At 40.8% G+C, this 128,566-nt stretch overlaps 1 protein-coding gene and 1 non-coding gene across 10 annotated transcripts; one reads left to right on the top strand and one right to left on the bottom strand.

The window, feature by feature from the left end:
- Window positions 1-33,718: 33,718 nt before the first annotated feature.
- LOC131307586 (uncharacterized) lies at window positions 33,719-104,776 on the bottom strand. 9 transcript variants are annotated; one of them, XM_058334184.1, is made up of 64 exons: window positions 104,318-104,776; window positions 101,758-101,861; window positions 96,178-96,312; window positions 96,032-96,082; window positions 95,297-95,391; window positions 95,110-95,227; window positions 90,329-90,430; window positions 90,048-90,236; window positions 89,806-89,966; window positions 88,466-88,636; window positions 87,528-87,617; window positions 87,113-87,434; window positions 86,885-86,989; window positions 86,714-86,809; window positions 83,938-84,005; window positions 83,253-83,373; window positions 82,967-83,173; window positions 82,614-82,817; window positions 82,416-82,525; window positions 79,536-79,632; window positions 79,331-79,429; window positions 76,208-76,372; window positions 76,047-76,121; window positions 75,496-75,963; window positions 75,074-75,424; window positions 74,837-74,968; window positions 73,959-74,072; window positions 73,697-73,881; window positions 73,370-73,478; window positions 72,463-72,606; window positions 72,030-72,320; window positions 69,822-70,472; window positions 69,548-69,739; window positions 66,886-66,986; window positions 65,662-65,951; window positions 65,472-65,556; window positions 65,057-65,362; window positions 64,401-64,760; window positions 63,815-64,304; window positions 56,924-57,087; window positions 56,440-56,602; window positions 56,064-56,336; window positions 54,253-54,447; window positions 51,551-51,593; window positions 50,858-50,961; window positions 50,201-50,719; window positions 48,740-49,492; window positions 48,572-48,645; window positions 48,127-48,475; window positions 47,953-48,051; window positions 47,719-47,874; window positions 46,719-46,900; window positions 46,111-46,626; window positions 44,536-44,713; window positions 44,304-44,440; window positions 43,020-43,146; window positions 38,783-39,004; window positions 38,341-38,700; window positions 37,991-38,149; window positions 37,604-37,888; window positions 37,312-37,527; window positions 37,161-37,236; window positions 36,580-36,688; window positions 33,719-34,647 (listed from the first exon to the last, which is right to left on the bottom strand). In XM_058334184.1, the coding sequence occupies exons 1-64, from the start codon at window positions 104,412-104,414 to the stop codon at window positions 34,557-34,559; spliced, it is 12,801 nt and encodes a 4,266-aa protein (XP_058190167.1). In that variant the 5' UTR covers window positions 104,415-104,776; the 3' UTR covers window positions 33,719-34,556. The 9 variants fall into 9 exon arrangements, with proteins under 9 accessions (XP_058190167.1, XP_058190164.1, XP_058190165.1 ...); XM_058334181.1 differs by having other exon boundaries at window positions 37,161-37,213; XM_058334182.1 differs by having other exon boundaries at window positions 37,161-37,213; window positions 56,064-56,333.
- On the top strand, window positions 45,372-45,479 carry LOC131309028 (small nucleolar RNA snoR100). The gene has a single exon (XR_009194702.1). It is a non-coding gene; the product is annotated as a small nucleolar RNA snoR100 (small nucleolar RNA).
- Window positions 104,777-128,566: the final 23,790 nt, after the last annotated feature.

Here is a 128,566-nt window from a genome sequence, read left to right as displayed (position 1 = left end):
TACAACTGCCCTGAGAGAGGAGAGGCTATGAGTTTACTGAGGGCCTTGCACATCGCGTCTCGTGCAGTTGTGGCCCCTCCTTGAGCCGTCTAAACCTGCGCTCTTCCTCTCTCTCCCGATCCGAGTCAGATCTTTCATGTTTATCCCGATGATGCCTCCTTGATCATTTTTCCTCTAGCGTCAGACTTATTCCCTTCCTCTCATGGGAGGAGTCCCTTTGGCACTTCCCTGGAGTTCTGTCCTTGCTCTGGTACTCTCGTGTACTTCCTAACCTTTCCACATAGGCGTATCTCCTGTTCACATCTTTTCATGCACCTGGCGTACTCCTCCAGTTCATGTTCCTTTTGTTCGAGACTATCATCACAGTCCCAAACGCGTGTCAAATTTCTCACGCCTATCTTGGCAAAAAGATAGATTTTTGTCCTTCATTTTCTTGCTATCTTCCGTCTTTCTGCTTACCTCCCCATCCTCACGGGTTGGAATTAAGCACAAATGGAGGTTTCTTCAGGTTGGTTGTCTCTTTGTATTTTGCCTACGGTGGCTTTTTCAAAGCCGGCGGCGGAACTTTATTTCTACCTACACCCTGATTCAATGGGGTCTTAGGATCCTGTTCCATCATAGTCGCGATCTCAAAGAGTTACATTGTTTCCCACAAATGGTGCCAATTGTAAAGGGTAAAAATCGCTTTAGTTAGAACCACTCTTTGAGATCAACGCACGTGACAGCCTCACCGGAACCCTAAAATCTGCAACACAAAACACAGTGCGCACACCTATGCCTCTCGTTGGCAAAGGCCCTCTGATGACAAAGTCAGTATACGTTCTAAAACCCTAATTTCATAAGGAAAATAGTAAGCAAAATCATAGCTCAAAGCGTACCTTTTCCCATTAGGTTTACCTCGTTTATATAGATTTTTCATGACTTGCTTCTCAAGCACGCTAGTTGCCCTAAGTTTCTTATCCCGTATAGGAAATTTAGCTTTTTGGGACTCTCTGCCCTAAGTTTCCTATCCCAATGAGCCGAGATCCCTTTCTCGGTAGGAAACTCTCCCTATATGGAATTTTTTTTCCATATAGTAACTCTATTCTGCCTTTCATGGCAGAATATACTCTTCTCTTATTCACGAGATCCCTCCTTATCACGTAAGGAGCTCATTCTAGAACATTCTGGACCATTCCAGCCGTCCATCTCGTTGGTCAGGTGAACTTGGGTTAACACCACGTGAGTATACCCTTTGCTCAGCCCTCATGCTGGTCTTCGCTACACGCTATCCCTATGCAACTGCCCTGCTTGGCCTTATGCACCCTCTCGTGGTGCTGACGTGTTGCCATATGAACTATCCTGTGCGCACTATTCACAATGTTTCCGTGCTCCACACGTGGTCCGCTCTTATCCCCTGTGTCGCACCCTTACATGGTGCTTACTTAGCACATGTTTGAGTGTATTTTCCCTATGTCGAGGAAAACCCTACTTCAAGCTTGAGAAAGTGTATTTGGTGGATTTTGGCTTTAGAAGGTCTAGGGCTTGTTCGGAGGTCTTGGGTTTGCTTCTAATCTTTGAGGTAGGGATTTCTTACTTACTCTATGTGTTTATGAGTTGATTTTGTGCCTTGATTGTGCCTTAGGTTGTTGTTTGAAGTTGGGGTTTCGTTCTTGAAAATCTACAGAAAATCGCTGCTCAAAAGTTGTTGTTAGGTATCGATACCCTTGCTTATGTAATTTGCTAAGCCCTTTGGTATCGATACCATGGTTATGGAGGTATCGATACCCAGGGCCTTAAGACAGATTTTTCTTGTAACTTCGAATGAGCATGACTTTATGAAATTCGTTTGGGGGGTATTATATATCAAAATTGATGTACAAAGAGTCTACTTTCTAATGGTGGTGGTCTCATGGCCTAATTCTGAACTGATAAGATGTTGTAGCCAAAATAAGATAGGTTGATCATACAAATTCATGTCGACTTTAGGGGTTATGTTGTGTTTGAACCTCACGTATGATTTGGTACACTTCTAGGTCTTCGAGGTAGACATATTTGTATACATCGGGCATTACCTTTTCCTTTAGAACCATTTGAGTGAGACGCTGATGTTCTTAGGTTCATTTAAGTATTTGAACGGTCTAACGAGGCCTTGGTGGTAGGCCATCACGTTTAGGAAATGTTCATCGACACTTAGAAAATAAAAATGTGAGGTGAGCTGGTTAATCGTAAGTTAAAGTTGGAACGTGAATACTTAAATAACAATGATTAATTATGTTTATGAGACAAAAACGTGAGGTATAACTATTAATTTTCTCTTGAACTATAAGTTAGAAGGTGAAACTATTTCTAGCTATTTACATGAAGTTGGGTTCTGAAATGATTAGTTGATACTTTGTGGTACAATCAACAGATTGGTGATGCGGTTAAGAAAGAAATAAAAATATCTGAAGTAAAATGAATAGTCTTGGATAATGAACTTTTGTAAGGAATGAACTAGTAATAAAAAGTTGGTTATTTAATGAAGGATGAGAATATGTATGGTTGATGTGTTGATATGCGAGAAAATACTTTGATATTTGATTAATGAGAATGAATGTTGGATTTACTACGTGAAAGAGTTGGACTTTGGTATTTTTCTTGTGACAAATGTGTAGATGAGGTTATCTGTGTGTAATTGATCTATGTGCGCTTGGAAGGTGTGTTTTGTTATGCATGGAGATTAGAGAAATGTTGGATAAGGAAATTGTTGGATTAATGGGAATATGGGACACTATAAGGGTGGCATAGACTTATTAAATGATATGCGTGATGACATGGTAGTTGGTTGAATGAAAACTTACAATATGACTAATGAAATGGTTTAAGAAACATGAATGGGCCCGCCAATTGGTGTGGTGACTAGCAGGGGATGAATGGGGTCCCAAATACCCGGATTGAACAGGCCCACCAATCAGTGCGATGACCGGTAGGAGATGTGTAACGCCCCTAAATTTTGGTCAATAAAAATTTCGTTAAAAATTTGAATTTTATTTTAAATTACTTATTTTTCTGAGTGGCTATATGAATTCTTGTTTATTTTTCGTCGTAGTTAGATTTCGGTCGTTGGTTAAACTCTCGACTAGAAACCCTACGTGACCAATTTAGTTAATTTCCAACCGACTACTTGGAGGAACCGAGCGACCAACTCACCAAGTTACTAGTTGAACCTTTTTACCCTTTTGAACCTTTTGGACCTTTTGAACCTTTGCCTTTACCCATTGGTCCATAGTGGTTAGGGTAATCTTTGTCCATTGGACAATAAGCCTTTCATTTTTATATTTTGTTTAAAGTACATGTAGCCTTTTCAAAATCTTATTTAAGAATAAAAGTACTTGTACTCTTTTGTCCATTGGTTATTAACCACTAGGGAAATTATTATTCATTGGGTAATAGCCCAAATCTTCCTACCAAGTACAAAGTTTCATTTCAATAATCAAGATTTGGATTCCCATGTACTTTTATGCATTAAACTTTTGGGGTATATCTAAACCCTAGATTTTCTTGTACTTGTACTCTTCTATAAACTAATGGGGAGAATCCTAGCCTTTTTATTTAATTGGGGTACTTGGTACCACACCTATATTTAATATAGGGCTTTTGTCACATGCTTTAAAAGGACAACCTTTGATTATTTTAATATAAAAGTTTCCTTTTACCTTTTGTCCATTGGATAATAAAAGTAAGGGAATTTATTGTCCATTGGGTAATAGGGTTATTCTTTCACCAAGTACATGGGTTCATTAAAATAATATTTTCTTAAACCCCATGTGATGAAAGTACATATTATTTTATTATTAAAGTACTTAGTAGCCTTAATAGCCTTTAAAGCCTAATATTCTCCTAAGTACCTTTTTATTATTTTGTATTGGGGTTTTGAACCCAATTAGATTTGTTTAATGGGAGGTGTGATCTACCTAAATTACAAAGTACCCTAGTTTATTTATTTAATCAACATGTGCCTAATTGTATTTCTTTAAAAAGGATTTTTGATTTGGAAAATCTTGTACTTTCTTATTCTTTCTTACTTATGTATATATATATATATATGTAGTACTAGGGAGAGAGAGAGAGAGGGAGAGAGAGGGAGAGAGACCCGAGAGAGAGAGAGGGCCAAGAGAGAGAGAGAGAGAGAGATAGGAGAGAGAGGGAGAGATTTGTTTGTACTTCCTTGATCTTTCTCATCTTTTCAATCCTTGGTGATATCTTTCTTCCTAGCCAAGAATCTAACCTCCTTTGTACCATTACCAATTGTTTAAAGACCAAATCTTGTACCCTTGTCTCCTTGTTTCCAACAAATCTTCCATAATCAAATCCTTGGTACAAACTAGCCATGCAACCCTACCTTTTAGCCTAACCTAGCTATGCAAGCCTAGCAATTAGACTTTGACCTTCCATGAGTGCTTGACATGTGTCAAAATTTGAAGTATGGTGAGAGAGGGGGGGCCGGCCATGAGAGGAGAGGGAGAGCCCAAGGTTTTGCCTATAAATAGCACCCCATATTTCTCATTGAACTCACACCTTCACCTAGCAACTTCTCTCTCTAGAAATTCCTTGTTTCTTTCTTTGTTCTTGTTAGTTCTTTCTTTGTTCTTGAGTTCTTCTTGAGTTCTTCAAGAAACTCAACCTAGGCCGCCACTAAACCGCCACTCGATCCAAAAGTAGTAGTAGTAATAGTCAAGTAGAAGTTTCGAGAGAAACCATTCTCTTTCGAAGCTCCCGAAGGCATACCGTAGGAAGTTACTCCGCCCGACCACCGACGTACTTTCCGTAGCCGACTAACCTTCCATAGCCGACTACCGCCTAGAAGAACTGTAAGGAAATCCTTACCTACTCCCTATGTATTTACTTACTCAAGTATAAAGTAGGTTATCTTTATTTACGTACTTATCGTTTGATTAGAAGTATTCGTATTTTGATCTTTAAGATAGTTATGAGTATGCATATATGAGTTGCTTGTATTACTTGTGGTATGTGATAAAGCATAAATGATTTCACTCCAAAGACGTCCGTACATGTGGCGTTGTGCTTTGAATAAAGCATAAGTGATACACTCCAAAGGCGTCCGTACATGTGGCGTTATGCTATAAGTAGTGATTGAGCATGATAAGTAATATAGAATTGGATGATCTTGTTAGAATGATTCATGCTTATTTTTGTCCTACCGCGGAGTCTTTGCATGTAACGAGACACGAGAATCGAGAAAGTAGAAATATGACACCTAGGGTGTGAGTAATGAAAGGAAATGTTTTTCGAGGAAGGAAATATTTTGAAACAACATAATGACCGATTTCGGGTGGCATTATGTGAGTTGTGTGTGTGCGTGTGTAAAAAAACGTGTTTTGAAAAGGTTTTGAATTTTCGAAAACCGCAATGTGGTCGGACGTGGTAGCCCATTGTGTGGTGTGTGTTGAAAAACCCAATGAGAACCCGGAGCGGCGGAATCATTGTGGGGATACTCGGGAACCCGGAGCGGCGGAACCGAGGGTTTTTAGATTTCGAAAACCCCAATGAGAACCCGGAGCGGCAGAATCATTATGGGAATACTCGGGAACCCGGAGCGGCGGAACCGAGGGTTTTGAAATGTGTGCGTTCCCATGGGAAACCGGAGCGGCGGAACCATGGTGAGGTATGGCTTGGTTATCCGCGGTACGGAGCCAATGCAAATATTTTTTTTGTGTGCCAATGGAAACCCGGGACGGCGGAACCATTGTGAGGATACTCGGGAGTCCGGAACGGCGGAACCAAGGTTGGGTGTGTAGCTTGGTTATCCGCGGTACGGAGCCAATGCAAATGTTTTGTGTTAAACAAATGGTTTTTGAAAGATTGTTTTGTAAATGAAAATGTTGACACAGTCTACGATGAGTCGCGTAGGAGAAACTCTGAAATCTTGGACACCAACGATAGTTATATAGCGATTATGGATGTGTCATTGATTAACTGTGTATATACTTATCATGTGGAAATTGATGTTGTATTATAGCTTTGTTTATAAGTTATGGGTTAGCGGGTATGGGATTACTCTGCTGAGCTTTGTAGCTCACGGTGTTGCCTTTTTGGTGACCCTGACATATTATATCGGTGGCGACGCTGGTATAATGTGTCAGATTTTGTAGATGATCAGGGTAAGCAGATCACCGTGGAGGCTTTTGGAGCTGAGGAGCTGGCTACGATGGAGAAGAAGGAGGAATTGTAGTTAGGAACCTTAGAACCCCCTTCATTTGTGTAAATATTGAACTCTTATGAGAGTATTTGTTGTAATAAGAGCCAGACTCCATTTGATGTTATCAATAAAATGTCCTTTTAACGTACCCAAAATTCGGGGCGTTACAAGATGCACGGGGTCCCAAATACCAGAAAAATGCTCTTGAACTACATGGTTTAATAATTATGAACTATCAGACACATTGAAGAGGAATGAGGACTTGAGGATGAATGACGAATATGAACAAGGATAAATGGATGATATTGTGAAAATGTGAACTTTGAACTGGAATTTGCACCTTGGACCATTTGAAATGTCGATACCAGCCTCGTCTTCTTTTGTGGACTTTTCAATTAGTGTGACCAGTTATTGTGATATCAATGAAGACGTTTATTTGATGTGAATGCATGTTTGGTACTTGTGTTACGACATACGTATTGTGAAAGGGTTTATAATGGTGCTTGTATAATAGACTTATAATGGAAACCCAATAAAGAGGAATTTCATTTGGATGACAAATTTGATGCTAGAATGTAAGGCATATGTGTGTTTGAAGGTGGGTAACTCACGACTCGTTTGCGTTGAGATAAAATATGAGAAAAAGGGGACATATTGAGAGCATACAGTAAGAATTAGCCTAAGACTTGGAAAATTGGCTTAGATGTGCTTGTGAGTGTTAGGATGTCGTGTCACCAGTAGTGTTTGAGGTAATGTTACTAGCTTAATATCTCTCCCCTTATATGTATTGTGTAGACCTCATTGAGGAGTTGGTTAGTGAAATAAGGTAAGAAAGAGAAAATGGTTATAAGTCCCGAAAATGGGAACGGAATAATAAGGATTGATTTAGGTGAGGATAAGATAAGATTTTAAGTATAGAGGTGGTTGTGCTTGGATAAGAATGTATGCGAGTGTGGGATAGAGTTCTATGTATGTTTTTGTTTAAAAGTTGGGATTGAGTCACATATTCTACTTCTAATCAAAATGTTATTGTTTTTATTAAAATATTTTTCGTTGGCACTAGCACTCTTCCCATAAGCATATCGAGTTTGTTAGAGTTTTTCCTACTGGGCAAGTGTATGTTTAATCCTTCTCTTTTAGGTACCCGCCTTGGCGTGTAACCTGGAGCGCTCGGAGTGCATCTCATGTGTATTTGAAAGAGGGATTGACGGAGTTGTTTAATCATTTTTGTTAACCATTTTTTTAAACAAAAAATGTAGTTGTAAATTTTCATATATCTTATTCATTGACACCAAAGGGCTACAATAAACTTAACTTTTTCCACTGACTTCTTCCTTATGCAACTTTGGGCTGGAGCCCGACCACTGTAGTATCTTCAATTGTGCCACTATAGTATCTTCAATTGTGCTTGACATAGTAAAATGAGTATGGAAAATCTAGTGTGGGAGTTTTGTTTGATATTGTAAGAGTTTTATCTATGAAAAGTTATTAATAATTACATTTAAAATCAAGGGGCATGACACTACTTGTGGAAGGAGATGCTCAGGCGATGCACACTTATTTGATAAAGATGAAAGCCGACAATTCTGACTTCATTTTTGCAATGGATTTGGCTGATGAGGGTCGACTAAGGAATGTATTTTGGCCTAATGTAAGGAGTAGGGTAGCTTGTAAGGAGTTTGGTGATGTTGTGACCTTTGACACAACTTGGTAAATAGGCATGACATGCCTTTTGCTCTGTTTATAAGCATGAATCATCATGGTCAGTCTGTTTTATTGGGATGCGGGCTCATCTCTCACGAAGTCACAGAGTCATTTTTGTGGTTATTTCAGACTTGAAAGACATGCATGTGGGGTTGTGCTCTGAAAGCAATTATTACCTACCAATGTATGGCCATGAAGAATGCTATAGAAGATATATTTTCTAACACTCGACATCAGTGGTCCATATGGCATATTATGAAAAATGTGCCAAAAAAGTTGAACGGGTGCAATGCCTATGAGAATATTAGTTGGTGTATGCGTATGGCAGTTTATGCTTCACTTACCATAAAATAATTTGAGGATGCTTGGGATGTGTTCATCAAAAAGTATGAGCTTTCAAAGTAATACATGGTTAGAGGGGTTGTATTTGGAGAGGAAACGGTGGGTGCCTGTTTATTTGAACGATGTGTTTTGGGCGGGGATGTCATCTGCACAAAGAAGCGAGAATGTGAATGCGCATTTTGATGGTTACATTCATTCAAAGACGACCCTGAAACAATTTGTAGGACAATATGAAAATGCATTGGGGAATAAGGTGGAAAGTGAAAATCAAGAAGATGTGATAAATTGGAACTCTTACATCCCGTTATAACTGAAGATGAGTTGGAGAAATAATTTCAAAGTGTTTACACGCATGCAAAGGTTAAGGAGTCTCAGAAACAATGTTTTGGGAAACTTGATTGTTTTTGTGTGAAGCCGGCAAAAGTTGGTGATATTGTGTCCGAACATGAGATAAATGAGTGGGTCAAATTTGGCGAAGGAGAAGAGAAAAAGAGGATTCAAGTGTCATTTACTATCCATTTCAATGCTGAAACCAACGAAGCACATTGTAATTGTCGATTGTTCAAGTCTAGAGGAATGGTGTGTAAACCTCAACTATCTGTGTGGGGTCATTTTAACGCAATTATAGGAATGGACTAGTTTTCTAACAACGGTGTTACTATAGACTATAAGAGTAAGTCTATGATCTTTTCAAACCTTGCGATAAATGAGCTTCGGTTTATTAGAGAAAAAGTGTTCTTACCCCAATATTGTATTTCTATGGTTCATGCACAACAACTTTTAAAGAAGCATTATCAAGGCTAGTACTGCAATATAGTGTGTGGGCAGCATGCCCTTTGGAAACTCCCGGGTTTCCGAACGCGAGAGCCCGATTATCGAGGGAGCACGTGCGCGGACGGCGAGCGTTCGCAAAAATACAGAGTTGCCACTTGAGTTTTTGAAGGTCCGACACCCAAGTAACCGTATTTTGAAGCACCTGCCGCACTATTTAATTTGAAAAAGTTTAAGGAACCAGTCCGTCATAACCATAACTGGGTTCGGGAGGCAGGTTACGAGAGGGGAAGGATTTTAAGGCACCCCTCTCGCCCAATCCGGAGATCGGTCTCTACTTAAGCATTTTATGAAAATATTTGCGATTCTTCTTTTATTAAACAATTTTTAGCCAGTTAAGGCAGGGGAACAGTTAATCGGGGATATGAAACTGTAACACCTTTGTAGCATGTGATATGAGAATGGCATGGATGGATGAAATATTGAACAAAAAACGTGAGATAAAATTCAAAACTGCGGCTGGATATCAAAACAGTGCCTTTGTTTGAAATTGTCGCGAACAACGGCCAACTTGCATGCATGAAACTTCATACATGCAAGTCAACCATCGCGCGGCACTCCCATTCCATCGCGCGAGTATTGATGCCTTACCAGTAGGTTGAATCTCATCCCCTTTTGGGCTCTAGAAGGACCAGTGCACACCCAGGGTCAAACCAAGCAGTTTATATGTACTGAAAGTAAATAATTATTACAAACGGTGATAACAGAAATAAAATACGACCCCTAAACAATGGGGGTACCAAAACAGGGGCTGCAGACCAAGTTGCCCATGCAAGGGCAATTGCTGGAAACAGGCTGACCATCGCGCGATGGAGTCAGACCGTCGCGCGAAGGTCATGACTGGACTACCAGGAATTGCTTTACATGCCTGGGCTCTGAGACATGTTCAAAAGCAACCCAGGGGCATTCCCAAGCTAAAGGATACGAGTTCTAAGTTAAACTACGAACTTCATCATGCAAAACAGTGAATCGGTTTTAGTCATGCTTCACAGTGATTCATTAACACTTGTTAAAAATAGAAAATAAACTAGCACCCCATCCCCACGAGAACCATCGCGCGCTGATGAGAACCATCGCGCGTGTGACTGGGTCCATCGCGAGTGGGAGTGCCAGTACACGATTTCTTGTAACCTTGCTGACTTTAGGACCAGGACTGGTATAGATTACCAACCTTGGCCCTGATAGCTCCCCTCAGGGATCAAAACAGTAAACAGTAGGATATTATACCTTGGCTTGAATGTTTTGAAAATAGATTGAACAAGGTGGTGTAGCTTGGAAAATGAGTGTATGGATGTGGTTAGAGTGAGAAGATATCAAGTGTGCTAGGGCTTGGGGAGTCTTTTTTTTTGCTTGAGAATTGGTAACCTTTTTTTTGTAACCCTTTGGAAGAAGAACCATGGGGGGTACTTATAGGGCAAGAGGAGGTGTATGGTGGGTGGAAGGCTTGGCCTAGCAACCAACCAACAAGGCTGGCCACCTTCCCTTGGTGGAGGAAGAGGCCAACAAGGTGATGGGAGTGGTTGTGAGGGTGGTGCAACCCATGCACCTGCAGAACACTGTTTAGTCGACGAAAATGGGGTTCCTCAAGACAGTGGCCCCCTGATCATCACAAAATCCAGCTAGAAAAAGGTGAAAGCGACTGGTGTTGACCATCGCGCGACGGTATCATGCTGTCGCGCAATGGTTAAACAAGCCCCGCGATCGTCAACAGTCAAGGCTTTGACTTTGGCCAACACCTAGCAGATGAAGCATTGTGCGAGGGATCCAATAGGTCACGCAATGGTCAAACCTGAGGTCAGGGTTTTGATTTAGGGTTTTTGGGTTTAGGATGGGCTCCACTCACTCCAAGCTCAAACCATTTCACTCTCAAGACTGTTATTGATCTGATTCATCATCGGGGAAACAAGAAACCGAAAAACAAAGTAAAAAAATTGAGAAACCGGACTGGGGTGTCTATAGTAGTCCCTCTTTGACGGCACGCCGAGCACCATTGACTGGTATCGGTAACATCAAAGATTTCTAGACTCCCATCCAATTTACCCAAAAGCCAATAAAATGGAAAATGCAAACAAGTATATATTAAAATACCGTGCACCAATGGATCGGAGAGTAGATCAACCGTTCGAATAAACTCTCTTGAGGGAATAAATAAGATCGACGGATAGATCGTCATTGAGTAGAATTGGACGGATAGATCATCGGTGATTGATAGCGGATGGATGGATCGTCGCTGATTGATAGCGGACAGATGGATCGTCGCAGATTGATAATTGGACAGATGGATCGTTGTTGATTTGAAATTGGACGGATGGATCGTCCTTGATTGAAAATTGGATGGATGGATCGTCCTTGATTGAAAATTGGACGGATAGATCATCGTTGATTTGAAAATTGGACAGATGGATCGTCGTTGATTGATAATTGGACGGATAGTTCGTCGTTGATTTGAAATTAGACGGACAGATCGTCGTTGATTTGAAATTGGACGGATGGATCGTCCTTGATTGAAAATGGACGGATAGATGGTCGTTGATTTGAAATTGGACGGATAGATCTTCGTTGATTTGAAAATTGGACGGATGGATCGTCGTTGATTAAAAATTGGATGGATAGATCGTCGTTGATTTGAAATTGGACGAATAGATCGTCGTTGATTGATATTCGACGGATGGATCGTCGTTGATTTGAAAATTGGATGGATCGATCGTCGTTGATTTGAAATTGGACGGATGGATCATCCTTGATTGAAAATGGATGGATAGATTGTCGTTGATTTGAAATTGGACGGATAGATCGTCGTTGATTTGAAAATTGGACGGATGGATCGTCGTTGATTGATAACTCGACGGATAGATCGTCGTTGATTTGAAATTGGACGGATGGATCGTCCTTGATTGAAAATTGGACGAATGGATCGTCGTTGATTGATAACTGGACGGATAGATCGTCGTTGATTTGAAATTGGATGGATGGATCGTTCTTGATTGTAATTGGACGGATGGATCGTTCTTGATTGAAATTGGACGGATGGATCGTCGTTGATTGATAACTGGACGGATGGATCGTCGTTGATTTGAAATTGGATGGATGGATCGTCGTTGATTGATAATTGGACGGATAGAGCGTCGTTGATTTGAAATTGGACAGATGGATCGTGCTTGATTGAAAATGGACGGATAGATCGTCGTTGATTTGAAATTGGACGGATGGATCGTCCTTGATTGAAAATTGGATGGATGGATCGTCCTTGATTGAAAATTGGACGGATAGAGCGTCGTTGATTTGAAATTGGACAGATGGATCGTGCTTGATTGAAAATGGACGGATAGATCATCGTTGATTTGAAATTGGACGGATAGATCATTGTTGATTCGAAAATTGGACGGATGGATCGTCGTTGATTTGAAATTGGACGGATAGATCGTCGTTGATTTGAAATTGGACGGATAGATCGTCGTTGACTGATATTGGACAGATGGATCGTCGTTGATTTGAAATTGGACAGATGGATCGTCGTTGATTTGAAATTGGACAGATGGATCGTCCTTGATTGAAAATGGGACAGATAGATCGTCGTTGATTTGATATTGGACGAATAGATCATCGTTGATTTGAAAATTGGACGGATGGATCGTCGTTGATTGATAACTGAACGGATAGATCGTCGTTGATTTGAAATTGGATGGATAGATCGTCGTTGATTTGAATGTTGGACGTGTGCGTAGGCAGACTACTGCCGGGGATGCAAAAAGTAATCCGGATTTGAAAATCATGTAATTCATGGCGACCATCAAAAATTGCTGCGGTGTCATACCCCAGAGACGATGGGCCTTTGTAAGAGAGATAAACATGACCGGGCCTGTCCAGAAGTTGCATTGGGCCTCCAGGCCCAATCAAACCATCGCGCGACCAAGCCACTCCGTCGCACGAGGGTTTTTGTCAGGACTTGGGCCTGGAAAGAGCCCAGACCCGGCCCACACCTGTTCCACACCTTTAAACCTCCCGAGGATGTTACAGAAACAGTTCCAGTCGGTTCAAAACTTCTCTAAAACCTCAAACTCCTCTCAAAACTCTCCCAAACCCTTGATTTTCTCCCAAAATCAAAAGCCCCAAACTCACTCACCCATCTATGGCAGACCATGGCAATGGTAGTAACGAGGGAGAAGTGGTTGATCGCCCGGAAGACCAAGGAGGACCAATGGAGGTCAAAATAGGAGACCAACGGCCAGTGGAGGGTGTCTTAGGTACTGGTGCAATGGTAGTAGGCGGCGGCGATGGTGTACAAGGTCACGAGCAGGAGGTAGGTGGCGGCTACGAACATCGCGAGACGGAGCCAGATCGTCGCGCGACGGAGGAGGTTGGGGCCACAAGGTCTGTTGTTCGACCATTGGACCCGAGCATGGCCGTGGAAGGCTCGGTGGTGACTGGTGGTGATTCTGGAGGTACCAGCGACATTAGTGCTGGTGGTGATGGTGTTGGGCCGAGAGAGTCTCCGCCGAGGGTCCGGCGAGAGGCAAGGGTGTAGCGACTGAGGAGGAAGACGCCGCGGTGGTTCCGTTTGTGTACAAAGAGGAGGATGTACTCTTTCGGCCAACGGCTACATCGTCGAGCCACAGGCCGATCACGAAACAGGATGTCCCAGAGCTCTTAAGTGACGAACAACTTGCCCAACTTTTGGAGGATAACCCCACGATAAGGGCTGTTGTTTTGGAAGCCGGAGGGGAATGAGAGAGAGTGATAGCAGCTTCAGAGGCCACGGCGAGGGCCGAGAGAGAGAGAGCCGAGGAGGAGGAGGAGGTCCGAGAGGCATGGAGGCCGAGGAAAGGACCGGAACTAGGGTTTATGGGCCCAGAGTGATGGCAGTGACGGAGGCGGAGGGACTGACTCGTGTCTCTTTTACAGTAGAGGGGTACGTGCCGCCCACACCACACTTGTTTGTGCCATCGGGCTTTGCGGCATACAGGCCACGGCGGACGGAGTATGATTCCGAGCTCATCCTGAGAGATCCCGAGACTCATATTTCGAGCAATTGGACAGAGGTAACTTTCCAAAATCCCCCTTTGTAGCTTCAAATTTGAATTTGCCTGCTTGTACTTGCATGTCGACACACACACAGTAACCCTTAAAAGAAAAGACCAAACTACGATACCACGATCTTCGTATCGAACGTCATGCATGCAACATAATAACTTGAACCAACGATTCATTGCCAAGTTGCGTTGATTAGCTAGAACTTGAGAATGAAAGCCTTGCATGCTAACATGCCCTCGTGTTACTTGTTTTGTGTTTGGAGCAGGCAAGAGCGAGACAGAGAGAGACATTCGTGGCTTTGGAGGCACATGTAGTTCCTTGGCTCTATACCAGGGTTTGCTCGCCAGAGTGAGGGAGTTAGTGGATGAGGCGGGCTTTGGCGAGTTCATTCAGACGCTCACTCCGGCCAGAAATGACCACGCCGTCCTAGTAGTACTTGCAGAGAGGTGGAGGGACACTACCAACACTTTTCACTTACCTATAGGGGAGATGACAGTGACACCCGCTGACTTTGCAGCGATCACCGGCTTGAGACTCGGGGGCGAGCCTATCCCGTTTGATTCGGGTATTCATGAAGACCCAGTGGCTCTGGAGTGGTTCTTGGGAGAGGCATCCAAGATTGAGGAAGGGATGGCACGGTACAGGCAGTTCACCAGATACCTTAAGAAAAAGGTGACAACCGAACAGGAAGCGGAGCAGATGGCCCAGGCGTATCTGTTGTACCTCTTTGGTGCGACCCTGTACCCGAATAGGCGCAATAAGGTTCACTTGTCATACTTGCCTACACTGAGAGATTTGAGGACAGCCTCACGCTTCGATTGGGGTGGAGCGGCATTGGACGCGGCATATGGTTTCTTGGGTGACTCGTCGAGGACGGAGATGAGCACTGCTGGCTATTGTAGAATCTGGGAGGTATGATTTCCATAAAGTAGAGCATAATTTCATATTACACTTGTATCAATTTGATTACATAGCTTGCTTGATCGTATTATTGTATGCACTGATGATTTGATTTTGCTTGTGAACCATGCAGCTATGGGGTTACGAGGTTTTGAACATGTGCCGCCCAGCATCCAAAAGCTTGAACTTGGGAATTCTCCCACACGCACACATTTGGAGCAAGAAGAACATGGGAGAGAAGAAAGGGAGAGGCGACCTGAACGGCTTCCGGATATACCTCGACGAGCTTCGACCCTCACAGGTATGACATAGAACTTGACCGAACAAAGTACATAACCTTTTGTATTGCTTTAATGATGTCGCTGATCAATACTTGCATTGTTTCCCTATCACATGTGCAGGTTGAGTGGGATCCTTGGAGGGTGGCAGGGCCAGAGCCCGAGTACTTGGCTAGGAGCAGGGTTGTGATGGCTAGCAGAGTGTTGCAGGAGTCTGCCTTTGGTTGGCAATGGTACTTGGGAGATCGGGTGACACACCAGTCGCTCGGCTTTACTGAGTTCCAGGTGCTAGGGCCACTTCCACCACGGGCCACACACACAGGGGAGTACACGCTGGCTAAGCTGGAGACGTTCACGCAGCCTGACATCGACCTAACACGCCACTTGCGTCCCGACATGGACTATGCAACATACCAGAGGGAGCGTTTGGTAGGGCCGCTGAGAGTCCGGGAGTTTAGAGAGGTCCGGAGTCAGGCTCATGGAGCTGCTGAAGAGAGAAGGGCTGCAAGAGAGAGACATAGTGGTGGCGAAGGCCGTGTGAGACGAGGCCTGAGCGGACCGGTGAGAGGTGGGCCACCAGAGCTGCTGCGGAAGATAGTAGTGGTAGACTCTCAGGGCAATCCAGCCGAGCTACACCTGGCCCCTGCCAGAGTTAAGCCTACGCCAATTACTGTTTCAGTAAGACATTGTTGTTTCCTTTCATTGCATGCCACTAGAATTGAATTATTGTTGAATTGCCCTGATAACTCCCAATTCACTATTGCAGGTACCAACTGAGTGGGCGAACGAAGCTGTTCGTCGCATGCTTGCACTGGAGAATGCAGTAAGAAGAGCGGCAAGTGGTTTGCCATTGGACTTGCGCTATCCAGCGCCAACTCCATCATCGGCGGCTCAGAGATCTCAGGTATACCTTTCAGAAAACGATACATTCCTGCTTTCGATACTTGATGTATGCTTCCTTGCTTGATGCATATTATGCTTTGATAGCCATTGATTTGGAATCGATCATACCTGCTTTCAAACAAAAAAAAAAAACATGCATAATGTATACTAATGCACGAAATTTACCATGCAGGCACAAAGGCAGGCGGCTCCTAGGAGGAAGAGCGCTGGAGACCCTCTACAGAAGAAATTGGCAGAAAGGGCTCCGCCTCCTCCGGTCACTACTACACAACAGATGAGAGGCCCATAGTGACCGCCACGAGTGAGGAGGCAGCCTGAGAGACTGTGGCGCGCGTAGAGGAACGGTACCAAATCAAAATGCGCTAGAGGCCCTCGCAAGATGAGCCGGTCCGCAAGAAGTGACTAATCCTGCCCGAGGTCTCTGAGGAGGAGGACGAAGAGGAGGAAGAAAGATGAATGAGAGGAAGAGGAAGAAGAGGGGGAAGAGGGGTCGTCCGACGACAGCGGCTCTGATGACACTGCAGACGATCCCGAATACAAGCAAGATCCTAGAGAGATGGACCACGACGACGACGACGGTGATTGGCTAGGAGAGGATTGAGGGCTACTGCGAAGCCTCACTTACTTCCTGCACTTTTGATTTTTGATTTCGGGCCTGCGTGCCCAAGTAGGTAGGTAGATGGTGGGCGAATAGGCCCCAGTTGACATTTGATAGCTGTTTTGAGGCCTGCGTGCCTTTGATTTGCGGGCGGATGTGCCCAAGCAGACATGACGATTTTGATCAGCCGAAGTGCCAAACACGTAGTAGTTTTCTTCATCTCGACATGGATAAATCATAGTTTAGCTATAAAATTTGCATTTTTACGGCTTATTTACTCTTATAGTAGATTAGAGCAAATGAAATTCACCACTAACACCAAACTTGCATTAATGACATGCTGAGACTGCTTACAGACACATACATATGTATAAATGTGACTGAATTAGAAGAAAAATTGAGGATACGCTCTAGGACACGACCAAGATACGAGGATACAGCAAATAAAATGAAATTTTGGGCAACAACAAGCCAAAACTCAAAATATTTCAGTTTTGATAAAACCGACACTTCCATGAGGTCAGATACGTACAACATAACTTGTAAAAATCAACAGAACTGAAAAATACATTCCGGAGCAGTGTTTAGACCCAAAAGTGCTAAAAAAGACACAAAAATGGACACAAGATGCAAAACACGACTCGATTATGTCCCGGACTGAAACCGACACCTTCGTACAATCATATTAGGTTCATATGACCTGTACAGCATGAGAGAATGGAGCGAAAGCTTCTTAAACAAATCTCGACCACCCGAAATCTTAATTTGAACTTGAAATGGGCCATCGAGGGTCTAAAATCTTTGCAAAATGCGATAATCTGAATCCAACACTTGGACACAGTCATATATACCAATAGTGACTTACTAGAACCATCAAAACTGCAAAATAACCCCTGGAACGAAAAATTACCAAGATTGATCAGTAGCTGCTGCAAACTGTCAAATTGCAGACCAAACCATCGCGCGATGGACTAGGAGGGTTGTGCGATGGAATAACAATCGCGCGATGAAGTGATACCATCGCGCGATGAAGTGATACCATCGCGCGCGATGGACAGTCCCTGTTAGGCCACCTTTGTTTGACCAAACTCGAATCTGAGACATTGGATGCCTTGTCACTGTCCTTGGCCGTCCAGGATACCTCTGGTGCAGTTCACAGGTGTGCCCTTGCATTGAAGGGGGCAATGCCACCTTGCTCGGATATTTACCTTGGAAAGTGAAGATATTTCACCAAGCCTTGGCTATAAAAGGGTATTCCCCTGCCAATGTGAGGCACATCCTCCAGAGCAAGCACTTTCAACACCCTTATAATGGCAAATAACCTTCCAGTCTTGATCAGCCCGTGGCTAACAGCCTTTGTAGCTGGAGATTGGCTATCATTTCGATTTCATGGACTGGCCGCTTTCTGTTTTCTCCGAAACGTGAGGGTTAGCCCCGAAATTCTGATGGTAGCGCTACAGTTCTGGGACCCAGAAATTCATGATTTTAGGTTCAGGGACAACGAGCTGTGCCCAACTATGGAAGAATTCCAAGCATATCTCCAAGGGTTTGGTTCGAGCGTGATTGTCGTGCCACCTTACCGAAAGAGCATCCCAAAACTTTTGCAATCATGTCTCAACATTTCGAGGGGAGCAGCCGAAAGTTTGCTAACTGAGGGGCAAATCAACATCATGCGCCTGATGGAGTGGTACAGGCCTAAAGGGAACACAGGGGACACCACCTTGCAGGCTCGACGCCGATTTGCCCTAACGATCAGTGTACTGGCCGCTTACTTTCTAGTATCTCCAAATGGGCGAGTCAACCCCTCACTGGTGAGCGTTGCCGCTCAAATGGGTACTCGAAGGAATGTGGTGCTGCTGGTTCTAACAGAGACACTTATGGGCTTGGATTTGGTTTCTACTGGCCAAACAAACGTATTCAGCGGTAGTCCACTCTTGCTGCAGGTAAATTCTCACTCAGCTCACCTTTTTCCAGTTTTCGCACATTTACCCTTTTACCTCATCTCTCGGCTTAGGTCATATCGGGGCTCCTCACTTGTTTTATCGCTCAAGTTTTATACGGCTCCTCACTTGTCTTTTCACTCACTCATACATCTATGGCTATAAGACAAATTGGGATTGCTCACAGCACTGGAGGCAAACTGGCCTCAACTGCCCGGTCGGATGCATCCGCGCGGGATGATCTATCCGGAGATGTCCATGAACCAGATGTACACGTTTATGAAGTAAATGCTCCCGAATGAGATCATTTGAAGGCATGAGGCCCTGTACATTCCAAACATGACCCTTAATTCTGCAGGTTTCGAGAGGATGGTGATAGCTGGGCTGACCGCTTTCACATTCTACATTCCGGGTCGCATTCTCCGTCAGCTAGGGATAAGTCAAGGACTGTACTGAGCCAGAATCGAAACTTTCAATATCCCTGCATTCACTACACAGAACTTGGCCGGATATGAGTGCAATTAGGGCCTGCGGCAACTTGGCGGAGCAGAACCAGACTTCAGTACAAAGCTCATGTATCGATACAAAGCGTGGCTAAGAAGGAAAATCGCAAGAAGACAAAGCGACGACTGACTCCTGACAGACTCTAATGATTTAGAATAAACTGTGAGCCTATTAAGGCCTTTAGCATTTCATTCTGTTTTTATGCTTAACTGTTTTAAGGCTTTGCTCAGCTGTGTAATAGAAATAGTAGTTTGAATAAAATCGAAAGATTTAAAACTTTCTCCTGTTGATCCAAATGTTGAACACCACGCCGCTTTGAATGCGGAAGACAATTCCAAAAGGGAAAACCATGGATCATGTTGATGGAATGTGACCGAATCTCACGAAGAGACTGCCTACGTATCATCTTTCGAGGAATCAGGTCAAAACATAGTTCAAGCTTATGTTCGCTCGGGTATTTTTGACTCTCCTTTTACGCTCTAACTTTTGCCTAATGCCGCCCCTTCGGGTTTTCAGCCTAGCGAGCTTTTGAATATTACCTATTTATTTTTGCCTGAACCGCCTTCTCAGGTTTTCGATCCAGCAGGCTTGCTCTAATTTTTGCTTGGAACCGCCCACCCTTGTGGTTTTCGGCCCAACGGGCTTCTTTCAGGGGTAGTAACGCTTGAGTTGATCCAGGTTCAACAAAGTGGAGAACTCATTGCCGTCAAGGTCTATAAGTTGAGCTGCTCTCCCAAAAATGATGGTCTTGATAATGTAAGGCCCTAAACGCTTTGGATGAAACTTGCCACGGGGATCGAATACTGGCGCCCGAATCTCCTTCGTAACCATGTCTCCTTCAACCAAGTCCTTAGACTTCACCTTCTTGTTGAAAGCCCGTGCAATCCTTCGCTGATACCCTTGAACATGGTATAAGGTACGGAGTCTCCTCTCATCGAAAAGCATGAGTTCAACAAACCTCCCGCTGAGCCATTCAGATTCCGTGAACCCGCACTCTGCCATGACTCTCAATGATGGCACCGCAAGCTCGATAGGGAGTACCACTTCCATCCCGTAAACTAAAGAATAGGGTGTCGCTCCTGTCGATGTTCGAATTGACGTACGATACCCCCAAAGTGCTAGAGGTAGTTGCTCATGTCAGTCCCAGACCGATTCAGCAGACTTTTTGATAATCGTCTCAATATTCTTATTTGCCGCTTCAACAGCTCCATTCGTTTGAGGGTGATAAATAGTCGAATGATGGACTTGGATTCCGAATTCTTCGAACAACTCCAAAACCCTACCCTTGAAATGAGTCCCATTATCTAACACGAACGCTTGAGGTACACCGTATCGATAGATGATGTTCTTCCTGATAAAATGGGCAACCTGAACTGCAGTTAGGGTTTTGTAGGATTCGGCTTCCACCCACTTGGTAAAGTAATCTATTGCTACCAAAATGAACCTATGACCGTTTGAAGCAGACGGCCTGATCATGCCGATGACGTCAATGCCCCACAGAGAGAAAGGCCAAGGGGAAGTCATGCCAAAGAGGTTAGAAGGGGGAACATGCATTAGGTTGGCATGGATTTGGCACTTATGACAACACCGTACATAATCCACACACTGAGACTCCATCGTGGACCAGAAGTAACCCTACTGTAGGATTTTTCTAGCAAGCATGACACCACTCATATGAGGACCACAGACTCCTTCATGAACTTCTTCCATAATCCTTGCAGCCTCAGAGCCATTGACACAGAGCTTGTGCATCCCACAATGTGATCTCTTGTATAACTTCCCTCCACAAAGGATGTACTGGGCAGCTATCCTTTGTAATGCGAGTTGATCCTTCTTAGAAGCTTCAGCCGAGTACTCCCCACTTTCAACAAAATTCCATATGTCGTGGTACCAAGGTAGGCCATCATCTACATCATCGATGGCGTTGACATACTGATAGGTATGACAGTCCCGCTGTTCGATCAGAATGGGGCGGAGTTTGACACCCAAAGGAAGTTCGACCATGGAAGCCAAAGTTGCCAAGGCATTAGCGAATTGATTCTTCAAGCGGGGGATGTGAGTAAAAGTAACCTTATTGAAATGAGGAATGAGATCTTCCAAGTCCTGATGGTAAAGTTTCAACTTCTCTTCGCGAACTTTCCAGTCCCCGTTGGGTTGAGATACAACAAGATTAGAATCACCAATGACCTCAAATTTTTCCATACCGAGGGTAAGAGCGGCCTCCATACCAACAATACAGGCCTCATACTCAGCTTGGTTGTTTGTGACATCGAAATTGAGTTTGAACGCAAGTGGAATGTGAGAGCCATCAGGTGTAATTAACAGTACTCTGATCCCATATCCCTTCTGGTTGCCTTCTCCATCAAAGTAGAGTGTCCACATGTCTTCAACAACCGTTAGCACTTCCTCATCTGGGCACACAAAAACTGAGTCTTCCGATCCATTAACAGGGTGATCAGCCAAAAATTCCGCGACTGCTCGTCCCTTGACGGATTTCCTCGTGACATACTCAAGATCGAACTCTGCCAACAAGAGCAACCAACGTGCTAACTTACCAGTAAGTGCTGGCTTCTCAAATAGATACTTGAAAGGATCCATTCGAGAAATCAATTTCACTGGATAAGCCAGCATGTAGTGTCTCAACTTTTTAAAAGCCCAAACAAGAGCCCAACATGTCTTTTCCTGAGCTGTGTAGCGTTCTTCACATCCGACCATGTTTTTACTTAAGTAATAAATGGCCTTCTCGACACCCTTATCTCCTTCTTGAGCTAGTAAACACCCCATAGACGAAGGATTCACAGACAAATAAAGTATCAAAGGCTTCCCGGGAATCGGCGGCATGAGGACCGAAGGATTCTGCAAGTAATTCTGAATGGATGTGAAAGCTGCTTGACACCTGTCTATCCATACAAACGGAGTATTCTTCTTTAGAAGACGAAGCATCAGCTCGCAAGTCAAAGTTAACTTGGCAATGAATCTGCTGATGAACTGAACCTTCCCCAAAAAGCTCCTCACTCCCTTTTCGGACTCTGGTGGCTTCATTTCAAGTACAGCCTCAATCTTCGATGGATCAACTTCAATCCCACGAGTAGTAATAAAAAAACCAAGCATTTTACCTGCTGTGACCCTAAAAGTACACTTCTGCGGATTGAGACACATTCTATACTTACGGAGTCGTTCGAAGAACTTTCGAAGAACAGGGACATGCCCCTCACAAGTTTTCGACTTGGCAATCATGTCATCTACATAGACCTCAACTTCTTTGTGCATCATGTCGTGCAAAATGGTCGTAGCAACGCGCTGATAAGTAGGACCGGCATTCTTCAAACCAAACGGCATGACCAAATAACAATAAGTCCCCCATTCAGTGATGAACGTTGTCTTCTCACGGTCTTCTGGTGCCATGAGAATCTGATTATAACCCGAGAAACCATCCATAAATGAGAGCATGGCATGCCCCGCCATATTGTCAACGAGTACATCAATGTGTGGCAGGGGAAAATCATCCTTAGGGCTCGCTCTGTTCAAATCCCTGAAATCGACACATACCCGGATTTGTGCATTCTTTTTAGGGACCGACACAATGTTGGCGACCCAGGTGGGGTATTGAGAAACCATAAGAAAGCCAGCGTCGATCTGCTTAGTGACCGCTTCCTTGATTTTCTGCACCCAATCCGGCCTCATCCGCCTTAGTTTCTGTTTTATGGGTTTAGCATTTGGCAGTAGAGGAATTCGATGCTCCACTATCTCTGGGTCAATGCCGGGCATGTCTTGTGAGACCACGCGAAAATATCACTGAACTCCATGAGCAGTTCTTTGAAGTCCTGGTATTCCTCTGGAGACAAAGTGGAGCCCACTTGAACCATTCGGGGATCGTTTTCATCTTTCAAATTTAAAGAAACTACTTCTTCTTTTAATGGCTGAGCATGCCTGATCTTCCCATTCGATGAAGGCACAGACTTCCTTGGGAATATCCCCATCGAAATCTATCCCTTCATCGTTAGGGTCGACACAATTTATGTATAAATCATCAAAGTAGTTAGAAGTGGATTCTTTCATTCCAAAAGCCCCCTCGGGGCTACCAAGTACAGCAGAGTCAAACTCAAAATAAAAGCTATGACGTGGAGGGCCAAAAGGCACAAACTCCGACTCAAAGCTAGACTCAAAAGACTTCGTGTTAGACTCAGACTCAGACACATCATCAATGCAAGTTAAGCGTGGTTTGAAAATGCAATTTTTAAGGTTGTCATTGGCTTCTGTAATAAGAGAGGTGGGATCCTCGAGGGCATCGGGCCCGAGCATGAGCACTTCGACTTCTTCAGCTTCCTCGGCCAAACCCACTTGGGAGAACTCATGAAACAGCTGCTCCAAGCTTCCCTGATTGAAAGACCCCAGCTAGTCAGTCTTGACCTTCGACTGGTTGAGCTTCTTCTTGAATTCCATCCTTGCTGGCTCCTCATCGCTATCCGACTAGGTGTCGTTAGCGAAAATCTCAAAACCCGGTAGCAGCTCCCCAGTCTTTGAGTCAATAAAGGGCTCAGCCTCCCCTGTGTAAACAGTGTTTCCCTTTTCGCAGACGAAGTAGCTGTCAGGGTCACCATAGAGAGTTCGAGGTTTTCCCGCACATCTCGTTCTTTTGGCTTCATTGGCCAAGGTGATGTACCCCAAACCAAAACAGCCCTCACAGGAACGAAAGGTAGGGAACTCTGGGATCCCTTGCTGGTGAATCCCTAAGCCTAAGCCAGGTAGATAGGACATCCTCCTCATAATGTCTAAAGCAACAGAGCTTATGATGAAGTCCCCATCCACATTGATGGTCAAAACGGAGCCAGATGTATCAAAGGAGAAATCTCTGAGGTCCACGTCTTCTTCACCGTGCATGATTCCCAAAACTGGACTACCATCCTCCTTGAGCGGGCGAATGCCTGAGTCCCTGCAAATTGTTAACGTGCCATTAGGAAGTCCCAGCATGACTTTTTGATGGAGAGTAGACGGTACAGCCATGATGTTAGATCTATGGAGCCACAGTCTACCAAGCAGAAGGTTGAAAGTGGCAGGGATGTCAACAACATAGAATTCAACATCCAATTCAAAGCCCTCAGCATTGAGCTTGAGCATCAGTGTGCCCTCGACTATGCGGAGGATGCTGTCGTATGCCTTAACAGCCATATTGGAAGGTGCAAAGTCCTTTTTAGTCAAACCCAGACGGTAAGCCAACCTTAAAGGGCAAACATTGATTGCCGAACCGTTGTCGATGAGAAAAGTCGGAACCCAGAGCCCTCGGCATTTAACAGTGATGTGCAAGGGGCAATTATGGTCGACCCCTTCAACCGACAGGTTCTTATCGGTGAAGATCACGGTATGCTTGGAGGTAGGTGGGAGGATGAGAGATATCATCGCTTCGGGAGTGATATTAGTTGGAATCTCAAGATGGGAAAGTGTATGGCACAGTTTCTGTCGATGCTCACGGGAAGAACAAATCAGTGCCCAGATCGATATAGCAGCGGGAATCCGCTCAAGTTGTTTCTAAATCATGTCCGTATCGAAGGTGCCAGCAGGTACCTCAAGTGGTGCAGACCTTGGGAAGGTAGAGGGCTCGTTCCTTTGGTTAGAAGGGTTGGACGAGCTTCCAGCTTGAAAAAAAAGCAGGTTGAAGAATCCGTCCACTCCTCGTAACATTGTGAACGTTTCCCAAAGAGGGCACGACCTGAGAGTCTTGATCAATATCCCAGAGGTCAGCAAGGACTTCACCCAGTTTGCGCTTCCCTTTGTCAAATGCTGACGCCATTGTAGGCACTTCCAAATCTAAACCCAAATCCTCAGCCACGTCCTTCACCAAAAGTGTGTCCCAAAAGTCCAAATCCTTGACCACCGCAACCTCTGCAACAGGTTCTGAGTTGGCGATGAAGGGAACATCCCAAAGTCCGCCATCAGCTAAGGAACGATTGACAGTCCAAACCTCTACCCCAACTTGGATATTGACTATATCATCGTCATCCCAACAAGGTGATGGGAGTGGTTGTGAGGGTGGTGCAACCCATGCACCTGCAGAACACTGTTTAGCCGACGAAAACGGGGTTCCTCAAGACAGTGGCCCCCTGATCATCACAAAATCCAGCTGGAAAAAGGTGAAAGCGACGGGTGTTGACCATCGCGCGACGGAGTGACACCGTCGCGCGACAGTTAAACAAGCCCCACGATGGTCAACAGTCAAGGCTTTGACTTTGACCAACACCTGGCAGATGAAGCATCGCGCGAGGGATCCAATAGGTCGCGTGATGGTCAAACCTGAGGTCAGGGTTTTGATTTAGGGTTTTTGGGTTTAGGATGGGCTCCACTCACTCCAAGCTCAAACCATTTCACTCTCAAGACTGTTTTTTATCTGATTCATCACGGGGAAACAAGAAACCGAAAAACAAAGTAAAAAAATCGAGAAACCGGACTAGGGTGTCTACATAGTGTCATGTGAGATGGATAATAAAGCAATGGAAAGTATCCCTGTGGTTCAAGATTTTCCAAAAGTTTTTCCCTAAGACTTACCTGGTACACCATTAGATAGGGAAATAGAATTCTTAATTGATTTGATACCTGATATGCAACCTATTTCCAAAGCACCCTATCGAATGGCACCAAGCAGAGCTTAAGGAACTGAAAGTGCAATTGCAAGAATTACTAGAGAAAGGTTTTATACGACCTAGTGTATCCCCATGGGGAGCACCAGTGTTGTTTGTAAAAAAGAAAGACGGGACTATGCGGCTATGTATTGATTATCGAGAACTAAACAAGGTGACGATCAAGAATAAATACCCCCTGTAAACACAAGATTTTGCCCCACCCTTAAAATCAGAAAAAATAAGAACGCCAGCGTCTGTCATGATTCTATCAACATGTGCATAGCCAAGTACTGAGGCATGCCATTTTTGGAGTAGAACAGTCCCCTCTCGAGGTGACGGTTCAAAAGTGGGCCCTAGTGACCCTAACTTGGACCGAAAAACCAACATATACTTCAAGACATCCAAACCAAGATCGGCACTGTTAGAGGTGCCTTTTCTACCATTCTGAGGTGACCTACCAAGTCTCGTCACAATCGGTTGGCTTCATCGTTGGATCATCACCAACCCTTTACCTGCTACTAGTAAAACACCTGATTTGACCGAGAAAGTTTTGATCGGGCAATGTCATCTCCATACCATTCTAAACATCACACATGGTGATGTTATGGTATTCTAAGCTCTCCAGTCAAATTTCGTGTGAAACAGAGCTTGTTTGATAGTTTTGCGCATATCGAACTTTCTGAAAAAGGGAAGTATTTTGTTCTCAAACCATGGACCATAATTTCTTGATCTAAACGATCTACTAGCTCATTCTCATGAATTTGAAGCTCTCTGCAAAATCTCAGGTCAATTGGAGCTCGTTTGGTCTTCCAAGCGATCCTTTTCCTCATCGATCTGATCGTAATCTTGAAAAATGGATGTCACCAAGACATCTAGAACGCGTCAAAACTTAGGAGGGTCACCCTGATTGGATTCAAATCGAACTTTTTTGCGCTCGAACGCACAAAGCAATGCACTGATGTGACAAATCGGAGCAAACGGGGATGATTGGCTGCCAGAGGACCACATCACCCCCAAAGGAGCACCTCCTCCAAGGATTACCACCCCCCCCCCCCCCCCCAATTGCATATAAATAGGGGGCTCAAGCCCACCTTCAAAAGGACCCCTCTTCACCTTCCATTGAAATTTCTGGATTGTGACTTCCTCCGAAGCCCTCGAAGGTTTTTTCTTTCTTCAGCTCTCGGAGCCTTGGAGTATGGCAAAGCCCTGCCCAAGTAAGAAAACTCGGGCTAGTAGTCAGCCTTGATCTAGGAGGTCCAGGAGGGAGCTTGTCTCCTAGACCAAGAGATCGATTTTCTGCTAGCACTACGCGGGAGCACTGTCGGAATTCCGCAGCTACCTCTCCGATTTTTCAAGGTCACGGCAAAGCTCTGCCCAGTTATCCACAAAAATTCCCAAATTCTCAAGGTCCTGCGGAAGCGCTGCCAATCTTTCGGTAGAAATTCCCCGATTCTCAAGGTCCTGCGGAAGCGCTGCGGAAATTCTTCCAAAAGCTATCTAATCATCCGAAATAATGTCGAAATACTGCCCAATTACTTCCAGCACTTTATCTCTCCAGCATAGCCGAAGCTCTGTCCAGATTCTAGAGATTTATTTTTTCTTAGTTTTAATTCTTGGGTTATTACCAAGAGTCTGTAAGTAACTTTCAGTTTTCGTCTTTACTTTGAGTACTTACCTTATAGCCTCGTAGCTAGGTAATCAGATAGAAGAAATCCATGTCCCTGCAAGGTATTCGAGCGCACCCCTTTTTTAAAGGAGCCGGCAGTGGTCTACCTGTGCTGTTATTCAGATTAGGAAAAGACAAAAAGAGAAACATGTCAGAACTACGACTGGCCTGATTTATCCCGTGACCGGAGATACGTAGGCGCCCGATAAGGGCTCAGTCAAATCCAAACCACCATTTCCTGAATGTCGAAACTACGACTGACCTGATTTCTCCCGTGACCGGAGATATGTAGGCGCCCGATAAGGGCTCGGTCAGAATCCACCACACCATTTCCCGAATGTCGAAACTATGACTAACCTGATTTCTCCCGTGACCGGGGAGATACGTAGGCGCCCGATAAGGGCTCGGTCAGAATCCATCCCACTCACTCTTCACTTTACCATCTTACCCCCCACTTGTCGAAACTATGATTGACCTGATTTCTTCCGTGATCGGAGATACATAGGCGGGTAAGGGCTCAATTAGAATCTATCCCCCCATCTTCCACTTGTTTGAACTACATCTGACTTGACTTTCCCTTTGCTCGGAAAACGTAAGCGGTCCGATAAGGGCCTCGGTTGGAATCTATCCAACTCTTTTTCTAAGTTCTCGTTTTGCCTCAAAGGCGCCTCTAATTATCATTTTGCCCCTCAAAGGCCACATCTTAAAAAGACAAAAATACCCTTCTCCCTAAGCGAAGATGTTGGAATTACTATTTTACCCCTCGTAGGGTTATATCTAAATACTATCTTTCTAAAAGACAGTAAAACACCTCTCACCTTAAAATGAGTCGTTATTATCGCCTTGTACCTTTCTACCCTTCCCGAGCTATAGAGACCGTAATTAATTTATTTAATTTTAATGTTTAAAATTGAGGAAAATGGGAAAATGTGATGTGTTTTAAGGATTTGGAACTAAAGTGATAGAATTGATTGTGGAAGGGTGCAATGTGTGATTTGTATATATATGGGTATGTATAGGAGGGTGAGAAAGTGGGGGATCATTTTTCTCCTCTCCCCCTCTCACGCCTCTCTCTGTCTCTCTCTCTCTTGCTCTCTCATCCAAAATCTCACCCAAAACACCTCAAAACCTTCAAAAACTAACCTTCATTCCTCGTTCTACGCGTGATTTTGGGCTTGCTCATCGTTTATTAGAGCTCGGTGTGCAGTATTTCGGTCGAATCAAGGTTTTTCGGAAGCTAGGGCTCGTAACTTCTTGGGTTCCGTGCTTCGACTTCGAGGTAGGGATTCTACCTCTCAATATATGTAAAAGATGTGTTTTCTATCCTTGAAATCGTGCTTATGGTTGTTGTCATTGTTGTTGTCATTGAATCCTTGAAAATCTGCTCGAAACCTTGCTGTATTGATACGGGCTTTTTGCCGCATCGATACCATAAGAAAACAGAACCTTCAGAATTTCTGATTTGGTTGTTGTATTTTGGCTGTATCGATACCAGGAGCTTATGGACAGTTTTTGTTGCTTTGTTCCAAACTTCATCGTTTTGACCCCCGATCATTTCTAACTTGTTCTAAGCACTTCCAAATCACCCCATAACATGATTAATCGTATCCGTTGAGTCCATGGGTCTTCTTTGCATCTCTTGTCCTTGTTTGGTAAAATTTGACGTCAAATACCATATGAACTACAATTGGATTGGAATGATGGATTGGAATGACACAGTGTAAGAGTATGAAACGCTTGAACACTTTTGGACACAACGAGAACATTCGGGGCCCATATATCGACAGGTGGGTGCCTGGCAGGGGGTATCAGGATCCCTTAATTGGCCCAGCAAGAGCAAATGCTCATATTGGTTACATTCAAGACCTAGCGATGGGTATGGTGCCTGGCAGGGGGGTATTAGGATCCCTTAATTTGCCCGGCAGGAGCTTCGGCTCATGACACATACGATGAAAAGATGTTGGACACATGAGAAATGGAAATGGTTCTAGTTGAGCTGCACAATGGTCGTTAAGTGGTTGATTGAGCTTATTGAATTACGATTGTTGATTATCCTGTGGTCATTGTTCATGTTCCAATCTTGACATCATCCTAGCATTTCTCTTGCATATATAATGTTAGAGTAGAATTTCCTACTGGGCTAGTGTAGCTCAAACCCTCCATCATTTTCAGGTATTAACTCAAGGCAGTAGCTAGCATGACTGAATGCTTGGACGTGGACACATTTTGAAAGCTAATGATTGGAAGTTACTTATCCATCTTTGTAAATCTCTTTTGGAAAATGTATTGGTAACTCTATTTGTAAATCTTTTGATATGGAATATTGTAAACTCTTAACTCTCTTTCAATACACAGTATTTACGTTAATTTGGGCCTCGGAGCCAAAGATGTAATATTGGAGAACTTTTAGACGTTGAAATGGGAATGCTACATTATTTTGGGTATCGTACGGAATGTTATGAGATTTTATTTATGAAAATCCTTTATTTTTTATGTTGAAAATCAAGGGTGTGACACGAGCCTCGGTTGACTTTTTCTGGACCTCGGGTTTACTATTTCTAGAAACAGAAATGCTAGGGACAAAGAAAATTTATCCCGAAAGTACCCCGAAAACAGCAATCAATGGTTGAGATTCACTTTGATATGTGTGACCCAATCATCAAAGTGATTCTCAACCATTGATTACTGTTTTCGGGATACTTTCGGGGCAAGTTTTCTTGGTACGTAGCATTCCCCTTCTAGAAAATCACAAAAATAATAATAAAATCCAACGAGGGTGGCCTCATTGCTCTTTTTACTTTTTTACCCTTACCGGGTCCCGATTGACTTTTTCTGGGCCCCGGGACAACTTTTTCCCAAATTTTTACCAAATCATTTTCCTAACCTAACTAAGGGATTTTTACCTCCCGAATACCGTTTTACCCCTCCGGCCACCGGTTGACTTTTTCCGGTCCTCAGCTGACTTTTTTCCAAATTTTCACCCAAACAATGTTTCAACCTGCTAAAGCCATTTTCGATGCCAAATTACCATTTTACCCCTCCAGGCCCTGGTCAACTTCTACAGAGCCCCGATTGACCTTTTTACTAAAATTTCACCAAATCAATGTCTTACCCCCATTCGGTCGTTTTTACTATCAAATTATCTTTTTACTCCTCTTGGCCCCGATAGACTATTTCGGGGCTCGGGTTGACTTTTTTCAACTTTCCGTCGTAATCCTGTTTTCAACCCAATAAACCCCTCTTAGGTTCGTGATAAGCCCCTTTCATCCCCAGTGGCCCGCTAACGACTGTTTTCTCTTCTTAGACCCCGAACTACGCGGACTTGATTTTTCCCGGTCTAGAGATACGTAGGTAGACTTTCGACCGAGCTCAGTCCACCGTTCCCCCATTTGAAAAAGATCGTTTTTCTTAGTAAGCATGAGCATGAATAAATCCGTAAAATGACAAACATAATGTCCTTCTATTTCCTCTTTATCCGGAAACAACTCATTTCTATTGCATGTTTAAAGAAGCGAGTACCACAAGGGCGGGATAGGGTGCTCTGGCTTCCCTACACGTAACAATGAATTACCGAACCATTTATTTTCTAACCTCACAAACCTAAAGCCTTTTCCTAAACAGAAAAACGGAGTCACTCTTTTCTAAAAATCAGGTTCTCTCGCCCGATGTTCTTTTTCCAAAATACTTGAACTATTCTTCGGATATTCAAGAGGTGACCAGGCACACCTAAACTCTATGCCCGATGGCGACTCTGAGTTATTTTCTAGACACTTTTGTGGCCCGAACTACGGCCGGACCTGATTCTCCTTTCCCCTGACATACGTAGGCAGCTTGAGAAGAGCTCGATCCCTTTTTAAAATAAAACCCCCCGCATTTTCTAAAATTCAAACCTTTTTCTAAAATATCCAAAGCCTTTTTATAGAATAGAAAATTAGAGGCAGGTCCCCTTTTCTAGGTTTGGTTTGATCCCAACCCTGAATATTATTTCTGAACCTTGATTGGCTCAGATATGTTGAATAAAGTCTTTTTTACCCCGTTCCAACTGAGACGAAGAAAATCTCTTCTTCTCTCCTCCCTTCCTCTCTCTGCAACCATTCTCGCCATCTCCTCAGCATCGCTTCCGCTCTCACCCACTCCAATCTCCTCGTCTCTTTACCTCCTCCTCTGCTGCCTCGCTCGCCGCCGCCACCGACAGCGGCACATCTGCCGCCATAGATGAAGGCGACGCCCAAGACATAGATCGGCGACTCGCGCCGCCGTCGACTGCGGAGTCTACAATAGACTCGGATTCAGCAAAGTTGGAGAAAGAGTCGAAGTGCTTGAAAAGCAGGCGATCGAGGGTCGTAGCCTTTGTATCTGTCCTCGTTGAAAGCCTGAGTTGTGGGGGCGGGTGAGTCATCGCTGAGTTGATTGAACGAGTCAGTGAAGAATGAAGAGGCCATGGGTGTTGGAAATCTATTTGGTGCTTCAGTACATTCAAAGTCAAGTGCATCATTTTGTTTGTATGTGTAGAGTTTGAATTCAACAAAAAATTTCTCTCACTAATTGATTACTGTACAAGGGAAAATAAGTGCGTCATTTTTTTTCTTTTCTTTTTCATTTTGCTTTTTATGATGGTAAAGTATATATAAGTTGGTTTTGGAAATTAGAATCTCTTTTTTATTACTCTTTTTTATTTTTGTTCAATTTTTGTTCGTGTGTATTTTCTGAGTATTGTGTTTTTCTATGAGAATTTTGAATTTTCTATGAGAACTGTATATTTTTCTATGAAAAATGTCTATGAGAACTATGTATTTTTCTATGAGAAGTGTGTATTTTCTATGAGATTTGTGTATTGTTCATGAGAACTGTGTATTTTCTATGAGAACAATGTATTTTTTTTGAGAACTGTGAACTGTGTATTTTTCTATGAGAATCGTGTATTGTCCATGAAAACTGTGTATTTTTTATAAGAACTATGTCTTTTCTATGAGAACTGTGTATTTTAGTGTGTAGTGAGGTTATTTGAACTGTGTATTTACATTATTTTCTAGTTCACGTTTTTATAGCATGTTCACATAGCATAGAGAACTGGCAATTCTCATAAAATTGACTATGAGAATTAGCAATTCTCATAACCAGTTCACAAAACTAGTTCTCTATAAGAACAGTCATTTCTCATAGCCAATTCTCATAGAACTGACCATGAAAACTAACAGTTCTCATAGAACTGACTATGAGAATTGACAGTTCACATAGCCAGTTCTAATAGCTCAATTCACATTGTCAATTCTCTATGAGAACTGAGCCGTTCTCATAGAACTGACTATGAGATTTGGCAGTTCTCATAGCCAATGGTATTTTTGTCTGAAGTAATATGATTCAGGAATTGATTTTAAAAATATAGCTCTCATAGCCATAGTTTATGAGTATTTTTGTCCAAAATAATATGTTAACTCGGGCTATGCGAACTGGCAGAGATATTTTTGTCCAAAATATTATGTTAACTGGTTATGAGAATTGGCTGTTCTCATAGTCAGTTCACATAGCCAAAGGTATTTTTGTCTGAAATAATGAGTCAGGAGTTGATTTTAAAATTTTAAATTTTACTAAAAATGGACATGTACACAAAAAGTTAAGAAGAATGGGCAAAATAATAAAAATGCATCAAAAGTCAAGAAAAAAGACTGAAATAAAAAAAGAATATATTTGTCAGGATTAAATTAAGTCCGAACCTACTTTTTAGGACTGGCCTCTAAATTCTCCTTTATAGAACACAAAACTCCTCATTTTCCCTTCTTTTTAAAAAACCTACGTTACAATCCATAGAAACTGGATCACTTATCTCCCGATTGTTTCCCTCTCACTCTCGCCCCTTGTTCTCCCTCCCAGAGGGAAGGAGAAGGCGAGCGAAGACACTCGGCCCCGCCCCCGCAGGGGGTGGGAGGAAATAGGGGTAAAATCCCGAGCACAACAATTGGCGACTCCGCTGGGGAATACTTTGATAATTCTGGCTCCTAGGTTCGCAGCACGCGAAGAAGTTATACCCGGATCCCCTCAGCTCAATGATAGGGCCTCCTATAAAGAAAATAGTTTTTTCTAGCTTTATTTATACCCGGTCCGGAGTGCAATAACCATTTCTCTATCTTACGACCGTATTATCTTCTCCAACCATCTCCCAAGTACCCAGATCAAAAACCAAAAAAAGGCACAAGCATTCCGTGAACATATTGCGCGCACACACAAATTACAAATGGATGAGCTTCCCAAGCAAACCGTGAGCACAAGCTGCTTGACATCCTTCCAGCTTTGATTATGGTTCCAGTTTGTCGAGTTCTGAGCCTTACCAAAAATTTACATAAGGCTATAAATCTTTGTTACCAGTCTCACAACAGCAAAATAAATGACAAAGCCACACAAAAAACATCCCAATAATATACGTCCTCAACAAACACAAGCAGCTACCTGTTGCAGAAAACATTAAGTGCACCTTTGCAATAGATTCTGAAGATCACTCTTGCGGTTATGGCACATTGGAAGCTGTGTCAGTGTGGTTGCCACAGCTTACACGTATAGGCCAACACCAGCTCTAAAAGTTGCTTAGAAACTGATTCAGAGAACCACAATTTCAGTATTTTCGGTTCTGTTTTCCCCTACAAGCTTTTACAAATCTAAAAGCTTTCGCAAAGAAGCCATCTATGTTGTTTTAGATTCGGGTAGTGCCGTGAACCTTATTAAGTAAAACCCTTTTCCCGAAACAGTACTTGCACACACAAACCAACCACAACCACCCCCAGTTCAAAAGCTGAAAGGCTATCAAATTACCGATCATGAATCTTCTTACTGTTGCATTGTGGGCTCGGGCTCATCAAGAACTCTCATCGGCCTCCAACCAGATTCTTCTCTAGGCAATCTCAATGCAACAAAGTGCAGAGCATCACTTTTCACCTGATAAATGTGACATGCCCATGGATATGAATCTGGTGCTGACCAAATCTTTTGGTCTTCAAATACTGTCTCCTCGGCAATTGATTCAGCCACACAGTACACTAAATCAGAATCTGGCTCTTCAAAATTGGGCACAGCTATGCATCCCGGAGAAACAAAACCGTCTGGAGCACGTGGGTGCCATATGGATATGGGGTTTGCGTAATCGTCCTGGCAATTCCTCCATACCTGCACAGCAGTTGACACTATTATTCCACATTCCGAACAACTCTGGAAATCAACATTCCTCATTAGCAAAAGTGAAAGAGAGAATTGAGTAGGGGTTCTGGCTTGCACGTATGTTCAAGTTGATCAAAACATTGCCACTTCAAAGGAAAAAGAAACAGGTGTGTGCTTGTGGATGTAAATCTTAACGGGTTTCCTTAGAAACCATGCATTTTGGATCTTTTGTGAAAGGAAAATAAAACGACAAAGTAAGGAAAATGCTACATGTGAAGACAATTTAGGATGCAAATATACTAGCTTGCACGGGAAAGAATAGGTGTTAATTTTGTAGAGATGTGAGCACATGAGCTTGTGCATGTGTGCTCTTGTTTTCCAGGAAGAGACAAGAAAATATAAGAAACAAAAGGCAAAGGAACTAGTTATGGACAAGTGTCATGTTTTTAGATTTATTGGACAAAGTCGGGTTGTACAATAAAGAAGAAAAAGGGGTGAGGAATTCTAAAAGGGGGAAGCTGGTAGAGGCGAAAGAGGTAGGTAAGTAGAGAGAGGAAGGGTATACATGACAGATATGTCGGATTAGAAATGAACGGTTTGGAGTTTGGTATTTTTGATGGGGTATTACTTAATATAATTTTAAGGTGTTAAATCACCATATTTTGGTATTTGATTCGGTCTTGTTGGACCGCTTTTCCACCATCTCTCCTAAAACCAATTCGTGTTAGGGAGGACTTCAAGTAAATCTTTTATGGCATTCGACATCGCACCCGCAAGTCCGGTTTTAGAGCAGTCACAGGTAGTGACATTGTGTAACCAAATCCATGGGGGCACTCAGGGCCAAACAAGTCTGAAGGATTATAATTGGCTTGGGGGTGGGTTGTTTTATTTAGTAGTGCTTGAGGAGCTGGGGCGTTACAATTGGTTAAAAAAGGAACAAGATATTAAACTACTAGTGCATATGCATATTTGAAGGGCAACCAAACCAAAGAATTGAATTTTTCAAGACAAATACCAACACGCCACCTACTCATTTTGCTAACCCATTTGTTATCTTGCCTTTGAACCTCCCGCCTACCATGTAATCATAGTCGCCTATGGAAGAAAGGCTAGCAACATTTGAAAGGACATGTGAGAGTATAAAAATTAAAGAAGTACAACTAAAAGTTCCGGGGAAGTAATAGAAAAATAGGGGCAAGCAAAACTGGAGCGAAATAGTCCCTCTGACCCTCTTTGTTTGTTCCATTTGGGAGTTACAACCTTTGAAGTAGACATGCATACAATGCACTCCAATTAGAATGTAATGGTATTTAATTCAACATTACCTCTTTATCCCCATTGTATGAAGTATCCATAACCATTTACAAGGGATAGTTTTGGAAAGCCAAAAAGTTTTATGCCTTTGCTGCCTTGTAAAGAAGTTTAACTTACGCCATCTCATGGCTGGTATTAACCTTTTCTGTTTGAGGTTACATTTCTGTATTCTACACTATGTAATTGGGATTTTCCCCATCGATTTATATGCACAATCCACCCATCAATAAAAGTTCATAATGATGCAAACTTCTATCCCACCGCCCCCGTCTTTCTCCCACTATTTTCCTAGCATATAAGATGAACTCAGGAAGGTTTAATTATATGAAAACACCACAAGTTAAAGTTTAGACCAAAATGGATGCAAGAACCAGAAGATAAAGTCACCCTACTACACACCTTATCTAGTTAAATCTTTTTATTTGCATTTAGAAGATTGAAAGCTTTGTGTTCAAAGACTTACCAAAATGCTCTAAACTCCAAAAGACATGCTAGTATGATGAGATTAAATTTATCGATTGACCAGAACAATGAAAAGCCATGTTGTGTTCAGATAGTTGCCCAAAGACTTTAGACTCTGGAAGACATGCCAGTACAATTAGGTTAAATTTATTGCTTGCTGCTTACCAGGTCATAACCAACTGGAAGTACGAACAATTCCTTAACATAACGATAAACAGCAGCAACATTTGGAGGATGGGTGCCGACACGAGCAATATCCCCGACTGAGACATACCTGAAAATTTAAGTCCTAGGTTCATGTTTAAATACTGGCATAAAGAACTTAACAAGCACATGACAATAAGAAGTCAAACATTTGGAAGTTAAACATAAATTTTAAGCATGTAGGACAAAATCCAGGGTCCAGCCTGGAAAACAGAAAGAAAGCTTTCGTCATCTCAACTACAGAACTACTTCCATAGTTTGAAAATGAGAGGATTTTAGTAGAACTTAGAGGAGGATTTTAGTAGAACTTAGAGATCTTGGGCCCGAAATCTATACAGTTCATCAAGTAACCAAAAAAGGTTAAAATACTCCACGATTAATTGCTGTTTTGCAATATCATCCAGCCTAATATCCAAGATATTAGGATCAGCTTTTATAACCAGCTTCAAAGGACCAGTGAATACAGGCTGAAAAGTGCCATAAGACAAGCCACTAGTGAAAAGGAAAACCAGAATATATGAGAAGAGAGGAGTTATGATTACCCATCAGGACAGACTGGTCGCCAAATGCTACAGATTTGACCATCTTCCGCAGCCTGATATGAAATGGAAGAATGAACTAAAAAAGGGCTGCAACACCCAGGCAACCTAAAACTTGAGATGAAAAAGATTAAAGCAAGCCCACAACACTTACTTGCTTTCGGCATAATGCGCATCTACCTCTTGATTCTTGTTCACTGCTCCAAACTTTTATAAAGTTGATGCTATGTTTAACAAATCTCCTTTTGTCAGATAACGAACTTGACGAGGAGAGCTTTCTTGACTTGACCCTGGCTTTGTTCTGGGTAGACAAATCACCGTTATCAGCTCCACTCCAAGCAAAGCACACAAATCTCTGGCTTGAAGGAACCTGCACATCAAGAATCTTAAACTTGTCACATACGGGGATCCCCAAAATATAGCTGAATCCATGTACAAAATCTGACCCGCAATGCCAAGCTTTTCATGTGTGACTGGTATGCTTTCCACATCTTACGGACTGTAGAGCATATCCTAACAGCTTGCACTTCTCCTCCCTCTAATTCATTTTCCACTGTGCACTTTATGACTTGGGCAAAGGCTTCTGATCTCCTAATTTTTTTGAGATGGAGAATCAAGTGGGAAGGTACCGCACAACCAGCTTTTGCCAACTCCACTGTCATGAGCTCTTCCCAAGGTACATCCCACATGATCTTGCAAGGTTTTTTATCCATCTTGTCAGGGGCCAGGCACTTTCCACGCAGAGAAGACAAGGTGTCAATATTGAGTGATATCAAGTTCTTAATAATCATTAAATTAGGAGTAAAGTGTGGAACTAAGTTCCATGGTGCAACCTGCAGTAGCATCACTCTCTTATTAGTAACTAAAACAATCCTTTGGTATGGCACGATGAAATGATTTTCATAATAGTCGGACCAAGCAAATTTTGAGGGCTCTTTGAATATCTCAGTGCACCCGAAATGCCGACTTGCTTCCGCAAGGTAAAGTATAATCTGGAAACCAAAAAAAGAAAGCTTACACAAGGCATTCATGACTGATCTCCAAATAACTAGGGATAAAAGAAATTGAAACAGATTTGTCACAAATACAGACATGCATTTCTATGTCGTAACGTAAAATCCTGAGCAACAGATGCATATGATGGATTGATCTGAAAGGAAACAAAAAATGATCGAAAGTATACCTGACCAACAGCCTCTCTTTCATTATATTCCCCAAGTATATGGTCTGCACGAATAACCCGCGGACTTCTAATTCTCTGGAAGGTAGTCTTGCTATTGAGAACCTCTAAGCAGCGGGAACAACTTGCCCCAATACCATCCACAGTCAATGAGAAGAAATCTAATGCACCACTAACTGGTTGTACAATGATTCCCAGGAATGCTCGTCCCAGCCCATGAGCAAGCCCAAGTATTCCATTTTGTCTGGCACTCTCCATAGGCTTCGTCACGACTCCAGAAACTCCAAAAGCAAAACCTTGGGCAAGAGCTTCTGTTCCTTGTATGATTCCATCACCTACCCCGGTTATTCTTCTTGATGATACCTGATGCCATGTTTCATTTCCTTGTCAGATTTGGATTGTCCCTATGGATATTTGACTCGATTAATACCAGTAATACTGTTACCTGCTTTGAACGAAGTTGCAGAAACTGTCCATCTGTTGAGAGTTCTGCAAATCCTTTACTAAGAGAAGCTAATGTTGAGCTCGTCATTCCGAGTACATCAAATGAAAAAATCAAGTGTAGAGGATTATGGATTAAATCTCTCCATAAACGATTGCCAATAGCAGGAATAACAGAGCTTTTCCTCATGAATCTGTCTCTGTGCATCACCCTCCTCAGATGCACCTAACATAGGGAAAAAAACCAAGCTGTCACGATTAACATGGGGTTCAATAACTAAAACAGGTGTTATTTAACGAAACTCATCACTATCTTCTCAGAATTAATTCCACAGAATCATGGGGTTGTAAAAGAAAGAAAAACATGAAAATGACGATTAGGGTCAAATTTACTGTGACTAATGTGAGGTAACCTGGGTGCTGTTTTTAGGCCAATGAGGACCTTTCTTAAGGCTTTGTTGGATTACACTGATAATTTCGGCCTAATTTTTTATTGGATAGAGATTATGGTTTGCAATAAACATCAGTTAAACCATCTACTATCTGCTAGCGCACACCACCCGGCCAGTCATTGGTTGCTGGTTGTCAAATTGTCGGTAACATCTCTCTAACCACTTGGGGTGGTACAGGAGGAATTGTTGGTATTTGCATTCTTGGATTGGTATAAGATAACAAAAAGATAAGGAGGTTTCCATTTTATTTGCTTCCCTTATTCAGGGGTTCATTATTGGTATAGCAATGTGTGTAAAGGAAAGAAAAACAATTCTGGGATGAAGTCTTGACCAAGAAATGGAGGAATCATGGTGGGTTTTCTTCAAACAAGAGAACTGGTTAAGAGAACATACATAGAGGTTATGCATGGGCTAAATGTGGGGTGTGATGTTTCTATGAGCGAGAAAGCAATGCTTGGTGAAGTAAATGAGGGATCAACAGATACTTAGAGGGAAAGAAAAAATAAAAGTGAGCAAGGGCTGTAGTGAGTTTTTTTTTTTTTTTTTTTCTCTCATAAAACTGCACTCACTTTTTTTTAGTGGATTTTTTTCTTGTTCATGGACGTAGGAAAATTGGTAAAAAAATCAAGTAAATTAGTGTATTGAGTTCTCTTTTGTGTGTGCTTAACTGTTTGATGTGCTCCCATTGTAGATCCTCAGAAGTCCCAGAACAAATTTTTTACCCAACCTAGTATCTATTTGATCCTCATGCAATCCAGTGGGTGTTATTATCTCTCTATCTACCTCTCTTTGATCCTTGAACTAAGAATCTTTGTTTGCAGTTTCAAACTGGGAATTTCTTCGTTCCATTTTTTCAAAACCTATTTAAAAATGTATTAGTTTAAGAAATCTCTCTCTCTCTCTCTCTCTCTCTCTCTCTCTCTCTCTCTATATATATATATATATATATATATATATATATATATCGGGACGGTTGAAGGAACACCCAAAAAAACACCCCAAATCTCAATCTCATAGTTCCCAATCAAATTTATGTGTGTGTATATATATATATATATATATATATATATATATATATATGAGTTAGGTTCCGGTGAGGGATCCCTCATTTTATTAAAATGAGGGACTCTCCTTCCCGATTGAATTTCAATGATCCGAGCCGCTCAAAGTGATCAGAACGTGATTTTAAGGGTCCCCGTGAGAAATCAGTAAAAAAAATGACCGGGAAGGGCTTCATCCGAGCAGTTTTCATTGAACGGTTCAAAAAAAACTGCTCGGATGACGCCCTTCCCGGTCATTTTTTTTGCTGATTTCTTGCGGGGCCCCTTAAAATTACGTTCTGCACACATTGAACGGTTCGGATTTTCAAAATTTGATCGGGAAATGAAAGTCCCTCATTTTGTTAAAATGAGGGATCCCTCACTTGAAAATTCCTCTATATATATATATATATATATATATATATATATATATGAAGATATAGATATATACAGTGAGCTTCTAATAAGGACCTTCAAATGAGGACCAAAGTTAAGGACCTCATAGTTTGGAGCCTTCTAGATCATATTTTGATGATCAAACCGTTCAACTTGTTTAAAACATGTTTTTAAGGATATCCGCGAGAAATTGGCTCAAAATATAACCGAGAAGTGCTTACTAGAAATCAGCTCAAAATATGACCGAGAAGTGCTTGACCCTAACAGTTTGTTATAAAGCTTGACAGGAACTGTTCTATGTAAAAAATGTTTGGATTACTAGAAATCAGCTCAAAATATGACCGAGAAGTGCTTGACCCTAACAGTTTGTTATAAAGCTTGACAGGAACTGTTCTATGTAAAAAATGTTTGGATCAAGCACTTCCCGGTTATATTTTGAGCTGATATATATATATATATATATATATATATATATAGTAAGCTTCTAATGCGGACCTCCGCATCCAAGCAAAGTGTGGACTTCCCATTTCCTGATCGAATTTCGACGATCTGAGCCGCTCAATGTGTTCAGAACGTGATTTTAAGGGTACCTATGAGAAATCAACAAAAAGAAAACTAGGAAAGGCTTCATCCGATCAGTTTTTTTTTATTTTTTATTGAACGGTTCAAATAAAAACTGCTCAAATGAAGCCCTTCCCAGTCATTTTTTTTGCCAATTTCTCGCGACTACTCTTAAAATCACGTTTTGAACACATTAAACGGCTCGGATCATCAAAATTCAATCGGAAAAAGGGAGAAATGGGGTGATCCGCACTTTGCTTGGATGCGGAGGTCCGCATTAGAAGCTTACAATATATATATATATATATATACGGGGCGGTTCCGGAGACACTTAAAAAAACACTTCATAGTTTCCGATCGAATTTTGATGATCCGGGCCGTTCAATGTGATCAAAACGTGATTTTAAGGGTGCCCGCGAGAAATCAGCAAAAAAAAAGACCGGGAAGGGCTTCATCCGAATAGTTTTTTATTGAACATTATTGAACGGTCCATTAAAAAACTGCTCAAATCAAGCCCTTCCCGGTTAGTTTTTTCGTCAGTTTCTTGCTGGCACTCTTAAAATCACGTTCTGAACACATTGAGCGGCTCGGATCATCAAAATTTGATCGGGAACCATGAGATTAAGATTTGGAGTGTTTTTTTAAGGGTTTTTTTAAGTGTCCCCGGAACCGGCCCGATATATCGGGACAGTTCAAGGGACACCCAAAAAAACACCCCATATCTCAATCTTAGAGTTCCCGATCAAATTTTTATGATCCGAACCGTTCAATGTGTGCAGAATGTGATTTTACGGGTGCCCACAAGAAATTAGCAAAAAAAATGACCGGCAAATGCTTGATTTGAGCAGTTTTTATTTGAACCGTTCAATAAAAAACTGTTCGAAACTGTTCGGATCAAGCCTATTCCGGTCATTTTTTTTGCTGATTTCTCGCTGGTACCTTTAAAATCACGTTCTGACCACATTGAGCAGCTCGGATCATCAAAATTTGATAGGGAACTATGAAGTTTTTTTTTAGGTGTTTTTTTGGGTGTCCTCGAAAAAAACACCCCAAATCTAAATCTCACAGTTCCCAATCGAATTTTTATGATCCAAACCGTTCAGTGTGTGCAGAATGTGATTTTAAGAGTGGCCGCAAGAAATTAGCAAAAACAATGGCCGGGAAAGGCTTGATTTGAGCAGTTTTTATTTGAACCGTTCAATAAAAAACTATTCGAAACTGTTCGGATCAAGCCCTTTCCGGTCATTTTTTTTTCTGATTTCTCGCGAGTACCCTTAAAATCACGTTTTGAACACATTAAGCGGCTCGGATCATCAAAATTTGATCGGGAACTATGAGGTGTTTTTTTGAGTGTTCCTTAAACCGCCCCCATATATATATATATATATAGAGAGAGAGAGAGAGAGAGTTAGGTTCCGGTGAGGGATCCCTCATTTTATTAAAATGCGGGACTCCCCTTCCCGATTGAATTTCGATGATCCGAGCCGCTCAAAGTGATCAGAACGTGATTTTAAAGGTCCTCGTGAGAAATCAGCAAAAAAAATGACCGGGAAGGGCTTCATCCGAGCAGTGTGTGTGTGTGTCAAACACACTTTCTCAAACTTCTTTGAAATTGATCAATTTTGTGGAACTTGGAATCTTAGTTCCACGTCAGTTTGTCTTATGATAAGCAGGTACACTGCTTAGATACGGGCAGAGAGTCTGGAGACACAGACATGTTACAAACAGCACAAGAACTTCCAATCTCAAAAATAGAACAGTTCCGACTGTCCAGGCAAGTAAGTAGACTGACCTGAATTTTAAATGCATTTCCAACAGCTGACAATATTGGGCTCCAAACACCTAGAACCCCATGCGGTCTTTGAGCTGGTGATGTCTCCAAAGACACCTTTAGCCTCACTTCAGAAACATCTATTAGGCTGAAAAGATGTAAAATCCCAAACTTTTCATTTGCACATTAATTTGCAATTAATGGCTTACGACGTCTTATGGATCAATATGATCATCAGATCATGCACAGCAAATAATTGGCAAGGGACCTTATGTTCTACCGAACAATAAAGAAAATCCGGTTACGCTAGCAAGGGCATTATTCTGCATTTACCAACTTCCGAAGCCAGAAATCCTAACATGCAGGGAGGGTGAAATTGAACCCTCCTGATCCATGAACATCAGTTCAGACAGCTTGCCTCAGGGAGAGTGACACCAAAATGACGAAAATAGAAAAGAAGAATGAAATAAAAGGACAATGTCTATGGGAAGTGCAGTTTTTAATTAGCTTGCATAGCCAAATGGCAAGTACTTGAGAGGCCCAAAAGGGCCTTACATTAGTTTCGGAGGCACTGTTATATTGATGTTGGGACAAGCTCCAACACTCCCCGTACGTGTGACCCCATACGCATGATTGACCGGAAAAAAGATATGACACACCAGAAGGATAACAAGGTGCACCTATGCCACAAACAAGGGGAATCCTAGCAAATCACTGCTAATTGAAACAAAGGGCCAAGCCAGAGTTAGCTTTGATACTATGCTAAAGAATCCCACTCCAAAGTCAAAAACAAATGGCAATGAGTGAAGCCACAAGGATCATATTATAGTTTAGGGAACCATCTTATCCACGGAGGACAAGCTCCAACAACAATAAACACAAAGCATGGCATTTAATTATCCATCCATCAATAGCAAACACTATATCCAGACCACAACTTGTAAAATTCAAACAATACTTTAGTATTCAAAATATGGAGTGGATATAGCTTATATCAAGCATCGCAATTCATGTTTCCCCATAAAAAAAACCGTTTCTGAGAAATTATCACTTTCAGCTGATATCAAAAGACTCCACGTATTAAAATACAGCGCTACACATTCCTCAGAGGTGACAAGTTAGGGACAGCAATAAAGAAAAGCAATTGCCAAGACACTCTTGGCAACGACAGACATCCTAGACAGGTGACAAGTTTCACATAAATAATGTGATTAAGAGACTTTATAGGAGAATCATCTAGCAGAAAAAGTAACCAAAACATTTCAACTTCAGCTGCATACAAAGAAGCAATAAAAGAATTCTTACTCTATGCGTATCTCTGGATCAACTTGCGTGATACTAGAATTTTGTGGAAGACGATCTAGTTGAAGGTGGTTATAGAAATCCACAAAAGCCCAGATAATTGGCTCATGAATGCCAAGCCTCCAACACTTATCCGTTACCTATCAAAACAAAATAATTGTGTATATAAAATATCATCCTTTCGCATGCCACATGGTAAAATTTCAGCTGTGGGAATGCTATTAAGAAACATTACCCGTATGTACACATATGGATAGACCTGGACACCATCAGGGTTCTCATTGCGAATTGTTATAGTCATCTTGAAAACAGGATGATGCATATCAATGGTCTGCTCAGGTGCCAACAACACAGGCATTGGTGTCAAAGGGAGCTGGTTGTCAAGCTGCAAGTACCCCAATATAAGCTTGAACCTGGATCAATGAAACGTAAATTCAGCTCAGCAAAAAAGCATCATAATCACAAGAACATGGGACTAGACAACTGGAAAGTAATTGGCAACATCTTACTAGTATTAAGAAAAACATTTTTCCTTCATGGACAACGCTTAGATTTATGAAAGTGAAGACGAAGACAAATGCTAACAACAAAAGGGAACGTGTGGAACTTACCTCTTGAATTTATTCTAACTTAGTTGAAAGTGCAAAACTACCTATCTAGGAACTATGGAACACAACATGACAATAACTTAATAGTAGGGATATCCATTTATGCAATACACCTAAATGGAGGAGAAAAACAACCTCAAACCGGATGTAGGTCTTACATTTTGGAGAAGCATTACCTTATGAAGCACATAAAGAGTACTAGTACAATAAGGTATGTCAATAAGGAAAAACTTAGATAAAAGGATATGAGTATGATTGCATCAACTGGTTTTTGTCAAGATAGTATATCATAACCAATTTGGAGATATCTATAATAAAAGAAACAAAGGAAACTTGAATGCCTTAGTTAACACAGGCTCCAACAAACAAGCCACAATCTAACGCCAAAAGTTAAGTACAAACCAGAGTTTATTATTATTGCATTACCAAACAAATTGGAGGAAGTATCAATACTCTAGACTATCAATGAAGGAAGTATGGTAATGTGCACATAAATTGAATTGGGTCTCTAGGCCTGCCCTCTCTAATGCCATTTGGCTTTGATTTGGGGGCATGGTTCTGCTACAAAACAGGTATAGGGGGCGGCTCTTTCAGTGGTATTCTGAGAGCAGCCACTTTGTGCATATTGCCAAAGGTTAGGTCTGTCTCCAATCCTCCCCGCCCATACCCCCAATGATTGGGGAGTACATGGGTTTTTTTGTTGTTGTACCAAACAAACAAACAAACCAAGGCTTAATTACAAATTCTAAGAACAAGAAAAAGGCCCATCAAGCTAGCTTCATGTGTATAAAAGAAAAATACTGTTCCAGCAGAGGTACGTGTGGGTATGCACTAGGTACCTCTGGTGGTAATGGCATTACCGAAGAAAAAATATTTGCATTTGCTTCGCATGACTCTCGTCTCCAGTTCGGATACAGATACACCATGCAAAATACCAGTACGCAACACATATAGCGTATGGGTTTGACATGTTTTTTGAAGCACCCATGGTTCATTTGTCACTTACTAAAGCATCCATTATTAAAATAAAAGTGAATATAACTTGCTAGAGGCAATAGAAACAACTAGAGCAGTAAAGTCCTAAGCCCTAAGCCCAAACCTGGGGGTGGGGGGCCGTTTGGAAGGGATATAAAGTAAGAACCCGTACAATAAAGAAGTAGAGTACAGTGTAGATTAATTAACAACAATAGATATATGCTCACCTGCTTGTAGTTCCACTGTCATAACCAGTTGAATAAGATATGAAGAATCGCTCAAGGTACAAGTACGAAAGCTCCTTTGGTCTATGGTCTACAACAGAAACGCCAACAACTCCCAGCTCAACAATAAGCTCGAGAGGAGCTGCATTCTCTTGTGTCTTGCTCTGCATGTGAGAAGTTCCCCAATTGCCACCAGATGCCAGTAACTTACCAACTTCATTTGAACTAGAGCCTGACCTGTCATCTGTGAACCTAGCAACCTTGATATGACCCATTTCAAAAACATGAAAAGACAGGCCTAAACCACCATCTACAGAATATGATCCTCTCTTATCCAACTCAAGATTACAGACTACAGTACCATTGCCGCCATCAATTTTAGCGTCAATGAGTCCTTGGCCATAGGGATCCTCCCACAAAAAATTGGTAGTTGAAAGAGGGTTTAACTGAACCCAGGAGTCATCACTAAATCCAGATTGGCGAACGCTTATTGTCTTGTTAGCTGTTCTGTTCTCGAGCCTGTTAAATAATAAATTGAATCAAAAAATTGGAAAAGAAGAAGTACAATAACCAGGAACTCAAGTTCAATGACAACATTGACCTATAAGTACCTGATTGGACCATTGGTTGATCCCGGGCGAAAGACAACAATAAAACGCGATCCTTCTTCATAGCCCCTAATTTCCATCCTCAAAATTCTACGAGCACCGTCGTGCTTCCACAAAACCAAATAGATGGTGTCCTCTTTCATGATTTGAAGAGGAAATGACCATTTTGTATCTTCCAATCGGACCTATGAGTATGATAGAAGGCCAATTAGTAAAATTGCTTTCAAACACAGATTGAAAAAGCAGACCTGGAGCGCAATGCATCAGCATATGACTCATAATTACCAATATGTTCAACACCACATGCATAAAAATGATAAGGGTCTCAGCAATTGAAAAGAAACACAAACGAAAACTTAAATTACACGAGGAAATAGTTACGTGAGGTCCAAAATAGACTCCATTAGAAATTCCACATGTGGCTTCTAACGGAACTCCTTTATTTCTATTTTCTTCCTTGGCATATTCAAAGTTGTGTACAATTAATAACTTCATTCACAAGCAAACCAACTCAGTTTGCACAAAAAGGTGCATGAAACTCAAGCTTTTCTCCACTCTCGTTTCCCTGTTCCATCTGCCAACCCCTTAAACCTGACTTGCTCTGAGCATTTAAATAAAACTGTACGCCTTAGACCTGAGTCATATAGGATGAGAAAAGTTGTGCGAGAAATTAGCATATAGTGATCCAAAATAATATATTGTCTTTGTCATTTAATGTCCAGGATTTACTGCTTTCTCCACACAGAAACAATGAATTGGTTATGTAAGAAATTGGTTGGGGGCTAAGATAGGTTGATACTCTGAACAATGAACAATAAACAAAACCCATATTCAATACCAACGTTGTACACAATCAGTTGCGCAGCTCCTACAACATACGACTTCAATGTTGTGATGGACCCTTCAGCGCAATCCTATTTCTGTGATTCCCGAATATCCTATTATAGATGCCTTGATTCATGGCGTATGGTTACTACCTTGAAAGAGTGAGAGGTCCACTTACTTGGAGTTTAGTAGGTCCACTCGATTCACGGTATACAAATGAGACCCGAGAATCAGATGCATGTAGAATTTTTGGTTCATCTTCACTGCTCAACTTCATAAACATATCTTGACCGATTCTATTTGTAAAAGTTACAAATGGTCGGACAGAAATCACCTGAAGAAAATGTAGGAAAAAGTTTAATATCTAAATGCTATAGTTTCCAAGAAAAAATCAGTAAGAGCCTGAAAGAACCTTGGTTGGAACAGATTGATATGGGCACGGTTTTGAAGATATAAAAAGCCGCATGCAATTGCCATCAGCATCGTAAGCACAAACATCCAATGACCCATCCTAAAATAGAAGGAAATACTAAACATGAGTTAGGCTTACTGAAAGAGGACTGAACATATTATTCAGAATGCCTACCATGTCGCCGAGGGGAGAAAGGTCTTTGGCAGGCCCAAATTGCTCACCACCAGACTGACTGATGGAAACAGAGAGACCTAACATTTTGAAATTCAATGCATACGCAATTGTATAACCTTCGTATATTTCCTCCTCAGTAAGTTCCTCGAGGATTACTTCATTTTTCTCTTTCGACTGAAAAGGTAAAGCAATCTTCCGTGTTTGTTTTCTTGCTGTCATATCTATAAGCCTAAGCTTAAGTGGAGGGCACCTTGCAATTGAAAACCAATATGAAGAATAGACCCTGATGATCTTTGCCGAAAGTGAGTCCGGCTTGTTTTGGTTTTGTTCAAGAATGATCTGAACAACCCTGTAAACCCGATAACTTGTTGAATCATACATGAAACAAGAAAATATACTGAAGAACGAGAAACAAGGAATAAGAGAACTGGGAACAGTTACGGACCTTCCGGAAGTTGAACATCTTAAGCTTATTGTCTTTACTGGATTTCTGCTAGGATGGGAGATGAGAACAGCCTCCTATGAGAGGAAAAAATAGAGCGTCTGTTACAATAGTGCTGCATCAAGAAATACAAATGAAATGAAACAAGTGTCTGAGCCTCAGAATGTTTACATGTATTGGCAGCCACCCTCTCTGTGGAAGCAGCGAAAAGTATAAAGGTTTTCTAATGTCAGCGCTATAAACCTTTACAGTCTTCCCCGGACAAAAAATTCCTCTAGAGCAGACAAGAAAGTGACCACTGTCTTGCATCTCAAGAACAGAAAATTCAGCTGCTAGCGGAAGATAATTGGTGATAGAAAGTGGGGACTTGACCACAAGATTCCAATCTTGAATTGGATCAGAATGAATGTCCTTAGCAATTTCTGTTGCTTGTATATTTAAATAAAACCACATTCCATGAGAACTATTTGATGAAGCTGCACTCATCTCTGAGCAATATAGTAGTTCTTCAGTCTCATTGAGAGCCGAGACATATATTCCAGAATTTTCAGTTTTACCCGGGCAATCAATTACAGAACTCCAAGAATATTCATGGGAGCCATTGGAATCCAAAGGCCTTAACTGCAGAATATACAACAAAGAATGGGTTAAGGCAGGTTGAGGAAGGGGAATAGTTTCACCAGGCTTCAGTTGTCCCACAAAGATCTGCTGCTTCACATCCCCTGATATCTGTTTCCTATTCCTGATCCATCTCCTCTGCCTCGCATAGCTCACAAATTTTATAGGATCATATGACTCTGGCCACTTCAGATTTTCAAGATCTGGGGCATAAATCCACCCATCAGAGGTATTAACAGAAGCCTTGTCAATATGCCAATCATCAACCCATTGCCAGCCTGATGGTAACTCAATCCCAAAAGTATCCTGTATAATTTAGCAATTAGATGACGGTCCAGTAGCTCAAGAGCGATCAATATTACAACTGGGCAGATGGTCCAATTGTAAATTTGCAAAAAAACAACTAGTATCAACATGAAATAGGTAAGGGGATGTATATTTCTTCTCTTGATGGACAATGGTATGGATGTGGAATGAAGTTCAAACTATAGTACTAAAAGTCTAAAACTATTATACCACATTGAGTTAGCCTGAGATCTAGAAATCAATTGTGATTCATCAGGGTCAAGCTTAAAAGCCAAAAAAAAAAAAAAAAAAAGAGGAATGACACAATGATGCATGAGACCAGACTTCTCAGTATGATACCGAAATTTGTATCTGCAACTCCAAGTTTAAGAAGACATGCAGCAATGCCAGCAACATTGTCTACAAGACAGCTTAAAAACACAGGATTTTCAGTTCCATTAAATAAGTTAACCTGTATTCTACTATCTGCTATCTATAAGTCAAAGGATGTAAATGTCAGAACCATGTAGATTTTAAAGAATAGATCCCTAGGAATTCACTCTTAAATCTCAGGTGCGCACCACCGCACACACAAATATATGTAAAGTAATCAGCACATAGAGGTAAGTAATAAAAACAGAACCATAACTTAAGCCATGTGTCACCAACCCCCAAAAAAAAAAAAAAAAAACTTAAGCCATGTGGCAAGACCCATGTTAAACCTCTCACCTGACAAGAATGCACGCTGTCTGAGCGATCTAACTCAGACTGAGCCATACAACTAATCCACCCAAGGGTAGGGTCGTACTTTTCAGTTTCGAAGAACTCATCTGTCAAAATATTAATGACATCCATCCCTATCTCCTCAGACTTACTTGTCCCTTCTAGTGGCCTCATATTTCCATCAGAAACAGAATCTTTGAGTTTGAGGCACACGTCAAGTGTGAAGTCGGTGTTGTTACGAACTGACACCAAAGATCTAATATTCACATATCTATTGCCATCCTTTATGCTCACTTCACTAGCAACAACATCATTGCCCAGCCGCCAACAAGCAGCAGGTGCAGCATAGTTTAGCCTCACAGTTGTCCAAGGTCCTTCCCTGGTAGGACTGATCTGAATAAAACCTCGCTTTCGCCCCCCAGGAAAGGACAGCTCATTATCTTCAACTTCATTTGCTGGTGGTAACAGTACAGAACATCTTATTCTTCCACACAGTTTCTGACATTTATCTCCTTGAGATATCTCCTGTATGAACATCAACAAGGTGAGAATTGCAGAAGACCTACCACTTAAATACAGATGGAGAGAAAATAGATAGTATTTTCCCAATTTTGAAACATGACAAGAAGAGGAAAAATAAGCATATAGGAAAAGGATTCTCACCATTGACTCGGCTGAAGACAAGTCTATCCAAGTGAATTCACCTAAATGATCATAAGTTCTGGCTATCTGATTCAAAGCAGCAGAAAAATATCCAACAGGTTCGCCTGTAACATAAAATGCACTGTTAATTTCAGAAAATTGTAGTACTAGTTGCATCATGCAGGGCTGCAAAAATCTGTAAAACTTCATGTCATTGAGACTGCAGCATCATAAGATACCAGCTGTATACCGTATAATTCGTGGAGGAGACAGAACCGTTTTTGGATCCTTGGGGCTTGTCTTAGGAGGAAGTCCTTGAAATAAGACTTCAACACCTTTTTGCTCTAGTTCCCTACTTAATACACTTGATCCTTAAGAGTAGGTATTCCAATAGATCACTATTTTATAAAACATAACATAGACCAAACAAAGAAAAGACAGATAAAACAAGACCATTATCGGTGCTTCAGTGAAAACAAATTATCTTAATCTGGAATAGCAAATGTCCAGATTGTGAAGGATGAATAGGCCTAAGAACCACAGAAAGTACTTTTAGAAATTGTTCCTCAACATATTGTTAAAAGCATTCATCAAAAGTTGATCCTACCTTATGACATATTTATCCATCAGCATCTCCACTTAAGGATTATGAACAAGGAACATGGTAATTCAGCAATTAAGAAGCATGACAGAACCTTGTGAAAATCATATTACCTTTTCCCATGTCGGTAACGATAAGTTCCACCATGTAGCACTCCTGTTCAATCAACCAGGGTAACCATGAGGTGGTAGAATAAGAAACGACGATCAAGTAAGAGAGGCCAAATTATTTGCCAAAAAACAAACTTAGAAGTTGATTTAGATTTATTCCGACAAATTCCAAATTTGAGATACATGAAGCCAAGCAATCTCAAAGACATCAATGCATATTAAGTTGCTCTAAACAATCATTTAACAAAAGCTTTTCAAGTACTCGAATAGACATAAATTCATGCCCAAGACTTGTTATCTACTTATCTCACACAGTATAATAGCTGCATTGTTAGATGGAGAAATTATGGTGTTGATTATGCGGAGGCCTTCTCACCGGTTGCAAGGCTCCATATGGCATTAAGCAGCTTGGTTTGGCAAGCTCAGTTTCGAGGCTTGGCATGCGTCGATGTCATTTTGATTACTCTTTATTCTTTCTCACATCTGATCAGTGGAAATTATCATTGAATGTCTATGTGGATGATAATTATCATTAAAGGTGATGACCAAAGAGTATTGACAAGTTGAAAGACTTCCTACAACATGAGTTTCATACTAAAGACTTTGAGAAAGTTGCGATATATCTTGGGTTTCGAGGCGGCGGGATCAAAAAATGGTATAAGCTTATCTCATGAAAGTATGGGTTGGATATTCCAGAGGAGACTGGTTTATTGGGTTCTAGGCCTGTAGAGACCCCGATGGATCCTGATGTTAAACTTAGTGTTGATCAAAAAGAGTTGTTTCCTAATCCTGACAAGTACAAGTACCCTTGCTCAGTAAATTGAATTACCTTACCATTACAATCATGATATCTCGTTTGTTAGCACGGTGAGTTAGGTTAACCTAATCCTCGTCTTCAACATTGGCAAGTTGTCCTTGGGATTCTGAGGTATCTTAAAGCCCATCCAGGACTTGATTTGTTTTCACTGAGCTAGTGGGCACTACTTGTGTGTTGAGGCTTTTACCTATTCAAATTGGGCTAGAGGGTCATCTCACAGGAGATCCACTTCAGGATATTGTATCTTGGTGAAATCTTGTCACTTGGAAGAGCAAGAAACATACAGTTATTACACAGTCTAGGGCAGAAGTAGAGTACAGAACCATGGCTCACACTGCATGTGAGATTCCGTGGGTGCACTCATTTCTTGATGAAATAGGGTTCAATATGCAATTGCTTATGATTCTATACTGTGATAACCAAGCAGCAGTTCATGTTGCATGTTGCATCTGTTACACGGTCTTGGGTAGAACTCAATTCCAAAAGCTAGCTCATGAAGTGAGGGTGCCCTCATGCTAATGTACTTCATATTACTTTGGTACCCAGGCGATGTGGACTTTGTTTCTCACCCTCCTTCGTGTGGTGTACTCACTCAACAACACCTGCCGTGTGCAGGCCAAAGACACGCACCCTACCCATCTCCGGTACCTAGCTCTAATACAATGTTACACAGTCTTGGGTAGAACTCAACCCCAAAAGCTAGGTCATAAAGTGAGGGTGCCCTCAAGCTTATATACTTCACATTACTTTGGTACCTAGGCGATGTGGGACTTCACACACATAATCCATTTTTTTATGAGAGGACTAAGCATATCGAGGTCAATTGTCATCTTGTTCAAGAAAAGTTGGAAGGTGGTGTGACAACTACTTTTCATGTCTACAAGTGCTCAGTTATTTGATGTGGGACTTCGATTTCCAGCATCTGATCCAGTTTTTTATGAAAGGCCTTACAATCAAGGTCGATTGTCATCTTGTTCGAGAAAAGTTGGATGGTGGTGTGACAACTACTTTTCATGTCTACATGTGCTCAGTTAGAGTGATTGTGTATAACAAGCTGTGATTGTGCATATTGATTCTCCAACTTGAGGGGAGTTTTAGGAGTTAAATAGTTCGTTACTAGCAAGTGAGGGCATTGTGGTCATTGTATTTTGTACTCTCCACTATATATATGATTTAACATTTTTGTATTAGGGTTTATCAAAACCCAAAACACTTTTTCCTTCTCCCTAATAAAGAAATTTATTATAAATCTTAGAATAAGTGCCACCATCACTTACCTTCAAGTTCAACACGGTACAAACCCACAAATGATTTGAAGTTCACTGACCTGGGGTAGTGAATTAAAAAATGTTAAAATGTGCTCATGACAATTTGCCAATTATAATTCTTATGATACCAAAAGATTTGGTCATATATAATCATGTTGACATCTTTGTATCATGTTGATTTTTCAAGAATGGTATGCAACCCCATGGTTTATGATAAAAAAATGCCAGCTGTAGGTACATGAGGGTCTTTGCCATTTGCATGAAGCAATAAAGCCCTGGAAATTGATAAATAAATAAATAAATTGGCAGCTGTAGGTACATGAGGGTCTTTGCCATTTGCATGAAGCAATAAAGCCCTGGAAATTTCAAGAGATGTGTCCTTTTTAAGGTAGGAGCTATTAAATATGCGCACAGGAAGAGTAGATTGTCCACAACATGCTAAATTTATGACCTCACTCGTTCATCAGGGACTAGAAACTCTCAACTTAAGCAGAAATAAAGAAGATGACCACGATTACACATAAGGGGCTTTGGCGAGTTCCACTGTGATTATACCTCCTCATTCATTCAGGATCATCATAGTCAAAATCATAGGATGCAATAGAATGAGTTTTGCTTACCAGTGAATCAACTCTGAAGAAAAACATTTCATTCCACATCACCAATTCAAGGTCAGAACCTCCAATGTGAGAGCTGGCCCCACATGTACGTGCACTTTGTCGATTCAGAAGTGATCCACCCGGGAGGCTTTGGTCTAGACTAAGACGAACTGCTACAGTAAATTGATGATCCGACAACCCTCCTCCTTGAAGTAACTGTAAGAACAGACAAATAGTAGACCAAAGTGAGAGACAATTCTCACAGGGAAAAAGACAGAATCAGATCTGGTGAGTGTGATCCATGCCACTAGCAATGAAAAACACAAATTCTGCACTTTTCTTTTTGGTTAGCAAAGGAAAAATACATTTGAAGATCATCAAGGGATGCTATCCATGTACAAAGCAAGGCCGAAGAGCCTAAAAAACAAAAAACGAGGATCAAACACTACAAACCACAGAATTTGTGGCTACCCATGTACAAATTCTTATGCCTAGAATAAAAGAATAAGTCTATTATTGCTGCATACCCATGGATGATCCGTATTTGAGATTTCAGGTTGTGATTGTTCATTTACCACAATTCACACCCCTGTAATAGAAAACTAGAACAGGCACAGGCACAGTGTTCCAAAGCAAATATATCTTAACAAATTTGTGCATAAAAAAGGTAACAATCAGTGATTTAATTATTCTAAAGCACTTAATTAAGAAAGCCTAATTTTTATTCATGACATTGCTGGCAGAAACCAATTTTCACCAAGGTACCAGTAGAAATACGATTACAAACACAAAATCCCAGCAAGTGGAAGAAGGGAGACATTTCATAATTCACAAGAAAAAAGAAACATATATCAGGTATTTCAAACAAGTAAGAAGATTTATTTGTAGCATCTGTCTCACTGTCAGGGGAAACAGTTATCATATACACTTTTTTCCTGGTTAAGGAAAATTTCCTCCACTATCAATGCCAAAAAGAAAATGTAGTTCTCGGAACTCTGAATCGTGAATTACTGTAAAGGTTTAGACACCCCACACTTTTGGCCCTTTTAGAACACTGAACACATTATTCTGGTCAACAGTCATGGAAACAGCAAGACAAATGGAACACTGAACAATCACATTATTCTGGTCAACAATTATGGAAACAGCAAGACAAATGGATTTGTCAATCGTATACTTAGCAAGACCCAAAATAGAACACTGAACACATTATTCTGGTCAACAATCATGGAAACGGCAAGGCAAATGGATTGGCCGATGATATACTTAGTCACCAGAAATTAAGAAGACAGCTATTTAAATATCCAATGTTGCCCATTATTTTCTGAAAAAGGATGTACCCCCTGTGGCAATGGATCCATCTACTGAACATTGGCTTCAAAGATTAAAACCGACGCTATTCCCTATATTTGAGAATCGTAGATTAGTTACCAGAAACTGTCAACTTTCATTTACTGCAAAATTGATCTGGATCTTTCCTTATCCAAAATATTTTTTCCCGATTAGTTCCTAGAAATCACGACATTAGTAATCTAAGAAATCATTTGAATCCCCACTAATCATATTGGAACACCTTCTTTCCTAAATGAATAATCGTTATCTACTCGGTGCAATTTATGAGGATTCAAGTAAAGCAGCACTAGAGCATCGGACATATTAGGTGCACCGCATGACAAAATGAGGTCACAATCACAGCCCCAGCCAATGCAGCCACAAGGGCATGGAATAGTTTAACAATCTATAGTCCAATTTTTTGGGGGTCAGAAAGTTGGGAATTAAATCACTGCATTCTTTGGCGTCATATCCAGAACTAATAAGAAAAGGCAGCACACCTCAGCTTCTGCGATTATGATGGTCACCATGGATCTAAGTTTCTCACAAAGATTTCCTCTCAAGTGAGACTCCAACATATTTTTCCAAACTGGAACTTTAAGAGGCTTCATATCTCCAGATGGCATCTTTATTACGTTTGGAAGACCCCTAACTTCAGTAGCTCTAATGAAAATGTCCTGGCCAAGTTTGTTTTGTGGAACTATATAATAATTTCTCCTGTGGTGGACATCAAGGAAAGGTCTTCCACTATAAGTAGGAGAAACTGCTTCCTGCTAAAAACCAGCAAAAAAAACAAATCTTTATTAGCACATTAAGTCCAGTTAAAGCAAATGGAGTAAATGTAACACAGGTTTACAAGGGGTTAACATAATTTACTCTTTCCCTGTAGGATTTATCCACTTGACTAAGATTGCTCCAGCTGGCATAAGCTTGGAAAATCATGTTAGCATTAGACACTGAAACATTCAAGTTCAGATCCCTCGTACAGGTAAGACGTAACTGAGAAGTAGCGCCTGGGGCATTGCAATCATATTGGTACCTATCCACAGTAACAGATTATGGATTAAATAAAACAAGTTCATTAGGAGAGAGTATGCATTTCTAACTTCACAGAGAACAACAGCAGCAGGGCATACAAAAAGCAAATATGACATGAAGCCAATAGCCACTTTTATCTCATTCTTCCTGAAGGAGACCCTTGACGGAAAAAAGGGAAAAGCGACATGCTAGAGGATGGAGACATGAATGCAGATAGTAGAAGTTTTAGGAATCTGTCAGTGCAAAAAAGTATGTAACTGAAACTCTGGAAGTGAAAGATCAAACGATTTCCAATTAAACCAAACACAGCACAGAAGAACACCTTAAGAATCCATCAACTGGCTCAACAAGAGGCTCCCACGCTTCATACTTATCATTATACGATCTCGCAGCCAATGAGAAGCTGATGGCAGAATTCAAGAACTCCGGCCTTCCATGTAAGCTTAACCCAATCCCGCTTAAAGAAATGTTGAACAGCGGGACCATCTACAAGTTGCAAGCATAGTTAGAGAAAGAAGTTTAGTTATAACAAAAAACAATTTTACTCGCCTACAGATATGGCTTTGGCTTTCACTTGAGATCGCACCGTCAGGTTACAACAGTATACAACAAAGTAGCAACACATAATCTACTGTTCTAAAACCTAATGAGCTTCAATTAAAAGCACAATAAATAGAAAATCCACCATAAAACATATCGTACAAATGTTTAGTCCGTCCAATTCACAGACCAACATATTAAGCTGACTGCTAAAAACAACAACGCGTTGCGATGTATCAAATAGTTCAAATAATAACAATATGCTTGAAGTTAAAGTATTTGTTGGAGCTGTGGCTCATATGTTAAGTATGAGAGGTACCGAGGAGTTCCAGGAATAGGCGTGTTGGATGTCGCCAAGAGAAGTCAGAAAAAAGCTTGCTAGTGGAGGTGGTAGGGCTACAGGGTTTTTTTGTAGCCCTACAGATGGGGCTAGCTAGAACCAGAGCTGAGAGTACCGCTACAGGAGAAAGCTGTAGCGCTACTGGTTGGCTTCGGGCTAGGGTTCGAATAGGGCGGGTATATAAGGCTCTCTATTGTAAAACCCTATGTACTAAGACTGTGATCATCAATAAGAAAAGGCTGCTCTCTCACTCCCGTGGACGTACCCGGTTTTGAGGAACCACGTATATCTCTGTGTCTATTTCTTTAATGCTTTTATACTCGTGAATCGTGTGCGTGTGTGTTGCGATCCAAACAAGTGGTATCAGAGCTTCAGGCTGTTTCAGATCACACAGAAGAACGATGGCAGCGAGTTCATCTGCTACGAAGTTCGATGTGATGAAGTTCGATGGAACTTCGAATTTCAGATTGTGGCAACAGAGGGTAAAGGATCTGTTAGTACAGCAGGGATTGTATAAGGGGTTGAAGACGAAACCAGAGGCCATGTCTAACGATGATTGGGAAGAACTCCAGAAGAAGGCGGTGAGTACGATTTGTTTATGTCTTGCGGATGAAGTTATGTATCACGTGATTGGTGATGAATAGCCGGCTGGGTATCGCGTGATTGGTGATGAATCGCCGGCTGGGGTCTGGGGTAAGCTGGAGAGCAGGTATATGTCAAAGTCTTTGACGAACAAACTGTTTCTGAAGCAGAAATTGTTCGGGTTGAGGATGATCGAGGGTTCTGACCTTATTCAGCATATTAATACGTTCAATCAGATTATGAGCGACCTACAAAGGATTGACGTGAAATTCGACAAGGAAGATCAAGCGCTTATGTTGCGTGGCGTGTCCCCCGCCGTGTCCGTGTCCCCATTTTTTTAGAATTCCCGTGTCCCGGTGTCGGTTTCGGTGTCCGTGTCCGTGTCCGTATCCGTGTCGGTGCATCATAGAAAGAAACCCTAGAACTGGAGGAAGACACTGCAACTCTGCTTGCGTTTAATCAACGTAACAAGTATGAAACCCTTCCGCAACCAGCTCAAATGTACAGCAGTAGCTCAAAAGCTGCTCAATGTTTGAGCTACTCAATGTATCCAACTTCTACCAGTAGGAACTTTTTAGGGCGAAGGGCTGATGGTGGCGAAGCGATACGAGAAGCGTGGCAGAAAACCAAAGAGAGGTAAAGCAGGAGCGCGTGGGGGGTCAAAGTGGGTAGGACTCCTGAGCCGAAAGAGTTGAAGTGTTACAAGTGCCATGAGGTGGGACACTTCAAGAAAGACTGTCCTTCCAGTAAGAAGAATAAGGGAAAGAGAACGAAAAGGAAAGCTGGATCATCAACCTCTGCACACGCAGTAAAGCAGGAATCAAATGATGGTGATATGCTCTCGGTTTCAGCAACTTCGGATCACCTTGTAGACTCATGGATTCTGGATTCAACATGTTCGTTTCATGTGACGCCTAACAGGGAATGGTTGACAACTACAGGTCAATGAATTGTGGTAATGTTTGAATGGGTAATGATGCATCATGTCAAGTCATTGGCATAGGCACAATTAAGATCAAGATGTTTGATGGTGTTGTGAGAACCTTAGGTGATGTTAGGCATGTTTCAGATTTGAGGAAAATTTTGATTTCGTTGGGAACCTTAGACTCTAATGGCTGAGTATGAAACAGGAGGTGGAGCCATGAAGGTAACGAAGGGTGCTTGGTGATTATGAAGAGTACTAAGATTGCTGGTAATATCTATCGTTTGATAGGAAGTACAGTTGTAGGTGGAGTTGTTGCTGCCACCACAACTGAGGATACTGATGATACTTTCTTATGGCATATGCGGTTGTGACATGGGGAAACATGGGATGCTAGAGTTACATAAGAGGGACCTGCTGAAAGGAGTGAAATCGTGCAAGTTAGATTTTTGCAAGTTTTGTGTACTGGGGAAGCAGTGTAAAGTGCAGTTTAGGAATGCAACTAATCAAACGAAGGGAATTCTTACTACATACATTCAGATGTTTGGGGGCCAGTGAGGGTAGCTTCGAAAGGAAAGGACGATCTCAGTACTTCGTGACCTTTATCGATGATTTTTCAAGAAAAGTCTGGGTGTACTTCATGAGACACAAGTTTGAAGTTTTTGTGAAATTCAGGGCGTGGAAAGCTTTGGTGGAAAACCAGATAGGGAAACGGATAAAGTGCCACAGAACAGATAATGGGAAAGAGTTTAAGAATGGGCTTTTTCTGAAGTTTTGTGAGGAGCATGAGATTCTGCTACACTTTACAATTCGAAAGACACCTCAGCAGAATGGGGTGGCAGAAAGGATGAACAGAACCATAGCAGAAAGAGCACGGTGTATCAAATTGAATGTAGGGCTTCCGAAGGTTTTTTGGGCAGAGACAGTGAGTATGGCATGTTTCATTATCAACAGGTCACCGAGTATTGCTCTGGATGGAAAGGTAGCAGAAGAGGTGTGGACAGAAAAGGAGGTAGACTATTCAGTCCTGAAGATCTTTGGGTGTCCAGCCTATGTTCATGTTCCCAATGATGAGAGGTCAAAGCTTGATGCAAAGTCCAAACAATGTATCTTTCTTGGATATGAGAAAGGGGTTAAGGGATACAAGCTTTGGGATCCAGAATCAAAGAAAGTAGTGTTCAGTAGGGATGTGGTATTTGATGAGGCTTCTATGGTCAAGGCACATCAAGATGTTCAAAAATCTGAGACAGGGAAAACAGTAAGAAGCAGCAGAGTGTACAAATTTAGCTGGAGAGTGTTGACACAGGCTTGCAGCCAGTGGAACAGCTTGATCAGTAGCAGCAGGAAAGTATAGGCACAGGGAGACCCAGGCGCACTATTAAACCACCGATAAGGTATGGGTTTGAGGATATGGTTTCTTATGCACTATCGACCACCAGTGGGGATCCGTCTACTTTTCAGGATGCTATCACTAGTCCTGAAAGGGACACATGAATAGAAGCCATGGTGGAGGAGATGGAGTCACTGCAGAAGAACAAGACTTGGAAGTTGAAAGAACTGCCCGAGGGAAAGAAGACAGTGGGTTGCAAGTGGGTATACAAGAAGAAAGAGGCTGTGTCAGAAAAGGACAGGGAGAGGTTCAAGGCTCGATTGGTAGCAAAGGGATACTCGCAGAGGAAGGAAATTGATTATGATGAAGTCTTTTCTCAAGTGGTGAGGCATACTTCAATCAGAATGATCTTGGCATTGGTGGCTAGCTATGATTTGGAGTTAGAGCAGCTGGATGTGAAAACAGTCTTTCTCCATGGTGATTTGGAGGAAGTCATTTACATGGAGCAGTCTGAGCGGTTCGAGTAGTCCTTGAGTAGCCAAGGACTGAGCACCTTGTTTGTAGGTTGTATAAGTCACTTTATGGACTTAAGCAGTCCCCAAGACAATGGTACAAGAGGTTTGACTCGTTCATGATCCGGATTGGGTTCACACGCAATGAGTAAGATTGTTGTGTTTATGTTCGGAGTCTTAATGATGGTTCCTATATTTTACTGTTACTTTATGTTGATGATATGCTTATTGCTGCGAAGAGCATAGTTGAAATCAACAGGTTGAAGGCTTTGTTGGGTAAGGAGTTTGACATGAAGGATTTGGATGCTGCTAGGAAAATACTTGGGATGGAGATACACAGGGATAGGTCAGCTGGAAAGCTATGGTTGTCCCAAAAGGGCTATGTGATAAAAGTGTTGGAGAGGTTTAGTATGGCTAACGCTAAACTGGTCAGCACTCCTTTGGCTAATCATTTCAGGTTGTCTACATCACAATATCCAGAGTCTGCTGAGGAATTTCAGGACATGTCAAACATGCCTTATGCGAGTGCAGTTGGTTGCTTGATGTATGTGATAGTGTGTACGAGACCCGATTTGGCACATGCAGTCAGCACAGTCAGTAAGTACATGGCAAATCCAGACAGAGAGTGGTTTTTCAGATACTTGAGAGGTACTACAGACCATGGGATTTAGTTTGCTAGGCAACAAGGTCAGATTTCAGTTGTGGGGTATGTGGATGCAGATTATGCTAGAGGAGGTCTACGACATGAGGTCTACGACAGGGAATGTGTTTACACTGGCAGGTGGGCCGATTTGTAGGAGATCCATGGTACAACCTCTAGTGGCGCTATCTACTATTGAGTCTGAATACATGGCAGTGACTGAGGCAGGTAAGGAAGCATTGTGGTTGAAGGGGTTCGTGAAAGAGCTAGCATCGATCAAGGTGGAGTTCAGGTGTATTGTGATAGTCAGAGTGCCATTTATTTGGCGAAGCACCAGGTCTATCATGCAAGGACCAAGCATATTGAATTGAGATTTCACAAAGTGAGAGAGTTGATTGCTATGGGTGATGTGATATTGCAAGGACCAAGCATATTGAATTGAGATTTCACAAAGTGAGAGAGTTGATTGCTATGGGTGATGTGATATTGGAAAAGGTGCATACTTCTGAGAATGCAGTTGATATGTTGACAAAGACTGTGACCGCGGACAAGTTCAAGTATTGCTTGGACTTGGTTAATGTCTCCAGGTGATAGGCAATTCGAGACGCCCCCCACGAGTTGACTGGATGGGAGTGGGGGGGTTATCTCCTAAAGGGGCGAGTGTGTATACGCCAAGGTGGAGATTGTTGGAACTGTGGCTCATACGTTAAGTATGAGAGGTACCGAGGAGTTCCAGGAATAGGCGTGTTGGATGTCGCTGAGAGAAGTCAGAAAAAAGGCCGCTAGCGGAGGTGGTAAGGCTACAGGGTTTTTTTGTAGCCCTACAGATGGGGCTAGCTGGGAACCAAAGCTGTGGGTAGCGCTACAGGAGAAAGCTGTAGCGCTACCGGTTGGCTTCGATCTAGGGTTCGAATAGGGCGGGTATATAAGGCTCTCTATTGTAAAACACTATGTACTGAGACTGTGATCATCAATAAGAAAAGGCTGCTCTCTCACTCTCGTGGATGTACCTGGTTTTGGGGAACCACGTATATCTCTGTATGGATTTCTTTACTGCTTTTATACTCGTGAATCATGTGCATGTGTGTTGCGATCCTAACAGTATTCAACTCAAAACCAAATAGCAATGAGTGGAGACGTAGCCCAAACAGAGACCAGTTTTGGAGGTGATATTAAACGAAGTTGGACAAGCTTTAACACTTCAAAATATGACGATCACTCATACTTCACAACTGAAGAAGTTCAGAGGAACTAGTTTCTAAGCAGTTGTCGGCGTTTAGGAGGTAAGAAAAGTATTTAAAGGAGAGTCACCGTGACACAACTTCAAAATTTGCGGGATACCGAAATGGGGTTCTCCCCCTATCTAGTAGTGCTAAGTAAGGAAATAGTAGTGCTAAGTAAGGAAATATCAAGAACACAACAAAGCATTAATTATATAACCACACACTCACACAAACACTTTATACACACACTCGCATCTTTTGGTAGGCACAACAAAGACAAAGGAATAGAACCAAAGAACATTTGCGCAATCAAAGGTATACCCTCCCCTTAGTGCTACCATCCACCGTAACCATATCACTCCTCCAAACTACCACATCGACCTTTGTTAAATTGCTAGGGGTTATTTTGTTATGTATCTTTTGCATAGGGGTATATTTGTACTTGTACCTTTGTCCATAGATATACAAAGTGTGAGAGAGAGAAACCTAATTTTGGGTTCTCCTTTTTCCCCCAAAGTTTACAACCTTTTTGCGATAGACATGTCAAAACCACCTTAATCTATCTTCTCTTATATTTGTACTTGTACCTTTGTCCATATATAAACAAAGTGTGAGAGAGAAACCTAATTTTGGGTTCTCCTTTTTCCCCCAAAGTTTACAACCTTTTTGCAATAGACATGTCAAAACCACCTTAATCTATCTTCTCTCACCTTATCTTCAATTGGTACTACCCTACCATTCCGCGAAGGTTTTCGTTTCCGATTCTATCCTACACTGCAGCAGCTCCACACATCCATCTTAACATTCTCATTGGAGCAACACTCATCATAACATTGTCATTCAAACTTTGTTTCTTAGCAGCCCAACACTCCTTGCCATATAAAACCTGGTTGGTCTTATGTCATATTGGTTTTATGTCATAAGGATCTATCCATGTTTTTACATGCTGGCTGTGTCAACTACCGAAAGCACAGCACTCATCTTTTGTCTGGGCTTGGGACCGGCTATGTGAAAAAATGAGTTCTACATCATTGTTAACACATTGATTCCAATGTAAAGTGGGTCATTTTGAGGTTTTGTTCATGATTGCACATGGCGACACAAATGATATAGGGAATCCTTACCATGCCACCATAGTCATCAAAAAGTGCTGCAGAAAATGTTCCAATTTCTGCATCAATGACACTGTCATCTGGACCACTTGGTGAGTCTCGATCTGCAAGCTTTACAGCAAACCTTCTCGGAGGTTTCTTAAAACCACTACGGACAACAAAGGTTCCCAACTCATTGTCGACAATCCATATACTAAATGGTTCTTTCATAAACCTAACGTCAGATGTGTCCCATATACTTTCCTCTAGAAATTGACCCCCAGTAACCATATCACTGCGCAGACATCTCAATGAGCTGAAATCCGATTGCTTTGGTGTGCCCTTACATGCAACACAACCTAAGGCAACAAAACCTGGGGGAGCTTGAGGCAGCCAAAAGGAAATATTCTCCATTCGTCTTTGTTTCTTTATCTGTCCAACAAGCAGAAAATCCAGAGGGGGTTTGAAAAGATCATCGCCTTCAGAATCATGGAGTACAATGCACGTGTTTGGAGGCTCATACCTATCATCCAAGCACCAAATATTATCTTATATTTTAAGTTTCAAAAACAAGAAAACAAAACAAACAGCAAGAGGCCCATAGTTACAAATTACATACCCCTGTACAGCAATATCTCCAAAATATACCATTCCTGGAGGAACTATGGGACACCATATAGACAATTTCTTTCTTGAGCTTGAACCTTGGTTCCACCACACCAATCGAAAACTAGCAACAGCCTCAAAACGCCGTCCAGAGTGTACAACTGATGTTCTCTCTGACTGAACGTCTTGTGCATGTTCAGAAGGGGATGCTTCATGATATGAACTCTTTGATGTTGAAGATGTTCCCAGAAATCCGAATAATATATGACGCAATTCATATGCTCTACCAATCACGCTCAAAGTAGAGGGATCTGCTGGCAAGAAAGTACCAATAGAGTTGTCCACGCGCCAGAATGCCAAGCTGGATGAGCTGCTGCAACCAAACAATAAAATAAAACTCAGCAAACAGCCGTAGAAGTGAATCAAGAACCCAGGAGCCAATTAAATTGTTAGGGGATACTTAAAACCTATCCTAACGCGAATGGAAGGAAAAAAAAAAAAAAAAAGAAGCCATCATCCCAGTGCAAACCACTCCAGCTCAAATTATCCCGTACTACAGATATGTTGGATCTCATTCATGCCACTCAACTCGACGATGGTGCATATTACACACTGAATGCAGGCATATATGCATTTAGAATCAATACAGAACAAGGTACAGTCACATACAAAGTGTTAGAGCTGATCGTAATACAATCCCTAAGAGCACATGGCGTAACTAAAGAGGCCAAGATGCAGAAAGCAGAAGATAACGGAGGTTGCCTCCTTCCGGTTGAAACCACACAGCCCAATGCAACATAGCCCTTAGGTGCTTCAGGGAACCAAATGGAGCATATGCCATGGTTATTTATATCTTGAACTTCAGAGATATCCCCATTTGCAGTGGGAGGCCAAACTAGCTTGAAAGATACAGGTCTCTTAACTCTAGCAAGACTGGTATTCACAGCAAGAACTCCTTTCGTTGGTGGCTTATCACTGACATGAGAGGAGGGATGTTAATGGAATTAAATGTACAAATTTAATTTTCCTTTTTACCAGAAAAAACAAAAATACACGGGAACTGACAATGTTAAGAACAACTTACAGTGGTGTCAGATAATCTCCAAGGACAGCAAAACCAGGTGGTGCATGCGGTCTCCAAAATGCAAATACTTGCTCACCGTAGGCATCTGCAAAATACAACACTCAGCTACAAGTGAACAGTGCATGACATTATACTGGTCAGAAATATGATTACCAAAAGCGAAAAGACAGCAATTAAGTTGTCAACCTACTTTCAATTGTCCCAACTTTGTCAAACTCAGAGCAGACTACAGTCATTTTCTTTGACGTCGTTCTCAGAAATGATAAAATGTCCTCTTCAACTGCTAAAAATAGCCTCAAGATGCTAAACGAAAAATTCATAAAAATATCGGAGACAGAAAAATGGATATTTGTCTTTCCAGACGCATTCGAAAACTTGATGGAGGTGTCAAAGGGCTCCAAAATTCTGATGCCATTGCTCTCCATAGTTAATCCAAGTGCATTTGCATTCATTTCAACAGTGTCGCCCTTCGAAACAAGCCTGGAAGCAACACAACCACATCAGATGTTTTCCACTCCTCGCTCAAACATTTATGCTGTATAATTAATAAATAATGTCTGCTTTCCATAACTTGAATTTAGAAACTTCACATAACAATGAGCAAAGGTTTGCCAGGTCATTATAACACGGAGATAACAAACAGGGTATTTCAGTTTCTGCAATGCTGGGCTGGGCTTGTTAGAATATGCAGAATAACAGAATATAACTACAAAATAAGATACATTTATAAACTCAAAAAATTGTGCTGACAATTCTTGTGTACTGGAAATGATATGACACAACACACGTCTCATAAAAGGAGGAACATGTCAAGTTCTATTCAAAATCAGGAATAAACCTACAAACCCAAATGGAATTTTGTCCTCAAACCAATTTTTGCAGCAGAATAGGAGGATAAAATGCAAACCAATCTGTCACCTATTCAGAGAGAGACACACTGAAAGGAAAAATTAAAATGAAGGAACATCGGTCTACAACATTAAAGGTCAAGGGAACTTGCATCTTTTATGTTTGTCCAAGAAATTAAATATTTCAGTTACATATTTAGGCTTAGCCACCAGCCTTACAAGTAGTGCTGCAAATGAGCGGAGCCCGAGGTTTGAAAATTTTAAACAAGCCAAACTTGAGCCTGAATTCATCTCGATTCAGTTCGTTAAAGTCAAACAAGCTGAATCGAGTCGAGCCCGAGCTTTGAAAATTTTAGACAAGTCAAACTCGAGCTCAATTCTTCGGGCTCGAATCGAACTCGAGCCAAGACAATATTTTATCGAGCCGAGCCGAGACTGACAGGGTTCAGATCCATTCGGCTCGTTTGCACCCCTACTCACAACAACCGAATACCTGCACAGTGTCTGCAAATCAAAACCATGAGAAAGAAAACCTTCGTGGAAGCAGAGATGAAAGTGAGAATGACCTGCAAAAGGCATCCAACTGTGCATGTAAAAGTTTGTTAGAGAGCTGTGATTCTCCCGCATCTTTTGATGTATTGTAGAAGGTAAGCTCCGGACCAATAGCCTGCAAATAATGTCTACGTATGAGTAATGAACTGGCAAAATAGATATATGGAGCAAATCCAATTTTCAGATACCTCCATTATAAACTAGTACAACGATCTAAAGCATCAAATCAAAGACAAATCTATTAGCTTCCAGAAACATGAATCTAAGACAAGGATTTAAACTTCATATCCAAAAGAAAGTTGTAGAGGTAATCTTGGTGCAGGATAAGCCTACATGCCAGTGATGGCACTTCTTCAAGTCCTCACTAAAACCCTTCGCTTTTGGGGATACCAACAGCAAAGCACTTTTTAGGACAGTGGGTGCATCCTCCAATTTGCTTTTTGGACAAGTCGCAACAACAGATGTCTTCCTAATCCAGATGGTTCTAGTAAATCAGTAAAGCCAGAGATGCTGGTGCAGTATCGATTTGTGTGCAATGTGACAAGCAAACAAATAGGTGAACCTGGTGCCGAAGACGTAACAATTAACAAAGCCCACGGATTTAGAGATTATAAATCAGAACGGAGAGCGAAAATTCGGAGACTGCTGGACAGAAATCCTTCAATAATTCGAAGTGCTGAAAGTAAAAGGAAGGGAAAGGTCTCAAGTTACAAAAACCATTCCAAGAAGAGAGACTATGGGGGGAAACGGGCAGATTTGTTATTTCACTCAGCAAAACTTAATGCCAAATTAAAGAGGAGGAAGGAGAAAAAGTCTAGAAGAACCACCGCAAAAACCATTCGATATCACTCTCAAGGATATAGTTGTACTACAGTTCTTTCAAAGCTGTCTGCTATGGACCCATTACGGAATCGTTAGGCTACAAACTTCTATACCTCAATTTCTACTAGAGTAGAACTCCAGAAATTAGTAAGCCCTTAATGTGCTTAAACTGATTATTATATCTAAAGCTGCAGTCAGAGGATGACTAGCTAAACAGTAAAAGGAAATGCCTAAGCCTTACAACAGCCAGCCACACAAAATAAACGACTCAAAAACCATTGACTTGGTAACAGTGTTTCAAATAGTGGTATGCATATGTAGCAGCATCAGGATATCTAATCGATAAAATGACCATGCGCCAATGTATTTTTAAATATCAGTACCAGAGGACCAAAATCCGGATGCATATTGGCAATGCATTAACATTTTGGCGGATATTATCTGGCTCCAAAACAAAAAACAAAAAAAAAAGAATAAATACACTCAACCTGGATCATATTAACAACAAACCACCATGCTAGTGAAGAAAATAGAAAACCCATAACACCCCCCCCTCCCTCTCTCTCTCCCCGTTCTGCCGTTTCCCTCTTCGTTTTCTTCTTTTCAAAATCGAATGGAATTGGTATGGTGGCTGAAGGCGGTGGCTATGGTGGTCGAAGCTGGGCGTCACAAATCTTGATGGCCGTCTTTCTCCAAGTCGTTTATGGGTGCCGAATCAACGGTTTCTCGGCGATCATTTATGGGGAGGTTCGGCCGGCGACGGGATCGGCGAATGGTAAGGTCTCTCGTTTTCCTCTGTCTTTCTCCTCCCTCTCTCCTTTTTTCCTCCGCCCCCCTTCTCACGGTCTGTATAGCTTCTTGTATGGCCGGCTTTTTACCTGGCACCCCCTCTTGGTTGTGTTTCGTCCCCATCTGTGTCCTCCGCTGGTTTTTGCTCCAGGGTAAACCGGTTCTTGGCTTAACGGCTAGTGGATCTGCCAGTTCTGGGCATGATCGGCGTTGGTCTCCCACCGTGTACGTTGTTGGATGTATCGGTTCTTGCCTAACGGCTCGGTGAGCATCCGTGGCAGGTTTGTGGTATGTGAATGGTGCGGTTTTCAGGTGGGTGGCCATTGGTGACGTGGTGAATTCCTGGAGCTTCTCCTGTTTGGCCATGGTGGTGGATTTTTCTGTTGGTGGCTGTTGGTGTTTTGGTCAACGGTATGTTTGAAGATACGCAGAAGACTAGGGTAGGTTTTGGGTATTCTTGGGCTAGGCCTAGCCCACTTTGGTGGGTTAGGTTTTCAAGATGTTTTGGAGCTTTTAATTTTCATATCTAGGCAATGTTAGGCCCTTGTTATTGTTTGAGCAGTAATTTCTTATCTGGCCTTTAGGTGTTTGGGCGAAATGCCCTTAGGCTTTTGGGCTTTGCCCTTATTTATCCAACTTTGGTTGAATTCCCCTCCCTATCCCCTATCTTGATGTAACCGCGAATGCTCAAAGAACAGGGCATGCCAAGGACAATAAACTTGAGATAACAACTCCTACTTATATACCCAAGGTATCCCGCATAAACTTTTGATACTACTAACTGAGTTATCTCATACTCCTTGCACAGATTGACAATAGATTACAAGAATAATCAAGTTCATATGAAATAACATACCACCAACACAATATTCAAACATAAAGGTAAAATTTATCCTAGCGTCAAAAAATATCCAAGCTCTCTTGTTGGGCATTTTCTCAATCAAGAAAAAGTCACTACACTTTTAGACTCATAAGTGTGTCCTCAAACAATTTAGAAATTATGAACACAACCAATAAACTCACAAATGAATTAACAGTCTGACATCAAATTAAGCAAACATATACCTGCAGCTCGATGATTAACTCAGTGGAACTCCGATTAGTAGTATTTTGAGATGCTACACCAGCACCAATTTGACCTGAAGAATTTAGTTGAGGACCTTCATCACCTTCCTCAAGATAGACTTTATCATTCTCTGATGCCGAATAGCTACTGTTGGTTCCCAGAAAGATACATGAATCCAAATATCGCCCATTCTGCACTAGCAATATAAATTTGAGCACACCTAAAAAATCATAACATCTCTGCAACCAAAAGAATAAGCACCTCAAAACAGACCTTGATAAACACATTTCTAAATTGCAGTCTTTTCCCATTGCCAACATAGATTATAGCTTCAGAACTAGGAGAAGAGAGAATGACTCCTAGTCTGTCACGTAAGCACAAAGTTCCACCTATACCATCATAAATAAAATGATCAAATCTTTCATCATCAACCACCAAAGGTCTCTGAGGGGAGACTGAAAACTCAGCAGATGGTTGACTATAAATTGGTTGATCCAGAATGACCGCGTCAAGTATGTGAGGCGAGCTGTCATCTTCTTCATTTGACAGCATACTGCGAACTGATGGAACAAAAAACTCAACTACAGCCAGCAGAAAATCAAGTGCAACAAGCAATTGTGGCCTTTGAACGCATAAAGAAACAAATGTTGAATATTGACCAAATTTGGCATCTAGAATAAGCATTGTAGGAACTAATTTTGCATCAACATTATCCAGCATATCTGTCCCAGCCATGTGACGGTCTTCATCATCAGTCAAATATTGTGAATGACCATACTCATAAGTTCTAGGCTTTCCAACTGCCAGTCTAAGTGCTTGTTCTGTTCCCTCACGATCATCAATCACGCTAAAATCCTTAAGGGATGCTGAAAGAAAACCTTCAGTTAGCGTATTAGACTTGTAGAGAAGCCATGCCCCACTAATCTGAAATAAAAGATAGGAAGATAATCAGGAAAACTGCAAAGTATCATAAATGAAGAAACACATATAGTGCAAGTGCGGCGATTCTCCGCAGAACGAAATATCGTCTGTTTAGAAAAACTATCCCTCAAAGGAGGAATTATCTAGATAAAATGTCAGCAAGACATGACAACATTAAACATTTACCAAGGAAACAATACAGCGGAAAATGAAATGAAAACTGTTGCCATTATTCCATACCATATTTGAGAGTTACCTTTGAGACTCTAGTGTTTTGGGTATTATTAAAAACTTTATCTTTAACATTAAGGGAAGTCTATCTTTTGGCCTTCTTAGTGTTAGTATACATAGCTTCAACATTTTCTCTTGTAAGTTCTTTCCTTTTTGAGTACGATGCTTGTTGCTTTTCTCTCTACACGCTGTCACCGCAATAGTCTTGGTTCCATCCACTGCTATAGCATAGTCTCTCCTGCAGCCACCATCAGCAAATCCTAGCCACCATCTGCATCACCGGCAACCTCCAACGACAACTTCCTCCAGCCCATGTTACTTGCCGGTCACCGGCAAAAGGTTTCCGACCTCTGGCAACCTTGCCGAATGTCCGGCCAACTTCTGGCGACACTCAAAAGCCTCAGATTTTCAGCTTATTGCCTCCGATTTACTTGGTTTGATGTTCTTCTACCTGCACTATGTATACCCAGCGGTCTCCTGCCCTTATATGGCCTCCAGCAACCTCCATTTGACATGTTTTCAAGCCCAGCAGCTCTCTGGCAGCCAGGTTATGATCTGTTTTCTATTCAGAAACTGGTCCTGATCGAATTTTGTTCGCCATCCACCCAACGAACGAGACTCAGCAACCGGTAACCCTCCCTTGACTTGGTTCTGTCCCCGACAACCTTCAACAGCCTTCTAATAGCCTCTGGCCGCCTTTATTTGCCTCCAACAGATCTGATTGTCTTTGGTAATTTGGTTTTTCGTTTCAACTTTTCTCACTTAACGTCACGTGGGACTATAAAATGCAAGGAATAAGTATTCAGTTATAGATGCTTGGACGATTCGGAGTCCGGAGTGATATTTGTCTCCTCCTTGATTTGGAATACTGTAGCAACACTGTTAATTCAGCTTTTCTTGGTTCTTTGAGGGTTAGTTGAGTTCTTAGATCTCTGCAGCAACTCCAAAGCCTTTCCAGCTTGTCTGGTTATATTGATAGCCCATTTGAGATTTACACTATGCGCATTTTAGTTTACTTTACAACTTGTATGGAAAAGATTTCCGTGTCCTAAGACTCCTGGCCAATTTTAGGGCCCTATACTAAGAGTTTTTCAAACCCAAGAAAAGCCTAAAATACGGGCTCCCTTGCCCTACATTTGAGAAACTACAAAGGCAACACCTCACAGATTTGCCTAAAAACAAAATTATAGCGCCCAGAATGGGGATCCTATTAATTGAGAAAAAAAGTCAATCTCCAAAAGTAACAAAACCTCCCCTCTTTCACAAAGATAATAGCACCGAGTGTCTATCCAAAAATAAAATCGATGAGTAAATGAGTAAATGTAATACCTGCAAAGTTGCCAGAGATGAATCTCTTGCTATACCATGAAGCAGGCATAATTCAACCAGATTAATGTCAATAGAAACCTTCATTGCCATCCATGTCAGCCTATTTTGGGCTTCAGAATCAACAGCACCTGAACCCTGACTGACAAAAGGTTCACCCTTCTCAATCGGAGACTTTCCAGAATCATGACTCGGTAGGGGAACTATATTTGGAGTCTCTGACACATTAGAAAGCGCACATTCTGTAATTATCTGGTATTCTCTGTTAGACAGAGCTGCCTTGAGTTTTTCAATCTGCAGAAGTGATAGAGCACGTCATCAAATAAGAAAGACACCTCAATCAAGTTAATAAAAGAAAGCATCCAAATATGACTCACAGTATAAACAAAACTTATTCTGGGACACCAATAACCCTAGCAGACATGGAATACAGTACCTTAATTGCTATTTCCATACTTGGAATCTGATGCAACAAGTCTCGAAGAGACCTCTGAATGACAACACTAATCCCCTTCACATCTTGAATTATACTCTCGCCTATATCTGTCCCAGTACCCACATTTAAGTTGATGTCTTCAACCTTGATCACATAAGTAGCTGTAAGGTACTTATTCCGCAGGTATTACATAAAACATAGGAAAATGATGTGACACAGACAAGAATCTCCGATCTATGTTACATAGACTCGGATACAAGTACCTGGTGTTGGAGCAAGCTCATGTCGGACCTTCCTAAACCCATAATGGTGTAATCCAGAGGGCAAATGCTTCCAAAAGTTATATGCCTTGTGGTACTAATGAACAGTTACGTTGATAGCATCTAATACTACCACAAAGATGTTATTATTTAAGAATGCACTTCAACTCCAACGAAAATTTGAGGAAATGGGAGACTTCTTATACCATCCATGGGGGAGGGCAGAAAATTTTGTTTTATCAAACATGAGCAGCTTCTTCTTCAAACATCATCAAGAATTAAAAGATAGTACACAATTTGAGTAAGGTTTCAGACATAGTACACAATTTGAGTAAGGTTTCAGACACATCCCGTACCCTTACTATCCACTGCACATAGGACACTGGGAGTAATTGAATGAGTTCATGTAACATAGTCTCCAGTAACCAAGAATAGTGCAATATGACATGTTGTAGAAGAAATTCATAAGTAGTGAATTGATAAATTTCAGTCAAGAGAATACAAAGGGAAAACAAGAGACATCTACTGAAACTGACATTTCAGACAAAATGGGTTGTTACTAGGATCAATTCACATTGTGCCATTGCTTCCTCAGTCAATAACTCAATCATGCAATGATACAGCATAAGTCAGTATGTAGAACTCACCCGAACCGTTAGTATTTCCACATGGACAGCATTCATATCACGTTTACTGCCACACAGCCACTGAAAGGTGTTCTGGACAGTTATATGAACAACATCTAGCTGCAGATAGCTGCAATAGTAAACCGTAACATTAAATTCTACAACAGTCAGCATGATGAGAACAACAAATCCTTTAGAGAAACTTATTCTGCACGTGTTTATGTTGAGTTAGAAACTAGTGGGGAGACGGGGTGTAAAACGTGTAGCGTGCTCCAATATAAACATTCGTTGAAGGGAAGGGATCAATCAGTGGTCACACAAAGGGTTGTTTTAACTAAAACAACTTACTCGAGACTATCCGTTCTCCGAGGCATTAATATTATAGGCTTCCTAAGTGAAAGATCCATCTTGAGAGCTGGTGATCCTTCAAATTCGCTTGTCGTAAACCACTTTTCTGAGTTTGTTACTTGGTCTTTTATCTTTACAACATCCTTTGAATTGCTGGGAACAAGGCCCATGAAGTAACTCGCCACCTTCATGTTAATTTTAATCACTTGAAAAACTGAATATTGTGGTTGTTAATAACAGATGAATTTGTCAAGTGACTTACCTCCTGGATGAAGCGATTCAAATATACAATGCGTACTTCTGAAAGCTGCCCAAAGAAACTATAATCATAACCCTCGTAGTCTTCATCATCAACACTGAATGAACTAAAGACCAACTGCATTCATGGATACAAGTTGATATCATGAGAGCTGAACAATTTTAACTTCAAAAATAAAATACAAGACAAACTGAAGTAGGCAATGATAAGCTGGAATCCAAGGAAATACAAAAATTAGAACAAAATAAAAGGTGAAAACCTTATCCACAGTGTACTTTAAGTTTCAACAACAGTTCATGTTTGAAAAAACAGCATCATGTCATGTGTTTTCCCAGCTAAAAATGGAATGATCACATACATCTTCGCGTCAAAATTTCACCTCTCGAAAAGGGAAGAGACTAAAATATGAAGATCAAAGTGAAGATACTGCACTTCCTTTCTATTTTTTATTTTTCGAATTGAAAATACAGCTCAGTAGTGCGTGTTGATTACACCAGCCAAACTACAACATAAACAAATCCAAGAATCGTAAGAAAATTATTCCCAAAAAAATCTTATGCATTTCATGAATTCTTTTATGAACAAGAAACAAGCTAATGCCGTAATAAGATCTGAAATCGAGCCAGATAAAGAAGAATATAAACATGCAGATGCCATGCAAGGACCATCAATAATGGTTTGACAGGAAACGTGCTCCGAAATAATAGGGCCAATGAACCAAAGTACTCCAGAGAAGAAATGGACAATTAATTCGACATCATAATCAAGATAAGTCTCAAGAATTAACTCGTATTCTGGCCATCCGTCCTTTGAATCTGGATTCATATCAGACAGAGTAGATAATTATAACAGAACTCTCAATGTGAAAATTATAAAAGTACCTCCACAAATGAGCTACCACCAGGATTTCTCATGTCACAAACCCAGAAATACATATGGTCACGAGGGAGACTGTCGTCACTTATTCTCAGATTTCCGAGGGCCGCCTTTATGCTAAAGGAAGATGGAAAGACCTAAAAAGGAGTAAATCAAATATTTCTGCACAAAGTACATATGATTCACATTCTATAATGTTGAACTAAACTTTCATGGATTAAGGAAAAAGCCAAGAGACATACCTTAATATCAGTAAGCAAATTATCTTGTGACAGAGTCGCAAGCTTGCGTTCATTTTCATACATCAACAAAATCTCAGCGCGAGCCATATTCAATGTTAAATAGAAAATGATCCTCGATTTCCCCATTCCTAACAAACCTTTAACAATATGCTCATCAACTGCAGAAGTAGAGAGGCTATTATCAACCCCTTGTTCCCCTGAGAGATCATGCTGAGGAATGGCTTCAGGTGAATTATCACTGAAAGATTCACAGCTTCCATCCTGAATGTTAATAGCATTTACAAATTCCAGTATGGCTAGTATTGTTGGCCTGCGACAAAAAAATGATAAGGTAGCGAGGGTCACAGCCACCTGAAATAACCATTGTTAAGGAAGTTAGAAGCCAAATAAATAAGCAAAGAACCTCAAACTCAGAGACGTACCCGCTTATCGATATTATGATACAGAAGTGAGCTCTGGTCATAAATTATTACTTGAGCCTTCACAAAACTATCCAATTTATCTGCTGATTCGACACCATCACTGCTACTTTGTAAGGAATCATTAGGAAGTAGACCAATAACACGACTAAAACTAGGTGGCTTTAAAAGTGATTTTTCCAACACAGAACTTCGGGAACTTAGATACTCGGAAATGTTTCGCATGGGACTGTCAACAGAATCATTTAGATTCTCTGATGCCTCATAAAACTTGTCATCTCCTTCACATTGATCAAAATCACTGCTGTCGAATAAACCAGAATTTACAGAAGTTGCATCTGTGCTTCGGATAAATGACCTTGCCAAATAACAAGGCGGAGACCCTCCTTTGCGGCAAACTAAATCTTCTATCTCTAGAGATTTCAGAACTGTGCCAATGAATATGTCATTCGCCCTAATTGAAAGTTCGACCTGTTTTCACAGAACCACCTAAATCCCAGAAGAAGTTATGCAATATGTCATCCACAATAGGCTTATTTGAACATAATCCTCACCTGACCACCAATTGCTCGAAATTCAAATAAACGACCCTCCTCAGCTAAAAGCACCTTTGTAAAACTCTGCTCATGCTATAAAAAACAGGACAATTACGTCAGATATCTCATGGGTTCAAAGGGAGGACAATGATACCACGAAAAGAATTCAGTGCTCCTACCAGACGATTATAGTTGAAGCATATCTTCAATTCATCTAGAACTCCAGTTACAAAGACTTTCTCCATGTATGATACATCCATTACATCACGGTTTTCAACAAGTTTTGCTCCCGAATCTTCAGCATCAGACGAAGTCTCAGATAGACCAGCAATAGGAGCAGAAACCTGACATTTTAGAACTACTTCTTCAAATGGTTCCTTTAATTTCAGAAAGTAACAGATGTGAAATGTATGCTACCTACACCATCAAATACTAAGTTTATGTTTCCTATGTGTTAGAGCTTCTCCCACATTGGTTAGTAATAACCTCCAAAACTAGTATTAGTATATGAGCTTGGGCAGTCTCTCCACTCATTGTCAATTAGTTTTGAGTTGGATGCTTAATACTATGTTCACAAGCATTTTATGGAACAATCTATCGGGATTGATTCAGCACAAGTGGGATAAAGAGGCAATTGCGGTATCTTAGTGCAGTCACAATTAAATATCCTCAAGCATGTTTAATGAACTTAATGACCTTGATAAGTGAGCTGAATGACACGCATTTGGTGGCATCTTGGTGGCATAAGGAAGAGGTGACAAGTCTTATTTGTGCAAAACCCTGTTTCAGTGGGAGAAAATATACCCTCCCGTATGAACAGAAGATATACGTATAATTTCAGATCTAAAGAAACAGAATGACCGTACTCGAACTTCTTGTACTGGAGTTGTGTTTCTATGGAGAGAGGACGAGAAAGGAAGGTGGAAAACAAAGGACAAATTAGGGGAAAGAAGGGGAAAAGCTCAGGGAGACTTCATAAAACCTCCTATTGATGGATCTAGACTAGAATACTATGTCTTTGATTTTGATTCATGATATGCTTTGGAAGAATCCTTCAATCTCGGAAGATTTGATTGAGAAAGATGGTTCTCTCTCTTTCGTTGAGGCCTTTTGGGACTTCTGAACTTTGTTCCTGGAGACCTTTGAGGATCCTAGTTTGAATCTCCATACCTCGGATGAAGGCCTATAGCGGCCCTAGTACAAGAAAGCGAAAAGGCCCCAAAGTCTGGACAGCAATCTGACAGGTCTGCAATCTTTAGCTAAATAATATTTTTCATTTCTTGTCATTTGTGCAAGAACCACCAGGACCATGATCTAGAATTCCCAAACCTAATGAGAGGACAAAATTTTAAGAGAAGTTCTAATCACGGGCTTTTACTCAAAATAACGCCCAAAAACATGGTCCCAAGTATCAAACTTGATATGCACGGTATCTAAATTTTATCCCGCAAACATAATTAAAAATATTCTCCTGACAATTTTGCCCATTTGTTAAGAGTTTCAGTCAGTAATGAGTTGGATGCCCGTTAGGAGTGGGTGTTGGTACACGTCAATTATGTTACGGTTCTAGTCATATGTGCATCATGCCCTAGCTACACCCACCTCCATAGCCACCACCCACCTTAAGCCCACTTTCTGACGCCTTAGTCGAAGCCCTAGTAACTCTCGCCATTGAAAGGCCACCAACGCCCCAACTTCACCATCATAAAATTTTGGTTCACTACTACAAAAGGAGCAAGTTCTTTCTACGTGGGGCACGGTCATTGATGCACCCGATGCAAGTCAAATAAGTGGCAGGTGCAAGTCAATTTCAGGTACCAGCGTTGTTATTCATATTCAGTGAATGGGTGTTTTTGTCTTTTATCTGCTTAGGAACACCTTCTTCTTTTAGTAGAAATGCACGAATTGTGCAAGTCATTTTGATCAAAATATCGTGGGACCGAAAGGGGAGATTCACAGATAACTTCCGAGATAGCTAGGAAGAATTGGATCTTATCCCAATTTTCAACCCAAGGAATAGTGATATGCTCTTTTCTAAGCTTATTTCTTGTGCATTAACTCCCCAAGTATGAGCTCCATTTTGCATGTGATCCATTAGTCAAACTTTTAGCTCATCCAGTTATAAGATAAGGTTGTCCATGGACCATGAACATGGATAATTAATTATTCATATCATGTGTGCCATTACTTGCTGGGTTTTAAGCTAAGACCCTTTTGCGCTATATGCTTTCAGGTGATTGTGCTGATGAGAAATCAAACGGTCCCTCAATGTACATTTTTGGATAGAAGAATTGCAAGCCCGTTTGGCTTAGGCCTTTGGTAGCACATTGCTACCAGCCAGTATATCCTTAATCCACATGGGGCCTGGGGGATGTTTCGTGACAACATCAGAAAAGGATATTCATTCCAAATAATTTTGGACCCGTCCAACCCAATACCAATTGGCCCTATGAAGAGGCCTCTCTATAAAACCGGACGATGTTTGGGTGGCTTAGACAAATGACATGACACAAGTCTCTAGCATTCCCTCACCTGTGTGATCCGGTCACACATTTAGGTGATAGAGAGATCAATGAAAGGGAAAAAACCAAAGGAGAAGACTCAAGACGCAAGGCCACCCTAATAACCAATTTGAAGAAAATGGAGAGGCCTATAGACTACGTGGACCGAGCTTGGAAGCATTAAAAATGCAGTGTTATCCCTCCATAGCTCCCGTTCTGGTACATTCAGTGAATTTTATTTACCCATTGCAGAGATATGGATTCGTGAAATGAACATTTTTAAAATGGAACTAAGTTGATTATTATAACAGTAGGTTCATTTAGCAATCAGAGAACCAGTCACTGCATATAGTATGGAGAATAGAGTAGTCAATTGACAAATTTAAGAAAACTCCAAAATTAAGTAAAACAACTTCCTAATCCTTGTATATAAGCTCCCTCCCTGGACAGAGAGAGTTACTAAAAGGAGAAAAAGCATTTGAAAAACCCTAACACGAGATTAGTATGGTAAGTACAATTGTAAAACAACTTCCTAGTCCTTGTATATGAGCTCCCTCCCTGGACAGAGAGAGTTACTAAAAGGAGAAAAAACATTTGAAAAACCCTAAAACGACATTAGTATGGTAAGTACAATTGTACAACAACGAGAAGAAGAGAGAACCCATGCTACTAAAAGTGCTATGAAGAAGAAACACAATTATAGAGCTTGCATTTCTTTGATAGAGGAAAGGAATATGGGATGAGAAGGCTTGCCAACCAATCCCATTTACATCAATATTCATGAGGGATGAGAAGACATACCGATGCACGATAAATTGCCCCCTGTAGGCGGTTCTGCCAGGTTTTTTTTGAATCTTCAGAATCACACCGTAGTATCAGGGCATTGCCATCTTCCACAACCTACATGCATATTAGTGACAATATATTTGAAGACCTAACCATGAACAACTCCAATTCAAGTGAATAGGTCACCACAGTCTGTAGTTAACATCAAATTTGCACCAACCTTGTTAGTCGACTTTAAGAGATCACACAGAGCCAAAACACGTTCCACATTGCCAACAATCTCAGGAGGAACCTGATACAGTTGTTTTCCTCGCAGGCTACAAAAGGCATATCAGTAGTTTGAATCAACAACAAACCAGAATCCCAAAAATTGTGCTCGCTTCAGAATATAGGACACACGAGATCAGAAAAACAAGTACGAATACTTGCATAAGGCTAGTGAGCAGTAAAAACTTCATGACAGGTTTTGTAATGTTCTAAGGTGGTATTCATTACAACAAAAGTTCAAAGGTGACCTGAATTGGATTCCGATCATAAATACTGATACGCAAGTCCTACGCTAAAGATGGTAAGTCTAAGCTAACGAACTGGATCAATTTTCTGACTACAGAAAGTGCTACGGTTGGAATGAATTAGTTTCAAAACCAAGGAGCGGTAAAATTCAGTGGTTGGAGGAGGATTCTTTCCTTGCCCTTCGTTCAACTGCTATGAAGAAAGGGGATTGGAAGCAGTGGATGGGATCTTCGAGCTCTTTTATTAGGAGAAACCTCAAAAAATTATAGGACAGGGAGGATGGGATCAAATGCAAAGACAAAAACAATACATTTGGAACTGAATCTTATCACACTCTTCTCAGTAGTGCAGCAAGGTTTAGCAGTGGACTCTTGTCTGTTATGTTTCGTTTCCAGATTCAGTTTCAAAGCTGTATCAAATTTAGCAGGTAGATGCTACTGAGGGCGAAGAAGGTTTGGATAGCGGACAAATAATGCTTGATGTGGTGTGCTAGGTAAGAGAAGAGCCGGAATTTGTTCGTCATGCTCTTTCATTTTGACCTCTCAGCGAGACGAACGATGTGATGTAAAAATTTGACCCAAATGTAATAAGAATTTAAAAAATAACCAAAAAGACAGCGCCAAAATGTCAGCAAAAAGTCAGGCCAAAGGGGCCTTAAAACTAGTTAGATTATTCTCCAATATATTTTCAAATATTTTTGCTATCTTGTCTATGCAAGCAAGGTTATCAAACTGTGAATTGATTGGAGAATCGTTGGCCCTTTTCGGAATCGTGAATTGAATTGAACCGTGTTCCGTATTGATTCAGCCAAAATACTCAAGACATATCAAATAGACATCCATGCACTTAGAATATTAAAGACGATTTCACATATGAAAAGTTTATGCCCAAAACAACAGCATCAACAAAAAAAGTTTTGTTTTGAACAATTCTTAGTTGATTTAATAGAAAAGAGTCCGATCAAAAATAATTTAATAAAAAGAAGCGCTTATATCACAAAAGATATAGGTTCGAGGCTCTGAGCCACGCTGTATTTTATGATCCCACAAAACATAATTGATTTTGCGACAATTTATTACTTAAGAGCAAACAAAAATTCATGAGATAAAACTAAAAGACAGGCAATATTATTATACTCAACAAGATTCCCCACATCTTGTATATTTTTCAAAAGAAAAGTAAGAGAGTCTTTAGCAAACATTGAGGATATTTGATTGGACTCATATCATACTAAAACAAATTTATTTCCCAACACCAATAAATAGTTGTTCATGCCTGAAAATTAATTTAGCCATTAACATCTTTAGAAAGAACTTGCATTTTGACATTGTTGAGGGAAAATACTAAAAAAATGTTCGGAAATGGATCCTATTAAATACTCGAATCACCAAACGATTTAACATATTTTGCATGGGTATGGTCAGTGGCGACTCCAGTAATATATGAACATGGGGTCAATCATAGACTGAAAATCATCGATAATCTAGAAAAGAAAATATTTATAACATAAAATAATTTGTACTCTATTTCAACAAATCACATATCAAAAGCTCAACTAAAGTTTTCAATTAATAACTAAAAGATACCAAGACGATATATTAATGCCTTGTTTCTCTCTCTCTCATAAAATAATTTGTACTCTATTTCAACAAATCACATATCAAAAGCTCAACTAAAGTTTTCAATTAATAACTAAAAGATACCAAGACGATATATTAATGCCTTGTTTCTCTCTCTCTCTCTCTCTCTCTCTCTCTCTCTCTCTCTCTCTCTCTCTCTCTCTCTCTCTCTCTCTCTCTCTCCACTCATTACCCGTCTCCAATTATTACCCTAATTTCTCTCTCCACTCATTACCCAAAAACCAAACTCAAAAATTTTCAAAACACCATCCAAACAAGGCATAATACTCTTTCCAATCTTCACAAAAAATTGTACATACCTACATGAGATTCTACAATTGCATACGGCGAGATTTCATATTTTTTAATCGGTGCATAATAGCCATTCAACCACTGATCTCAAATTCAGTTACACAATTTATTCTTTACCTATTTCGTGGCCGAAAATGATATTTTTATTACTGAGGAAAATTTACTGGAGTGTAGCTTGTAAGCGGTGGAGTTCAACTTTTACGAGGGATAATCTAGTTTGGTGGTTACCTAGGTGGGTTCAAAACAAAATTTGAATGGGTGCATCTTTTAACTTAGAATAACAAGTCAGTATAGTTATAGGAGAACTTGTTGCTGCCATGGGGTCAGGCGACCCCACTGCTATCAACATAGCATCGCCTCTGGGTATTGTATATATTTGAACTTACACTACGAAGTTAAATTCTTGATTTTTTGTCATTAAAAAAACAAAGAGGTAAAAAGGGTTCCGAAGTCGTTGGATGTGATAGTTTCAAGAATCGAACGAATCGTAAATTGTGAATTGTATGATTCATCACCGATTCCACCACAATCTCGATTCATGCATATCTTTTGCGAATCAAATTGTGAATAGTATGGTTCTGATAACTATGTATCTCTAGTAGAATATATAGTTGTACAAAAGCATGGAATAATTTGAAAATCTACGATGTTTGAACCTGATACAGTGCTTGTAGGATTTAGAGTCAGGGCTCTCAAGTACATAAAGGAAAGGCCCAACTAGGCATAAGTATCTGCGCTGCCATACCGCTTCCCTGTTTCCCACACCCTATGACAAACATGACAGCAGAAAAAATATCAGAGAAGGTTATAGATAATCAAAACAATAATGAATGACAACAAGCACCAGGGAAAACCTTCCAAGTAAGAACTGGCAACCACCCCTCAAAATCAGCTTGATGCCAAGGTTGAATTAGATCTGCATTCTCACTATCTTCCACCTGGAAGATTTTCGCAATCTGCATCAATCTGTGGTAACGAGCTGGAGAGAAATGGAACCCTAGTGATGGAAGCCGCACAGCAAGTCTTGTTGCAGGATACAAGGGATTCTCTGAGCGGATCTACATAAAATAGTACAACTAATAGCTTCAAATAAAGAGTTGCTAATGCGCTAGTAAGAAGTTCGGACAGTACAGAAGAATAGGAATGTGAATCATTAGCTTCAGACAACACGAGAGAGTCAGAAATTTCAATGCAAGAAGTGTATTACCTGTTGAAGCTTTAAGATCACCCCACACTTATCAATTACTGGTAAAAAACTGACAACCTTAAACTTGTTAGAATCAGCAGAGCTAATCGAAGAGGTTTGACTCCAAGAATAGTCACCATCCACCAAAAAAGCAGATACATCACTCAAGATGAGATCAAATTGCAAATATAGATTCATATCATCAGCTGAACTAGATTCACTGTCATCCTGCACATAAAAAGTAAGTTTTGCATCAGCTTTGGATTCAATTTGAACCAAACAATCTCAACAACGTTCAGAGATAGACCTGACTGCGGATTATCAAGTTTCCAAAGTCAAGCAAAAGTTTAGTGGAATGGTAGTTGTCTGGAGAAAAATCTGTCGGAATGGTAACCTTGGGAGCTGCAATATCCAAGTCCAAAAGAAACCTAGCAGAAAGAAGACATTAAATGCAATTTGATCTCTCAAACATACAATCAAAATCCATTTAAAGGTTGCAATACTGGGCATTGGTAGGGATAATCAATGAACAGAACGATGTCTATTCTTGTAAACAGGCAAACTTAGCAGGTGTACAGAAATCTAATGTATTGCAAAGAATATCTCATAGGATTACTGGAACCGTGTTAAGTACTTTCAGACCACCCACTCAAAAGCATCCAGATCCACTTCACCTTATACTCTACAGGCCCAAGGACTTTGGAATGCATCACGTAACCAGACTTCACTTGCTATACACAATCTCGAGCAAACAGAAAATAGACAAAGATAAGTGGATTTTCGACTTTTTCTTGGTCATGTAGAATTCTTTTATAAAGGAGGTGAAGCAGCATCCTTCAGACACTATAGTACAGTTGTAAAGTCCAAACAATATACACGGACACGTCCATATAACACATTAAAATTAAGGATTCAATCAGACGTGTCTTTATCATTAAGACCTTAAGGCGAAGAACTGTCTAAAACTTTAAGAAGCAGAAAAAGTAGGAAACCTGGCTTGCTCCTTTAATGCTCGGTTCACTTGTTCCTGTGCAGTGCGTTTAACTTCGTCAATTGTCATCTGAAAGGATGGAAACATGAGGCACAGAGCAATCAAACAAGAGTCCTAACAAACTCTGAAAATAAGATAGGGAACCCCCACACAAAGGTTCAAAACCAACATATCATTCTAAAAAGTCCATAAGGTTTTCGAGGCCAAAAGAATTTTAAGAACTTTTCATCCTCCCCCCTCCCCCAACCCAATCGACCTCCGAAGCTTGTCTCTCTTTGCCCAACCCAGTCCTGTCAACCCGACCCCGTTGCCCTCCCAACCAGCCCCAACCACATGACCCCCACGCTCGCCACCCACCCTAGCAGCATCGACTCCATTCGGTTTATCCTCGTCAATTGGCTGTTGTTACCTCTTGCTCGTGTGAACTGGAGTCACCTCATCACTGCTAGTGGGCATGCCTTGTTGGTAGTAGGTTTTTTGTTATTCTTGGTTCTATATTGGTCATTCTAATTTCATCTGACTGTTTTGAGTTAGTGCATTTGTGTAGTTGTGTGTGTTTCCATTCGTTGTCGAGGTTGTTTGATGCACATATTGCACGGTCATTGGTTATCAGTTATTTCTTCAGTTGGTTGATTTCTCACTCAGTGTTCAGTTTATGCTCCTTACATTGAGGAGATTTCTTTGCATGGACTTGAGCTCTACTTCTACTTTTGCTATTTGTTTATTTGGTTCTTGGTCTCCTAATATGATGTCTATTACTTCCACTCATTTGAAGAGAACAAGTTATGCCCCCTGAGCTAAGATTGCTGAGGTATATTTGCTGGGCCAGAAGCGGTATACTAACCAGGATAATAATCCTAATATGGAAAATTTGATTCCAAATATGATGCTTGGAATAATAATCCAAAACCGTAAATAACCCTAACTTTCATAGTCCTGAACTTCCAGTGTCCGGAGGTTATAAAACCAGTGGCGGAGCTAGGATTAAGAATCCTGGGGGGTTGAGTCATAACGGAAAAAATTTCATTGTCAAACATCTCTCTATTTCTTACTCAACAAATAAGTAAAAAAAACCACTACCACTATACTTGCATTCCATAGTCAAAGGATAAGCCAAAATACATTTTTCAAGATTGATTCTCATAAAAATAGAACAAAAGTTGTTTAAGAATCTATCAAAGTGAAACCGACATATTTTCAAATAGCCTAGATCATTTAAGATTGATTTACTCTAAACTAAACTGCATCGCAATTTCCCTTTTGATATATACAATCACCTGTTTGCTAAAATCTAACATTCAAGTCGATTCAATCGAGCAATATCAAGCCGATTCAATCAAAGAACAACACGAAAAGCAACAAGAGTCACCAATTGTGTAAGTTGTCAAAAACGATGGAAGGAGAAGGGCTTTGTTTTATTTGTTCAAGAGTAGAAGGCAAATTTTGTTTTTCTTTTTTTGGAAAGTTTGGGGGGGGGGGGGGGGGGGGGGGGGGGGGGGGGGGGCGGCATTGGGCCTCTTAATACCTCCGCCCCTGCTGAAAACTCTACAAGTACATAACCCTTTACCTATCTAGACATTTGTGATCATTCTAGCGGAGACACTTGAGGACGAGTGGGGGCACGGGCCCCCACTGAGTGGTCTGTTTTTTTTTCAGATTTTGTATTTTTCTTATAAATTGATTTCTTAAATTGTTCATTGTTAATACATAGTATATCATTTCATTCTCAATTTGTTATTTCAAATATTACAACAACTTCATTACACTAGCGAAGTGAGATGTCTAATGCAAAAAATAGCCACCACTTATCATTTCAAACTCTCCAATGAATAATGTCCAAATTCATAAGTTGCTAAATCATGAGTTATATACATTATGCTTTATTAATTATTTACAATTTTGAAACTAGTATTATCTTTGTTGATTGAACCCACAAAGCGAGACGAAGTTAAAGGTTTAAGGATAAAATTTGGAAAGAAAGTGTATTTCTTTTCTAATTGGATCAAGATTGCTGAATATTGACATTTTAGTTATTGTATATCTAACTGCTCTTAGACTTGATCTGTTGGGACAATTCAAACAATGATTTGCTTTGATAGTTTATAGAATTACTACCTTTCTTGGTGAATGGGTAGCTTATTTATTATTTTTAACACAAGCGTTCCTTTATTGTTTTGGCATTGCTTAATACGATTTTTTTCGTTGAAGTGTGTTTAAAAGGTGCCACCCCCTCCACTATTGTCAATTCTGGGCTACACCATTGTTCATCGTTATACCCGAAAGGGCTAAACGCCAATTCTACCCCAACTGCAAGCACCAGCACCAAAATTTGAAATGCACTCTCCATATCTAGTAAGAATAACTAACTGAAGCATACAAATTACTCGAGATAGACATTTTCTAAGCTACTGTAATGAATTTGTGAAAAGAATCATCATATCAACCGGAACATCTAAAATCCAAATCGTACATCTGAACACCCCAAAAAATAACAGTTTTGCCCAATTCCTGAAACCGTAGGATACTTACAGAGCGATCACTCCCTACTACTAAAAACTCGGGCGCTTAAAGCCTTCAGCACAATCAATTCAGCGCTCAAGTTTCCGAGTCTCAATTTAAACTTTTTATTAACTGCATGGTACTAGTCTATCATGTAGCAACCATTTTCAATTCCAAATGAATCTTAAGTCCTCTGGATTGTGGTCCAGCCCAGCATTGGTTTGCAACTCCTAACATACAAATTACTATTCGTAGGAAAGGTTTATTTAGAATCAAACCTGCACTGCAGCAGCAGTTTCCAGAGCTACGGCCTGACTAACCACAGTATTGCTTTCGAAGAAATTGATAATTCGATCGATGGAATCCTTCAGGTACTGGTCAAAAGCAAGTCAATTAGTAGAGTCTTACAGGCATGGTAACTGTTCAAAGACAAGGCAACAATAACCTACAGTCACATAACATGGAGAAGCTTTAGCAACCATACTCCAGTCCAACTTAACATCGAAAGGCTTATAGCAGAAGACACCAACTAACGAATCACTGGCAGTTGCACTCTGCATGGAGATAAGACAAAAGAATTAAGGCTCCAAAGTCACTTGTGCATAAACCGGAACCTGGCTGTTCAGAGAATAAAAACGAGAGAGTGGAAGCACATAAATGGAGTAGAATAGTAGGACCTCGGCAAGGAGACCATTTGGCGATGACAACTGATATGATCCCAATTTCACATCAAAAACTTTGGCCTCCGGATAAAGCTTTACAAAGCAATCAAGATTGTCACATGATAATTCAGCCAGACACTCATCATCATCAGTAAGTTTTGAAGCATTATGTCTCATGTGAACCTCCACTGCAGAATGAAGCACATCACCCCTGTCATGGGATGTTAGAAATTGTCCATCATCACCTTCTTTGAATCCAATAATCTTATTCAGTTGTTCCCAATCTTCCTCTCCGAAACCCCCTGGCCCACTTTCATCTTTATCAGATTGATTATTCCTGAAAATATGTTCGTTCATTTTAGAATCTAAAGCAGCTGCAAGTCCAAATAACTAAGATAACTAAAAAGGATCTCAACATAGGATATTTTACCATCCAAATGACCACCATGACTTCTTTGGTCTCTGTCTAGTGCGGAGATCTGACTCTACTGACTGTTCCACAAACTTGTGAGCCAACATCCTGAGAAACACATCAACACCATGAGAACTAAACGGACAGGTATCTAAAAGTCTGCTTGATTACAAATGACAGAGTTTGCAGTAGTATTGAGCAATAAGTTGTTTATCGTCTCCTTCTCGTTATGCAGTGTCCACGTAAGATTCTCCAGAAAATATAGAAAAGCAAAAAAGAAACAAAGTGCATTAAATCCTCAAATGTTGGAACGAAATTAAGTATGAAAAAAGGATGGAGAGAAGAAAGGACACTTGGCAGATCTCTCAATGCAAGTTTAGTAATAACTTTTGAAAGTTAGAGAGGAAAAAAATAAATCGGAACTGTGGAACACAGTTCCAATAATTTATGAAGCAGTGAAATATTTCTACAGAGGGTATTATATATCACCACGGACACACAGAGTAAAGCATTTCTCTTGAATCTACAATCATTGATGACTCATGAGTTCATAAGGATGTTTCTCGCCCCAAAATTGCATATAGTATCTGAAAGTTATCACATATAATTAGCTGGTCAACTTACACATGAAAGCCAGATAAATTTTGCCTCACCAAAATTTGCCTCCCTCAAGGGAGTGCAATTTTGTTCACCCTCCTTAAAAGAGGGTGAACATTACCCTTCTTCCTATTAGTTGAAATGGTGTGGATTCCACCACAAAGTGATGTCATGCTTACCATGTAATACACTTTCTGGTAAGTGTGACATCACCTTGTGGTGGGAATGTGGGATCCACACCCTTTCAACCAATAGGAAGGAGGGTAATGTTCACCCTCTTAAGTGGAGGGTGAACAAAAGTCAACTCCCCTCAAAGAGTAATGACTATATAAACAAACACTAGCAGGGAAGTAAAGTACCTCCACTGAAGTATGAGTTCATTGTCAAGTTCCCGATCCAGTTCCTCAATTTCTTTGTTGTCATCAACCACCAGCTTACTAAGGTCGGATTTCAAAAGAGAAACATATAAAGGTATATATCTTTTACGCAACCTTGCATACTTCAGGACCTGCTCCCATGGTAGCTTCCCGCTGCCACAAAAAAATAAATAAATAAATAAAAGTGTCCCTACCATATGTAGAAACAAAACCAGATTTTGACATTTGTTAGTGTAGCGTTTTGGGTTGGTTGTTCTCATTATTGTTTCCCTCCTATTGTTAGCCAGGGTATTATGATAATATTGTTGTACATGGCATAAGCTATTAATACGAGTGGTAGAGCTATTTATCAAACCTCAATTTTTCACGCTAAAATATTTTTATTATTATTGTCGTAAACTTTAAATCCAAAGTTTTCAACTTAAACTTACTGTCAAAGTTTTCGATCCAACTCTAAGTCCAATCACAAGTTCTAAAAATTTGTACGAGGTGGTTACGGTGTGCAGATATCATCATCTGAAGGATGACATTGGCACGACGTCAAAACTTATAGTGCAGCCAAGGTGCGGCGAACAAAATCTGACTCGTTTCTTCATCGTGGTACTTATGGTCAGTTGAATGGAACTTTTAGGAACCATCTGATGTGATTTTTGATTTTCCGAGTATTTTACAAAAAAAATAGTCTTTCCAGCCATCTTTTTCCATTTTCTTTTTTGACTGGCAAAGGAATTTAAGCTATCACAAGGATAAAAATATAAAATTAATAATCTTTTTCCAGGTTTGATTCTTCCAATTAACTCTAAGGAGCCAAAATTCATTACGGAAACATAGTTCGAAGTTTGGCTTAGGTTTGATTCATTGACCAATTGTTATTTGTTTTACCAATCTTGAGGTTTTCAGACGCCAACTGCTTTTGGGGTCGTTCATTTCAGATCTAGCTGCTTTTATAACACCTCATCCACCCGTCAAAGGAAATGCAACATTTCTTGATTGGGATACGAGGACTCTTTTATCATGGACTAATGGCACAGTTTGGAACCTCATGTTGCTCTTTGGGTTGAGTTTTGCAATTTTTCTTTAACATTTTGGTTGCTAATTCCAAAGCCTTTCTCCACCAGAGCCATTAGAGCTTTATTTTCATGACTAACCAGTTTGAGAAGTCCACATTGCATTCATGCCCAGGCAACATGTGACTGGCTTCATATGTATAGCAACCGAACCGCTCAATTTCCAAGAGCAATTTAGTTGCAGTGTGAAAGTAACGAGAGGAAAAAAAAAAGAAGGGAAGACTAAAGGTTAAAGAGAACAAGCTAGTTAGATACCTAGCCTTCTTCAACTCCTCTGAAACAGCTTTATAGGCATACTTCCACCAAGCTCTTGGATTGGATTTCACCGAGACAAACGGACGGAAATGAGCATGTTTTAGTCTTCGATTAAAAGCAGCAAAGTTATCAGCTAATTTCAGTAGATCCCTGTAACCATTCTGCAAATAAAATATTTAGCCTTCAACAACTTTTGAAATTCGTTAGGCTAAGAACCAGCAAGGAGAGGATAAGCAGATAACCTTGGATAAACAGAGTGTAACATCATCCAAGTTCACAGCAGCTTTTTGTAATGGTTGACCACTATTTACAGACACATTTGGCCGCAGCTTTGAGTACTTTGCATTTCCAGTCACTGGTTGCAAAACATATGTGTGCCTTCTAATAGGACTACCAGCCAGTTTGCCATCCTTTGTGCCGAACATAAAAACCTACAGCTCACGAGAGTTCATTATGCTTTCATTCAAAATGAAAACCCAGATGCAAACTGTGTTAGGTGGTAACAATAGCAAACAGAACATACCTGACTCCATTCCATAGGTAGCAAACCCTCCCATGGTTTATCAATAGTCCATGGAGAAATGTCAGAATCCAAATAAACTGCTAGACTCTTGAGTTCTATAGACTGCGGGAAAAGAAACATAATTGGCCAGAAATATAAAAATCCCACATTAATTAATCAATCTGCCAGGACAAGAGAAACAAAGAGGGAAAGGAAACAAATTTCATCCGAAGATACCCCACTTAGACTTAACAGCAAATACACTTGATTAAACACTCAATCAGCCAGGTCTGTTATCTTGTATTCGCTTGCTTACTATATTTTCATCCGAAGATACCCTACCAAGACTTGACATCGAACTAAACATTCAATGAAACGTGAAAGGAAACACATTTCAATGCTACAAATAAATACACTTGATAACCAAGTAAGAATAGAATTGAAGAAAATAAGTTACGAGGGAAGACTACTTCTTTATTGAAGAACCAAGGGAGAGAGAAACAAAGAGGTCGTCCAACAAAGGAAGAGGAATACAGAGAAGTTTGCCATGATCCTAATTCGCTAAATATCATGAATGACAAGCTACCTAGGGCTGCAAACAAGCCCAGCCAAGCTTTGGAGTGTTCAAGCTCGGCTCGCAAACAATTACATCAGCTCGAGCTCGAGAGGCTTGGGCTCGGCTCGAACAAAATTTCTCAAGCTCGAGCTCGGCTCTCTTTGGCTCGAACACGTAAGCCAAGTTCAACAAGTTAAGGTTTCTCATAGAGCATTCTGCACTTCTCTTTTATGTTCAGGTCCGATGAAGGACTCGAGGAGGGGACCAAAGGAGAAGGAAGCACAAATTTGTTACTCTTGTCCCACATCGAACAAAAACAAGTAGAAGAGGCAATAAATTCTCTATAAAGCTTCTCGAGGAGTTTATCTCCACACACGTCCCTCACCACGTTTGACTCATGACAACTTATATCGAGGCAGTCAAAGGCAAGACAATAATTAAGTTACAATATATATTATGTAGACTCAGCTCGCAAGCCAACATGAGCCGAACTTCGGGTAGCTCGAGCTCGGCTCATTACTAAATGAGAAAAAACCCCAGCTCAAGCTCGTTCATTTACATCATGAACCGAGCGAAGTCGAGCCGTTACCAATCTCAGCCTCGAGCTGCTAGAACAGCTTGGTTTGTTTGCAGCCCTAGAGCTACCTGCTCTTGCTAAAACTCGCAATTAGGAATTGGTTCCACTACCAAATTGTAGAAATCTTATTGGTCAAATGGCTCTAAGTAAAGAATCAGTCGGATTGGTCCTTGGAGCGGTATAAAGCCTGCTTTGCTAAGGGTTTCCCTCAGAAATATGTGATCGATTTTGCCAAGATGATTACTGCTCGCACTTTGATATCTGCGGTTGATGTTTGCAAGTGCCCTCTATTTTAGCTGAATGTCATCAATGCGTTCCTATATCGGTTCCTTTCTAACAAAGTGGATATGCACCCTCCTCCGAGTTTCTCCCATCCATTTCAGTCCTAAACATGTTTTCAAATCGGGATACGTATCGTATATCGTAAGATACATTAACGAAAACAAATATAATATATATAAAATAATATTTATAATTAATTATAATCTAAAAATCTGTTGGATATATGAAAATAATTGTTTAATGTATGAAAAATAGGCTTTAAGGATGGAAAATTTCAAGTCTCCCAAGTAACGTCTATCATAATGAGGCTTTCTTGTGCCTAAGTCGTGCAATACATGATCGAAATATGTTCTTTCTTCTATTCGAACCTCGAATTTTGGTTTTCTCTAAATGGTTTGGATACCATCATAATTAGATCAAATGATTCAGAATGCGTTTGCGTTCCAATTCTTAAAATATGTATGATTTCTTCTCAATAAGAAATCGTAGGATACGAATCGGGATACGCTATTATATCGTAAGATACGTCATCGTATCGTAGGATTTCTATACAAAAAGGATACGGGTTGGGATACATATCGTTTTTGGAAGGAGACAATACAAATCGTAAGATACTTATCCCGTATCGTAAGATTTTAACAACCATACTGTAATTTACACTAGGACTAAATTACACCTTAAACTTTAAACACTTCTCTCACAGCTTCTGTGAAATCTCAAAACCCTATTTCAACTTTCAAACATTAGAGAACGTGAGCTTGGTTTAGACCGTCAAAACAGGAATTTTACTAGAGAATTTATTAACGAGGGCTCGGTTGATGAGATGCTATTCATCGCGCAATGTATGGTATTTAGCGGCTCTACCCTTAATGTTCGTCTAGAAAGGATAAAAACTACTTTGAAAATTGTGATGTGCATTGAAAAGCTAAACTTTGTGGCCATATTTACACAATAACTGCCACCCATTGACCAGTGGTTAACAAAATTCATCATTGTTTATTGCAAAAATATATATAAAAAAATTCTTGAAGTTGTGCTTAATTGTTGCCCCCAGTAATTTTTATTCCCACCTCTACCATTGTTTGCATGTTAAGTTCTCTACTTCAGAGGATGTTCCTCTTGATGATGCTATGGAGTACTGCGAGCATGTAGGCTGCTTAGTTTGTCTTATTTTGACTTGTGCAGACATTGCGTATGCGGTAATGATTGTCAGTCAGTTTGGTTCAGCACCTCATTCTACTCATTGGGTTGCTTTGTCATGCATATGCGTTATGTTCGTAATTCTATCTATTAGAGTTTACCACTCTCTTCTGTGTCGAGCTAGACTCTTAGGGCCTATGCTGCTGCCGATTGGGCAAGTGATATATCTAACACAAAGTCCATATCAGGTTTGTGTGTTTATTTGATTCTGTTATGTCCCGTAAAAGTAAAAAAATCATTTGTTATTGCCCGGTCTACTGCTGAAGCTGAATATCACGCTATGACCGTTGCTACTACTAATAATTTGGTTCTAAAATATGGCTCTAGTCTTCGTGCCTCTTTATTATGATAATAGAACTGCCATCTAGATCAGTGGCGGAGCCACTTGAGGACGAAGGGGGGCATGCGCCCCCACTGAATACTCTTTTTTTTTTTTTTTTCAGATTTTGTATTTTTTTCCTTGTAATTGGCTTCTTAAATTATTCTTTGTTTAATTACTTTAATACATTTTGTATATATTTCATTCTCAACTTTTTGTTTCCAATATTACAACAATTCCACTACACTTGCGAAGTGAGATGTTTAATGAATAAAAAGCTGGGAAGCACGGGTACGCCACAAACCTTGCCGTACCCGTACCGGGTACTGGTACTGGTACGCCTTGGGTACGCCTTGGGTACTTTGCAGCAGCTTGTGTTCAATCTGGACAGCTACAACAGCTGCTGCAACAGACGCAAGAAGAAAAGGAAGCAAACCTGTAGGGTTTGACAAGTTGTTGGGTTTGTCTATTTATTGGGCTTTCATTTAGTTATGGGTTTGTGGGCTTTTCTATTCCATAGAAGAAGAGTTTATGGGTTTGGGCTCCTTCATTAAATTAGGCTCTGGGCCTATTAATTGTTTATTGGACTACAACTGGATTTTCTTTTAAATGTTTTGCAATTTAAGTGATATAAAATATTTTTTTTGACATTTAAAGATTAAAAAAAACATTAAAATAATAAAAAATTATATATATATTCGCCGTACCCCCGCCGTACCCGTACCCTACTTTTTGAGGTTTTGCTGTTTCCCGTACTCGTACCCATACCGCGTACCGGTACCCGTGCTCCATAGATAAAAAGTCACCACTCACCATTTGAAACTCCTCAATACATAATGTCCAAATTTGTAAGTGGCTAAACCATGAGTTATATGCATTATACTTCATTAATTATTCACTATTTTGAAAGTAATCTTGTCTTTGTCGATAGAACTCACAACGCGTGACGAAATTAGAGGTTTAAGCATAAAATTGGAAAAGAAAAGCACATTTTTTCTGATTGGATCAAGATTGCTAAATATTAACATTTTAGTTATTGTGTATCTAACTGCTATTAGACTTGGTCCATTGAGACAATTCAAACAATTGATTTATTTTGATAGTTTATGAAATTACTACCTTCCTTAGTAAATGTGTTAGCTTTTTTTCAAATTATTGTTAGCACAAGCATTCTTTTATTCTTTTGGTGTTGCTAATTATGATTTTTTTTTTTTGTTGAACTGTGTTTAAAAAGTGCCCCCACTATCGTTAATTCCTGGCTACGCCACTAATCTAGATTGCACATAATTTAGTCTTCCATGAGCGAACGAAGCATAGAGATTGAGTACCCGCCGTTTGTTCCATCATCGATGCAGTTGGGTGACTTCTCCACAGAAACAATGCTCACAGGTGCTCTTTTTTTTCGCCTAAGCAAACTTGTGATGCTTTCAGGGTGTGTGTAGTATTATCTTACTTTCCTTTATCTATTTATTTACGGGTGGTATAGTCTTCATGAAATATTGGGGGTTGTTTTATATTCTGCTAGGGTTGCTTATATAGCCACCCATTAGACTGGTGACATTATGATTTAGTAATACAACTATAACTATTTTCTCCCAATATTCTCACATTCTAGCCGTTCACAGTCTCATACATCATTCCTCCCTTCTTTTATTCTTCCTCCTCCTCTTCTTCTTCTTCTTTTCTATTCAATCATAACTAATTGTAACACCACTGAAGGTAGTAAGAGGCAAAACAAGGCAACTTGATGCAATCATACGAGAATCACAACTAAATTACTCAAGAAAACTCAGCACATAGGGCAGTAGGTCATCAAAAAAGGGGATCTCCTTTAACCACTATGCAGTTGGTAGTGAAAGAAAAGGAACCTTCTGAATACGTTCGAGGGCACCACCCGTGACAAAAGTCTCTTTGCCATTATCATCTACTGTCACAGCTGATAGCCTCTCCAAGGTAACACCAGCTGAAAATGGATGACCAGGATTGCTACAAAGAGGAAGTCATGAGGTCTATTAAACAAGTCTTTTGGAGAAAACAGCATTAAAACTTATTTACCTCTCAATATCTTCATATCTGATGTGAATATTCGAAATCGAAAGCTTCAAGTTGCCAATTATTGTGTCGATCAATGACCCCAGCCACGATTTGTTCTTCACATACAACCAAAGCAACAAAAAAGTTAAATCGAGTGTAAGTTCTAACAATAGCAATCCAAAATACCCCAACAAAACGAATAACCAAGAACAGACGAAAGAAGATGACTTTTACTCGAAAATTGTCTTTCAACGATTCATTTTTATGGCTCTATTGCCAATTATCTAAAACAGCAGAACCAAATGAGGAAAACTCAAAATTACACTTTCCACAATCAGGCTGAGCACAGAATTGCAATTGAGAAGAAAGTCAAGAAACAAAACCTATGTTTACAGTCACTTTGGAGCTCTTTCACAGGTTATGAAGTCTATGTTCTAAGAGCAAGTCAAAGTGATCCATACGGCTATGAGCAACCTCAACATATGTTCCGCTGGATTTATCAGACTGCTGGGGAGTTGTCAGAACAGAATTCTCTCAGAAGTTCGAATTTTCAGATTTTGGAAAGTTACAGAATCCAAAGTGGTTCATCAACCATGCTTAATAAGCCAGAAGCTCAACCTGGTTTCTACAAGTCAGTCAGGTAAACCACTCACAACTTGTCACAAGCCCAGCCAATCACTATCTAGGAGTCCTAAACATGCAAAATCAGTAAACGTATGTCAGAATTACCCCCAAGAGAACTACGGAAAAGCATACCATTTCTGACTTAAACAGTTGTCTACTCTCCAAGAGCTTCATTTCCATTTCCTATCACAAGGAGAAGGAAGCAATGAATGAGGAAGTTTGAACATCAGCAGCATAGAGCAGGCAATCGAATTTCAAACAGCAGAAATATTTCTTACTCGTATTTGGCTTTTCTTAACCTCTTGGACAGTATCTTCACTGCACCCTTCAACTTGAGTTGCAGGTTCAGCTAGCAAAAAAATACGATCCAAGGAGACTAGAACTGGATCTTGGCCAAGCCTGCTCCATGGAACCTGATATAAAGAAAAATAAGAAATCTTTCTGGAAATACGAATGAATAAGTGTTGCTGTTACACAGCAGTTCTTTAAGTACGTTACTGTTGAAAGGATAAACTTTGAGATTGGCAAAAAGAGCAGATACTATATAAATCTTATACAAAACTGTCTCATGCAATTGACCAAATTTTATATTTTCATACAGCATACTTTGCATATCTTTAATAACTCGATAATCCAGGAATATTCCACAAGTAGTGTCTAGTAGTTTCTATTATCCACGTTCACCACCCAACTTACCTTCGCCATATAAAAAATGGCAAACAATCTCCACGATTACCATACGCAGCATAGTAAACAAATAGGTCACATAATTAAGCCTAACAGATTGCTCTTAAGTAAAGCCAATCAGGAATACATTGGGGAGGCAATCCAAAAAAAGCTCAAAGATACCAAAGACTAAACAACTGAAAGTGTCAGCAGTGGGATGAGCTATAAATCGAAGAAAGATTAATGGTGAAAACTATTGTATAGCCTGATCTATATTGTTGGGCCCATTTCCTAAGAGCTTAAGCTTTAGCGTGTCATAAGGTTGATCAAAACGTGCCTGACAATCATCTTCATCTACCACAGAGGCTCAATTACATGAATACCCATTATGAGATCTATTTTAAGCAAGAAACAGGACAGGATGGGCTGAGTGTTGTTGCACCTCTACAGCTCTATGCGACCACCATATAATATTCTAGAGGCAAATTTTGAGATTTTAGCTTTTAAAAAGTGGTTGTGAGTGATTCTCAAAAGTTCTTATCAACGGGTTTTAAATGGATTCCTAGAAGCTCAAATAGGAAATAAAATCCGATTCTAGAGAAGCTGAGTTTGAGGTGCTTTTCAACGCAGTCTCAAAGCTATAATAAACTCATTTATCTGTTTCTACAAAAAACTAAAATCCACAACCTGCAGCAAAATCTGAAGCTATAATCTAAAATCTGTAACCAATTAACCACAGCTATCGCAAACACATCCATACATGGAATTCTCCATGTGCAACAAAGACTACTAACCATATAACAAAGAAAGGATTATGTAACCTGCACTGGCAGTAAATTTACACAAAAAAGAAAGGCAAAATCAACATTGGTTGGGATAGCAAGGAAACACATCATAAAATATAATTCTGCCGAATCTATGGCTCGTGATAAAGCAAAATGGTGGAAAATAATCATATAGCTGTCCACACAGGAGGGGACGAGGATGAGATTAGCTGGAAAGAAATTCTCTATCGACATCACCAAAAGAGAAACAAATAAGTGAATAACAATAGGCCACTTGATTATTATAAACTGATCAACGAACAATTAATGGGGTTTCATAAGGATGTAAAAGCAAACTACAAGGATTTGAAAGTACTTTCACCAACAGATTACTCTTTCTATATCAACATGATGATGGAAGTTACACTGTAGCTACTGCAGCCATTGCCTCCACCCTTCGAGAGGCAGCACAAAAACATGGCTGTGTCACGCGTTGGTAATACAATGTCCAGCTCACAATGAATACCATTTATCATCACAGCTCAGATGTCCCATTGCAAGTAATAGTGCCATAGCACTTCGGCCTATGAAGTACGGACATGCCTGAATGGATGACATCTCTAGGTCATATTCAGAAAGGCATCAGACATGCCTGCCTGGATGCGCTATGTGGCATGTCCTGCTGTTTTCATTGTTTACCAACTGGACACAAGAAGGAAAAGCCTTTGACATGCATGTTCACTAACCAGTACGTTATAAAATACACTTGAGAAGGAACCAAGTATTTTACAAACAATGGGTTGAAATTAAGAACGATACGGGGGGGGAGGGGGGGGGGGGGGGGGGGGGAAACACCTTAAATCAGTTCAAGAACACCATTGTTTAGTAAAATACATTTGAGAAGTTACTAAAAAATTTATAAATGGTTTGAAACTAAAAACATTGAAAAGTACCCTTAAATCAGTTCAAGAAAGTCATCGAACAATCAACGATCAATCATCAAGTATCTGGCATTGTTGCCAAAATTGCATGATTACACTTTGATTCGAATTGAATTTACGATTTATGCAAAAATAATACAAATCTATAGGTGAATCAAGGGTTGGATAAAATTGGTGATGTTAGAGCTTGTCCCACATTGGTTAATTATAACCTCCAAAACTAGTATATGAACCTAGGCGGCCTCTCCACTCATTGCCAATTGATTTTGAATTGGATGCTTTAACATGGTATTAGAGCTAAGGTTTCGGAGGCTTTTGGACAAGACTCTCTTGATTAACTACCCTGTTGTATGTGCCATAAGTACACTTCGTTCCGTTGTGATCCCAATGTTATGGATCCTTTGTTTACCTCTCCACGTGCGGGGGAGTGTTAGAGTTTGTCCCACATGGGTTTAGTCATAACCTCCAAAACTATATATATATATATATATATATATATATATAGAGAGAGAGAGAGAGAGAGAGAGAGTCAGAGTCTCCTTCTCCTAAGGACCACCTTAACTTAATAAAATAAGGACCTCGCTTTCCCGATAGAATTTCGATGATCCAAGCAGCTCAGTATGTTCATAACGCGATTTTAAGGGTACCCGCGAGAAATCAGCAAAAATAAATGACCGGAAAGGCTTCATCCAAGCAGTTTTTGTTTGTTTTTTATCGAACGGTTCAAATAAAAACTGCTCGGATGAAGCCCTTCCCGGTCTTTTTTTTTGCTGATTCCTCGCGGGTACTCTTAAAATCACGTTCTGAACACATTGAGCGGCTCGGATCATCGAAATTCGAACGAGAAATGGGAGAAATGGAGAGGTTCTTATTTTAACTAAAATAAGGACCTCCTCATTTGAAGATGACTATATATATATATATATATATATATATATATATACACACACACACACACACACACACACACACACACACAAAACTTCTTATAAGAACGTCCTTAACTTGTTAAGATAAGGACCTCCCCTATCGAATTTCGATGATATAACAAAAACTGATCCGATCGAGCCCTTCCCGGTCTTTTTTTTTTTTTTGCCGATTTCTTCCAAATACCCTTAAAATCACGCTCTGAACACATTGAGCAGCTTGGATCATTGAAATTTGGTCGGAAAAGTGGAAAAAAGGGGTGTCCTTACCTTAACTAAAATAAGGGCGCCCTTATAAGAAGGGGACTTTATTTATTTATTTATATATATATATATATATATACACACACACACAAAACTTCTTACAAGGGCGCCTTTACCGTATTACGGTAAGGACGTCCCTTTCCCGACCAATTTGCGATGATCCGAGCTGCTTAATGTGTTCAGAACGTGATTTTAAGGGTACCTCCGAGAAATCAGCAAAAAAAAAGACCGGAAAGGGCTTGATGAGCAGTTTTTGTTTGTATTTTATCGAACGGTTCAAATAAAAACTGCTCAAATCAAGCCCTTTCCGGTCCTTTTTTTTTTTGTTGATTTCTCGCGGGTACCCTTAAAATCACGTTCTGAACACATTGAGCGGCTCGGATCATCGAAATTTGGTCGGAAAATGGGAGAAAAGGGGAAGCCCTTACAGTAATACGGTAAGGGCGCCCTTATAAGAAGTGGACTGATATATATATATTGGGGCGGTTCCGGGGACAACTAATTAGACACCTAATAAAACACCTCATAGTTCGCGGACACCCTAAAAATCACATTCTGCACACATTGAACGATTCGGATCATAAAAATTTGATCGGGAACTATGAGAATGAGATTTGGGGTGTTTTTTTAGGTGTTTAATTGATTGTCTGCAGAACCGCCCCGTATATGAGCCTGAGCCTGAGTGGCCCCGTATATGAACCTAAGTGGCCTCTCCACTCATTGCCATTTGGTTTTGAATTCAATGCTATAACAAATGATAAACCATATGATTTACAGTTCTACTCACGATTCTTTTTTTTCTTTTTTTTTTTGTCAAACCTACTCACGATTCAATTCTTGCAAATATAACATTGCTACATTTGACGAATATGAAACCGCTTTAACTTGATTTTTGTTTTGAACAAAGCAATAATACAACTTCATAGAATGTTTAGTTCAGAAAAAACTACATTCCCATGTAAAACTTGTTTCAACAACCTATGGATTAGAATCCTAATCTTATTGAGAGCATGTTGTTACCATTGTTTTCTCATTTTTCACAAATATAAAAATAATCTCTGTAATATGTTTGAGGCTAAGATTGCATGTCCAGTTGTCCTCATGAATTATCTACTATTAGTTTGGTGAAATTTCCATAGTTCATTGTCATATAAGTCAATAGATGGGCTCAACAACTTCATCATGCTATTATCTTAATTTGCTAGACAAGTAGTTGAGAATATTACCGAGCATAATATCCTACATGAAGGCGAATTTTGAAGAATCGATGTCTTTAATTCTTGCATCCTCAAAATCATACATCACGGTAGGGCAACACGTCTGACAACCCACATATGTCGCCATATAAGCAAGTTCCTTATCTACTAGATTACATAATCATTGCTAAAAACATACTTTTGTTGTATTAGGGCTAAGCTTTCATCTTTATAATGAATCTTTTACATATATTTGTATATGTGTAATGACTCAATCTTTTACATTTACAATTTTAAAAAAAGGCCATTTCGATTCACAATTTGATTCACCTGCACTGGAGACTAATCTCACCCTTCTGAAAGATGCACTCTCTTCCTCTGTATAGTGTATAGAGATCTCTCTGCACACACAAACATAGCCCCTCTGTTTTTCTTTTCCTTTTATAAAGTAAGGTAGAGTTCTCTCCTTTATTCTTCTACTTGGTAAAAATGCTTCTTTTTTGGGTCCTGTTTGGAGATTGTAGTTTGTTTTTTTCTGGACGATCAATTAATTGTTTATATTTAGCGTTTTTCCTATTGCAAGTGTGTTAATTTTCATTAGTCTGGTTTTTGTAAATATAACAACCATAAAGATAAAAGATATAGCAATAGTTTATTATTCTTGTTGTCCTATCCCCTTTGCGTCCAAATCTTTGTTTCTTCCAAAAAGTTTGTCATCTTCCGAGTCCTTGTCTATGTTGATATATGTGTTTGTATACACATTTCTTAGACCTCGACAATCAAAGCCACATCAGCGCCCACCTCCAACATATTCAAATGCAAGTTTTCCTCAATGAAACCACACTTGCAAAACAGAATATCGTCAATCTACCAACTCCAAATGCGTAAATAATTTTCCTCCAGGTCAGAATACTAACAATTCACATAACAAATTAGTTTTGGTTAACCCAGAAGTAGCCTTGTACTTTTGGAAGGTATTTCAAAACGTCCTCTTCAACAAAGAAATCTTCATTGAATAGTGTTTATCGGTCAAATGTAAAAACTAAGTCACAAAAACTTGTTTTAACCAATTATAAACAAAACGAGTAAGACTATACAAACCTTCAACTTCACTGACCCAAGGAATCCGGCCTTGACCTTCACAGGTAACTTCAATGCATTCAATGCTTCTGGCTTCAGTTGCATATTTGTTAGCTCTACATCACCTGTTATAGTTTTCAAAGCAATGGGTTAAACAATTCAGACAAATCACAGGAAAAAAACATGAACGCCCCGCAATGTTGGAAGTATATAAGCATTTATTAGTAGGTCAGCAGAACAATGGCAACTACATAGCAAGCATATACTGGATCTCTAAATTCTCAATTGGATTACTCTCTTTCTCCATGTCAACCAACAAGCTAACAAGTTCAACAAGATGATTGCCTCGCTCAGCACCTAATTCAAATGGTAGTAAAGCATCATGTCTTGCACCATATTCTAGCTCATAGGGTACATCAAACTCAACTAGTAAAACATTTTGGTCTCAAAATGGCAATATATTTAATTATGTGGAGGAGCTTTTCAAAACAAACAATAATGTTGTTGAAAATGATAATAGAAGGGTATTCACTATATCCACTATGAGGCCAAACCAATCCTACAGATATGAACTCAAAAGGGTGACCCCCTTTCGACTCCCCTCATACCGTCTATTGGTCCCTTCATGAATACAGCATCTATAGGATAACTTCCATCTTGTAAGGTATTTTTGGGACTTTTTATTTGATAACCGCAATTTTTCTGAATAGGCCTGTTCACATCGCAACTAATAGAAAAAACCATAGGTTGTAAAGGATCTAAGGCCACTTGGACATTATGTGCCCTCAAACATCCACCATAGCTGAGATCATCTAGCACCACCAACAAAAAGAAGCCGTGGCGAGAAATTGAAAGGAAACAACGCCCTCCAAATGACGATCTCCTACGCCATGCCATCTTCAATGGAACCAAGAAGCAGTTCGCCATTAGCACAGCAAGGAAGGCCGCATCTCTTTGCAACTAAGCCCGTTGTTCTTGCTCAGGAAAAATGAACATGAACTGACAAACAAAAAGGGGCTGGTATTTCTGTTTGACCGGAAAAAAAAAAAAACTAAAAGGGGCTGGCATAGTGAGAAAGATGAACAACGAAAGGCTTTGCAAGGTCCATAGACACGTTAGAAGGGAAGTTCTTCAATACCCTCAACAACAAGCCAAAGCGCTAGGACTTGGACGTTGTGAATGTCGCTACTGTCAAGTGTTATATTGCCAAATATCATCTATTCAACTCCTGACACTGATGACTTACCACATACAATGGTCGTTATACAGATTATATGCAACTGCCACCGAGAATCGCTCCATGATCTCCAGCTTTTATGTGCGTAAAGCATAATTTCTAGTTAAAATCCATGTTAGATGGCATAACAAAACTGTGTAGGCCCTTGTGGCAAGGATGGTTCAGCTGACACCGTTCAGAGCACATAGGTCAACCTGTTGGTTGCATTGCTGCCATCCCTGCTAGAAATATTCATGGGACCACGGCTGACACCTAAAACATGGATTCTAGAGGAGGCAATGGATCATGACAGGTCAGGTTACCACATTGGTCAAGTGGTTAAGGAAAGCTCAGATCATCAAATTTCTCAGCCGATGATTATTAAGCAGTAGTATGATGTGAATCCAGAGTTGTCTCAGATGAGAATATAGAGTCAGAGACTATGCTACTGGATGGCCCAAATCTTCTTCAACGCGATAGAAACTTTGACAACTTTATCGGAAACCTTGATTTTGCCATGAAAAGTGGCTCAAAGTGTTGAGAGCAAAAGGAAACAATAAAATGAAGGAGTCCACTTTCTAATCCTTATATTTGGAAGAAATGTGGTGGCCAAAAGGTTAGAGAACCTACATAAGAAAAAGTGAGATCCCTTTACGCATGCGAAATCCTTTTATGCCCACCCACGCGATATGCCGGAGTGGTTCATTACTGTAGTCCCTTTCTATTTGAAGATGCACACATTCCAACTACTGAATAAGATCTAAGACCCTTGATCGCTTTAATTTTTGTTAAATTTCCCCCTAGAAGAAAGGTGAGGCAATGGAATAGACGGGAGCCATCAACCTAATTGTTGATCAGATGTCAACTACTTTACCAGGTTGTACCAAAAGAAGGAAAAAGAGGAAACAAGCATTCTAGGTCTGGGTACGGATCTAGTGCTAGTGTTGCTCCGTAACCACTGATGAGACCAGCATTGTCTTGCGAAGTTATTCACCTTAAGGAAGAAGCAATTCACCGAAACGAATAACATCTGAAACAACTTGCAACTTTTGGAGATAACAACATAAATTCTTTTCTTTTTTTTTTTTGGTAATTAACAACATAAATTCTTTCATTACACACATCCCTTTAACCGTCCTCAATATACACAACTCTTTTGTGTTTTTTTTGGTCAAACGGAAATTATATACACAACTCTTTATACATTCAGTCTCAATATAAACAATTAAGAATTTCACGTATACTAACAAAATCATAGCGCTACTGAATGCAAATTAATCACGATGTCGAAGAGTATTCAAGTCCTTAAGACTACGAAAAGAACGAGTGATACTATAACAAGAAGTGAAGAGCAAGTGATCCAACCTTTCCAGACGCTGATCTTTAGGGCTTCTTTGTTTAGACCCCGCACATAATTGCCGAGGTACCTCTGCAACAAATATGTCACCTGATCTTCCAACATCTTCGCAATAGATCGGTCTCAATTACGCAACTGATTCAGACATAGCACGAGAAGAGAGAGAGAGAGAGAGAGAGAGAGAGAGAGAGAAGTACAAGAGAATAAAGGGGGGGGGTGTGTGTAGGTATGTATAGGTACAGAGAAGGGGGGGATTTGCGCGGGTGTGGGGGGGGGGGGGAGGAGAGATCGTGGTGGTGGAAAAAGTATTGTGAAGTTTCGATTGCTGAGACAGGGAGAGAGGAGAGAGAGAGAAGGATTCTGCTTTGCATTACGTGCAGACGCTGCAACGTCCTCATAACAGGTGGCGCAAAGCTGATATCAGATTTTAGAAACGGTAAAGAGACATAAATGATGTGAATTAAATGCCACTCGTTGATTGGTCAATTGGACCACGGGGCTGATATTTGGAAGAGGTGTGCATCCGGACTCTTTCCACCCAAGGGAAAATGTTGGGATTTTTTATGATGGATCCCACAGAGTTTTACTAACGAAAAGTATTTTTGAACAGAGAAAATAAGAAAAGATCATATACAGGTTTTTCGCAGGGTTCTCGTTGGGTACCGCAAAAAATATGATCTCAAACACATATTTCCTGTAAAACATTATTTTACGGGATCTTGTAAAAAATAATCTCAATCAAATATACGTAAAGACTTTCCAAAATTCAGAGGACAAATGTGTTTTATCATCAGTGCCGACAGCACGGCACAGTTTCATTAATTAATGGATATTGGATATGAAACTGGAGATGGGGTCACACAATTTTTTTGAGTCAGAGTGTGAGACAAATCTTGTGGGTAGCAATGCTTTTCTAGTCCCTATAGACACACAAATTCCACACGATCGTAGGAGGCAATTTGGGACTTGGATCTTGTCCATTTGCTTCGGACCAGTTTGGTCTATTTGGTTGCATCTGAGCTGTCCAAAAAGTGAGATTTTAAAGAAGGTGTTTTTGATTATTTTTTTAAAAAAACACTTATTTAAATCTGACCAAATGAACCAAACTGGTTCGAAGCAAATAGACTGGATCTGGCTCCGACAATTTGGGGATGGGACAAGGGTCTCCCTTTAATGCACCATGGTAGTGTCAAGTGTGAATCTTATTGAGTTCTGTTATCGTGATTTAAATTTTTCAATTTTTAGAATTAACTAATTAATAGATCATGCACGAAAAAACAGACATTGCTCAGATATCTTTGGTCACTAATTCGGACATTATTTTTTTTCTAACGAAAAATTGAATGGTCAATATGATTTGGAAAATTAATTATTTGACAAATCTACTTTTGTCGTGAGATTATGAATGCCAATTAACTTGATTTTTGTACAACTATAGTGTTCGTGAGTTGTGTAAATTAGTAGTTCAGATCATAGCCTAAATATGTTTTTTGAGGCTATGTGAATGTCGATTGTTGAACTTCTTAAGTTAGCCAACCACCCCCCGGTTCTTCCTCCTCTCCCTCTCCCTCTCCCTCTCCCTCTCCGTGGCTGGTCTTTTCCGTCGAATCCGTCCGCGGTACTGTTGGCACCCGGTTCTTCCCAGTCCATCTCTGTGTCGTTCAAGGTTTGCTAGCAGTGGTGGTGTTACTGTTTGAAAGGTTGCTAGTGGTGGTTTGCCGTAGCGGCTGGTGGTTTGCCGGCGTTTGATGGTGGTGATATTTGTTGTCTGAGGTCAGATCTACGGTTGCTAGTGGTCTAATCTGCGGCAACTGGTGGTGGTGTTTTAGTTCTGCTAGGGTTAGGTTTTTGAAGGTTTTTTTTTGGTTTAATTTTATGCTATTTTGGTTGTCTCTTCCCTTCGGTGGTCTTCCTCCCCTTCTGCATGTGTCGTCGTTTTAGTAGGGATTTTTTCCGATGTGTGCAAGTTTGGTTTTGTAAGATGAAGTGGTTGGTGTGGTATTGCATTGCGCTGCTCTCTAATGGGGTTTGGGGTATAGGTCTTCCCTCTTTGGAGCTTATTAAGCCTGTTTGAGGTGTGGTATTGCATTGCGCTGCTCTCCGATTGTTGCTGGTTAGGATAAAGGAGTGTGTTTTTTTAAAGTGAGACAGTGACATTCTCTTTTAGACTTACTGACATATGGCAACGGCTATGATATTCTTTCGTATTTTTTTTTTGGCCAAGCGAAAAATCGGCTGTGAGATTCTATGATTTTGCCCCTGGCATCAAATGATTTACGCATCATCTTTTCTATCTAAGGTTTTTTAGGCTTTACAAGTAGTAAATGATTGTCCCTCAATAGAGTGATTTATTTTCCCAAACATGTACGCTGCGCTTGATTTTCAAAGCCTCCGTCAACAAGATGAATGGAAATCTCTACAATATTAGTAGCTTTTGAAGAAGATCGGTATTTTAACTTAAAAAATGAATATTTTATAATAGATTGTATAAACTATTGCTATTACTTCAAACCCTGGTAAAAAGTCATAACCTCTAGTCTATATTTTGCAATTAAGGGTTTCACGTACCTATATTCCTATCCGTGAGTGATAGTGTTAAATTAGGATAGGCATTGAAATAAACCGGACCATGAGCCCCCATTATTGAGGATCCCCTAAAGGCGCTCACTGTATTTTATTATTGACATGCTATTAATATTTTCGGTCGAACTCATATACTTCAGTAATCCGGGGCTGCCTGTAGTAAGGGTGCAACTTGTATTTACTGTTGTGGGCTGAAATATAACATTCAATAACTCTAGGGGGTTAACTGTGATTTAAGTATCTTCTTCTTTTAAAACTCGACAGCTAGACACAGTAGCCAACTCGAAAAAATGGGTTTCGTCCCGCTCGACGCCGAACTCATTCCTTTCCAATTCCAAGCCTTAAATTAACATATGAGAAGGTTCAAGTGTGATTTAATTTGTTTAACAACTAGTTTAGAAACCACCTCGTGTCAAATACTATTCTTTGCCGAGATAACTAGAGGTAGCACCGGTTCCAGCCACCTGACACAGGAATCAATTTCTTTTCATTCCGAAATTATAAAATCAATATATATACACATTATATACTTAGGAGAGAGTAGGGAAGCGATTATTCTACCTCGAATTCGGCCGAGAAGCAAAGATGCGATTTTTAGATTTGGCTAAACGGAAAAGACGACGGCGACGAGGGACCTCGGGGTGGCCGATTCGGGACTATTTTTCTGATGGTATTGTAGTTATTTTTTTTCTGGGTCGAAGTGGGCTGTTTTGAAGTTGAAACGGTGCTGCGTTCGGGTTGTTTCAGAGCCAAAATAAGGTTGATTTTGGGATTGGTTTTTGGGCTAGAATGGGCTGTTTTTAGAGCTACAATGGAGCCCGAAAAAAAAAATGGAAACTGGAATGGATTGGTATGGTGGTGTTCAGGAGGTGGAAATGGTGCTTAATGATTGTGCTTGTAAGTAGTGGTAAGTATGGGGAAGGAGAAGCAATTTCTTTGCCAAAGGAGTTTAAAAAAAAGAAATCAATAATGAAAATTGGCATATAGGTTTGCTGGAAGATATGGACAAAGGAGAAGAAATAAATAAGGGTAGTGGTGGTTATCCCTCTCTCTCTCTCTGCAGAGAATAATGAGGACGTGGGGTGGATGGTTTTGTAGAGATAAGAGTGGGGGTAGTTGAAGTGCGGAAGGATAAGTGCGGAGGTGGTAGAGTTTGGAAGGGAAGTGGAGAGTTAGTTCAAATAGGATTCTAGTTAGGGTTTAGATAGGAATGATAAGAGATCAGTATGGATCCTTGTATATCTAAAGTGTGTAAATAATATTAATTACACACATAATAATGTATTTTAATTATTCAATCTAATTAATTATTGAATTAAGAATTTAACATTATAAAAAAAAAATAGGGCAAAAATTCAGGTCGTTACAATACTTGAACTAACAAAATAATTTAAGCCATAGTGGCTCTTATACCAAATACAAGAAAGGATCGATAAACAGAAGAAAGGAAAATACAGGAAAACTGACCTTTTATTTATTAAGGGCCAAAGCCAATATTACAAAGGGAGGAGGAGAGAGAGAGAGCAACTCAGTGGTTTTTAGAGAGAGAGAGAGGGTAAACCAAAACCTGCCTTCCCTTTTTACAAACTCGAGCCTATTTATAGAAGACTCAAGGACTAAACTCAAATGAAATACAAATGAAATTTTACTAAAATTACACTCAAATTTATCAGGATAATGTCGGGTACACAAGGGGACCCATCGTCACATGCTGATTATTGAGTGTACTATGCTTCCCATAATTGGTGCTACTGTGCTTCCCATAATTGGTGCTACTATACAGCCCTTTATTGGTGGAGTAGTTGGCCGAAAGTTATTTTAGCTGTATTATTAAGTCATTGATTCTGATTCTTTTCTTTCCCTTTTCTGGAGACCAGCTGTGCAGTCATTATCTCTGTCATGTTGTCCCCAGAAATCTCCCAGAGTGGGTTCAGTAGATGTATTACCCTCATCTTCATAAGGGTCTTGGGATTCTCCTGCTAGACAAGTAAAAGGATTGTTGTCTACTTCATTACTTATTGTTGATGTCATCGATACATAATCGGCAGTTTGATGAACAGATTGCAAAAATTGATCTTTCATAAAATCCATTGTTTTGATCACAATTTCATCATCTGACAAAGATGAATTTTTTGCCTTTATTCGAGCAGAAAATTCCAAACAAGGATTTTTCATAGAAGGTTTTTCCTTCTGCTGCAATTGCTATTTCAATTCTTGATTTTTCAACTTAATTGTTGAAACCATTTCTTCCATTTGAACAGACTTCCACCACTTGTACTGGAAAATTCTTTGGAGTACTGGTAATCCAAAATTGTTGGTCCCAATTTGAATATCCCATCTCCAAATCCATGGAATTCCAAAATTTGCCATAGCTTGAAGGAAGGATTTTCCTTCTAGAATATTTTGTCCCCTTAATTGAGACTAAAGTTGTATGAAGGTCTCTACTTCCTTCTGTAATTCTTGCAGAAGATAATCTGCATGTGGTCCAAATTTAGATCACCGGACAATAAACCAATTTGGAAAATCATTTTGTCCAATAAGATTTGGACATAACTTGAGAACCATGAGTGTTTCCTCTTTTGATTCTGATAATAAATAGCTTTTGTCCAAGCTTCAATATAGTCTCAGTAATTACGTGTTCTCGGCCTCTTACGTTCTTTACAGATCATCACTCTAGTTTTGGAAAGTATGTGCCTACAGTTTTCTTGAATGGCTATCACTCTTACTGCTTGCAGCGTTTGAAGGCAAACCTTAGGGATAAGCTTTTGAGTCGACTCTCGAATGGGTTTAGGGAAACAGTAGTCAATCTTTTCAATGATTGTGCACATACTCTTGCGGTGATAACTTTTGCCAAGGCTCTTGAAGAGCTGTGTACTTTTGGTGGAGCGAGTGCAAAGAATTTTGTTGAGTCATTACCGCTTGAGAGATGGCAAACACGTACTTTGAAGGTAGACGATACGTTGAAATGACTTCAAATGCAGCTGAGTCATTTCACAATCAGATTCTTAAATTCCGTCATTTGCCAATATGTGAGTTGGTTGATAAGGTAAGGGTACATGGTCCCTTTCAAGTTCGGCTATTTTTTGTTGCAAAGTTTGAATTACTTTGTCCCTTTCCTTCGATTCTTCCTTCTACTTGTCAATTTCTTTGAGCCCTTCTCAGATTTCGATCCATCATGCTCCAAGCCGCACTCTCGAGTGTCATCATCCTTCACGTCACTCTCATTTTCAATTTGTTCAAGAAGTTGCAACAACTGCTTCTCTTTCTCGTTGTTGGGCTCCAATTCTGCATCCTTTATCATTTCTGGATTAAGGGAGTCTAACGGTGTCCATGCCAACACTTCCGGTAAATCACTCAACCTCCACTTCATAAATCTTGGCCAATTGTCTTTTGATTGTTGCATATTCATTATGCTTGTATACTCGCAGAGCCAATACTGCATTCAAGCAAAGTAGCTATCACTGTAGAATTCTAGGTACAAAATAGATATAGCATTATTTTAACAGATACAGAGATACCAATATAAAATAGATGCACTAATTAAAAAATAGATACAGATATACCAACACAAAAGAGATACAGATATACCAAGATAAAACAGATACACATATACAGATATACCAATATAAAATAGATATAGATATAGCAACAAACTTGGCATTAAACTACAAATAGAAGGGACATTCACCAGTAGTCCAAGTACACATCCACCAACAGTTGTTAGATTTGTATACTTTTTATCAAGCTCTTTGACCAGGTGCTCTGTAATAAATGTTGACCATGCATACTTTGTGGATGTTTTGAGATCCTCAATGAATGGACAGTAAGCCCAGCTCAATTTTGGTTGTGCGAGTGGGACAAAGATTGTTGTGAGAACCAACATCGTTAACACACGTGCGATGTCCTGCGCACTTTCACTAGAATTTCTTGTAAAAGTTGCTTTCACGAATTTCTTCATTTCCTTTTCTGTTTCGAAGACTCTGTCGACAAAATCTGTAATTGGCCTTCTCGGGTTCTCCTAGAGGTGTATTTGGTTTGGTCCAGATTTGATTCCATCTTTGACACTTATCTTAACTAATTTGCCACCAAGATCAAAGTATCCCTCCCCTTTGTACTTTTCGACCAACTTTTCAATGTATCTTCGTCGCTTTTCTTCACGTAAAGCTCATCAATTTTCGGTTTGGTCATTGCAATCAAGATATTTGCAAAAGGGTTATTTTTTTTGATCTCACAAGCTTAGAGAGGAGTAAATTTTTTGCATTTCAGAAGCCGTACAAGGTGTTGACACCCCAATCCGGGCTTTCGAATTATCTTTAAGTTTTGCTCGGTTGGCTCCCCGATGATGAAATAAGAAAAATCATACCTTCAAGGCTTGGATCGCTACTTGTAGACACCCCAATAAGGACTTTCGAGATTAGTTTACTTTCGATTTTTGATTCCCCGATGATGAAACGGATCAAGAACATCCCGAGAATGATAGTATGGTTGAGCTTTGAGTGTTTGACACCCTTTTGAACCTAACCTAGGCTAAGCCAATTCAAAAGCCAGAAAACCCACTTGCACGCGTTGGTCCAAAACCAGCGCGCGCTGGTCCAAGTGCCATGTGTTGGTCAACAGTCAAAGTTTGAATGTTGACTCGTACAGGGTTGGTTGGACCCGCGCACGTAGGTCAACAACTCGCGCGCATCGGTCAAAGGTTGTCCCATCACCTTTATTCAGCCATGATCAAGAGGACTTTTGGGGCCGGAGGAGGGGTCTGTTTGGCCCAAATAGCAGTCTTCACCAGGGGACAGCCCTTACACCCCATAAACACCTCATCCAATGAGAGGGAAGGCTTTGGTGCAAAGCTAACCAGCCATTTTTGGCTGATTGAAGTCCATTTTCACTCCTTCTCCTCCTATATATACCTCTCATGCACATCCAAGTAAAGGGTTACAAAAAACATCCTAGCCTTAAGTCTCAAAACTCAAGCAAAAACCCTAATACCAAGCAACGAGCTACCTTTTTCTTTGCTATTACCACTCAACAAGCTTCCATCATCCATCATTCAAGCCCCAAACAAGCAAGCTTAATCACTCTTTCAAACCGAAAATCGAAGGTATAACACCTTTGAACTGCATTCTGTTCTAATCTCTGAGGGGGGCTGGCAGGGCCAAGGCTGGTAATCAATACCAAGTCTTGGCCCTAAAGCTAGCAAGGTTTCAAAAACTGTAGTGGCAAGGACTAGCGCGCGTCGGCCCATAGCACGCGCTCGCCACTCTGTGGCGGCGCACGCAGATCTTGCGTGGGGCCTGGGGTCTTGTTGTTTTATGCTCTCCTTTGTATATAGACCACACCAAGCATGCTAACAACCAGTTTACTGCTTTCCTTTGTTAAAACTGCAAGTTTTATTTCAATATGCATATCTGCTGCTATGGAATACCTCTAGGGCCTTTCTGGACATGTCCTAGAACTCAGAAACACGTAGAACCAAACACTAGTTTGCAGGCTCAAATTCGCGCGCGACTGTGGACTACCCGCGAGCGCAGGTTCACCTCTGACCAGTGAGTGGCCTTTGCTTGGGTAGCTAGGCCTTGGCCTCTGTTTTTATCCCCACACTATCTATGGGGTATTTTGTTCATTTTGTGGCTTTGTAGCCCTTTGAAACTGACTGTAACTGTATATTAACTGCCATATGAACTACTTGGTTTGTCCTAGGTGTGCACTGGTCCTTCCAGAGCCCAGAGGGTTGAAAATAAAAGCTATGGCTTTAAACCTACTGGCGCGCACAGGTCTTGGTGTGGCGCGCGCAGGTCAGGTCAGCATGCAGTGACTTGATCAGTGCATGCTGGTTTCTTCCTGCGCACGACACTCCAAAACAATGGCCTTCTAGTCTGTTTAAAATTCCCACAGGAGTCTATTTTCATCCTATACTAACTGTTCGAGAATGCCATCTATCACATCCTGCAAAATCTGTTACAGTTTTAATCACATTAAATTGTTCTCCTGCCCTAATTGGGTAAAAACTGATTAATGATAGACAATCGCAAATACTGCGTGGCAGTAGGTTTAAAAGATTCCCAACAAAAACGAAGAATCTATCAGAAGGCACGTCTGGCACCTAGCTCTGTTTCTAAAATACCGCACAACATTTTAGAAACATTGCCTGGCATTTGGAAACACCGTGCGACATTTTGGAGCACTGCAAGGCACTTCGGAGTGTCATGCGGTACTTGAGAGTAGCGCGCAGTATTCCATAATGCCGTGCGGCATTTTAAAAGATTCTCAACAACAACAGAGAATCTATCAGAAGGAGCGTTTGACATATTTCCAAGTGTGTCAGACACGCACGACAGAGTGGTCAGAGCATGTTTTTCTCCTTTGGGTGCTCTCCAAGCATATACATGGCCTCTACTTCCCCCTATAAACGACCCCTTCTCATAAATGACCCCTACTAATAAAAACCACTATATATGCACCCCATAAATGAACCCTACTCATAAATGACCCCTACTAATAAAAACCACTATATATGCACCCATTTTCTAGTCATTTGCAGAATAACTTGGTAAGACCAAGATCATACCACAGGGAGCTCAAATATAGCTAGTTCGGATTGTAGGCTTTATGTGAGGTTTGAGGCGTTTAGACGGTCAACTGTCGGTTTTCCTTTGAAAAGTGAAATACACTTGTAAAAAGAATAGAAATGAAGTTGAAACTTAGATAAAAATGCGGCAAGGTCGATAGGATTAAACCACCCATGGCTTAGCCGTTTTAACCGTTTCCTTCTAACAACTCAAGGTCCAAACGTAGGAAATCTTGAACCCGAAGCACTCAATGTTAAAATTTAAGCATAATGATGGATTTAGTTCGGAAATGACTTAAACTTGAGTAAACATTTAATTCAAACACCAAGAGCGTTAAAGCTCTAAGCACCGTGTGCGACAAGTAAGTTAAAACTCCGGCCAACACACGATCAAAAAGGGTAACAGCTTTAATGTTTGGCCGAAAATAAGAGATTAAGTCTTTCCTCATTAAACCATGATCAAGTTATAGTTAAACCATTAAAACAACTAAAGCATGGGATAGACATCACCCCATGACCAAGCCTAAGTGACTACTCACACATGCTGAAAGAACAAGGCATAAAGCTAAAAAGAAACATGAGATTCAACCGATAAAAATGGAAATAAACTTGATTTATATGAAGATCCAAACCGGAGCTACAACTTTAATAAACGGGAAAATAACGTACGAAAAATACCTTAGGTATGGAGTTCCTAGGAAAGTAAAAGACTTAAAGCATAAAAGTAGATATGGCCATATATGGCAAACAACCCTATTTATATGGTTGGAAAATCAGCCTTACAAAAGACCAAAAGGTCCCCAAAATATCCCAAAAATATGCCATAAGTGGAAACTTTTCATCAATGGAAAAGTGGCAAAAATTTGTCCGAAAACCATTGGTATTGATACCTATGCAACCTGGTATCAATACCCAGCATCCCGTTCAACTTCTGAGTGATTTAAGGTGATTGGTATTGCCTATGAAAACTGGTGTGGGCACACGCCCCGAAAATCGCATCGGGTCGCCCCCTTTTAGAGCGTGATGAAATGCTCAATTCAGAGTCGCCACTTGGGTTTAAAGGTCCGCCACCCAAGCAACCGAACTTGAAATGTTTGCTACGTTGTTTGATTTGAAAGAGGCTTGTAGACTGGTCCGTTGTCACTTTGATATCTTAGGTTTGAGAGCCAAGTTATGAGAGGGGAAGGGTTTTAAGGCACTTCTCTCGCCCAATCCGGAGATCGGTCTCTACTCGGGCATTTGTAAAATGTTTGCGATTCTTTCTCATTAATCATGTTTTTTTAGCCAGTTAGGACAAGGGTGTTGTTTAAGGGGATTAAAACTATAACAGGTTTGCAGGATGTGATACATGGCATGCTCGATTATTGAAACAATTAGTACAAGATGAAAACAGACTCTTGTGGGGATTTTAAACAGACTCGAAAGCACTATTTTGGAGTGTCGTACGCGGGAAGAAACCAGCATGCACTGATCAAGTCACTGCATGCAGATCTGACCTGTGCGCGCTACACCACTACCTGCATGTGCCAGAAAGTTCAAACTCACAGCTCTTATTTCCAGCCCTTTAGGCTCTGGAATGACCAGTGCACACCCAGGACTAACCACGTAGTTCAAATGGCTGTCATAATATACGGTTACAGACAGTAATATGGGCTACAAAGCTACCAAATAAGTAAACACCCCATAAACAGCGTGGGGGATAAAACAAAGGCCAAAGCCTATTTACCTGTGCAAAGGCCACTCATTGGTCAGAGACGAATCGGCGAGCACGGGTAATCCACAGTCGCGCACGGGTTTGAGCCTTCGATTTAGTGTTTGGTTTTGCATGATCTGGGTTATGGGACATGTCCAAAAGGCCCCAGGGGTATTCTATTGTGTAGACACCCCAATCTAGGTCTTCCAATTGATTTACTTCGTTTTTCGATTTCTTGTTTCCCTAATGATGAATCAGATGAAAAACAGTCTTGAGAATGGAAAAGTTTGAGCTTGGAGTGATTGGAACCCCTTTTGAACCTTGAAACCCTAAGTCAAAACCCTAACCTTAGGTTTGACCAGCATGCGTTGAACTGGCTATCACGCGTGTGTGTCAGCTTGCCAAGTGTTGGTCAAAGGTCAAAGCTTTGACTATTGACCAGCACGCAGGTAGGTAGCACATACGCACGCTGATGTCACTCCCGTGCGCGCAGGTCAACACCTATCCTTATCACCTTTTTCCAGCTGGATTTTATAATCATCAGCGGGTCTACAGGCATGTGGAACCCCGTTTTCGTCGTCTGAACAACGTTTGCAGGTGCATGGGGTGCTCCACCCTCACAACCTCTCCCATTACCTTGTTGGAACCCTTCTCCACCAAGCCTCCTTCAAGCAGCCTTGTTGGCTGGTTTTTCCACTAAGTTAGCCACCCAATACCCTCCTTTCCATCTCCTATATATACCCCTTGGGTCTTCCATTACAAGGGTTACCAAAAATCAAGCAAAAAAAGGACACACAAACCCTAATACACTTGATATTTCATCATTCAAGTCATCTTCATACACTCATTTTACAAGCTCTACCTTCTTGTTCAAACCATTTCCAAAATCACTCAAGCAAAGGTATAAACACCTTCTTCTGCTTACTGTTTTGATCCCTGAGTGGGCTGACAAGGCTAGGACTGGTAATCAATACCAGTTCTACCCCTAAAGTTAGGAGGGTTACAAGAACCGAGAATTAGCTCTCCCACGCGCGCTGGACTCATATACACGCGCGCCTGTCTCAGGTTGCGCGCGACGGTCCATGTGGGGATGGGATGCTGGTTATTTTCCATTTGTATTGTATTATGAATCACTGTGGTGCATATTAAAAAACAGACTAGTTGCTCTGCATGATAAATTTGTTAGATTAGCCCAGCATGCTTAACTGTTTATTTTGGAATGCCCCTGGTTTGCTTTTGAGTATGTTTCAGAGCCCAGGCATGCAAAGTAAATTCCTGGAAGTCAGTCAGAACAAGCGCGCTCTTGTCCATGACTCACGCGCGTTGGTCAGCTTATTTCCAATGATTGATTCCTGCATGAACAGTTTGGTCTCTGGTCCCTATTTAAATACCCCTACTGTTTAGGGGTTCTCTTCTTGTTTTATTCATTCTGCTTGTAATTATTATTTCTTGTCCATACATATAAACTGCTTGGTTTGCCCCTTGGGTGTGCACTAGTCCTTCCAGAGCCCAGAAGGGGATAAAATACAACCTTGATGGAGTATCAATATGCGAGCGTTTGTATGGCTTTGGCGCGCTCCTGTCAACTTGCATGCATGTAGATCCATGCATGCAAGTCAGCCTGTGTGCACGTTGAATTCATATAAGGCACGGTTTTGATAATTAATCACGGTATTGGATTTTATCCCATTTTATTTTTCAATAGTTCATCCATCCATACCATTCTGATCACATCCTGCAAATTGTTACAGTTTTAATCACCCATTAATTGTTCCCTCGCCCTAATTGGCTAAAATTCGATTAATAAAAGAAGAATCACAAACATTTTTGCAAAATGCCTAAGTAGAGACCAATCTCCGGATTGGCAGAGAGGGGTGCCTTAAAACCCTTCCTCTCTCGTAACCTGGCTCCCGAACCCAAATATGGTTATGACGGACTGGTTCCTTCACTTTTTCAAATCAAATAGCACGGCATGTGCTTCAAAATACGGTTCCTTGGGTGTCGGACCTTCAAACCCGAGTGGCGACTCTGTATTTAGAGCGCTTGCCATCTGCGCTCGCGCTCCCTCAATTATGGGCCTTGTTTTGGGAAGGAACTGAATCCTTCTGAAGGGCATGCTGCCCACATATTGCAGCAGATATGAATATTGAATTACAACTAACAGTTTTAACAAAGGAAAGCCATAGACTAGTTTTTATCATGCTTGCAGTGATGTATATGTAAACAAGAACATGAAATAAAGAGACCCCAAGCCCCACGCAAGATCTGCGCACGCAACCACATTATGGCATGCCCGTACTGGTGACCGGCGCACGCTGGTTCTCGCCACTATGAATTTTAAAACCATGCCAGCATTAGGACCAGGGCTGGTATTGATTACCAACCTTGACCCTGCTAGCGCCCTTCAGGGATCAGAATAGAAAGTAGTACAAAGGTGTTATACCTTTGATTTTTGGGTTTGAAATGTGATTGAGCTTGAGTTGAATGGGTTGGATGGATGGTGATGTTATTGGATGAAGAGTGAATGGTGTGTTGTTTGCTTGTTGATGTCTTTACAAGAAAGTGGTGAATAAGGAAGCTTAGGATTTTATGGAGAAAACTTGTAACCAAGTTAATAGTCCTTTGCAATGAGGTGCATGGGGCGTATTTATAGAGGATGGAGGAGTGTAGGAGAGGAGTAACCAGTCAAGTAATGGCTGGTTGGTTTGGAGGGAAAGTCTCTCTCTCATTAAATGAAAGGGAAAGGTGATGAGAGGTGTGTGAGAAGGTGTAAGGGAACATCCTCTGCCCTGAGATCATCTCTCAGACGAATAAGAAGGTTTCAAAATGCCCCAAAAGTCCTATGATCATGGCTGGAAAAAGGTGATGGGACAGGGCTTTAACTAGCACGCGGGTAGCGTACCTGCGTGCGCAGGTCCATGCAACATTGTGCTGGTCAGCGGTCAAACTTTGACTATTGACCAGCACAGGGCCCTTGGACTAGTGTGTGCTGGGCTTGGACCAATGCATGCAGGTAGGATTCTAACTTTTGTGTTTAAGAGGGTATCAAATGCTCAAAGGTCAATCGCATTAACATTCTCGAGGTGTTCTTGATCCATTTCATCAATGGAGAATCAAATATCGTAAGTAAACTAATCTGGAAACCTAGATTGGGGTGTCTATAGTAGTCCCTCTTTGATGAAACTTGGAGCACCATTGATTTGGTACAAGTAATGTCAAAGATTTCTAGACACCCCTCAAGGCTATCTAGAACAGAGCAAGCTAGCAAAGTAGACACGTAAACTTAAGGAACCTGATTGATGGATGATGTGGGCAACGTGCCCTTAAAAATTTTCGTTCTTTTAAAAGGCTGGATCGAGGGAGCGCTAGAGGGACGAGCGCTCAATTCTGAGTCGCCACTTGGGTTTGAAGGTCTGACACCCAAGGAACCGAACTTTAAACGCCTTATACGCTGTTTTGATTTGAAAAAATGAAAGCACCAGTTTGTCATAACCATACTGGGTTCAGGAGCTAGGTTACAAGAGGGGAAGGGTTTTAAGGCACCCCTCTCGCCCAATCCGGAGATCGGTCTCTACTTAGGCATTTTGTGAAAATATTGAGATTCTTCTTTTGTTAATCGATTTTTAGCCAATTAGGGCGGGGGAAAATTTAAATGGGGATTTTAAACTATAACATATTGCAAAATATGATAATATAGCATGGATGGATGAAATGATAAGCAAATAAATGAGATGAAAATCAAAATACTGCTGAATAACTATAGCAGTGCATCAATCGGAAGTTGACCCAAGCAGTGACCAACTTGCATGCAATGATCTATGTGCATGCAAGTAGACCTGCGTGCGCCAACCTCCGATCCACGCGCATGAGTTAATTTGTCTCAACAGAATTGATTTGTATCCCCTTTTGGACTTTGGAAAGACCAGTGCTCACCCTGGACAAACCAAGCAGTTTATATGCACATGAGTCATATTAATACAAACAGAAAGGGTATTAAAATGAAATACACCCCATAAACAGTGTGGGGGATTAAAACAAAGGCCAAAGGCCAAGCTACACATGGAAAGCCAGTCATTGGAAATTAGATTACACCTGAGCACGCGGATCAAGGACAGTCGCGCATCTATTCTGACTGGACTTCCAGTAATTGGTGTTGCATGCCTGGGCTCTGAGACATCTTCAGAAGCAACCCAAGGGTATTCCAAAGCAACAAACATGCATATTGAATAATTACTAACATTTTTAACATAAAAAATAGTAAAACAAATTTTAAACATGCATCATAGTGATTTTATAAGCAATAAAACGTAAAAGAACCAACACCCCTGTCCTCACGCAGGTTTGTGCGTGCAACTAAGGACTGGCGCCTGCGTACTAACGACCAGCGCGCACTGGTGTGCTAGCCACACGATTCTTACAACCCTGCCAGCCCCCCTTAGGGATCAAAATAGGAAAATAATAAGTGTTTATACCTTTGTTTGAATGTTTGAAAATGATTTGAACTTTGGAATTTAATGGTTGATAATGGATGTAAAGGGTGTTTAAGTAGTAATGAGGAATGTGAAATTGGATGGAAAAGAACTAGGACTTGAATGCTTTGATAACCTTTGAAATTTTGTAACCTTAGAGTTTGAGAATTTGTAACCCTTGTAATGGAGGATCAAAGGGGGTATATATAGGAGAAAGAGAAGGTAGCAATGGGGTGAAATAACTAGCCAACAAAGCCGATTTGGGTTGCTTGGTGGCTAAGCCTCTCCCGAAAGGTGATGGGAGTGGTTGAGAGAGTGGAGCACCCCAAACCTGCAGAACACTGTGTAGGCGACGAAATCAGAGTTCTATGGGTGTAATAGACCCCTGATGATCACAAAATCTGGCTGGCAAAAAGGTGATAGGGACAGGTGTTGACCAGCGTGCGAGGGTTCCGAACCGGCGCGCGTGCTTCAAACCAACCACCATGCTGGTCGATGATTAAAGTTTGACCTTTGACCAACACCTTGCAAGCTGAGTGACGTGCGCAGGTTCCATTTCAATGCACGCAGGTGAAACCTTCAGCTAGGGTTTATGGTTTTAGAGGTTTAAGGTTCAAAAGGGGTTCCAAACACTCAAAGCTCGAATCCTTTTCATACTCGAAACTGTTTTTGATCCAATTCATCATCGGGGAAACAAGAAAATTGGAAAACGAAGTAAATCAATTGGGAGACCCAGATTGGGGTGTCTACAGTAGTCCATCTTTGACGGCACGGGGAGCACCATTGAACTGGTACAGGTAACGTCAAAGATTTCTAGACACCCATCGAGTCTGCCCAAGAGAAATAAAATAAAAAGTGCAGATGTGTATATAAAAATATTGTGCACCAAGAGATCAAGGACAGGCAGACCAAACACAAGATCAATTGCAAAAGAGTTTGAACTCTGTTGGGAAAATATAGGTAATCCTGGATGAGTGGATCAACATCTCATGCTGAGGCAGAACTCTCCTAGGGAATAAAAGGATTTGGACTGGCGGACCATCGTTTGATTGAAATGGGCGGATAGATCGCCACTGATTGATTGAAATCGGACGGATGGATTATCGTTGATTGAAATCGGACGGATGGTTCGTCGTTGATTGTAATCGTTGATTGAAATCGGACGGATGGATCGTCGTTGATTATAATTGTTGATTGAAATCGGACGGTTGGATCATCATTGATTGTAATCGTTGATTGAAATCGAACGGATGGATCGTCGTTGTAACAACCCTGATTTTTGGTCAGTAAATTTGAATTACATATTTTCTCTTGAGTGGCTATATGATTTCTTGTTAATTTTCGTCGTAGTTAGATTTTGGTCATTTGTTAAACTCTCGACTAGAAACCCTACTTGATCAATTTAGTTAGTTTCTAACCAACTAGTTGGAGGAACCGAGCAACCAAACTCACCTAGTTACTAAATGAACCTTTTGAACCTTTATTCTTTATCCATTGGTCCATAAAGTTAGGGTAACTTTTGTCCATTGGTTAATAACATTTTCATTATTATATTTTGTTTAAAGTACATATAGGACATGTAGTCTTTTAAAAAAATCTTATTTTAAGTATAAAAGTACTTGTACTTCTTTTATCCTTTGGTTATTAACCATTAGGGGAATTATTACCCATTGGGTAATAGCCTTAATCTTCCAACAAAGTACAAGGCTTTGTTTTAATAATCAAGATTTGGATTCCCATGTACTTTTATGCATTAAACTATTGGGGTATATCTAAACCCTAGATTTCCTAGTACTTTGTTGATTAATTCAATACTAGTACTTCATTATTAATTTAATGGGGAGAATCCTAGCCTTTTTATTTAATTGGGGTACTTTGTATCACATCTATATTTAAATATAGGGCTTTTGTCACATGCTTTAAAGGACAACTTTGATTATTTTAATATAAAAGCTTCCTTTTAACTTTTGTCCATTGGACAATAAAAGTTAGGGGATTTATTATTCATTGGACAATAGAGTTATTCTTTCAACTAGTACTAGGGTTTATTAAACTAGTCTTTTTCCTAATTGCCCATGTGATGTTGTACCTTTATTTTATTAAGTATGTACTTTTGACTTAAGACCTAAGTTTTCCTAAGTACTCTTATATTATTTTATATTGAGGTTTTGTACCCAATTGGATTAATTTATTGGGGAGTTGATCTTCCTAGAGTACACTAGTACACTAGTTTATTAGTTTAATCCAACATGTGCCCATTTATTTGTTTATTGAGGAAATCTTAGTCTTTTAAACTTCTTTGATCTTTTAGTACCAAAAGTACCTATGTTTTATTTGTGTTCTTGCAAGAGAGAGAGAGAGAGAGAGAGAGAGAGAGAGAGAGAGAGAGAGAGAGAGAGAGACCGAGAGAGAGAGAGAGCTGGTTGGAGAGGGAGAGAGAGAGAGTGATGTGTGTTGTGTTGTGTAGTTGTACAAGCTACCTAAATAGGCCTAAGTCTATTTTGCCTAATGACAACCTATTGATGGGCCATTATGACACAATCCTAGCCTTTATTAGCCTAAGATTTTGACTACAAGCTAGACCTAGGTTATAATTACCTAGAAAGGCTAAAGATCTTATTTGATTTCATAGCCTTACACCTAAGATTTGGCCTAAGATTGGAGAGAAGGCTATGACTTGATTAAAAGGTTTGATTTGATAACTTAATGGAGCAAATCCATTGGTGATATAGAGAGAGAGAGAGAGAGGGCCGGCCTTGTGAGAGGAGAGGGAGCCAAGAGTTTTGCCTATTAATAGCAAGCCATTCCAAGCATTCAACTCACACCTTTCCAATCTTCAACTTCTCTCTCTAGAATTCCTTTGTTCTTTCTTTGTTCTTCATGTTCTTGAGTTCTTCAAGAAACTCATCCAAGACCGCCACTAAACCGCCACCCGACCACCCTTCGATACAAAAAGCTTAAGTAGTTTAGTCAAGATTAGGTTTCGAGAGACACCCTTCTCTTTCGAAGCTACCGGGAGCATTCCGTAGGAGGTTACTCCGTCTGATAGCCGACTTGCCCTTCGTAGTCGTCACTACCGCCAAGAAGAACGGTAGATTCTCCCTATCTACTACTCCTAATTATATGTAGTGCATCCTTACTTACTTATCTCGAAGTATTTGTATTTTTGATATTTAAGATGGTTATGAGTATACATATATGAGTTGCTTGTATTACTTGTGGCGTGATAAAGCATAAGTGATTTCACTCCAAGGGCGTCCGTACATGTGGTGTTATGCTATAAGTGGTAATTGAGCATGATAAGTAGTATTGAGTTGGATGATCTTGTTAGAATGTTTCATGCTTACTTTTGTCCTACCGCGGAGTCTTTGCATGTAAACGGATACGAGAACCGAGAAAGTAGAAACATAACACCTAAGGTGTGGATAATGATGAGATGTGTTTTGAAAACCTGCGATGTGGCCGGACTTAGTAGCCCATCGTGTGGATTGCGAAAACCACAATGTGGTCGGACTTGGTAGCCCATTGTGTGGTGTGGGTTTTGTGTGCGTTCCAATGGGATCTAGGAATAGCGGAACCATTGTGAGGTTGTGTGCGTTCCCATGGGAACCCGGAGCAGCGGAACCATGGTGAGGTATGGCTTGGTTATCCGCGGTACGGAGCCAATGCAATTGTGTGCCAATGGGAACCCGGCGCGGCGGAACCATTGTGAGGATACTCGGGAGATCGGCGCAGTGGAACCGAGGTTGGGTGTGTGGCTTGGTTATCCGCGGTACGAAGCCAATGCAATTGTGTGCCAATGGGAACCCGGCGCGGCGGAACCGAGGTTGGGTGTGTGGCTTGGTTATCCGCGGTACGGAGCCAATGCAATTGTGTGCCAATGGAAACCCGACGCGGCGGAACCGAGGTTGGGTGTGTTAAACAAATGATTTTGGGAAATGTTGAACGGTATGTGAAAATGTTGACACGGTCTACGATGAGTCGCGTAGGAGAAACTCCGAAAATCTTGGACACCAATGATAGTTGATTAACGAATATGGATGTGTCATTGTTAGCTGTGTATACATGTATCATGTGGAAATCGATGATTGTATAACTTGTTGTTTGTAAGTTATGGGTTAGCGGGTATGAGATTGTTCTGCTGAGCTTTTGTAGCTCATGGTGTTACCTTTGGTGACCCTGACATATTATATCGGTGGTGACACTGGTATAATGTGTCAGACCTTGTAGACGTTCAAGACGAACAGTTCACCGTGGAAGCTTTTGGAGCAGAGGAGCTTGCTAGGATGGAAGAGCAAGCAGAGTAGTATTAGGAACCCTAGTTTCCTTCCTTGTTGAATAAATGTACCCTTTACTTATGATGTATTTATGATGTAATAAATGAGCCAGACTCTCTTTATTATGTAATAAATGCCTCATTAACGTACCCAAAATTCGGGGCGTTACAGTCGTTGATTGTAATCGGGCGGATGAATCGTCGTTGATTGTAATTGTAATCCCACGAGGATTAAAGTGAGTGCGGACGGACCACTACTGGGGATATTAAGGCCTCGGATTAAATCTAATATCTTGGATTGACCCCCAAAACCTCACAATATCATTAAAAAGCAATGAACGAGCTACTAAAAGGGGAACAAAAGTGATTGGGCCTGGGATCAGTACTGATTGGGCCTGAAGCCCAAACTGACAAGTGCGCACTAATCAGGCATATGCTCGCACGAATCACTTTCTAGGGTTCAAATCCAAATTAGGCCCAGACCCGGCCCACACCTATTTTTCTTCTCTCTTATACGACGGGAAGCCACAGAAATCGAAATACAATCGGTTTTCAAACTTTTAAAACGTCTCCCTCTCATAAACTTCCTTTCACCTAAACCCAAAATCTTCCTTGATTCCATTCCGAAATCAAAAACCCAAACCCACACATCCATTAATGGCAGAAGACCATAGTGAACACGGGGGCAGTGATGTGATTGACCGTCCGAGGGATGAAGGAGAAGCAATGAAGATTGAAGTAGAAGAGGAACGACCAGCAGGGGACATCGCGAGCATTAGTGCAAAGATTATAGATGGTGGCGATGGTGATCAAGACCCAGGGCAGGAGGTTGAAGACAAAGTGGATCAATGTGCGCCAGTGGAGGAACCACGAGAGTCGGTGATTATAGCGGCAGTGGGGCCCGTTATCTGACCATTGGACCCGAATACGGCAGTGGAAGGTACTGTGATCATGGGTGGTAACTTTGGTGGTGTCGGAGGCAGTGGCAATGGTGCCGAGCCGAGAGGGTCCTCGCCGAGGGACTCAGCGAAGGGCAAAGATGCTGTGATTGAGACAGAAGAGACCACAGAGGTTCTAACAGAGCAGGTAGAGTTCCAACCAGCAGCGGGGTCTTCGGGGCACAATCCCATCTCTCATAATGATTTTACAGAGTTCGTGGATGAGGCCATACTCGACCGTTTATTTGGGGATAATCGGGCTATAGTTGCTACAGTCGTGGCTACCCAAGAAGAGAGATAGAGAACCATTGAGTAGGCTTAAGAGGAAGAGCGGTTGAGGGCCGAGGTTGAGAGGGCCAGGGTTGAAGAAGAGGAGGCTTTAAGAGAGATGAAGGCTGTTGAGAGAGCCCGGGCCGAGGCAGAGTTGCCTAGGAGGATAGTAGTGATAATGGCAAAAGCCATGGAGCGTGCAGCATTTTCAACGACGGCGTACCTGCCACCCTCACTTCATTTGTTTGTTTCGTCCGGGTTGAAGACCTACAAAACGCGGCGAAAAGACTACGAGGCCAAACTTGTTCTGAGGGATCCCACAGCACACATTTCGACGACCTGGACTGAGGTATATACCCGAAACTTGTTCTTTCTTTCATTTCACATTGAAAGTACTTGAGAAGAATTGAATAGGCTACGATAGTCTTTGAAATGTATCGCATGCATGCATAACTTGAACCAACCATTTGTGTTAGAATTGATTGTCTGGAACTTGAAAATGAGCCATTGTATGTTAATGCATTCCGCTGTTGTTTGTCCTTGTACTTAAAACAGAAAAAGACGAAGCAGCAGGACATTCGCGGCCACGGAGGCGCGAGTGATTCCTTAGCATTATATGAGGGCTGCCGGAGAGAGTGAGGCAATTGGTGGACGAGGCGGGCTTTCGCTTGTTTGTACGGATCTTGACGCCAGTCAAGAATGACCATGCTGTTCTTGTTGCACTTGCGAAGAGGTGGAGGGATACTACCAACACCTTCTACTCGCCGCCGGGAGAGATGACGGTGACGCCTACAGACTTTGCGGCGATCACCGGGTTAAGGGTTGGAGGAGAGCCTATCCCATTTGACACGGGTATACATAGAGATGAGGTGGCCCTGAGGTGGTTTCTGGGTGAGGTACCACACTTGGATGAGGAGATGATCAAGTATGAGCAGTTCAAAAAGTTTTTGAAGAAGGACCCAGCTACTGAGCAGGAGGTGGAGCAAATGGCGAGGGCATACTTGTTGTACCTCTTCGGTGCTTCCTTGTACCTTAGCAGGTGCAGCAGGGTGCACTTGTCATACTTGCCGGCGTGAGGGACTTGAGGAGGGCCTCACGCTTTGACTTGGGTGGAGCAGTGCTTGGCATAGTCTACTCCTTTTTGGGAGACGCGTCGAGGACCGAGTGAGCAGCAGCTGCGTATTGGTGGATATGGGAGGTACAATTCAATTTTTGCAAATTTTAATTCATACCTGCTAGTGTACCCTTTAGATTGAAATAGCTTGCTTGACTATATAAATCATGACTGATGCCTTGAATTTTTGAAAAATCGTGCAACTCTGGGCCTACGAAGTTCTGAATATGTGTCGTCCACAGACCAGGTGTTAGGACCTGAGGATTCTCCCGCGTGCACATGTTTGGAGTAAGGACAATATGGGGGAGAAGAAAGGGAGAGGGGATCTTGATGGCTTTCGGATATACTTGGACGAGCTCTGAGCCTCACAGGTATAACATAAAACCCCACCAGTATTCATGTATCCTCGAATGCTTTAATGCTATCGCTGATCAATATTTGCACTGCTTGCTTTTCTTGATTGTAGTTCATGTGGAATCTTTGGAGCAGAATAGTACTTGGCTAGGAGCAGGGCTGTCACGACGAGCATGGAGCTGCTGGAGTCGGCTTTTGGTTGGCAATGGTACTTGGGCGACCGAGTGACACAACAGTCGCTTGGTCTGTCTAAGTTTCTGGGTGCCAGGGCAACTTCCACCCCGTGCTTCACACAAAAGCGATTACACGCGGGTTGAGCTGGAGGAGTTCACAAGACCGGCTTCTAACTTGATGAGCTTCTTGCGACCCGAGCGGGACTGAGCCGCTCATCAGCGAGAGTACTTGGCAGGGCCATTCAGAGTTCGGGCTTACAGGGAGGTTCAGAGCTAGGCTCGGGGAGCAACTGAGCAGAGGAAGGTGGCCACGGAGAGACAGAGGGGAGTTGAGACCCGTGTAGATAGGGACTCAGTGGTTCAGTGGTAGGTGGTCCACCTGAGCTGTCTTGGAAGTTAGCGGTGATTGACGCCTAGGGAGAGGAAGCAGAGGTTCACTTTACACCTGCTAGGGTGGAGCCTGCACCTATAACTATTTCGGTAAGACTTAGATTCAATTCATGCCTTTCAGTAAACTTGAATGAATGTTGAACTATTTGATAATGCTCCATTTGTATTTGCAGATACCAACTGAGTGGGCCAATTAGGCCGTTTGCCTGATGCTGGCCATGGAGAAAGTGATAAGATGATTGGTGAGCGGTCTGTTTGCGGAGTTGCACTATCCAACTATAGTTCCACCCCCGGTTCAGCCACCAGTTGTGCAGAGGTCTCAAGTATACATTCCAAAAAATCATTCATTTCTGATTTCGAAACTTGTAATATGTACCTGCTTCTGATACATAATATGCTTGATAGCCCTTGCTTTGATAATTGATAGATTGTACCTGCTTTTAACATTGAAATATACAATATGCACAATGTATATTAATGCTTAAATGAATTGAAAATACAGGCACAGGGTAGGGTGGCTCCTAGGAGAAAGAGCGTGCGGCCCCCTCCGAAGAAGACGACGGTGCCAGAAGCTTCTAGTGCTCCGGCCACTACTCAGAGACAGATGAGCGGGAGGCGGCCAATAGCCGCAGACTTTCGAAAGCCCAAGAGGGTTTGGCATGCTCAGAGGAAAGGTATCAAATGAGAAAGCGTGTGAGACGGTTTGAGGTGGAGTTGGTTCACAATAAGAGGAAGCAAATAGTGCCTGAGGCTTCTGAGGAAGAAGAAGAAGAAGAAAAGGAGGAAGGAGAGGAGGAAAAGGACGAGGAGCGCTCGTCCACCAGCAGCGGCTCTGACAACTCCGCTGAGGATCCTGGGTATACAAGAGATCCAAGAGAGGAGGAAGATGACGATGAGGACGACAACGACAACACCGAGTGGTTTGAGTGAGGGCTACCATTGAGCCTCACTTACTTTACTGCATTTTGCTTTTTATTTGGGCCTACGTGCCCTCGTAGATAGATAGTAGCATTGGGTCTGCGTGCCCCTTTTGACTTGCGGGCAGATGTGCCCTAGTGCCCCTCGTACATGATATTCCACCGTTTTGGACATGGATATAGATTAGTAGTTATAAAATTTGCATTTTATGATTTATTAATTATCGCTGAGGGAAAATTGGTAAAAGAAAAGCATAAACCAACCACTAATACCTCACTTGCATTGACAACATGGACCGAATCGTCACACAGACTCACGCATATATGTACAAACACACAAGCTCGAAAAAGAACAGAAAACAAATCCCAGGTACAACATGAACCCTTGGACACGTAGAAAGTAATGAAATTTTGGACATTAATAGGCCAAAACTCAAAACATACCATTAAAGGTGAAACTGACACTTCCGCCAGGCCAAATAGATGCATAGTGACCTATACGAATTAACAAAACC

The sequence above is a fragment of the Rhododendron vialii genome, chromosome 11a (genome assembly GCF_030253575.1).
Source record: "Rhododendron vialii isolate Sample 1 chromosome 11a, ASM3025357v1".
NCBI classification, from domain to species: domain Eukaryota; kingdom Viridiplantae; phylum Streptophyta; class Magnoliopsida; order Ericales; family Ericaceae; genus Rhododendron; species Rhododendron vialii.
The sequence above is the reverse complement of the archived record's forward strand: the minus strand, read 5'-3'. Positions and strand labels throughout refer to the sequence as shown.

Excerpts from the sequence above, each read along its gene's own strand:
- LOC131307586 (XM_058334181.1), bottom strand. The coding sequence starts at position 104,414 with ATGTTGGAAGATCAGGTGACATATTTGTTGCAGAGGTACCTCGGCAAT. Across the intron at positions 79,430-79,535 it reads TCTTAAAGTCGACTAACAAG|GTTGTGGAAGATGGCAATGC; the intron begins GTTGGTGCAAAT and ends ATATGCATGTAG. Across the intron at positions 64,761-65,056 it reads ACGATCAGCTCTAACACTTT|CAGCTCATCCAGCTTGGCAT; the intron begins GTATGTGACTGT and ends GTTTGGTTGCAG.